The sequence below is a fragment of the Impatiens glandulifera genome, chromosome 9 (assembly GCF_907164915.1).
Source record: "Impatiens glandulifera chromosome 9, dImpGla2.1, whole genome shotgun sequence".
NCBI classification, from domain to species: domain Eukaryota; kingdom Viridiplantae; phylum Streptophyta; class Magnoliopsida; order Ericales; family Balsaminaceae; genus Impatiens; species Impatiens glandulifera.
Window position 1 is genome coordinate 26805321 of NC_061870.1, and position 141804 is coordinate 26947124.

The following is a 141804-nucleotide window of genomic DNA, read 5'->3' on the forward strand; positions in this document are numbered from 1 at the left end:
GAACAATGTAGTGCATGTCATCAACGAAAAACAAATGTGATATGCCAAAAAATATTTTCTTGACTCACAACTCACTCACGAATGAGTCTCGAGTTTTTTTCGAAAGTTATCATTTTTTAGAGAGTTTTCATAATAATGACGAACAAAAAGAAGAGAGTGGATCACCCAGTCTGATCCTTTTAGAGCTCTTGAAAAATCTTTGAGAACTTCTATTAACAATGACAGAAAACTCAACCTTCGTGAGGCAAAATCTAATCCAACAAATTCATTTTGCACTCATTCTCATTTTGTCCATTACATCAAATAAAAACTCTCAATTGACACGATCATAATCTTTTTCAATGTCTAACTTGACAAAATCACATTTTCCATCTCTTGAATTAGCTTAGTCAATACAGTTATTGGCTATTAATACGGTAACATAGATTTTTTAATCAGATATGACCGTCTCTAACACCATACGCAACTTGTTGGTCAAATATTTTGCGACAATCTTATAGAATGACGAAACGAAACTGATATGTCTAAAATTCTTTATATCAACAGTTCTTAGAGCTTTACGAATGAAACATATCAAAGTAGAGTTTCAACTCTTATCAAATGATGAAAATCGATAAAAATGATCAATTGTTTCCATAATTTCAGTTCTAAGGAAAAATCACGCATTTAAAAAAATAAATAAACTCATCACATCTTGGCACTTTATCATTTCCACACCCTTTAATGACCTCCTCCAACGTATAATGAGCCTCTATCTAACGTATCTTTTGTAATAAGTTAAGTGAGTTTAAAACCGTTAAAATAATACCCCAATTTGAAGATTCAACTCATTATAATAAATTTTAAAAAAAAAGTTAAAACAACATCCAAATCATCTCATTTCATAGCACTACAATATTAAGTTTTTCCTAAATTAATAATAATGTACTAGTGAAAATTGAATAAATTTGAATATTAATTGTCTCAAATTAAGTTGAGATTATAAAGGTTGTGGTGGATTTTAAAAAACAATTAAATATGAAACAAAATAAAAATAAAATCCGGCGAAATCCCACTGAGATTGCGTTCGATCACGCTGTTGTTAGTCGTTAGACAGGCAAAGAGAAGAGTCAAAGAGACAGAAAGTAAGAAAGAAAGCACACGGCAAGTATTTCGAGGAGGACCTTCACTTCTCTTACGATCCGATTCTAGGGAAGAAGACGATGGAGAACCAAAGCGGCGACCACAAGATTGATGAAGCCAAGAAACAGGAGCCAAATCTGACCTCGGCACAAGGAACGGTTCTGAATTCAGATCCTAGTGAGGTAATCACTAAGCCGGATGCTCAAACGACTAGGTCAGACTCTGGAAAGGTGAAGGCGGAGACGATACTGACGGAAACTAGCGTTACGGAAATTAATCTAAACGAAACTGATCCAATCAGCAAATTGGAATCTACTAATAATATAAACCGGCCAAGGAAATCGGTTCACTGGAACGAGGAATTGGTAAAGGAATCGCCGGCTCCTGTTGCCAGCGACTTAAACGGAGCTGCAGGATCGAATACTTACACTGAGGCTTCTCCTGCACCTTCTTACAGAGATTCCATCAAGAGTAACTATCTTCTTCTCACATATCTATCATACGGTGGTTGTTTAGGAGTATCCATTATAGAGTTGAGTAGATAATTTAGATTCAATGGAAAATTGAGCTATACTGCACTGAAGTGTTTTTACTTTAGTTTAATAGATTGATTGTACTTGTGACTATTAGGAACTTAGGTCTTGGAGTGCTTACAACTTGTGGCTTTAAGCTTTGCTTGATCTTTCTCAGGTAATGTTGCTTCTGCTAGAACTGTGCTTGGGAAATGGGGAAAAAATGTCAAAGAAGCAACAAAGAAAGCTGAAGACCTTGCTGGCAATACATGGCAACATTGTAAGATTTCTAAATGCTTACTTATTGTGCAGTTTCTTTGGATAGTTTTTAGTCTATTATCAAGTGAATTGTGAAAAACAAAATGCGGATTACCGATTGAGCTGCAATACTATCATGACTTTTCACATCTCTTCATATATATTACTCTACTGTGTTGGCATCATTAAGGTCGGGTTCAAAATCCTGACCTCCTACAAGATTCTATATATGTATCCATTGCACTGTATGTTGTTGTCAACATCTCCTATTGATAAAAAATCCTCTATGAATTTCTCCAAGTTGTCTTTCGTGAATTGAATATCTTATGTCCATATAAATGAGGGAATCATTTGATTTTATAGATTGATATACTGGTGCATATATTGTGATTGAAGTTAGTTAATAGTGGCCCATGTAGTCTGTGTTAAGAACTTGGTATAGTTCTATGATCCTGTTGTTAGATTATCAAACTGAAAACTATTTTTATACATACAAGCTGAGCACTTGAACCTTGAGAGACTTAATTTTATCTCTCACTGGTTGAAGGGGAAAAATAATTTATACTTACGATAATGCTCAAAACTATGACTTTGGGCTTTTGTCATGAATGAACTTTGGAACTGTTAGTTTCATGGAAATGTTTGTTATAAAATTTTGAATATTCTTTTTGATAATTCAAATTGTTTTCCTTTAACCACAAGGGTCACAGTATGGAGAAGAAACATTTGATGTGTTCCTAGTTATGATGGTTGACAATTTAATTAGGACGTGGACAACAATTGCTATTATTGTGAATTGATTTCATGTAGAATTCTCTAAAGCATATTTAGCATTATTGGTTAATTTGCATTTGATCATAGTATGTATTTAAGTGATGTGGTAATTTCATTGTGAGTGAGTTCAGTTGAATCTGCCTGGTTCAGAAGTCACGTGAGTTGACTTTTCTGGTAAAAATTGTATATAGAGCTTTACTCCTGCACACATGCAAGAAGACAAGGATATAATCAATTCACTCCAAGCCTTTTTATTGTGCAAATCCATCTTATTTAGTACTAAAATTCAAAAGTGGAACACCTTTTGATTCTATTCATCATCCTTTACCAATAATGAGCCAAACCGACAAAATTTGAGTTGGCCTAGACAACCCAAACACGAGCTCCTCAATGAAGATAACTGCCTTAAGAAAATATATAAGTTTAAAGAAGACCTGACTGTGTTTTAATTGAGTTCCAAATTTGAACAAATGCACATGGTTGAGACACAGCTTAGCTAGTAGCTACTCTTAACTCATTTGGAGACTGTCTTTCACAACAGTGTTAGCACATAAGTTCAAGCTGGAAATTGATGTTTATAGCTTGAAAGAGGATGGTCTATTTTCTTTGTTTGTCGTTGGCCAGATGTCATCACAACTAGGTTGTTTAACATTGCATAGCGAGATTGAGGAGTCTACATGATTTCAGTGGAATATTTGCAAATAATCTTCTTTGGTGCATCCTTCTAAATAAAAACGGTTTTCTAGGTTATACGACAATATATAATGTATAATAAATAGAGTTTAACAGAAAATGGAAGTTGTTTTGGTCGATGACTTGAATGATGTGATGATTGATATGATAAATTTGTTAAATTGATATATGCAGTGAAAACAAGTCCGAGTTTAGCTGAAGCGGCCCTGGGAAGAATAGCTCACGGAGCAAAGGTTCTGGCAGAAGGTGGTTATGAGAAGATCTTCAAACAAACATTTGAAACTGCTACAGAGGAGGTTCTCCAAAATTCATTTGCATGTTATTTGTCGACTTCAGCTGGTCCAGTGATGGGAGTCTTGTATCTGTCTACTGCGAAGCTCGCGTTTTGCAGTGACACTCCCCTCTCATATAAATCTGGGGACAAGACCGAATGGTGCTATTACAAGGTATGAATGTGAATGTGCTTCATTGATGTAAGTCTTTTAGTGAACAATTGCAATTATCTTATATAAAAATGATTTATATAGGTAGTTGTCCCACTTCACCAACTTAAAACGGTTAATCCATCATTGAGCAGAACTACTCGTGCAGAAAGATTTATCCAGGTAATCTCTGTTGACAATCATGAATTTTGGTTCATGGGTTTTCTCAACTATGATGGAGCTATGCAGAGCCTTGTTGGTGCTCTACAAACCCACGAGTTGTCCTCTACTACCACCTGATTTATCTTGATCAATTATTAATATGGTAGGTGTTGATTATAAACATGTTCTTTGTTTACTTTGAATCATTCATTATGAAATTGAATTTATTTATTTTTTCCAGACTTATATATATATATTTTTTGTTGTGACCCGGGTTTAATCTCGGGATGGCTAGATACCCCCCCATCTGAGGGCTCCGATTTAGAAAACCCATTACTGGATTTTTTTTTTTTTTTTTTTTTTTTTTACTAGACATGTTCTTTGGAGCAAACGGATTTTTGACTATTTTCACTCCTTCAAATGCTCATAATAAAGCCCAAAAGGGCCTACACTCTTTCAGTATTAGGTTTTACAATTCTCTTATTACCACCACCCTACTTATGTGTGTTTTGTTTGTGTGTGTGTGAGAGAGAGTGAGAGATTGTGGCTCTTTTTCAAGATTTTTTTACTTGAATTTGTTTGAAATTATCTATATGTCTTATTATGAGATTCTTGAGTAGTATCCAATTGATATCTTTATAATAGAGCCCATTGAGAAATTATGATTTAGAAATAAAATAAAATGTTGACTATATATGTATATATATTTTGAGAAAAGGTAGACCTTTTTTTTTGTTTAGAACATTTCTAATACCTAAATATCTCACAAATCCTAACATTGAGTCCACATTTATGATGCTAATTATTATTAATTGGTTTGTTTAGAAGACATAAAATTGAAGTAATAATAATTGGTTAGATTTTGTATATATTTTTATTTGTGGTGGTGGAGGAATAAAAAAGAATAATGGGGAAGGGAGGGGGGGAGAAGAGAACCTTTGCCATACTTACTGGCATGATGCCTGCTTGCCTGAGACAGAGAGACAGACCCGATGAGAGAGATGATTTTAGAGACAGTTGCGAGAAAAAGGGCAAACGATGTTGACAAGACAATACAAAAAAAAAAGAAAGAAAAAAAAAAGGGGAGGGGGGGTCGGACCTGCTTCTTCTTCTCCTCTTCTCTCTCATGATCACGTCAACTGTCAGTTTTAACGTGGTGCTGTTATATTCCCGTTTGGAAGCACATGATGTCCACCTGTTTTCAGTTATTTTTCATTTTTTATTTTCAAAATAATATCACCTCTAACTTCTAATTCATTCACCTTTTTACCCTTATAATATATTCTCTCTTACCTCTTGTTAATGTCATTTTTAACTGGTAGCATAAAAGAAAACATGTGAACACCGAATAGTAGAAAAGGTCCAAACAATGGCTGCAATGACGTGTTAATTGCAGTTACGACCCATGACTGTAATCTTTTTCAATTATTTCACAAGGTAATTTTGTTAAAAATATATGTTTTTACTTCATTATTTGACTGGTAAATTAGTGAAACATGTATTTATTTACATGGCAAAAACTCAAATGGTTTAGAATACACATAGAGTTGAATTCTCATAAAATTTCAACCAATTTGAATGAATTGTAGATCAAGATGTAATTGTGAGAAATTACCTTAGTAAAAAACAAGCAATTTTACTTGAAATATATGGTAACTCTTTTAATAATGACAATATTTTTAAACTTACACAGAACATATTATCCAGTATTATTATTCAGTTTTTGATATTAGAATTGATAAAGGTGTTGGAGAGTATGAGACTTTTATTTATGTAAATACATCTAGTTTTGTATTTTTTTTTATGGTCCAAATATCAATATAAAGTTTTTTCGTTGGGATTTTTTTTATCATTATTTTATATCCTATCAAAGTCTCGTTAGTTTATAAATAAAATATTTTGATATTTTATTAATAAATTAAATAATTATGAAACGAGAGATGTGATTTAGGGTTTAGGTGAGATTTCTTAATTTATTGTTATTTTTATTTACATTGCTGCTTAAAGTGGGACCCAAACGACGTCATTTCAACACAGACCATATACGGAAATGCGTGCAAATGTATGAGGGATGGAGAGAGAGAGTACCATCAAAAACCATGACGAGGAAAAAGAAAGAAACATTAACGCCTTGTTTGATTATACTTTTTTTCTCATATATATATATATATATATATATATATATATATATATATATATTAAAAATAAATAATTATATTAAAATAGGGTAGAGTAGTATATATCTCCTCGAACTCTTTATTCAAATTAGAGAATTTTATGAAATTAAGTGATTTTTCAGTGTGAAAAATATTGATATGCGTTCCTTTTTGTTGTTTTAATCCATCAATTCATATGGGGGTAAGCTTGGAACCCTAGGACTTTCCAATATATAAATGGCATTTGTTAAGGGATAAAGGTATTATTATTATTATTATTGATTATCTTAATTTGTTACTTGTCCCCGGATGAGTTGTCTACATGCAATAATATATAGCTATATCCCTTTGTATAATGTATTGGCACATTATTATTCTAGGTTAAGTATATGTATTATATAATCATAATATCACTTGGCCCATGCAAAACCCTATCTAGGGTTGGTGCATGAATCAAAGGCTCCTCCCTAAGTAAAGTCATACTTATTATACAAACCCTAGCTAGTTGATAATTTGACAAGATAAACTCTTGGGATTTATGAGCTCTTTTTCTCATCTCAATCCACAAAGCCTTTGTAGGATGCGGACTTGTTGGATATTGGATACGACAATTGGTTCTTTCTTTTTCTTTTCTTTTTTTATTTATCCGTCTCTTTGTCAATAATTGCCTATGTCCATTCGACATAATTTGTTTTTGTATTTTTGTTACTTTGAGTTTTTTGACGTTAGGTATTTGGAAAAATAAAATAAAACATTTGATGAGAAGGTACTGTACTAATTGCCACCATCCCTTCGTTTTTGTTATTTCGAGTTATTTATTTTATGTCGGATCTTTTAGAATATTATTAAAAAAATATATTTGTTGAGAGTATAAGTTAAAAGAAAACAACAACATCAAAGTGTACCTCTACATGTTTTATTTCCTTGTACCCATTTTTTAAAATTACTTTTAATTTTTAAATAAAAGAAACAAAAACTTATTTATAATTAGCCCATTATGTATAAATAAGCACTTGTTTGTTGTATTTGAGATTTTCAATTTAGAAAATTAAAAATTAATTTAGGGGAAGGGGTGGGGGGTAATTTGGTAAATGAAGAGGTGTGTCCCCCTGCAAGACTGCAAATCCTGTAACCCATACGCACACTCACGCTCTCTTCTTCGCTCAAACACACAATCTCCCTGTCCGGACGAATCTGACCTCAGGCCATACCAGCAAATAAGTTACCGTTTTCAGCAATAATATTTTTATTATTATTATTATTAACTCTACAGTTCTCCGTTTGGCTGATATGCTGTTTCTGCTTTTCCCTTTTTTCACTTCGCGGTAAAAAAAGACTTGTAAAAATGTATGTATGTGGTTAAAATTCTACTCTCACTCGCTTGGTAAACAAAACTATTTTACTGCCTATAACCAGTCATTCGGTTACCATACCCTTTTCATTTAAATCTTAACATACTCAATGTAATTTTTATTTTCTTTTTCAAGTACTCCACCACAAGAGCTTGTTTGCTATTGGACTTTTTATATCAAATATTGTTGGATGAAAAAATAATTATAATACAATTTTTAAAAATAGAGTACACTTATTTTAATATTTTGATAATCAATTAAATTAAATAAATACATATTTGAAAAAGAAAATCTCAACAATAAGAGCTCGTTTTATGACGTGGGTTCCCTTGAGATTTTTAAAATAATTTTATATATATTTATTTTTTAAAATTCTACTTCTAACTATCAAATCATTTATTTCATCATTTAAAATACTTTTACTTTAATTTTATAAAATTTAAATTTTAAACTCAACTAATTCAAGACTCAAGTAACTTATTCTTTTTTATCCAACAATATTTTTTAAATAAAATAAAAACAACCTCTTAAATAACCAACATCAAACAAGCTCAAATCATCCTCCAACATTATTATACTAACACTGAAGAAACAATAAACAATATTTTAAAATCAAATGAGTAAATATGTTGATTGTAATCTCAAATGTTATAATATATTTAACGAAGTAAGCATATGAAACATATTTACATTAGCATTTCGAATAGAATAAATACTATTAAGCGATTTTTTTAACGTTCTGTAATTAATATTTATAGTTTCAAACTAGGTATTGTCTAGATAAAAATGTTTGATAATTAATTTTATAATAAGTTTGAAATATTTAAAGAAAGAAGAAAAGGAAAAAGGTATAAAACTAAAAAAAAAAAAGTGTATATTTGAGAAGGGAAAAGTAAAAAGTGAAACCGGGAATTTCTTTATAGCCGGTAATATTTTAACTTATAGGATGTCTTACGCTTTAGTCTTTCTTTACGGACAAATATATAAACACATCGACGGGATTACAGTGAGCGCAGGATTAGGGAAAACCAAAGAAAATATTTTAATGGAGTTTGAAGAAGATCATCATCATCATCATCATCCCAATCCCAAGGACCAACAAGACCATCCTGAGATTCACGATGCCCTCTCCCCCGACTTTGAGAATTCCCGACCACCCAAAATGCTAACTCCCCTCGACGTTTCCCAACCTTCAAGGAAACCCAGATACCGCGAATGCCTCAAAAACCACGCCATCAACATCGGCGGTCATGCCGTCGACGGCTGCGGCGAGTTCCTTCCCGCCGGACCCGAAGGCTCTCTAGATGCCCTCAGATGCGCAGCCTGTAACTGTCACCGCAACTTCCACCGCAAAGAATCTCTCATCGGTGAACCTCTCGTTTTACTCTCACCTCCACCCATTCACCAACACCCGCCGCAGCCGCAGCAATTCTTTCCTCCCCCGCCTTATTACAGGACCCAAAGTGGTTACCTTCACGTTCAACAGCGGCCGCCGCTTGCTCTGCCGTCAACCTCTAGCGGCGGCGGTGGAGGTGGGGGAGGTGGAGGGTCGTACTGCAGGGAGGAGATGGATGAAGATGTGGCGAACGCGATGGGGATGGGGATGGGGATGGGAATTGGGTCTTCTAAGAAGAGATTGAGGACGAAATTCACGGTTGAACAGAAGGATAAGATGCTGGCACTTGCTGAGAGGATGGGTTGGAGAATTCAGAAGCAAGATGATGAAGCTGTGCAGCAATTTTGTCAAGAAACTGGTATCAGAAGGCATGTTTTCAAGGTATGGATGCACAATAACAAACACACAGTTGGTAAGAAACCCTAGATTTATCATTTCCTTTAATTAATTAATTAAGACTATTGTTATTCTATTCTCCTAAATATAATATAATAATATATTTGTATATCTATTTGTAGTAGTTTGTATGTGAGAATTATTATGATTTAAGTGAACAATTTATTATCATGGGAAGACAGATTTTAGGGTTTACTGTGTTTGTCTTGTCTTAATCAATTGAGCTATCAATATATATATACTTTCATCATTATTATTACCTTAATCTAGTACATGTCCATATATGTATCTAGTTTGTTAATTTGTTCTTTTTATCTAAACTGGTTATATATTAGATACACTATTACTTTAATTTCATTACCATTTTCTTAATTCTTCTAGGCATGAAACCTGGTAAATTAATGGAATTAGAGTTCACATAAAATATACAAGTGAACTGTTAATTCTTAAATAAATGTTACTTGTTTCTAAACCTGGCCATGGACCAGAAGGAATCTAGTCTCAAAACAAATGTTAGTTGTTTCTTAACCTGTGCATGGTGTTGGCCAGACTCAATTCATGATTTTTTTTTTTTTAAACGCTGGGTTTCGCTGCTCCTATGGAGTGCGATTAATTCTCGCGGATTAAGTACATAGTCCGTCGTCTGACGGGCTCGAACCCAGGAGCTCATGGAGGCTTCGGGGATACCCACCACTTGTTGTCGTTAGGCTAAAAGAGAGGATAACAATTCATGAATTTTGAATAGTATGATATTCAGATCTACCAAGAATATAACAATTTGTATTAGTCATTAATTAATTAATAATCCCATCTTCACTAGTTTGAACATTTTAATTAATCTTAGGGTTATTTTTTTTTCTTCTGAAGATACATGGGATCACTTGTTGAATAGTGTACAAAATTTTTAGTTTAGAAGTTTATCCTCTAAAACAACACAACTTTTAATTACATATTATTGTGTTTCTAACATATTATTCTAATGTCTTGTGCCGTGCCTTGCTGCTGAAGAAAATAAAGCAGCATTGGATATATAATAAGAATACAATGGCACCATTCAAATAGCTAGGTTTTCATCTTTGTATATATTATGAGAGAATATTTATCATATTAACATAAACAAACATAATTGGCATAATTAGTCCTTTTATCAAGATCAACACATTTGATAGATCCAAAGCTAGCTAGCTGGCTAACTAGCTTAGTTGTGATCTAGAATTTCACAACCAAATACTAATTAATTAAGCTTATTATAAGATCTTAATCTGAAACAAATATGAAAGATAAGTTTGAGCGGGTAAATATAAGTTAAATCAAACTAGCCCTTATATAAGGGGTGGTCAATTCATGTTGGCAGGATAATAGAGTGTCTAGAGACAGCTAATGCGCTATTTATATCAACACATATACAAGATTGTATATATATATAATTGGACATATATGACTGTATGTATATATATATATATATATATGGGACTCTGGAAAAACAGCTTTTTCTCATACGACCTAGCTAAGCTACGGGCTACCATCATGGCCATCCTTTAAACTTTAGGGCATGTTTGTTTTCACTTGTACTCATTCTAAACATTTTGATCTATTTTCTGTAATCTCAGTCAATCCCATGTTCTTAATTATATATATATTATGATAATAATTAAATGGGATATATATGCTTTAATCTTTTTTATCATAACAATCTACAATATTAATTAGGAAACAAACATAATATATAGAAAATTGATATATAGATATATAGATAGATAGATAGGTTAGTCTCCTTTTGTTTTTATATTTCTGCCATAAGATTCTCATGCAAAAATAATTGTATCTAAACTGAAGAGATGCCTATACCAGGCTCCCCTGAAAGGAACAACACTATATAGTGCTGTCCAACTTCATGAAAAAGAGAAACCCATGGGCCACTACCCTAAAAAAATTACTTTTACATTTACTCATTATCATTTATATTTGTCCCCCAAATTTATTATTATTTTAATTGTCTTGTTCTAATAATATGTATACCGAGTTACATAAGTTAGGGTTAACTGCAAATTAAACTTTATAATCATTGCATGCATGTCACATTTATTATGAAAAAATATGGTCATAATTGGGCTCTCTTTTCAGCCTTTTTAAGAGACACGTGTACTACTCACACTTAATTTGTAAATATTTAGATGAGGCCCGTTCTATTATATCTAGTTTTTATAGGCCCATTAATGTGAAAAGTTATGTTGATATATTTTTAATATGTAAAGAAAATCATTAAGAAAGTGAAAAGTTAGTTTTTTATTTATAAAAAAATCACAACTTCCGACACTTGGTTAATAGTTTGTTAATCTAGAGCCATTCAAGAGCAAGCCCCTAAGGCAGGCTCATACAACCCAATAACTTAATTTAAAAAAAATAAAAAACTCCATCTCTTTCTGATTTTTTTTTCATCCTCACTCTGTTAGACAACACTAATTAAAAAAAAAAATTGTATGAGGCAGCCTATATTAACGGAATGACTTTGATAATCTGAATGTGTCAGTGATTATTTATCGAGTATGGACTAACTTTGCTCATACATATAATACATATATCTGAATGTGTTAATAATTATTTATTGAGTACGTGTCTATCTAATATTCGAATAATGAAGTTGTCTAATTGTTTTTTATTTGTCCAATAAAAAAAAATTGATAATTGATTTCATTTAAAGACCCTTTTTAAATGTATTTTCTAATGATTTGTAAAAATAATTGATAATTGATTTCTGAATGTATTGTCCATTTTAAATATATTTAAATGGTTAATTATTATTCGATAAAAATATTTTGTTTAGTTTGCTTACCAACTCAATAACAAAGAAAATTTGTATTACCGTTTAAATATCTTATAAGAATTCTTTCAACGCTATTTAGTTGGTTTGTCTCAACTCACTCTATTTCATCATAAATCGTTACAAAATTTAAACAAAGTTCACTCTATTTCATCACAAATCATTACAAAATTTAAACAAAATTCTTATTGGAGTTACTATTAAGGAATCATAAGATTGTTGAATATATTTTTTATTTATATTTTAAATTTTATATGATAAGACTTAAAGTTTATATTTTAGGGTTTAGGAAAAAAAATGTAATAATGACAAAGAAAATTTGTACTACCGTTTAAAGTATTTTATAAAAAAACTAGAAGATTCCCGTGCGATGTATGCGGAAAAAAATATATTATTACGTCACGCGTTTATCAAATTTAGTGTTAAACATAAAATATAAAGTGTTATTAACTTAGTTGGTTAAACAGTTGTACTTATTTTTGTTAGGTTACGAGTTCGAAACATATTTATAGCATTTTTAATATCATTTTTAACCGTTTTAAGTTTATGGGCGGATCAACCCAGAATCCGACCAAAATATCAATTTACTTTCACATATATATATCCAAATTAACTACAGCTCTCGACACGGCAATCCAGACACTTTCAAAATTAAGCATAATTATATAAATATAGATTTTTTCGACATTACTTAGTTGATTTGTTGAACTTACTCTATTTCATTACAAATTATTATATAACTCAATCAAAAAGTTTCAAATAGAATTACCATCAAGAAATTATAAAATAGTTGAATATTAATTTTATTTATATTTTAATTTTTATAAATTTCAGATCCCATTTAGATATATGATAAGACTTAAAGTTGATATTTTAGGCAAAAATAAAATAAAATAAAATAAAATGTAGTAATAAGGACCCGAGTAAGTGTGTAAGGTCCACGCTACAGTGAATAAAGTCCCCACCTTTGTTCCGTTTTTCTCTCCTTGAGTCAGGCACGCTGTCGGCCAAGCTTACTTTCTCACAATACCACCTTTCATTGATCTCTCTTTCTCTGATTCTGATCCCCATTGCTTAAAGTTCCTTTCTTTCTTTCCTCTCCCAGAACCCTTTACTGATCCTCTATGGAATCATTGTCGCCGGCGATCACCCCCAACCTCATTTCCCCCGCCAGAACTTCTCTTTCTTCATCACGTCGTTTCTTGTCTCTACCCACTTTGCAGCCCAACTTACATAATCAATTCGAGCCCATATGCGCTCATTCCACGAATGGAATTCCTGCGCAGACGGCACCAATCGACTTCACTGATCCTAATTGGAAGTCTAAGTACCAGAAGGACTTTGAGTCTCGATTCAACATTCCTCATCTTACTGATGTTCTTGATGATTTAACTCCATACCCCTCAACCTTTTGCCTCAAAATGAGGTATCTTGCATTTTAATTTAATTCCACTTTTTAGTTTAGCTATTGGAAAAATTGGAATTTATGGGTTTTCTGATTTCAATTGTTGTTTTTATGGGTTTTCCTCAGATGGCATGTTTTTTTTGTGTGTGTTACACTTACAGGACTCCAACTGAAGATTTTGCTGGTGGCTATCCATCTGATGAGAAGTGGCATGGTTATATAAATAACAATGACAGAGTGCTACTTAAGGTATAAATGTAGCTACTTATGCTTAATGTGATCTCACTATATCAAGCTTTGATCAAATTCAGCAAGACAGACCAAGGTCAACTTACAGGGAAGATGATCATAAGTTAAAGAAACCCATTCATTTGCTTCTATTTGATGGAAGACTGATCAAGAAGACATGCCTTTGTTAGATTTCATAACTTCAACAAGTTCGTTAACAAGCACTAAAAAAGTTTGTGCCGATGAAGACAAGAACTTGTATTAGCATTTAAGAAAATTTACAAATAATAGTTTTGAGGACTTCAGTTTCTTATTTTTATCGAAGCAAATATTTTATTTATGTTGGGATATCTTAGCCAAAAATAATGGATTTTGTTAGAGATAAGATAACCTATCTGTTTATAGATTTATCCAAACTGTTTGGTGGGAGATGATATTTTCTACAACTAGCTGTATAAAGGAACTTAAAAGTTTGATAAAAGTCACAGTAAAAGTACAAATATGATTGAACCTCTTCTGTTAGCTCATTCTCCTAACATTTGAAGTGAATATAAATGATAGAATTCTATATGAAAGCAAGGTATAGGTATTTAATGTAGCTGGTCTGAGGTTATGAACTTGTTAACAAGTATGCAAAATGATGGGGAGAATTCGAGGTTATTGATTGCATGAATTGTGGTTTGTTTCTCATTCCACAATTTTCAACAAGTAGCATATAACGTCTCACATCTGAATACTACTTCACCACATATGTTTCATGAATTAGGTACACTTTGGCAAGGCCACTGTTAAACATTATTAATGAGATCCAGTAAAAGTTTTCATTTTATTTTTTGATAAACAGAACAATATCTGTTTGCATCTTTGTCGTTTAAGCTTAACGACAAAACATTTAGAGTAACCCAAAATTCATAGAAACACAACCCCAACATTGAGAACCCCAAAAGTTAAGTTTTCTTAATCATGGTTTAAAGTAGAAGTAGTACGAATATGCAAAGAAACGATACTTACTCCATACTTGATTGTTAAAGCTTGTACCAACCAAATAAACCATCACCAGCTTTTGAAGTACTCTTCTTTTCAGACTTTTGGCCATATTGCATATTGCTAGATATGTATTCTCATTACTAGTTCTGCTTCCAAGAGTGTCAATACCTAGTGTTTCATGCATTGGAAATAAGATTAATTATAGACAAGTTTTCTCGTTTTCTTTGAATATTTTACTTCTAATCTATTTTGCATCCAAACTTCAGGTCATAAACTACTCTTCTCCTACATCTGCTGGTGCTGTGTGCATTGATGGTGACTGTACTTGGGTGGAACAATGGTAATGCCTCGAAAATAATAGATCAATTATATGCATGTATAAGTCAGATTGTGCTTTCATTTAGAATGGATGCTGAGATGAGAAGGATTTACGAATATAATATATTATCAGTCACACTCTAGTGTGTTGTTGCTCTTCAGGAGTTATGACATTGAATGTGGTTGAAATTATTAGATAACATCATGTAATACCTTTATATCAGGGTTCATCGTGCTGGTCCTCGAGAGAATATATTCTTTAAACCGGAAGAAGTAAAAGCTGCAATGGTGACCTGTGGGGGACTTTGCCCAGGTCTTAATGATGTCATTAGACAGGTAACTTCCTTGTTTACATCCTCGCAAGCATGCTCAGTATTCCTGCATACTATTGGCCTTGACATTACCAGTGAAAGTAAGGAAAAGTCCTACATTGTGTGGCCATATATATTTGGTCCATTAGACTTTTCTTGGATTCAACACAAATGCACTATGTGGTTACTGATATACAATGATCTAGAATGGAATGAGAAAAGATACATTTCATAGAAATAGTTGAGAAGAGCAAACCCTAACAACTACTATTCTATTTATAATACTCTATTAGTTAGTAACCACCACTTTATTTCCGCCACTTTTCCTAACCGGTAGACTTCCCAACCTCATACTTCAATCATACATTTAGGCTTTCAACCCTACACTTCCACCATAGGACATTGGCCCTAACCCTTTCCCCTCATATCAGATACTTCTCTAGAATTTGAGTTATATTAAAAGCTCTTTGGGCATAAGACTGAATGTTGGCATGTATGTTGTTGATGGGACTATGTCTTTCTTTATCTAGTCAAAAAGACGTGTTATGCTAATGACACTTAATTTTTATTATATAATCAAAGGATTAATTTGATAAGATACTAATAAATAAATAAAGCATTTGGTAATAATTTTGTGAGTATATTTTTACATGTCAAAAGTAAAATTTATTTAAAGCTAGAAATGTCCTATTAGCAGTCACTTTATTTGAAATTTAAAGAATATTGTAATGTCTAACGGCCTAGTCCTTTTTCCTCCTAAGAGTGAGAATAAACAAATTCATCCATGTAAAACCTTTGGCAATTTGTAAATCAAACATTCTTATAACTTCTATTCACTCAAATAAAGATTTGAGAATGGAGTTGCTACTCTATTTTTAAATATATATCCTAAATTAAAAGGAAGTGTTTACAAGATGTTGGTTTTAGAAAATAATTTCATTTTAGACAAGAATTGATAAGCACTTGGTTATGGCTGGGAAGGACGTAACACTAGCTCCTTTGCTCGTCATCGGAAGGCTGTCTCTATTTTGAATGGTCAAATTCGATCTTTTATCCATCCTTAGATAAAGGTTCCTTAGATGTACTATGGTAGTGAAGTGTCATGATGCAATTACATTTTGAATGATTAGTTTAGATATATTATTGTGTTCGGACCTCAACACAGCATGTTCATGTTCCCCCATTGAATAGGGAACTCTGATTAGGGTTTAGGAGACCATGGTTCTTCGTAATTAGAACTCCAACTCGTAGTTCGTCTGTTGGTGTGATTAAACATGTTAAACATCACACTAAAATGTTATAATATTTGATGATTGTTATTTTTTAATTTACATCTAGAAATTATTTGTTTATTCAAGTAAATATTTGTTATGAAATCACATGACAGGTTACACCTCATATATGATGAAGACCCAAAATTTATCAACTTTAGATAAGTGAATACATGTTTTAAGATTTGAATAGAAATAAAAGGAAAAATGAATATTAATTTACATTATAAAAGATAACATTAAAATCAATAGAAAAAGAAATTCAATTTCACGCATAGATTGACCCTGAATTGAATAAAGATAAAAAAAAATCAATATTCAAATTGTTGCTGAAAACTTCATTTATTTTATCCATGTGAGATTTTAAAATATTGTCCAAACATATATATATATATATATATATATATATATATATATATATATATATATATATATATATAAAGTTCTCCATGGGAGTTGTGAAGATGTGACCAATTATTATTATTTTTATTTGGATCAACCAATTTCCTTTTATTGAAATAGTTATTATCTGTTATTTTTTATTTAGATCAACCATTTTTTATTTATTTAAATAGTTATTATCTAATCACCAGAAATGATAAGATATAAACTTTTTATATATATATATGAATTCAACAAATAAGAAACAATTCAAAATGAAGGAAAAGAGGAGAATAAAAGGGGGAAAGAGAAAGCCTCTAACAATAGGCAAAAAAAATACTTTCATGTAACAAGGTACCAAATTGTAAAAAAAAGGTAAAAATCATTTATGCCTTGAACTCATCATTCTTTCTTCATAAACCCTGCCCATAAATTTGTCACAGCATGCCCTAAACAAATTAGGAAACCATATCCATTTGAGGGAAGAGCCCCTTCAACCAGAATAATATCATAAGGACCGAGCCCATGCCAAATCTTCTAAACAACATGGCCAATGCAGCTCAAGGGCATGATCATCACAAAGTCTGGCACCTTTATGATGCAAAATCAGAAAACGAGAACAACAAAGGGATGTGAACTTTAATTATTTATATTAATTAACTGTAGTCACACCAATTATTAATGACATGTTTTACTAAATTGTAAGATTCAATTGGATTAGTGTAAGCATCAAAGTTAAAGATTTAACCACGGAACCATCAACAAAAGATGAAAAATTTGAAGTTAAAACTTGCCAGTCAACTTATAAGAGAAAAAAGATACATCTCAAATACTTCATGAACCTAGTACTGTTTGTATTTAGTGGAGAACATATTCTCTTTAATCCATGCAAACACACAAGTTGATAACTTGTATACATAGGAGAGCATAAGTGTGAAAAGATCTAGATTGCCTGAGATAGAGAAGGGGCCCTTCGCTAAAAAGGATTTTCTAGATCAAAAGGCAGTGAAAGAGGTTGCGGTTCTTCTTCTCGCCTGAGTATTAGAATTTAGAAGGCTTTATAATCATAGAATGATTGGATATTACAATTAGGTATCTTCATAAAGGGTATGCTAAATGCTTAAGAAATGATATTTTGAGTAATTAACAAAGGTAGCTGGTTTCATGGATATGCTACATATTTTAATATTAGTATATAGAATTGATGAATCACCATTTGAGGACATGCATATATTTTATTGCATGGTAATTCTTTCGGGTTTTACATTTGTAATGTAATGGTTGCAGATTGTCATCACACTTGAGATATATGGAGTAAAAAAGATTGTGGGGATTCCGTTTGGTTACCGTGGTTTCTCTGACAAAGACCTAAGTGAGATACAGGTGAGTTCATCCTATACAAAATTGCATTCGCATTTAGGAATTTCATCTCTGCACCCTTTCTCAAACTCAGTGATCTAGTGAGATCATAGATTTCTTCTGAAATTGAGCAAGTGGTTCATCAGTTACATAGCTTCTCTTCTGATGTACAATTACCTATTTACAAATGTGTAGCATAACGGCCTATGACTTTGATTAGTATAAAGTATAAACTTGCCCCAATTGATAATTGGAGGGAAACCTTTAGTTATTACATTCCCTAGCTTCTTTTACAGATTAAAATAGTCGTGTGCTGTATATGGTTCCTGGTAACATTCCCATGTTTCCCAGTAATACTATTTGTTTTACCCTATGTTCTAGGAAAGCTAATTCTTGACACTGTATTTAGTTTATAGATCTGCATTTCGTTAATTTCAGTAGATGGTCTTACATTCTATAACTTCTATTATTGGAATAGACACCAAATGATCTCTTATGCATTATTAGTCATAGATTTAGCATGTAAATTTGACTAACATGCTTGTCAATTTGCCTCCTTTGTTCATTTATTATTTTAAAAAAGAAATTATTCTTACATATTTTGATTATCAGTTATCTAGGAAGGTGGTTCAAAATATCCATCTTTCTGGGGGTAGCTTGTTGGGAGTGTCACGTGGGGGACCCAGTGTGGATGCTATTGTTGATAGTATGGAGGTGCAGAGATCTGACATCTTTACTAGCAAACTATCATCATTTTACTTTTATAATCTTAAGAAACCAGAAGTGATGGATCTTATTAATCACATGTTTCTTTTTACTTGGAATCTATTGCCAGGAAAGAGGAATCAACATGCTTTTTGTTTTGGGTGGGAATGGAACCCATGCAGGTGCAAATGCGATACACAATGAGGTTATTTTTTTGTAGCTCATTTTGTGTATTTCTGATCAGTTTTATTATTCTCTATGTAACTTTGTTCAGCTAATAAATGTTTCGGAGTTTCTTTTTGTGCATGTTATCCATACATTTGTCAAACCATGTGAGACCATACACAGTCAAATTATAACTTGTACTGCCATTATTAGTAGACCCATCTTGTATGCTCATGCATTTTGAATATACTATATTCCAATAATTCATAGGTGCTTAAACTATTTTCAGATTCACTCTAATGCTTTTGGTGACTGTATAATGTATTAAAAGATAAATTCTTCATTTTCTTTGGTGTTTAGTGCCGTAAACGAAGGCTGAAAATTTCTGTAGTAGGTGTGCCTAAGACAATTGATAATGATATTCTGTTGATGGACAAAACATTTGGTTTTGATACTGCTGTTGAAGAAGCACAAAGAGCCATTAATTCAGCATACATTGAGGTAAATAGCTTCTGTGTATCACCAATACCTGTTTGATATGTATTCTCAGGTTTAAGAGCCCATTTATGTGGTCTGCTATAAAAATAAATTTTCCCTTTTATGATAAAATATCAACCTTTGGACAGGCACATAGTGCTTACCATGGTATTGGAATTGTGAAATTGATGGGCCGTAGCAGTGGATATATAGCCATGCATGCATCTCTAGCAAGTGGGCAGATTGACATTTGCTTAATTCCTGAGGTACTTTGGCTGCTATGGTTTTGATTGAGATTCCATTAGTCTGATTATTGACCCATATAGGTTGTTTCTTCCAGTTAGCTTTCCAACTTCATGGACCCCATGGTGTCCTTCGGCATTTAAAGTACCTAATTGAGACGAAGGGGTCTGCAGTTGTATGTGTAGCAGAAGGAGCTGGTCAGGTAAGGTTTTACGGTCAACCTCTCGTACATTTGATCACTTTATGCTGAAAATGTTGTTGAACTATTTTTAACCTTGTAAACGATTAAGAAAATTGAGAATCCTTAAAGATCCAGTCAATTCTTTTTCTGCTATCAGATGATCAAGATCTCATCTTGTTAGTCTTACTTTAGAGAAGTACTAAAGGTTAGAAATTATTGAAGAATTGGCATCTTTATTTTCTCCTTTCCAAGCAATCTTAAGAAACATGTCTTCTACAAGTTTTTTCCATTAAAGAATCCTTGTTGGGGTTGTGTTGCATCTCTTTTCTTCTCATTCATCATCATCACCTATCCGGATTCTCACTTGTGTGGAACAGTAAAACTTACCTTCTCTTTCCTTCTCAATAAGGCATTGGTTTTCAAAAGATTATCCTTGATGTAAATATGATATTATGTGCTTAGAAACTAAACTTTTGTAATTGTATTAGACAAGTATTAGGTTTCTTTTCTTCGCAAACCTATCCACTGTTGATTTTATTATGCTGATGTATATTATGACAGCTTTCCAATGTCTTCCAGTGCATAGTGCACTTGTATTCATGCTTTTTATTGATTGACAAATACATTTGGAAGTTCTATTCATTTATAACTCCAGAATCATGGAGTTAAATTTTTTATTTTTCAGATGCATTCCCGCCTTGTTTGGAATTTAGATTATGGCAATCTTACTTCAGCAAAGAAAAAAAAAAGATTATGTAGATTCTTCCGACTTCCAACATCTGAATTATACTATATTTTCTTTGCCTGACACTGGTTCCAATTTCATCTTGATAAACCTTTTTTATGGTATCTATACAGATATATCTAATTTACGTCTCTCTCATGAATATCTTCATCTATTCTGCTAAATGTGCATTGATTTATCTACGGTAGATGTAACCCACAACCTAGACTCATGTGTAATTTCCAAAGGGTTAATTTATCTTTTAATTATCTCCTGTAGGAACTTGAAGATGAAGGAGTTTTCACATTTTTCTTTGTCTCATATTGATGTTTCTAATAGTTTTTCCTTGTAACATGAGCTGCCATTTGTTCTCTGTTTGTAGAAACTGGCCTGAATAGCTTACTTTACTAGAACTCTGAATTCATACCATGTCGGTGCAGGAATTCCTACCGAAAACTGACAGTAAGGATGCGTCAGGAAATGTTGTACTTGGAGATATTGGTGTATATTTATCGCAAGAGGTTAGTGGTGAACTTTGACACAGTAGATTTTTACCTGAAGAAGAGAGCTAATAACTACAATTCTTTGATCTGATGAATCAGTAGGTAGCCCTTCTCAGTTTTTAAAAAAAAAGTGCATAAGCTCATTTCCCATTTGTCAATATCAATCAATTTTGTTCAAGGAAAATGAAGAAAATCTGTATGAAGTTGATTGCTTGGATGATTTGCTCTGATGCACATATTATAAGCTTCATAGGGCAACCATAAATAAATCTAAAGCTAATAAAATCCTAATGAATCTGATTAAATCCAGCAATCACAAGGATTTCTATTTTCTCTAATATTCTCTAGTGTTCAGAGAGCAACAAAATGTACTAAAGTGAATATGTGAAGGTTTGCCTTAACTGACTATTTTTTTCTTGGGCGGCTTGAAGCTGAGTATGATTTCAACCTCAAAAGACAATTATTGACATGACCAATTGTTGTGTTCTATTAACAATTTTTTAATGTGACGTAATTTTTGCTAGCTTATCATCAGTTGTGTTTCCTGAATTCACGTGACCCTTTTCCATTAGTTTTTATATATTACTGATCATTCACTTTTATCAGACTAAGAAATACTTCAAAGAGATTGGTGTTCATGCTGATGTGAAGTATATAGACCCTACATACATGATCCGAGCAGGCCGTGCAAATGCATCAGATGGCATCCTTTGTGCCGTACTAGGCCAAAACGCAGTGAGTTTTCATTGACCCTCTCTGTAATGCTTCATGTGTGGTGCACCTGTATGAGAGACTTGTGAGTTGGTTGCAAACTAGTCTAACTTGGTTCTTTTCTTTTATTTAGCCTATTAAAAATGTGTAAAAATGTGAATTGAACTTTGTTACAAATAAATAAAAAAATAAGCCTAAAAGGCATAAGAAACACCTAAGGGGGTTCTCCTATAAATTTCATAATCAGGTTTATACATTATCTATTGTTAAGTGTCTAGTTATATCACTTCTTAGAAACACATTAGACAGTTTAAAAATAATAATTGATTATGAGAGGATCCAGCTCACCAAGAAAGAGAGTATATTGTCATCTTGAAAAAAGTTTCAAACTTATAAATATAAAATGGACATGGATAATAAAGCTATTTTTGTGTAAAGAATGTTGGTGTCACGACATCTTTTTGGGGCCCCTTTTAGACCATGGTGTCTGTATCATGATTACCTAATTTTAGCTCAGACATTTGCCTCGTAGAAAAATGGTTGGCAATGGGGTATGCTGTTAGTGCAACTTATCCTCATTAAGAGTTTTAAAAAAGTTGCCTTGTAGAAATTGCTCTTCAATGAAATAAACCTTTTGAACACGTATGATGATTAATAGTTTAGCTGGAGTATAGTATACACATGATAATTTTTTACAATGGATTATATCAAAATTCAGTCTGTGAGAAAAGGAAAAGAAGTTCCTTAGGGGACTGATTTATCTATGAATATAAAGTGCCAGCTTGTGCTATTTGGTTTAGACATTTTTACATAATTCCCAGTGAAGCCAGCTGCAACCATCCCACAACCACACACTCTCTCAGTAGTAGTATTTCATAGTATGCATGTGATTACTGTTTAATACAATGACTCTGGTACAATTCAAGTGGGTCAGGTTACACACAAGAGGCATATTTATTCAATCTTGGTCCCACCCAAATAAAGTAGTCTGATGCTTCAAAATTTTGTCTACAATATTGTACCTTTGTACTATTCTTCCTGTTGTTTCGTTATGTTTGTCAATTTATTATTATTGTTTTTTATTTTTTGCTCATTGTTCAAATGGTTGGTTCATTTTGGCAGGTTCATGGTGCATTCGCCGGATATAGTGGCATCACAGTTGGGATATGTAACACACACTACGTATACCTTCCCATTCCGGAAGTTATCGCTTACCCCAGGATGGTTGACCCAAACAGCCGTATGTGGCACCGTTGCTTAACAGCAACTGGCCAACCGGATTTCCTTTGATCCAAAAAGGTTGACTTTTCTAGCATATTCAGAAGAAGTCTGAAATTATTAAGAAATCCAGCATCCTATTGAATTGATGAAATAATTAGAAGGGGGATGAAAAAATTTCCTTCTAGCATTCATTGTGTAAAGTTGAAATGGCACATTTAATTTATGTAAAATAACATTTTTTATTGAGTTGAAAATGTGTCATGAGACATGACTCATGAGTAGTGTTTTTACTATGACAGGATAGTGATTGTAATTTCTCCTTGCAGTAAAAGGGTATCATTCTTCTGCTGTGTATCAGCTCCAGTCAAGCAAAACATGAGAGCAGGTAAAATTGTGAATTTACTGCTTTCAGTTAAAACTGTTGAGTAATTATAAATGATAATAATGTCTTCCCTTCCCTTAGAAATGTTGTTTGATTATGGAAACAAGTAATATATTTACTTTAGGAAGTAAATGAAAAAGGTTAAACAAGTAAGGGGGGTTAGAAATGAATGTGATCTCTCGAAAATCTTTTGGTCAGTTATATGGTCCACATATGGTGCAGACTGTTGAAGTGAATGCTGTATATTAGCTCCAAGTTCAAATACTAAATGTGTTAGTGAGCCCCATATAAATGTGATGGGTTTGCAGAAGGTAGGACGGGTCAACATTATTATTATTATTATCATTTGTTATCTGAGGGGTGACATTTAATTTTTTTTAATGAATTTCAATGATGGGGTAATGGGTGGGTGAATGAGAGAATTTCAGTGCATATAATAACCAAACCCCCCTACCCTTGGACTGAAGGGAATGACTAGACTATCAATTTGTCACCATTAGCTTTTTGTAACGGGCTGGCATTGTTCAAATCCAAAATAAAAGACAAACTGCCCTCCTCCTTACCTGACATATGTATTAATTTTGCTCCCTGCTCTGTTCTGTTCTGCTCCAATGTGATAACATGGTATTCTTCTAGGGATTTGAGTGGTTGATGATAATGGAGGGACTCATTTCATGGCTAAGCTTTTGTTTTCACTTGTTTGAAATGGAATTCTTTTGGCGCCTGTTTCTAAGAACAGGATAGATAGCTTTCAATGATGACTAATAAAAGCTGTTTGGGATGTCTAATCTACAAGGCCCTTATTTCATCTTAAGGTTATTTGAATAACTAAGGCCTTAGTTTTGTTATTTCAGGATATGATTGAATGGTGGCTCATGAAATGTTTGAGATTAAATTTAATAATAATCAATTGAGAATTAGAAGTATTTGGGAAATAGAATAAAGGTATGCCTGCTAATAGGTGAGTAGGTGAGATATATAAATAGAAATTATTTCAATGTCTCACTCTCAATAGATTAGTTTCTCTACTTATCTCTTCCCAAACATATTAAAATTAAATTTGGATCTACAATTCTTGTCTTTTTCTCCCCCATTAAAGTTAGGCAAGCCAAATATATTTACATCATAAGGTTTAGAGACTTAAGATTGCAAGTTAAAAAAAAAAAATGGTGTCCCTATCCTCTCTCTTTCATTCTGATTTTCAATATTGAGTCTTGACCTTATTTTCTAATCAATTATGGCATTCTTCTTACTTCTTTTTTTAACTTGAAATGAACACAGGCAGTAAAAGATTTTACATGTGGTCCTTCAATGGATTTTTTATTTTATTTATATAAAAAAAAAATACAAGCAAAATATTACACAGGCAGTAAAAGATGAGCTCACTATAAATCATTTCAGATTATTTGAGCCCAGTACAATTTTATTGTCTTCCCAAATTGGTCTTTTTTCTGCTATATTATTACCATTTGTTTCTTTTGAGAACACTTGTTTTTATTGTTATTCTTGAACTTTCATTAATACAAGTGAGCTTTTTTTCTTCTTTTTTACAAAAAAAAATATTAGTAATTAAACAAATCAGAAATTATGTATGGTATTGTTATGGTAGCTAAAAGATTGTTTTTTTCTCTAAAGAAAACAAATAGTAGCTGCAATTGGGACCACTTTTGTCAAGTTTTATTTTGCAGAATATTTACCTCACTAGAAGTACTGCTATTGGAAAGTTTAAAAGTTAATTTTACTTTGTTTCTTAAAATAATTACATTCAATATATTTATCTCAAAATAAAACTTCAGAAGAACCAAAAAAGTCAAGGCTTTCCATTAGTTTTATAGGTATAACCTTTGATACAAAATAAATATTGCAATGATTGTTAGGTTATGATAAATTTTCAATGAAGACTATATAGTAAAATCTATTAATTATTGTTAAATATGATATTGTAATTATTGGTATTTAATTTTTAGTTATTTCTATTATAATAGATGTTACACTTATTATAATAATTTATTGTTATTTTTTTTTTTACAAAAAATGTGCAATGTCCTTTTGTTAATTATTGGTATGGCAGAGATTGCTTACCCATAATAAGAAAACTAAATGAAATTAGTACAAGTTATTAGATGGTTGTCCTAAGTTGGAAACAAATTAAAAACATAAAAATTAAATAAAAACTTCCCTAACATAATTGAAAATAACTCACCTTAATTTTTTGTCTTTTTTATTATTGTATATATTAATATAAAATATGAGTTCTCAATTATCATTCATAAAATTATGAGTTTAAATCTTTAAATTTGAATTATTTAAAAAATACTAATATATAATATAAAAAATGTCATAAATTAAAGTTTTGGGTCAGATCACTGATTTCTTAAAATAAAAAGAGGGTCAATGGATATTAATGATGTTAAGGATGGATATTTTTAATTATTTTTTAAAAAAAATTATTTATTTTAACTCCGGCCAGAAAAGATATTTCTAAGTGAGAGTATAATATGCTGTGAATTATATTATGTATATATATAATTTAATATATTTTTTATTAATTAATGGATCATAAACAAAATTATAATTTTAATTTACATTAAAATATCTTAAATTAAAACGAGATCATAACTTTAAAATTGTACTCATTTTCTAAATTAATAAATATCTTAATTTTTATAATAAAATCTGACTGTTTATTCAATTATTTAAAAAAAATTGCATATTAATAATAAAAATTATATAATCTAAGTTAGTAGAAATTAAAAAATATCAAAATATAAGTTCCATTTTTAATAAGACACTTTAATTTAAATGAATCATAATTAAGTAAGATGATGCTAATTTGTTTTTGGAACAAATGTTTCAAAAATAATGATAAGGATTTTAATTTAGTATACTTTAAAAATCAATAGTAAAATACAAAATTTAATATTAAATAATGTCACTAACCTGGCAATACATGTCACTCCATTGGAAATAATAACATAGAACTTCAAGAATATCAAATTTTCACATGTTTTTTGGTTCTTGTTTGATTGTATTTTCTTGAACTTTACTTTTCTTTTTTATTATTGTGGGTGGTTGTAAATTTTAAACAATCAGTATATTCTAATATATAATAAATTATATATTTTCCCTTACCCCAATAAAGTGGGACCATGACTAAATCTTGGTTTTCAAACAAAAGAAAATATATATTTTGTCAAATGACTATATATATATAATAATGCCTTTAATTCTATTTATAACTAAATACATTTTTCTTTTTATTATCATAATATATAATGTATAGAATAATGATATCATGTTTATGTGTCTAAAATAATAATAAAATCTTATTCCTATTAAATTTTGTGGTTAGAATAACCTTAAAACCAAACAAGGCACTGTATTGACTGGTGAGGACTGTGGAGGTCACATAATAAGAAATTCAGTCAAAGATATTGGATCCATACAACTAATAAATAAATAAATAAATAAATACAGCTAAATTGTCACAATAATTTATTACTAATTTTTAAAAAAATATATTTTTTAAATATATACTTGTTACTATATGTTTAGACCACATATGAAACAAACTCACACTCAAGTGGAAACAAGATAAAAAAATAAAAAAAAAATAATAATTTATACACATCTGCAGCAGATAGATTGAGGAGCATTTCTATACATCATATTTCATCGCAATGCCCATGTTTTTTTTAATATAAGGCCACAATACATACCATATTTTACACATACGGTGTAAAAAGTCGAATTAAAAAAGCAAAATGTTACGGGTGTCATCGAAAGTGTTTTCAACGAGAGGACTTTACTTCTCAATTAAAAAAAAATTATTGAACTATTTTAAAATATAGAAATGTTGTAACTTAATTTTTATGTTGGAAACATGATAAGAAAATATAAAACATTATTGAGATTTCCAAACCTAAATTATATATAAATTTTTTTTTTGGCTGAACATCAAACCCCATACTTGTTTCTTCTGCTGCATAATCTAAATTTTTTTTATGTATGCATATTTCTCATTAAATTGTTTTTTTTTTTTGGATGGGCAACAACAATGGAGAGTTAAGAAGTTGGGTGAAGAAGAAGATGACCATTGTTCATGTTTTGGTTCAATTTGGAAGGAGAAATCGAAGAATTATTAGCAGCATCACTTTTATGGCTCAAACATGCGCCGCCTTCCAACACCCCATTTGGGCTCTCCGGCACCACCACCGCCGCCGCCGTCGCCGATGACCGACTTATCATCCTCAACAAATCCTTAATCACTTCAAAACACTTCAAAACTCTCCCCTTGTCTAAATTTAGAATCAAAGAAGAAAAAGACATTGCCTTGAATTCCACATGATCATCTTCTTCCAAAACAAACATAGACACCGCAGCTGCAATCTCAGAAGGCTTAAATTCCAGGAAATCAATACCTGCAAATTACATTTTAACTGTCATTATATGATTCCCATCAAACCAATTAAGTAGATTCTTACTTTGAATGATCAAATTAAGTACATACATACATACCTTTAACTGTGCTTAATATAATCTCAACTGATCTAGAGATCATAATTGGACTGGGTTCGAATCCTTCAATATCCTTGTTCATATTTCTAAGAAAGTAATCAATGAAGGTGAAAGGAGTAGAAGCTTGCATTCTCCACTTTAAAGTGCTCATCAATAAAAGCTCCATTCTTTGTATGTCCTTTCCTTCAAATACAAACTTTGGTTCTTCCTCTTTTGAAGACATAAACTGCAATTCATCATTATCATTATCATTTGCAAGATTAAATCAAACCCATTTCTAAAACAAACAAATTAACCAAACCTGTAAATCTACATTCAGAGGAACAACCGTCTCCTCCACTTTGACTGCTATTGACAAACAAGCTACAGCTAACAGTTGAACAGTCCAACTTTTTTCCCTCTACCAAAAAAAGAAAAAAAAAAAAGATAAAAGGAAGAATCATATCATTAATTGAAACACAGATTATATGATTACTTACAGGCAGTTCATGGACTGAAAGAAATCTGTCCAAATAGTTCATCGACAGACAAATGCTCAATGGACCAAAATTGTAATAAGCTTGCGTCTGTTCATCTCAAAACACATAACCCATTTCAGAAACCTTCATTAAAGACATCAATGAACCAGAAACAAAAACAAAAACAAACAAACAAAAGGCATAAAACCCAACAACAGATCGACCTTTGAAATCCAATCAAGAGCTTCCTTCCTCACGCTCATATCCAGGTCACCACTTCTCAATCTAGATAGATAATCATCTCTTGGCAAATGCTCACTCTCTGCTTTGAACATAGAGAAAAAACCTTCTTCACTCAACAATGGCAAACCGATGGATGGCTCCGATCTGTTCCTCTTAATGCCGATTTCTTGGGTACGATTGGAATGAGTTTGATCATCTGGTGTCACCCAATCAGGACCGTCAAAGCAACACAGGCTATTTGTTTCTGTACAGAGCAAGTCTGAGGCATTACAGTCAATGTTACTGTCTGCCATTGTATCAGAACCCATTAAAACCCTAATTAAATTCCATCGAATTAGAGCTCAAGAAACAATTTTTTTCCTCAATGATTCGTGCATGTACAAAATGGCAGCAATTTTTGTTTTACCATAAACCAGACAAGTAGGGTGTATTAGAGAGAGAAAGTGCTGGTAGAGAGTGAGAGAGAGCTTTTATAGGGTAAGTGGATTCATATAATTGTAGAAGACAAGCATATGAAAGGATAAAAATCAAAACAAAAAGAAAATAACTTTTTTTTTTATTTCATTTTTCTTTTGCTCATTTAGATCTCTAAAATAAGTGGTTAAGAATTTCATAATAAATAATTATCATTTTATATATTATAATAATTTATTTATGATTTTTATTATGTAATTACCTTTTCAAACATTTAAATAGGTATTTTAACAAATATGTTATTTCATTTATTATCTTTAATAAAAGTGATAATATGCCATTAAAAATAGTTATTAGCATATCTGTAAAGTATTATTAAACTATAACTACTACATATCCAAAATTATATATTGCATTCATATCTTCAAAATTAAGTTAATTCAAGTGTAAAATAAAAAATTCAATGATATTTTATCAAATATGTTATTCATGTATTATCTTTAATAAAAAAAAAAATTGATAATATGCAATTAATGAGATAAAAAATAGCTAATGACTTATAGTTAAAATATTATTAAATTGCATTTATAAAGATGGTTTATTTTATTTTTTTAAGGATATTAGCATTAATTTATAAAGGTGGTATACATTTTACTACAAAACTGGAGATTTATGCATATCCATACCTTCAAATCAAATTAAGGCGTTGTTCATTATTTAGATTTCTTTTATAAATTTGAATTATGAATGATGATTTTGAGAGTGTAATTTTTTTTTATAAAATATATAAAATGTATTAATATATAATGAAAAAATAAAACTTAATAATTTAAAATAAAATTAATAAATTAATTAATACGAAACAAAAGTGAAATAATATTTAATTTGATAATATATATATATATATATATTATTATAATAAATAAAAACATTTAGAGAAACATATTATGTGTAAAACAACCTATCATTGTATTTTGTTTTAAATTATTATATGATAATCTTTATAAAAAAGTTTTTGTCAACTTTTAAAATATATAGTATTTAATTTTTTTTATTAATAAATAAATTTAAAATACAACCTTAATAATTTTAAAATTAAAACAATTAATTATATATTTTAGTTTTTCTTTAATTTAAATATTTCATAATTATTTTGTTTTCAGTTTTTATTTTCTTTTAGAATTATTTTATTGGAATTGTTTTATTTCAAATTTGTTATTTGATTTTTATTATTTTATATTAAATTTAATAATAATTTTAAAAATAATATAATTATAATTTTTGTTTAAATAATACTATAAATTAAAATAATAATAGTTATTTATTAATTATTTAAAAATTTTCCAAAATATTTAACATGTACATTGACATTTTAAAATAATTATTTAACAAATATTAAAAAAAACTAATAAATTTAATATAATATATTTTTTATTAATATTTTAAAGTTATTCTTTTATATATATATATATATATATATATATATATATATATATATATATATATATATATATATATAAAACAAAATTAATGTTAGTATTTTATTATGTTATTATTATTTTTATAAAATAATAATATAATTAGTATTTTTAGATATTATTAAATAAAGGGTTTAATCATAAAAATAATAAAATTATTATTTTTTAAGTAAAAAAGATGAAAAACAAAATACTAAAATATATGTGAATTAAAAAAAAATTAAAAAGAGAAATGATTAGGTGAGAGAATTTGGTGAGTGAATTTGGTGAGGAAATGACTTGGCATAATCTTATTCGTTGAAAAAATCAAATAATTTCTCTCTTTTTCCTCCCACTTTTACATTTTTTACGAAGGCAAGTCATTCTCTCACCAAATTTCCTCACCAAATTCTCCCTCTCTATCACTCTTATTTTAAAAATTGGTAAAAATGTATTTAAAAAATAAAATAAAATTATTTTTAAAAATAAACTTTATTTTATTAAAGAAGATAATCAATATCAATTTATTTTCAAATTTATTTATTAGTATATAGAATAAAATTAGACATTACTTATTTTAGAAAATAACCTGAAATTAATATAAAATTTAGGAAAAACATACCAATTATATTTTACCACAATAAATAATTTAGTTTAGAAAAAATAAAAAGTTACCTTTTTAATATATAGTAATACATATTATATTTATTATTATCATAATTATTATATATTAATAATATTATAACAATATTATTAAAAATGTTAAATATTGTAATAATACCAATACCTTTACCATATTTATCTATTAGATGATTCTATAGCTCTATCTTCTTATTTGTATAATTTAATATCTATATAATACAATCTCATTATGGTCATTTTATTTATTATATATATAATTTAATATTTATAAAATAGACATAATTTATGTGTTCCTATTTTTTAAATTCTTACACTTTATATATAAATTTTCTTTAAATTAATTTAAAATTGTGAAATCTCACTTTCAAACCTTGGATGGATGAGAATATACTAATTATTAAATGAACTTTCGTAGCTATTATCTTTTTTCCTTTTATGGAAATGTGAAAGATGCATATTATATATTTTGGTTACTAAATAATGGTGCAATCAATTATTCAAATCAAACTTGCAATCTATAAAATCTATAGTTGATTGCATATATTCATGAAACCAATTCAAATTGACGTGTGCCTACCTTTTTTGACTTATTCATTTCATTTGACTTCAAATTTAGTTGTTTATTTTATTAAGAAAAAATGAAATTACATAAGATCCTAGGGTTTTGTTATCAATCTTATTACTTTTGAGCACACAAGTGTTATTTGACATTTTTATGTACATTCATTTATGTTATGTTTATATTATTTGAAACACATTAGTGTTGTTTTAGACAAATTTTAATTTTAAGAATATTATTGCTCTTAATTTATCATGTTCTTGCCAAATGCTTAAATTTATAAGCATGAACCAACACATTAAATTTATAAGCCCATTAATATTTAGTATGGGCTTGAATCCACATATTTAGTATGATTGGCAAGCCTAGACCAACACTAAAAACATCTTTTGGTTTATGCCCGGATTGAAAAAAATATTATGATTGGAAGTCAAAATATTTAAATAAAATTTAATTCAAACAATCCCAATTTTTATATTTTATACTATGCCCTCTTACAAATTTTCGGGTACATTTAAAAATGATTAATTTATGATGGAATAATAAGAGGACAAAGATATTCACTTCCTTCATTGCTGATTGCAAAAAAATTAAATATAACGAATTGAATGACACTTTAAAGAATTAGACAAATCATAACAGGTTTGAGTTAATTTCCCATAACTTAACAAATAAAGGTTGGATTAAGGTTAAGTGTGACAACCGCCACCAGATTTGAGAATAAGGTGGGATCCTTAATCTCATGATAGGTGAATCACTGATAAAGAAACGAATTTTAGAGAGATTTTTCATCGATCTAGTGGCCGATGAAACCTTGTTTAAAGAGCGAGCAATCGCCAAGTTTAATGATTTGGGATTTCGTCTTTGTAAAAAAATAGTGATTGCAATGTCCTCTTTGGCTAGCATCATTTCAGACAAGTTCGAACCACTCCAAGCTGAAGGCATGACTCTTTTGGGTGCAATCATACCTTCCCTCTAATCTTAATTTTCAAATTCGAGCCATGCAAGATGAGACTGTGCCTGTGAAAAGTTAGAATAGATTATACTAAGTTCGTTAAAATTTTAAGTTAACTCTTAAATTTTGTATGATTTTACGATTTCAAATAAGATTAACGACTCTGATTTAAATAAACTCTTACGGTTTTAAATTTACGATAATAAGATTTTACAATTTTATAAATAATTTAATTTTATTATTTTATATTAAAAAAATAAATTTATATTTATAAATTAAAAAAATTATAATTTATTAAAATAAAAAATCAATATAATTAGTTTTATAAATATATATTTTTTTTAGTGTTATTTACTTATTATTATTTTTTAATTAATTTTATATTTTTATATTTAAATATATAAATTTTTAAAATTGACTAGTTATAAAATACTTAATTATATATAAATAATAATAATAATAATAATAATATATAATTAATATTTTTTAAATTAAAATATTATATTATGATTTTAAGTAAACTATAAATTTTACAAGTTCAAATTGAAAAACAATTTTACGTAAACTCTCGATTTTGACGACCCTAAATCGTACCAATAAGCATAGTCGACCCAATTTTAATTTTGATATGTCCTAACTTAAAAAAGATGAATTTTTTGGTTTCATAGTTAAAAAAAATTATTTTTATGTTGAAATATGAACTTATAACCAAATTAAAAATTTTGATTTCGATATTAACCACAAAACATATTTTAAGACACTAATAAATTTAACTAAATATCTTAGTTGCCTTAACCCGTGACTTCTCTGTCAAATTGTAAATCTCAACTAATTAAGTAGCCTTAACCATGTGGAAATATATTTTGTATGAACATTTAAGATTAAATCTATTAATGAATTATCATTTTTCTTTGAAAAAAATACCAAGAGGAAAAAAGGAGCTCAATTTGGTAATGTTTGTTAATGATTTTACTTATAAAATAATTTAAAATGATTCGACCATCTCATTTTTTTTTATTTAAAGGTGATATGCAGAAGAACTTTGTAACTCACTCTATTTATTTTATTAGCAAAAATATATCAAAAAAAGGTCTCACTTACTTAAAAAAATAAAATAAAATAAAATATTTTTGTAATAAAAAAAGAAGAACCTTTGTAGCCTAACCTGTAGGTTTTTTGAAGCCGAAACCCTAAGTCGGTCATTTCAGGCCTCTGCCCTTCTCCTTTCGTTAAAGATGAGCCCAAGTGCTAACTAGGAAGACATTAAATTTATAGGCCCATTATTATTTAGTATGGGATTGAGCCTAGACCAACGCAATAAAAACATCCTTATGGTTTATGCCCGGATTGAAAAAAAATATTATGATTGGAAGTCAAAATATTTAAATAAAATTTAATTCAAACAATCTCAATATTATGCCCTCTTTCAAATTTTCGGGTACATTTAAAAATGATTAATTTATGGTGGAATAATAAGAGGCAAAGATCTTCCCTACATTGCTCTAGAGGGTTTAAACCATTTTTAAATTATTGGAGATTACTATGATACAAGATTTCAACAAATTTGAATATTTGTTGAAATATTTAGATATAACAGGATTGAATGACACTGTTTTAACCATTTTTAAATTATTGAAAGTTACCATAATACATGATTGCAACAAATTTGAATATTTGTTGAAACATTGAATGACACTTTTAAGAATCATACAAATCACAATTTAACTAAATATCTTATTTTGTTATTAAATGAGCTGCTCTATGTAAGGATGATAATTTGAAATTTCCGCGACAATCGAACTGAATTGTCCCGTTTGAAGCGGGTTTTCTCCTATTTGACCGGTAGTTGACCGGGGATGGGCGATGATGGTATTTGTGTTCCTGTTCTGAATACTAAAAACATAATTAAATATATAAAATCACTGATATATTTATTTATTCATTATATTTTATAGGAGTTTTAAGTTTATTTCTTTTAAAATAATATAATTTTTTTAATATATTATATTAAAAATTCGTTTATATAAAAAAAATTATTTGTTTTTGAGAATATAGTATAAACAATGCCCCACAGGGATTTCCTGAAACTGAATGAGGTGAGATTAGTAAGAAAAAAATCCTCGAAGTAAAAAGGATGAAAACGATAAATGCATTCCTCGTCCTAAATCGCCCAATTGTCATCCCTAACTCTAGGGTTAGGAGGCCATAACTCATGGCTTCTTCCTCCATGTTATGCTTGCCCCCTAATATTTCTGAGTCTAAGGGTAAGGCGGGGACAAACATTATCAAAAACATATAAAATTTACTCACTCATAAGGACATATTTATCCGGATAGAGGTGAACCTAAAGCAAATCGGGATAGAACCGGATGATGTAAAGTGTGGTGCTGCTAGTACCTCTGATTGCCCATGGGCCAGGGTAGCCCCGACTTCCATAGGTCAATGGTTCGACCTCTTAGAGAATTGAGGTTCCTGTGCGGACGTCTCTTCTCTAAGATTTGTTTGTTCCGTATAGAATACCCTTCCTCGAGTTGTTAAATTACAAATCTCAATAAATTAACTAGCCTTTACCGGAATTTAGAAACTTAATTTATTTTTCGTATAAACATTTAAGACTAAATCTATTAATAAATTATAATTTGTCTTTGAAAGAAATACCAAGAGAAAATCAATGGTAATGTTTGTTAATGATTTTATTTATAAAATGATTCCACCATCTCATTTTATTTTATTTAAAGGTGATATGATATGCCTAGCAACTTTGAAAATTGAAACTCCCTCTGTTTATTTTATTAGCAAAATTATATAAAAAAATGTCTCACTTATTTAAAATAATAATAATATTTTGTAATAATAAAAAGAAGGACCTTTGTAGCCGAAACCCTAAGTCGGTCATATTTCAGGCCTCTGCCCTTCTCCTTCGTTAAAGACGAGCCCAAGTGCTAACCAGACAAACGCCTTCAAGTTCATCTCTAGAATGGAGCTGTCTACTTCCATAACCATCTCGGCACTCCCTTCTTTCACTTTCAACAGGCCTTTTCTCACACGGAAAACGTCTCTTCCTTTTAAGCTATCTTCATTTTCTCGCACCAACCAAGGTTCTTTCTACACTCTCTTCTGAAAAGTTCTGAACTTTCTATGCCCCTCTGCTGAAGTTCTTACAACCCTTCTTTTACCTTTGTTTTTCAGGATTGCTGTACCGCACTAATTTGACTGTGAGATCAACATATGAAGAAGAAATCCCAACTGATTCAAATTCAACCAACTATGTTGCAGACTTTGGCAAGATAAAAATTGCAGATGATGAACAGGAATCACTTTCTGATGATTCTCCGACAGAGTTGATTAAGGAAAACATAAAAATGGAAGATGATCAACCAGTTCAACATGAATCATCGGTTTCTGATGATTCTCCGGCAGGATTCCCTAAGGAAGACTCTCCCTTGGATGGCCAAATGCAGACACTTGAGTTTATCGATAAGCTTGACATAAAGGTTAAAAACTGTTTATTTTGATTATTTAAAGAATGTGAAAAAGATTATCTTGATCATTAGTTTGAGCTGGTTCATGCATTTTTATGAGGCATGTATATGTATTGATGAAAATTGAAAATTGGGTGCAGTGGGATTCAGACAGTAGTATATATTCAAGTCTTCTGCTAGGAGGTGGTGCCCTGTTTGGTTTATGGCTAGCAACAGCTGTTGTTGGTGCTGTTGACTCTATACCATTGGTATGTCTCTGAAAATACCCATCTTTTTTATGAGCAAATTAAATGTTTCTTCTACTTTACTAACTTGGAGTATTTTTCTTGAACATATATCAAAACCAAGCTTCCTAAATTTCTGGAAGTTGTTGGTCTTGGATACACACTCTGGTTTGGGACTCGATATCTCATCTTTAAGGTGACAATTTTTATCTGCCTTGACAAAAATCAATCAATTTTGGCTTGGAATTTAAGTTAACAGTATCTCCAATTAATGTTTTGTAGGAAAATAGGAAGGAATTGGCTAGCAAGATTGAAGAGATAAAGAAGTATGTTATATGAAAGCCCAATGATGATGCTTGATGTGGAATGGAATGAGACTTGTTTTAATCGTTGTATTGAACATCTGTTTTGTTGCAATCTTTAGTTGTTTTGGCAGTTTTGTGATCCATCATCATCATGTGAATAAATAAGTTACAGATTTACCATGAAATTTTGTTCTATTATGATATTATTAAATAGCATATTTTGTTTTTACAACACCATATGCTTGGGATAAATAGCAATTTTTTTTATATTAGTACAACTCCTCTTTCAATCAGAGCATTCTTAGGAATCAAACATAAAACCTAGATAGAAACCAGAATGAATATTAAACATTAATGAATGACCCATTAATTACACTAACACAAGATTAGATTCTACAAAATTCATTATAATTTGCAACAGTTTAGAATTGAAACTCAACACTAGCAAACAATATTTTCTCTAAGACATTGTTCTCATTACTTAATATCCAATCCAAGACCATATAGGAAGTTCCACTTCATTGTTCCTCTTCTTTTAAGTATCAAAAAGATAGTCTAGTGAAACCAAGTCTCAACATAAGGTACAAAAGGAGCAGCACATATATTGTATCAACCAACAGAGAGTGCATTAGTGATGTCTATGGCGATCTTTGTCCCTAGAGTAAGATGAGTTGTGATAATCTCGATCTGCAAAACAAATCCAAGAAAAAAGGCTACTATAATATAAAGCTCAATCAAGACATTCTAGATTATTTGGAAATAACCCTAGATCAAACAAGATAGATGTGGTTAATGAAATGGTTTCTTCCTCTAAAAAAGCAAGGTCTAAGAGAGAACAATCTACAAACCTCGAGAAGAGTGATGTCTTGACCTCTCTGCAAGTCCTCCTGCAACAATGGAGTTAGATAAGTAAAACATAGAAGAAAAAGAACCAGAAAATTAGTATACATATAAAAATGTGTTTCTCATACAGACAGACCGACCTGGGTCCTTTCCTTTGTCCTTGGACCGATGATTCCTGTCCTTCATTTTCTCCCTTTCTCTATCCAAATCATCTCGCTCCCTTTCCCTATCAGAATCTCTTCCTCTGTCACGCTCCCGAACTTTGATTCTTTCCCTCTCCTTTCCCCTATCCCTTGCTTCAATTTTAAACTCAGGTTTCGATTTAAATGCTACTTCTTCCTTTGGTTGATCACTTGGTAGGCTCTCTAAATCATCACCACTCTTCTTAGACTCTTTCAACTTGTCAAGAGTAGCAGCAGCTTTCACGTTTCCATCTTTAGTTCCACCGGATTCGGCATCAACAGCTTGACCTAGAGGAAGAATAACAACACTAGGAGAACTTTCCTTCTGTAACAGCTGAGATGGAGAGTCCCAGGACTTGGCAGCAGCAGTTGTAAAAGAACCATCGTCTTTGCAAACGTGTATATACTGAGCCTTGGGGAGGGTGTATAAGTGTGCCAAAACTGTGCAGACACCATCTATTGCAGATTTGTCTGCATCAAATGCTAGCCACCATGGTGGTTCCTCAGGAAGGGGTACATGAAATCTGCGTGCAGCAGCATACACAACACCACAGGCCACTGCCTCGCTCTTGAACCGAACACACAAGGTTGTCCGCAAACTGCCAACACAAGATGAAACAAGCTCTTAGGCTTTCTTGATGTGGGTTATTTGATATAAATCCCAAATAACCTACTATCCAATCAACAATCTTCTCATCAATCACATTATCAACCAAATACACAAGGTAAACACTCTAATGTAATAGACAGCCTGTTTGCAGTTCAACATGTCACAAATAAATGGACGCACTAGTTAAGACATTCTAAAAGATATGGTTAAGAAAATGCATTCTAATGTCAAAACCAATAAGTTAACACAATTGCCAGGTCAATTCATTTATCAGTTTCAATACAATTAGCCATAAAATTATGTAATTAGAAAAATACCAATCATTGGCAAGGTTCCAAGCTTCTTGTCTCAGTTCTGGAGGAGTTTTGAGGGTAGCTAGGTAATTTGATATGAATTTATGAGGATGCTCCACATGACAGATAAATCCCATTTCCTTTAAGAGATGTCTTTCTGTCCTAATAAGATTCATCTTCAACTCAGCATATTTCTGTCAGACGCAACCAAAAAGAAAGAAAGAAACCAATTACATCACGAGTTAGTTAAGACATAAATCTTTTGTGCAAAGGACGGCCCCCATGTTTCTCAGGGAACCAAAAAATAATTAGAGACGTTAACCTTTGAAAATGGATCCAAATGCTCCACTCGTAAATTCTCTCTCCTACACTCCATTCTGTGGAAAACCATTAGCACATACCGTGCTTTTCTGGGACTTTCTTCAAGTTTTGATGCAAGCCAAAGACAACTAGCAGCCACTCTCTGCAGGCAAACAGCAGTCGTAAACAGATCAAGAGGTTGTTTCTTTTGGATCAAGATTATAATATAATCGTAAGTGGGCTTGAATGGAATAATACCTTAACATTGAAGCGAGCAAATGACTTCTTACAGTAGAAACGATGGAACAGAACTTGACCAGTTGCCATTACTGCTTGGGGTCTGTATTACACATGATCAAGGAAAATCCAGGAGCTAAATTGGGGATGACAAGTGAATTACAATTCAATTAAATAACATTAGTATAATTTTGTAAGAGAATAAATAAAAAGGTAGATGGATACAGCCTGAGTAATATCCCTCCTTCCTGAATGAGGTCACAACCATAGATTCTAAGGGTTGTCTCAGTAGCTTCATCTATATTATCTTTCCTGGACGGTGAATCCTTCAGCTGCTCATCAGTTAGGTAAAAGGTGTCTATTGCAGTGTAAATCATGGCTGATCCTAGACAGACAAAGAATAGTTCAAAACGTTCAACATATCAGATGTTTAATAAAAGATTACAAGTGTAACTAACCTCAATAGCACTCAATTCAAATAATATTGTTCCAATGCGAAACGGGTAAGTGATGGAAATCAAATAAATCCAATAATTTGTTCGAAATGAGACTCTATGAGCCAAAAAGACCCTTAAATTGCAAAATGAAATTGAGTGGAGGGGAGATTTACCCGTTTGTTTCTGTCGTAAGAGGAGAAGGAGACAACTGTTGGTCTGGCGATACAGGACTTAGGGCAAGGTTCGGTCTTGGGGTTTTGGGCAGAACTTCTGAAAAAAAGGGGAGGGGAGGACGATCGGTAGGGTCGTGCGTGAAGGTGGGTGTGGCTGGTCCGTCGATCCAAACGAATCTGGTGGCGTTTGGCAGGGCGACGCGACTCTCGCCGCCTCCGTCTCAGTTCTCACTCAGTCTGGTTCTAGCCAGCTCTTTCTTACGAAGGCTTGTTTGGTGGGATGAGTATCACAATTTATTTTAATTTTCTTTTCAAACAAATAGTGATTTAAGCATAAAATAACAATTTATAAGTAAATTAAAATAACATTTATAAGTAAATTAAATAACAAAACAGACGTATTAAAACAAAAATAACATCATTAATTATTTTTGTTTAATTTTATAAATTCTAAAATTCTCATATTTAAAATAGACTAAAAAATTAAACTTAACCAGAGTGACAAAGAGTATAAAATAAACTATTTAACTATAATAATTAATGTTTAATTTTATTTAAAACAGTCTTCAATGATAAAGAGTATATATGAACAAATTTTTAATAAAATTTACATATATACAATTTTTAGTCTCTCTTCTTTAATTAAATTTTATTTTTTTCTTATCATATTTATTATATTATATATATATATATATATTATATATATATATATATAAAAAATATATATATATATATTTCCTTACCATACTTCATCTAAAAAATTATTTACATTAATATTAATTCAAAATATAGATATTTATTATTATTATAAATGCCTTACATTCATAATTTTATATTTATTTTATCAATAATTATATATATATATATATTATATTATATTATTTTAATCATTAATTTTATATAAATACATTTGATTTTTTATCGTACATTTTTACTCTTATATAATATTTTCTTTTGATAATAAATTACAAAATATATATATTTACTCTTATATAATATTTTCTTTTGATAATAAATTACAATATATATATATATATATATATATAAAATAATAAAATTATTTTCAAAAATCTCAAAAAATCTAAATAGTGTGTTCACATTGTTTTTTCCCTCACATATTATATTATTTATATATATATTCTTAATAATCTTATAAAATATATATAATATATATATAATAAATGTAATTATCCTATATATATATTATATTACTTTTCATCATTAATTTTATATAAATACATTTTATCTTTTATCATACATTTTTTCTCTCATATTATATATATATATATATATATATATTTTTGTTAATATAAAACTTAACTAATTGATAATAAATATTAAATACAAAATATATATATATATAAAATAAAATTATTTCAACAATCATAAGTGGTATAACGGTTTAAGTGTTCGCATTTAATGTTTAAAACTATGGTTCAATTCTAAAACACGCAAATTTATATTTTCGAGAAAGCATTTTTTATTATAATATATGGTGACGTAACTTTTAAACAAATAATAGGCATCTGAAAGTGTGAGGTCGGAATTAGTGGTTGCTTTGACTATTACTTAAAAGTGTAAGGTCACGAGATGAATATCAAATGGTGGGTGGTTTGTCGAGTGAGAGATTGAAATTAATGGTTAGTTTGATGAGTATTTGAAAGTGTGATTCACGAGATGGATGTCGGGTGGTGATTGGTTGAGATTGGTTTTTGATTTGTTGAAGTAAGTGTAAAAAAGAGGTTAACTAAGATTGGTGAGTGGTTTGTCGAGAGATAGAGATATATGAAAAAGTGTGAGTCACAAGGTTATGGTCTGTGAGTAGTTTGTCGTATGAGTTACAAGATGAGAGTCATGAATTGGAGGGTTAGTGGTTGAGTTTGACGAGATATAAGATGTGTATCATAAATTGAGGTCGACTAAGATTGGTGAGTGGTTTGTCGATGGATAAAAAATGCATATAAAAAATGTGAGTCACAAATGAGGGTCAATTGAGGAATTAAGTAGGTGCGATGGGATAAAATATATAATATTAAGTTTAAGATTAAACTTAAATTTTATAAACTAAAACAAATTTTAAATTAATTAAATTTTAAATAATATTAATTTTATCTAAAATATTTATAAATGAATAATATTTTATATATATTTTTATCCGTGCAACATGCTAATTTTTTAATAATAATAAATAAACTTATTTTATCATTATTATATATAAATAGTTTAATAACTAATAGTTTTTAAATAAACTTTTAATTGATGATGTTTTTCACAAGTGATGGATTACGCAAATTTGTTTAACATTTTTGTATTGAATAATGATTGTTACTCTTTTTAAATAAATTGATTTTATATTAATTTAAAAAAATTATAATATATATATTATTAATATATATATATATATTATAAATATTTATGTAAATAAACATGATTTTAAGATTTTTTTATAATTTTCTATAAATTTCGTGTTTGTGAATTACATATGTAAGATAATTTAATATAAATTTTTAATTTTAACACTTGAAGTTGTACGTGATGGGATGTGAGCTTTGACATTTAAAAGGGTTTAAAAGGAAATAGTTTTTAGTTTAATCAAAAGCTTATTTCTTTGAAATCATTGTTATAGAATTGTGAGGAATAATGAGGTTTTTTTTATTGGAATATCAAATAGAACAGAAAATACAGGTAAATAGTGATGTTTTTTCTTACCTGTCCCTATTGATAAAAAATATCAATAATGACAAAGAAAGCAATAATGACATACTTGTTTTCATACATTTTAGTTTTATATGAAAATTAATATGATGCCATGCAAACCTGAAGAACCATAAGGATAAATATATATAGCTGAACAACCTACTAATGTTGTTATGTTGTTTCTATTTAAAAAGAATATTTGTTATTAGATCTTCCCAATATATTTTGTTTTCTTATTATATAATTTTCCTTGAGTATAAAATTAAAATATTTTAAACTTGTATTACGACATGTTACACTTGGCACATTAGCAAGCTAATAATAAAGTTTTTATAGAATATAAAGTACTATGAAAGTGTTGAAATGTAACCGATATCACAAAAAAATTTACAACACTCAAATTTGGAGGAGAATCAAACATTTATATGTAATAATCCACAACTAAGGAATGCACAATCTATACCAAATTAAAATATTATACGAAAAAGCCAAAATCATTTTACCCCCAAAAAAACTCCACTATTCATAATTAACACAAATCAAGATCTTTTTAAAAAATTCACTACCGAAAAATCTCTTCAAATGAAAATAATATATAAAGAAAGTCCCGAAACTTTAAATTCTAAGCATTATGTTACATTAAGTAAAACACTTAGTCAAACGGGGCAATTAACATGAGGGACATTTATTTGGATGGGGTGGTGCGGTTATTTCGATACAACCACCTATACACAAAAATAAAGCATCGATCAACCTCCTTATTTGTTGTGTTGATTTTTTTCTCTTTATATCGGTTGCGTTATTTTAGTGAAGTCGGACAATCTACTAACATCGAACTAACCGTATGGTGCAATCAGGAATGGAATTTTGGGCAGTATTGATGTCAAAGGTGACAAAGTGACCTTAGCAAGCAGGTGCGGAGCCAAGTACAAGCCGGCCCGGGCTACAGCCTGAGTAGCCTTAAATAGCATGTATGTATTCCATTAATAACGACGGTAAATTACCGTCGTTATTGGTTATTTTCCGTCGCTAAAAGGCATTGGTGACAGCAAACTATAAAACTAGCCTCGATAGATTTTTTTAATAAAAAATTAGCTCAGTCCCGGTTAGCAAGGGTGGGATTAGTTGGGTTAATTTGGCAGCGCCGGCAAAGGGTTGTTGGGTAATTAGGTGGGGATGTTTGGGTTGGGATTGGAGGCCCCGTTTGAAGGAGTTGTCGAGCCGCATGGCTTGTGCCTAGATAAATGAACACAACCCCAAGGTAGATCGAGGAGACACACATGAGCCAATGTGTAATTATCTAGGGTATTTTCTTGTTGGATGAAGAAAAGAATGTTTGTTTGACAGCTTTTTGTAGAGCACCAGGATCTCTAATTAATTAAGAGATCTTCTTTATAGAAGATCAAGACCATGTTTGATCTTCGTTTTTATGGGTTTTGTCATAAAAAAAATTAATAATTTTTAGATACAAACTATTACGTATTATTAACCTGCAAGTATGATGAATAATTATTTTTTTATAAAATTAAATAATTGAAAAAAATAGAAAAGAACTAGTTAAATGAAAAATGAAATATAATTCCGGTCAATAGTATACGCATAGTACGGCATAATCACGAGTGCCGCCGACCAGAAAAGGGATAAATTAGAACACGCAAAATTAGTCTAATATATAAGTGGTCCCCACTCTCCTCCTCCCCGGTCATTGCGTTCAGTTTGGTTGGAGACAAGACAAAGGGAATTTGTACCAATAAATGATTTCATAACAAAATAAACAACACCTTAACTCCAAACAAGACCTAATTAGTCCTTCTCCTTAGTATTGAGAAAGACGGGTCCGTTTATTATCCGGCAAGACCTGACACACTGCCGCCGCCCTGTCGACTCCTATTCTCACCGCCCGTCGTAACACCGACATTCCCTCTTCCCCACCGCCGGCGGCGCCACCACCCATATCCACCCACAACAAGTTCTTCGTCCTCTCCCCAACCGTCGCCATCTCAGCCCTAACCACTCTCCCTTCAACCGCCCTCACCGACCCAGCCAATTCCCCCATCAACCCTTTCCTCTCATCGCAACTTAACGCCACTTTTATCACCGAACTATTTCCGCCGCCGCAATAACATAGCTTTAGCTCGTCTGTCTCTGACGGCATAATCTCATTGTTAGCTGCCATCTCCGCCGCCACACTTTTCATCTCTCTTATGCTCCGCACCACCTCCGCCAACAGCGATGCTTTGTCCGGCTGTCGTGTCATGCTAGTTCTCCTTAATTTAAAAAACAAATAACAAGAACATGATAAAAAGAAAGTGTATATAACTTACTTTGATGGTACTGTTGGGAAGGAGGGAGCGGAGGGTAGAGAGGTGGCCGTTGATGCGTTTCCTCCGCCTCCTCTCCGCCTCGCTATGGCTCCTGTTTGGGGCGGCAGAATTATTATTATTCTCCTCCTCCTTCTCCGGCGCCATATTTAACCTAATTCTCTTCTCGTACTCATCATATCCCGGAATAGAGCACATTTGTAATTAATTATTACGTAACCTGTTTTGGGTATGAATTATTATATAACATGCATATGGATTAAATCAGTAAATTTCATATACATTAATCACATCAAATATATATATATATATAACCTGATATAATTCCTGGCTTGTAGAAGAGGGTTTAATTAGGGTTTGTTCTCAGAAAAGAGAATGTGAATTGTGAGACAAATATTTAAGGGAGGAGGTAGAAGATATATAAAGCTTCTGCGACAGGAAAGAGACTTAACATTATTTATATATACTATAAAAATTATATCATTTTGAAGCAGTTTCTGTATAATTAAGCTACTTTTTCATGCTGTTATTAATTTCAAATAATAAGCTTTCTTTTATGGTAAATAAAGCAATATATAATAGATACATGAATTGGGTGCAAGTTGTTTGAGAATGGTAACAGTTTTAACCAATAAGTTAACTCCTAATTAGTTAATTAAATGAGGTATTAATTAATTATGATCTTACATTCTTTATTGTGCTTTGTAATTTTGAGCATTTATTTAATATACAAGTTCTTTATTTAAAACAAAAAAAATCATTACCTTGGCCGTATCAGCAAGTAAAGTAGAATGAATAGAGAGACAAGGATTAAAAACTAAAAATAAAAAAGTATTTCTCTTTAGGCTAAAAGAGGTAAAAAGGCCAAATTTTACTAGGGGGCGATGATTTTTTGGGAAATAAAAAGTGAATATAATGATTATAATTTAGAAAGCTGAATCAATCATTATTAGTATTTAAAAATAATTATTGGAATCCAAAGATTTAGAAAAAAAAACTAGAATAGTGCAGACAAAATGACTTACTTTTAAATAAAATAATAATATAAAAATATGTGTGGTTTAGTCTTATTGGTATGATGTTGAATAAAATGAATTAATTAATCAGGTGTTAATAAATGAATTTTGAAGTGTCAATGTCTGTCTGTCTCTATAATCTTTGACCGAACATAATAGCTTTATTTGTATTTTTCTTTGGAATAATAATTTAGAAAAAAGAAAGTCCATAAAGTGGATGAGAAAGGGAATAAGGGCTGCTGTAAAAATGGCAAAGGGAGGGCAGTCTGAAAATGTCTCTTGCTTTTACTCCTAATGTGTATGAATTTGTCTCTACTTTACCAAGACAAAACCAAATACATTTTTTAAATCCAAACATTCTTTTCTTTTTCCCCCTTTTTTTTAATATGTTATTAGCTTAATCTATTCCTTAAACTTAATTTATTATAAAATTATTTATTTAATAACATCTCATCTTTTATTTGGAGAACCTTGTTTTAGGAGATTAATTAAGGTTGTTTATAAGACATTTTAAGTTTTTTACCAGTGACTCATTTAAACTCTCCTCTTCTTCATAAATTACTACACCAAAGATTTGGGTATTTCAAGAAAAATAAAAACAAGTATATTAATTTTAAGTTAGAAAAAAAAAATCAAATATTCAACCTTACTCAATCCTTAATTATTAATTCTATTCTTCTTTGTAGTAATACCTAAAAATATAGAAACAAACCAGATTTAAATATATTATTTAACCTAAACAAATTAACTAACATAAATTATCTAATTAAAATACTCAGTAAATTAAGAATTAATTAAACAAGACTCAAGATAAAAAATTATAACACTTTAATTTAATTTAAGACTGCAGTTACTTAGGATGATAATGGGTACCTTATACTTCATATTTGTGGATACCCAATGATCAGGTTCAAGGCATGGTGAGGGACAAAAATACTTGATCGAGTTCAAGAATGAGAAATGTGTGAAGCTCAAATCTGATACTCAATACCCTATTAAAAATAAAATATTTTTTTTTTATAATTAAAGTTTTAATGTGACATTTCAAATACTTCATAATGACCAACATTTTACTTCAACTTTATTTTTATAATATTCCAAGAAAGTTGTTTTTTTTTCTTCATTACTTTTTATAGCAATTTATTTTAATAACATAATATTATGATCCGTCCTTACATTTTATCTTCAATATTCATTCTTTAATTTTTTTTTTTAAACTTCATTAAAAATTTTCTTCAAATCAATTCAAGTAAAAACAAAGTTATTATTTTCTTTAATATTTTCAACCTAACTATAAAATTATTTATTATTTAATAAATTATATTTCTTTTTCTTCGATCTCTATAATCTTAGATAACAAATTAAAATCGGGTCAGGGATATATATTTCACTACCCGACGGTACATTAAAAAAAACTAAAAGATTGTGCATGCATTGCCAATCTTAAGTTGATGCAATATATATACTATGAAGTTAATAAGAATATAACAGACAAACTAGACTAAGTTATTTTGTAATTTAGACATTAAAATACTATATATTTTCATATTGTTTTAAAAAAATGTTTAAAAAATAAATAAAAGATACATAAGTAATTCCCATTAATACCCAACCTAACCTTAGGATGTATACAATATGTTGTCTCGTCCTGTAGCTTGCACTGCTAATTGATACAGGTATGGCTGTTTCGTCCTTTTTGGCCTGCAATTCTAATTGAGATTAAGGTTTAAGAAATATAATTATTTGATATTTTTATTTAGTCGATTGAATCATCCAATAACATTATGTTTCGATTTTGTTTGTAATTAGAGAAATAAATAATTAGTGTATATATTGGACATATGTTCATCTCCTATTCTAGTTGGTTGACATACCATATACTTAGATGTATGATAGAGGACTTAAACAGGTCAATAGCCTTAATGTTATTTGAAAATTCAGACTGAAAAATCAAAATATTACATAATCATATTTTAAACCTTAATCGAGATTTCTAATAAGTCACATAGTCAGAAGAGACATAGAACGTCAAATAAGTTGAAAGGTCGCGCAAAGTATTGTTCTTTGCGAAAAAGAACTGTTTTTTTCTTAATAAGTTAGGGCAAAGAACCTATTAGACACTTACAAATGTATAACTTTCAGCCTCAAATAGCTCATTTTTAAAGTTCTAACCAAAAGATAAAAATGTAAAAAATGTGCAAGCCTTGCATAAAAAAAAGTTAGTTTTACTAATCACAGTCTTCCTGCCCCTAAAATAAAAATCATATTCATAAACTAAAGCCTTGTTCTTAAAGTTATTTAGACAACTTTTAAATAATTCAAAATCTTTATGCATACCCTTTACTAATTAAATTTATTAATTTATCTACTAAAATATTTTTATATTTAATATATATATATATATATATATATTATGAAATATTAATATATTTTAATTTTTTCAATCAACAACTCAACTTTCTTCATATCAGTTATTTAAATAACAGATCAAATGTAAAACATTAAAGCAAAAATAAAATAAAAACATAATTATATATTTTTCTTGGGTGATGGATACCACGGGGAAATTTGATAACAGCTTATTTTTAAAAATAATAGAAAAATTATTCTTCTGTAAAATTGACCTTTTATTCCTTGCAAAAGACTAAATTACTCCCTTAAAAACTTTTTTCTTCTATTTCTCTTCTTCTTTTCTACTGTCTTCTTCTCACTCAGCGATGGATCTTTGCTATCCCAACAGCGACTGCGACAACTAGTCTTTCTATCTTCTACTCTCTTCTTTCTCGTCTGCTTCTGTTTCCCGTCTGTTATCCCTCCGACGACTGTAGCATCTACGTCGAACTGTAGCCCCCGACTCCATTATCAATCGGAACCGTCCAAACAAAATAAGGGGCATCAGTCATAGGTTAACTAGTTGTGGAACTTGCATCAAAATCTTCTCAAGACTGTCAATAGGCACAAAATGCAATTGCGCCAAAATAATAGATTGAAATATATTAGTGAAGTAGTTTAGTGATATTTATTCTCGACATAATAGACAAGAATAATTACCACTACAACTACTTTACTATATATTTTAATCTATCATTTTATTTCTATCATATCGCAAAGTATAGTTTGCGCAGACTTTCATATATATTGCACAGGCCTAAGATGCACTATGCATCTCAATTGTTAATAAGAATTGTTTTCAGCTATAACCAATTAATATAAAACTTACCCATCGGCGTTGGTTGAAGATTTAGCTTGATGGAGTCAGGGGCTACAGTTCGGCTACAGAGAAGCAGAAGCAGACGAGAAAGAAGAGAGTAGAAGAGTGAAAGACTCGTTGCCACGGTCGTTGTCGGGATAGCAGAGATCCTTCGTTGAGTGAGAATAAGAGAGAAAGAAGAGAAAGGTTATTAAGAGGATAATTTGGGCTTTTACTAAGGGAAAAAAAATCAATTTTGCAAAAAATTAATCCCCTGTTTCGTTAAATTTTCCGTACCATGTGGTTGCCTATTGTATTGTTATTAATTGGTTTTATCAATGAAATCTTCAAATTTAAAAATAATAAAACCTCTAATGTCGTATTCTTTTAATTACTCGTTTTTATAATGTAAAATGGTGAATAAAATAATAGTCAATATGATTTAATCTTAAAGTTTACACGTAATCTTTAGTTGTAATTGTTTGACAATTAAGTCTTGACCCTCACATAATAGCTTTTTTGATAGATCATTTTGGACTTTTTGTTAATTTTTTTTGACTTAATTAATGAAAAAGTTGGTTGATTGAACTTTTTATAAACAGTTGAATTATTATAATACTTTTGTATTTAAAATTTAAAATATATATATATATATATATATATTAAAAATATTTTTAATATTTTAATGGTTAAATTGATCGTTTAAATAAATAAATATAAGATGTTATATGTGAGTTTTTAGTGATTTTTTTAAAAGAAAAAAAAAGGTTAAACAAACTAATATAACAAAATTTATTAAAATAGTTATTTAATTTTCTATATTTAATAAAATTATTTATTTATATATATATAAAAGTATATTAAATTTTACATTTTTTCTCCTATGCAACTATCCTCTATAATTCTCTAACATAATGCCCGATGCTAGGGTATTGGGTACGATAATCGCGTTCAAATATTTTAAATCGGGTTCAAAGTCGGATATGTGGAAAAGGAGAAGGTAACTAATCGGGTACGAGTTTAGTGATGGCCCTAATGGGGATTGTGCTAAAACTTAAGCTCGATACCGACTATATTAATATAATTTTTTTTTTTTTTTATTAAAGTTTAATGTGACATTTCAAATACTTTATTATTACAAATATCATTATTAATACAACATTTATTTTGTTGTTATCCGTGGGATAGGAGATACTCTTAGGGTTGATAACGAGTACTCTACCCAATGGGTAGTGAAATACCCACCCCGAATTCGATTTTCATTTTTATTATCCTTTTACCCGATTGCGATATCGACGGATATCCCATTATCCGATAAAAAAACTTATAAGATTTAAATATTGAAAAAAAAATATAAATAATTTTAAAATTAGTAATATCGAAATTAGTAAAAAACAAATAAAAACATTAATTACATACTTTAAAAAAAGTAAAAAATTGAATATAAATAATGATAAGAGAGAAATAACATTTTCTTATTAAAAGAAAAGTTGAAGATTAAGAGGGAAATAATTTTTTTTGGAATATAAAAAAAATTAAAGTTGGAGTGTAGAGTGGATAAAATAATTTTGTATTTATAATGATATTTGTAATAATAATGTATTTGAAATGTCACACTAAATTTTAATAAAAAAACATTATATTTTTTTATATTAATATAGTCGGGTATCAGATAGGGTTTGAGTTTCGCACACTTCCATTGTCGATCCTGTACCGGTCGTGTATCTCACATCCTCAATGTCCCGAACCCAACTCTGAACCCGATTTAAAATATCCAAACTCAACTATCGAATATTCACGAATATCATCATAAGATCATCTCCAACCCACCTGCAAACTCATATCTATAATAGGTTTTAGCCTTCCAACCCACCTGCAAACTCAACTGCATTTTGAGTTTTTCTGCAAATTCTCTCTACTCCGAACCCAAATTTGCAGGGACACTGTTTATATACTCAAAAGTTTTCAAAATTTTCATTTCAGTCATTTTAATTTGTTTTTAATTAATTTACATAACTTATTTATATTTTAATTTGTTTACATATTTTATTTATTTATATAATTTATTTATATTTTAATTTATTTATATTATACTTTATTTATATGTTTAATTAATGATAATTTTAATAAGGTTTGTTTTGTTGTATTTTTTTGTTTGTGAAATATAATTTGTGTTTATTTAATAATGTTTAATTTGTTTTATGCAGTTATATAAATAATTAATTTATGATTAAAATTTAAAAGTAATTAATAAGTTGTTGTAAAGTTATGGGTTTAATTTGTAATTTGAAAAAATTAAAAATTATATACTATAAAAAAGAATATCCTGAGAATATTCTTTTGAGTTTGAGTTTGGGTTTTGGTTTGGAGATGAATTAATGTTTGATGGAATGTTTACTGCATTTTGGGTTTGAGAATAGGTATTTGAGTTGAAGATGACCTAAGGGTATTCATTTTAGGGATGTCAATTGCGAGGTTCAGAGCGAGAAATACATTTACCATCCCGACCCATTTTTATTTTGGCAAAATTTTTAATACCATCCCCGTCCCGTTCGGTTTCGAAAAATCCCCGCATGACATCATTTATAAAATATTTTATAAAAAATAAAAAATTATATAATTTTTTTTTAATATAATATATTGTAATATATTTAAAAAATATATTATTATAAAAAATAAACTTATAACTCTTGTAAATATAATTAATAAATAAATATATTAGTGATTTTATATATTTAATTATGTTTATAGTGTTTGGGGTAGAATCAGGGTGAGATTGGTGTGGTCGATCAGGGCAGTGGACACAAATCCTATTTTCGTTCGATTTTGGAGAAAAATTATCCAAAACGAAGTAATTCGGTTCAATTACAGAAAGATTGTTTCAAAATTTCATTCTTAGTTCATCGTCATCCCTAAACACTCCCCATAGAGATCAAATCCTCATTAATTTTAAATATTTAAATGAGAATAAATAAATTATTTATTATATGAGTTTAAAAAATATATATTAATATTTTAATTTAATTAATCTTTTTATTTAATATTTAAAATATCAAATTATATTTATCTAATTATACAGTTTAATATATAAAATTTATTAATTAATATATAAGCGTATATGGTTTTAATATATTTTTCATATATTAATTTTTAATATTATCAAATTAACTATTATAAAATAGTAATTCTGAGTTCATATCAAATATGATTTTTATTCAAATTTTATTTAAATAATAAAATTTTATAAGTGAAGAGACTAAAAATATTAATATAATAATAAATTTGAAGAGGTAAATTAAATATAGATAATTAACATATAAACAATTACTAACCCAATTCGGATGGGAGTTTTTATAAAACTTTACCGGGAAAAATATTAATGATTGGTGATGATTTTAAGGAGTTGTTGATTATTTTTTTATTTTTTTTAAAAAAAGACTCAAATGTATTTATATATATAAATAAAATAAAAAATAATAATTTAAAATATAGAATATTTTAATATTTTTATTAATAAAATAAATGATTTAATTATTAAGGAGTGATTAATTAAGAATTAATTTTATTCAAATTATTTTAAAAACCCACATAAAAGAAGGCCTAAGAGTTATACTTAGAATCTTAGATCATCTCTAATAGGGGTGTTCAATATTTGGTCTGAACTGAATATCCGACCGAATTCGAATTCACCGAATTCGAATAAACCGAATTCGAATTTCATTTTCGGTTTTCGAATCGAATTTCAAACCAATTCGAATTTAAATACGGTTTTCGAATTGGTTTTCGAGTTTGGGTTCCAACTCGAAAACCAAACCGAAAACCGAATTCATTTTTTATTATTTATTCTTCCAAACTTAACTTAAGAATAAGTTCAAAATAATCAAACTAGAATATTTTGAATTAAGATTTATAATAAAAGAAAAAAATAAAACAAAAACACTAATGGTTTAGTGGTAGAATAGTACCCTATCATGGTATAGACCTCGGGTTCAATTTTTGGTTGGTACATTTTATTTTGAGTTTAAAATAAAAGAATATTGAATTCGGTTTGAATTCGAATTATTCGAAGTTCGAACCGAATATAAAATTCGAATTCAGTTCGGTTTAATTAGAATTTATTCAAATTCGGTTCGGTTTTCGAATTGACGAAAAAAAAACAAAAAATTCGAAGAAACCGAATTGAGAAACTCGAATAACCCGCAACCGAACCGATGAACACCCCTAATCTCTAACCCACCTCCTATGTACCCAAATTCAGGATGGACTTCTTCGCTCAATCCCACCAAAACCAAAACACAAAATGATTTTCCAAGATACTACTCAAATACCCAATTTTTTTTAAAAAATAAATTAATCTTCTAATTAGTAATATAGGTTAATTTTATATATTTAAGTTTTTATATAATTTATTTATAGGTTAAATTTTTTTTATTCTATATTTTTTTATTTTATTTTTTTATTAATATTTTTTTTATGTATTAAATGTGAATTTAAAATAATAAACACCCTTTCTAAAAAATGCTAAAAAACAAATTTACAATTTTGTTTGATTTTAATTTATAAAGTTGATAAATATATATATTATTTAAAAAATTAAAAAATTAATTTTAAAAATATATTTTAACAATATTTTTTTTTAATTTGAAAATGAGTGTTTGGATTGTTGATGAATTAATATTTTATGAGACATTATAAAACATTTTGAGTTGAGAATGATTTTTTGATTGGAAATGACCTTATTTTTTAATTTAAAAAATATATATTTTTATTAATAAATTAAGTAATATAATTAGTTAGAATATAACCATTAATTTTTTAAAAATATTTGAATTTTAGAAAGATAAATTTTTATATATAAAATTTAAATTTAAATTTTATAAAATTAAAATAAATTTTTGAATTGATAAATTATCTCGTCATACAAAACTAATCAAATAAGCATGTAAAGAAACAAATTAGGATCACATTAATTTTATTTTTTAATTCAAGTATAATTAAATATTATATCAATTCAGTCATGTCTTGTCAATTACTTATATTAATATAAAATTTTTATTTTTTTAAATTAATCATAAAAAAATATTATTTCATTATATTTAACTAATTATATTATTTAATTCATTAATAAAATATTATTTATTTATATACCTTTAAATATTTTCTCTTTATATATTTTATCGAATAAAATAATATTTTTTAAAATCAACACCAATCAATATTTATAATTAACATTTTTTAAAAATAATATTTTTAAATCAATATTCATTAATAATATTCTTTATAATTTAATATTTTTAAACTATAATTAAATATTTTCCATTCTGATTTAATTTAATTTATTTATTAAAATATTTAATACCTTCTATTTAAAACTAAATAAATAAAATTTTCATTACTTTTTAATATTTTTTAAAGTCTTTTTAGAAAAAAAAAAAAAAAAACCATCTTCTCAATACAAAGAAACAACATTTTTTTACAAAATAACCACCGACCAACATTTTTCAAATAATCCCATATTTATTTTAAATATCTACATCCCAACAAACGTGTGTTTTCCTGTTTAATAAGAGTTCAATTATGTAACGTGCAGAGACAGAATGAAGAAAACAGACATATATTAGCAACCAGACTCTGTCCAAATTCTGCACTGTCCCTTCCTTCTTCACTCAGAAGAATCTCAGAAGAATTTCTTCATTATTCATTCAACTATTTGTCCCCCGGAATTGTTCAGATTTATCATTACAACTGTTAAGCACCTAAACCTAATACATCTCTGTCAAATTGTCCCCGGAATTGTTCAGATTTATCATTACAAGTGTAAAACACATATAGGTTAACCTAATACAGATCTGTCAAATTGTCCCAAATTGTTCAGATCTATCATTACAAGTGTTAAAACACCTAAACCTAATACAGATCTGTCAAATTGTTCCCCGATTTGTTCAGATTTATCATTACAAGTGTTAAAAACCAAAACCTAAACCTAGTACAGATATGTCATTACAACTGACCTAATTCATTCAGATATGTCATTACAACTGTTAACCACTTAAACTGATAGATCAGAAGACTTATTTCAGAATAAACTGATAGATCATAAAGCTTTATATCTTTCTTTAGATTCTCCATATGCAATCAAATTTTACCTTTTTGAATTCAATCACTCAACATCCCAAGAATTTTTTTCCATTATTAAAGTACAATATCCAATATTGCATTATCAGACCCTCAATAATAAACAATGGGGAAAGTAAGCTAGGTTCTATACAAAATCTCAATAGATACATGATTTTCATCATCATCATTAATCATTTGTTGAAAACAATCAACTATTAATAGGGATAACTAGCTAATCCTAAGTCAACATTACTTTAAGAACCTAACATTCCTTCATAAGGTCAATTAGTATATTCTAATTAACAAAAATACAACAACTACAATTTAAACTACTAAAACAGTAACAACACTGATTTAAAACAAACAAACAAATTTATTAGAAACTACTAATACAACATCATCATCATATTGTAGCAACTAACAACAACCACAACAACATTCAAAAAAAAAAAAAAACATTATTAGAAATTGATGATAGATCATAGATATCCATCATCAACATAGTCCAAAATTTTGGAAACCAACCCCAAAATTTCAAAAACAAACTAAAAGAACATGCATCATCAACATCATCACAGTCCAAACACCATGGATCTAATTAACAGTGACCTAATTAGAAACCATGTTGTTTAATTAAGTTCCTCTTCTCTTCTTAATTCATTCATCCAAGGAAAACAGATTTACCCTTCTTCTCCTTCTTCTTGATTGTGATCCCTTTCATCATGTCAAGCTCCACAGTCCACGAGCCCAGCGACTCCTTCCTTTTCTTCTTCTGCGGCATTGGACTAGTAACCTCATCCTCATCCTCCTCATCCTCTTCCTCAACCAGTACTCTTTTCCCTTTAGCCTTTTCCTCAAGGGCTTTCTTTCTATCAGCCTTTTCATCAACAACAACTTTTTTTCCAATAAGCTTTTCCTGATCAGCAGCAGCAGCAGCTTTTTTTCCATACTCTTCATCAGTATCAACATCTGCTTTCCTTATACCAGCAACTCCAGTGAAAGGCGTCCAGATAGAAACCCTTTTCTCGTTTTCGCCCTCGAACTCAATAGGACGAAAACCCAGGCAGAGATACTCACCGCTCTTGGCAACATCAGCCGGAGGTGGCGAGTCAAGTGGCACACCAGTGAATCCTCGCATGCATTTGTTGTTTCTGCACCTTAAACAACAATCCTTGAAAATGCTATGGAATTCGTAAACATAGTAACAGTAAGGACAAATCGTCCAGAATGTTTCGTCCGATGCACATTCATAGTCTTCTCCCGAGGATTCGAAGATTTGGAGGGCGTTGTCGAAGGCGGCTTTTTTGTCGGGGTCTGAAAGCACCTTACAAGCGTCTTGGACGAGGTCGAAAGCGCATTGGACGAAAGGGAACTTGTTTATGTTAGGGTTTATGAGAGTGTAGAACTCCTTGAAACGAGTCTTGACAAGTTGAGGATTGTCGGAATAGCGAGGGACGCCCAGGATAGCGTACCAGTCAAGCCTTCCGTTGCCGAAACGGCGTTCGGAAGCGGCCATGACTTCAGAGATGGCGACGATTTCGGAAGCGGGGACTGCAATGGCTGGGTCGGAATGTTGGAGTTGGAGGTCTAAGGCGAATCTCCGGGAAGACTCGAAATTGCGGGAAAGGAGTAAATTCACGGCAACTAGCAATTCCTGAGTAGCCATTTGAGCGGTGCAGGCAGGCAGGCAGGCAATAGTATGCAGTAAGTAGTCAAGGTTGAAGAAGAAGGAGAGAACTGTGTTAATGGCTATTGACAACAGTCTGCTTATGTAGGACAAACTTCATCGGTGTGACCCACTCAAAGATTCCGATTTCCAAAGTCTTGTTTGATTTTGGGGTTAATTTCATTTTCATTTATCAACAAATTTAAAATAAATTATCAACTACAAAATATATGACTACCTTCATATTTTGAGTTTAAACACAATTTTTTATTTACCTTCATCATTTGACAAATAAGTTGGAGTGAATAAGTTGAGTATAAACTAAATCTTATCCAATCGTATATAAAAATAATGGTTGGTTATAATTTTGAGAAGGTGAAGATGTTTTTTTTAATAAAATGACTAAAATATATTGATATATATAAATAGAATAATTATTATTATTTATATATAAAAAATATTTAAATAAATTAAATAATTTGAGATTTTTTTGAATAATTCAAACCAAATAAGACCTAACTTGCATGCAATACATTTGTTGATTGTGCAGAGTAGTAGAGAAAACTGTCCACTGTCTCTACCACGGGCGGATTACCCTAGGAGCTAGTTTGATCGTTGGAGTTTTAATGATTTAAAAAAACAAAAACCTATTTGATTTAAGGTAAGTTTGATTCAGATTATATTCAATTTATTAATTTCGACTTATTTTCAAATAAGTTTTTCCAGTTTATTCAATCAGAAGAGTGAGATTAAAAAAAATTGTATTTAAATACAAGATGAGTTTGATTATAGTTTTGTAAATACTCAAAATTAAAGGCTAATCAAAAGCGCCCTAAATATTTTATAATTTAATTTCAAAATATATCTGACTTTTTCTCTCTCTACATTGAATGATAATAATAATAAATATTTTTTTTAATAAAATAAAATGATTACTTTCTAATTATTTATTTTTTTCAATATAATTTACTATCATGAAATATTTACTTATTATTTATTTAATTTTTTCCTTTTAACTTTAATGTACATCTATTAATATTGAAAGTTTCAATTTTATTTATAAAATTGGATGAAAATATTAATTTAGTTCTTTAAGTAGTGATCTAATTTTATGTACAAATTTGAAATAAAAAAAATTCAAAATTACAATGTTAAAATTCTTCATAGTTGTTATGTCACATCATATCAACGTATTTATTTCTTATAGTCAAATCTTCCATTTTAAAACCAGATTTATTATCAAATAATAAAATAACTTTAATATTTAGATGAGACCTAATTTTATAATCTTCATTCTTCATCATTTACGTTATTAGGCCATTTCCAACCGGTACCTTAATGAGTTTCCCTAATGAGTTTTGGGTGCCTATTTTGCTCCAACCCTACTGAAAAAAAAAAAAAAAAAAAACTCAAAATGAGTTTTTTACTCTCTCCTCCATGCGTTTGGACGGTAACTCCTGCATTTTTGTCATTTTTAAAAAATAACCCTTAGGTTATATATATATATATTTTTATAACTTTTATTTTTTTTTATATTTAAATTAATCCTTCAACTTATATATTTTATTTTAAGATTAAAGTTAAATTATTTTTTAAATATATAATTAAATAATTAAATTTATTATATTTGAAATTTAATTTAATTTAATTTATTTTATATTTTATAATTTATTTTATATTTTTAACTTATATTTTATAATTTTAATTTTATAAATTATTTTATAATATGTTAACCATGTTTGTTTTAATATAATAAGTTTGTTTATTTAAATTTATTAGGATTATTTTGTTGTTTATGAATTATTGATATATAATTAATTTTATTAAATGAAAAAGAAAAGATTGGAGTTAAATATGTAAAGTTTATAAATATATAGATAATATTAATAAAGTTAAAAGGTTAGTGTAAGAAAGAAATATTTTAAGGGCTTGTTTGGATTGGGGTTTTTTAAAAAATTTAGAGGGAGAAAATAATAATGATTGGTGATGATTTTGAGAAAGTGATGATTATTTTTGGTAAAATGACTTAAAGGGTATTGATATATATAAATAAAATAAAAAATAATAATTTAAAATAGAGGGTATTTTAGTATTTTGGTTAATGAAATGAGTGATGGGATTGTTGAGAAGTGATTGATTGGAAAATTGATTTTGTTTGGATTTTTCAAATAATCCAAAGAGAACAAGGCCTAAGAATATTCTTTTGAGTTTGAGAATGTGTTTTTGGGTTGAAGATGAATTACTGTTTGATGTGATGTTTACTGCATTTTGTATTTGAGAATGAGTTGAAGATGGTCTTAGGGATAAGAATGGGTACACTATCTGTTTCAAGAATTGGACTATCCCGTTCCATGTAAAAAAATATGTAGAATTTTTTTTTGATACCTAAATAGTATCTTAAAAAAATGATTAAAATTAATAATTTGGTGAGATTTGATTCATAATTAAATATTTTATTTTTCATCTCGAACCACTAGGCTACATCTTATTATATTAAAAGTCTAATAAATTTATAACATCATACTTTTTTTTATTAAATGGGTTGTCTAGCCCGTGCGTTTGTCGCGCTTACCCCAGGATCGGTTCTACCTAGGGATGACAATAAATATCCGTATATTAAATACCCATGTGTATTCAATGGTTGGGTTCGAATATTTTAAATTGGGTTCGGAGTCAGACATATGTGGAGGAAAAAAATTACCCAATTGAGTTTGGGAGTGGGCAGTGTGCAAAGCCCAAACCCGATACTTGATACCCGTTTATATTAATAATTAAAATAAAATATTTTTATTAAAAATTAATGTGACATTTCTAATAACTCGTCTAATAACTCGTTACGACATACATTATAATTTATTTTATTCTTATTCACACTTCACTCAAATTTTATTTTTTAATATTTCAAAAAAAAAATTTCTCTCTTCGTTACTCTTTCATTCTTAATTTTCAACTTTTTTTTAAATAATGAATATTATTTCTCTCTCAATCTTTTACATTTTCATTCTTTAATTTTTTTCAACTTCATTCTAACATTTTTTTTCAACTCTACAATAAAATTGTTATATCAAAACATCTACAACATAAATATGTAGTTAAGATAAGTAATATTTTAATTTGTTTGTACAACATTTCGATTTACTAATTTAAAATTATTTATTATTTTATAATTATTATATTTTTTCTTCTTCAACTTATATAATTTTTAAAAATTTAATCATGTAATGGGGTACCCGTCAATGATCGGGTACCCGACAAATCGAGGATGATGATATAAAAAGATATATCCATTGGAATCGGGGTTGGATAGTAAAATGATAATTATGTTCGAGGATGGGGATGTGTACTTCATTACCTAACGAGTATGGTACACCGTTTGTCATCCCTAACCCTACCCCGTCAGATAGTGAAGTACACATATTTACACACGATTTTCATTTTACTACATGATCCCGATCTCGACAGATATCTCTATGTTTATATATATCTTTGATTTGTCGGGTATCCGATTCCAAGAGGTATTGATCATTACCCGATTGAATATTTACAAGATTGTAGAAGTTTGAAAAGAAGAAACATAACTTTATTAAATAAAAAATAATTTTAAAATAGTAATATCAAAATGTTAAAAAAAATTATTTACGTAAATAGTTATCATGATAATAACTTTGTTGTTAATAGAGTTTAAGAAAAGTTAGAACGAATGTTGAAAAAAAAAGTTAAAAGATTAAATATGAATGATGAAAAAATAACATTTTGTTATATATATAATAATAATAATGCTTAAGTTGAATTTTCTTGATTTGCCGGATCGAGAGGTGTAGTTAATTTGGATATATATGTGAGAGTAAATAGATATTTTAGTCGGATCGTGGGTTAATCGACCATAAACTTGAAACAGTTAAAACTAAAATAAAAAATGTTATATGTATGTTTCGAACTTACAACCTAACAAAAACAAGTACAACTATTTAACTAAGTATGATTGAGTTGTGGTTTTCCAAAGGATAATTGGTCGGTAACAAATGAGAGCGGTTAAAAAATATGAATCAAATATTTGATTGACCAAAGTGTGAGGTCACGAGGTTAAATGTCGATTGAGATTGGTGGTTTATTTTCCTATAAATAAGAGACATGTGAAAATATGATTGTGATGTGGTTTGTCAATAGATAACAAGTGTGTAACAAAAGATCATGTGAGGTCAATATATTGTGTATCGATTGAGATTGGTGGTTAATTTATTGAAGGATAAAAGGCGTATGAAACTGTGATTGAGATTGGTGGTTGGTTTACCAAAGAATAAGAAGCATGTGAAAATTTGATAAAGAGACATATGAAAAAGTGTGAGTCATAAGATGTCAATTAATTAACTAATTGATAAAAAAATAATAAATACAAAATATATATACATACGCAAAATTATAAAATTATTTCAAAAATCTCAAGTGATATAGCGGTTAAGGTGTTCATATTTAATGTTTATGACTAGGGTTTGAGTTCTAAAAACTGTAAATTTAAAAGTTAGTATTATAAATATTTGAGAGATCAATGTTAAATAATGCATTTTTTATATATAATATATGTTGGCACAACTTTTAAACAATAGATAAGAGACATGTGAAAGTGTGAGATCGGATTTATTGATTGGTTTGATGAGCATTTGAAAGTATGATGTTATGAGATGAAGCTCAAGTGGTGGGTGGTTTGTCAGCCGAGGGGATAAAGAGGCGTATAAAAAAATGGGAGTCACAAGATCATGGTAAATTGAGTGGTTAGTGGATGGTTTGACGAGGTATAAGATCGAGGTGTGTGATTAATTGGTATTGGTTGTTGAATTGGGGGTAGAATAGGTCGTCTAAGAATGATGGGTTGTTTGTCAGAGAGTAAAGAGGCATATGAAATGATAAAAATATATATGAAAAAATGTGAATCACAAGACGAGAGTTAATTAGGGGATTAATGGTTGATTTGACGTGGAGATAAGATGCGTGTGAATGATTGTAATTGATTGTTGATTTATTCAAGTGGGGTAAAAGAAGTCGACTAAAATTGATGGATGATTTGCGGATTGGGATAAAGAGACATATGAAAAAGTGTGAATCACAAAAGATTGACTAAGATTTGATGGGTGATTTGCCTATGGTCAAGATGAGGTCAATTGAGGGATTGAACTTAATTTTTACAAACTAAAACTAATTTAAATTAATTAAATTTGAATAATAATAATTTTATTTAAAATATTTATAAAAAATAATATTTTATTTATATTTTTACCTATACAAATACACGATGCTAGTTAATATGACATTTTTAAAGTTATGTTAAATTTTAATAAAAAAAAAACATTTTATTTTTAATATTAATATAGATGGACATCGACTCTAACACATAATTCAATTTAAAATATTCTAACCTTATCATCGGATAGATACAAATATAGGGTATAATACATATTATCATCCATGTTCGGTCATAACTCCTTTTGTTGCACCAAATTTAACCGATGTGAGTTTTCCTTTATCTTTGTTAGAATCTTCATGTTTAGTTTCCATTTCCAACTTTGGAATGCCTTCTTTTTCCCTATCTAGAATCGGCCCGTTCATGGCATCAGTCTTGGAGTAGAGACAGATTTGAACGTGTATATATATATAAAAAATAGAATATTAATTTATCTAAAATAATATCAAAATAAGAAATTAAAAAAATTAAAGTAAATTAAAAAGAATAACTGCCCAAAACCCTGCTCAAAGCTGGGATTTGCAATTAGACAATTTGTAATCACATAGTTAATGTTTAATTGCTATATGCATAATAATCTGATGCACAGTAATTTTGCATAATAATATATTGCTAAAAATTATAATTAAATACATAATGCATTTAAATATAATTTTCTCTCTACATCTCTAAATCCCGAAGTGTATATACCGAGTATATGCGAATCAAACATATCCTTAGTAATAACTTCAATTTTGTGAAATCTCTATAGCTATCCATTTCATTTTTTTTTATAATATTTAGTTTATTTTTTGTTATCTAAAAAAATTATAATTAATTATTTATAAAACTAAAATAATATTATATTATTTTAAATAATAAATACAAATAACTTTTCAGATTTATTTTAATAAAATAATTATATTGATAATAACCAATATTATAAAATTAAAACAAACTAAAATCAAATAAACTTAATGGAAATAATAAATTGCATGTAATGCCATCTGTTGAGATAATAAATTGCATGTAATACCATCTGTTAAATTGCAGGTGCAAGGAAAACTTGTCCACCGGCGGAGAGATTTTAAATCTTTGGGCTGGTTCGAAAGGTGAGAAAATAATAATGATTGGTAATGATTTTGAGAAAGTAATAATTATTTTTTTTTGTAAAATGAGTATTAATATATATAAATAAAATAAAATATAATAATTTAAAATAGATGATATTTTAGTATTTTGGTTAATGAAATGAGTGATGTGATTGTTGAGAAGGGATTGATTGAAGAATTGATTTTGTTTAGGTTTTTCATATAACCAAAGAAAAGGGCATCGGAGTTTTTAGGGTTTTAAACTTATTTGACTTAGGGTAAGTTTGATTCAGTTTATTCGCTCAAAACTTATTCTTAGATACGTTTTATAAAATTTCTACTTATACTCAGTTTATTCGTTAGAGAAGTGAGATAAAAAAAATTGTGTTTAAATGCAAAATATGTTTTGATTATAATTTTTTGCGTTAGCTTATTATACAAAATTACTATGACAAGTTATTACTTTAAATATTATAATTTACTCGAAATTAAACACGAAATCAAAAACGCCCTAATATTTTATAATTTATAAACAAAATATATATTTTTTCTCTCTCTACATTGAATGATGATAATAAATATTTTTTTAATAAAATAATATAAAATTATTTTTATAATTATTTAATTTTTTCAATCTAATTTATTATCAAGAAAAATTTTCTTATTATTTTTATTTTTTAAGTATACCTATTAATGGTAAAAAAAATAATTTGATGTATAGAGTTGGATGAAAATATTAATTTTATTTATAAAGTAGTAAACTTTTATATACAAATTTAAAATAAAAAATTAAAATTAATATTAAAATTCTTCATAGTTGTCTAGCGTAGGTATAAATCTTATCATTTGAAACTAAATTTATTATTAAATAATAAAAATAACTTTAATATTTAAAAAACATAATTTTATTATCTTCATGGTCATTCTCAGGTTTAATTTAAAGATGACAACGGGTACTTTATCCGACAAATAGGTTAATGAAGTACATATACCGGAACACAATTTTCATTTTAGTATTAACTCCGACCTCAAGTTTCTTTATTTTTATCCCCGTCTCTGATTCTTATTGGGTACTCATTACTCGATTAATTATTTACAAGATCGCAGAGATTTGAGAAAAAAATGATTTTACTAAATAAAAAAATAATTTTAAAATTAGTAATATCGAAAATTTAAAAAATATTATTTAATTACATACTTATAATATAGAATAAGATAATAACTTTGTTTTTTAATATAATTTAAGAAAGATTAGAATGAGGTTAAAGAAAAAAATTAAAATATTAAATATAAAGAGGGATGAAAGTATAATAATATTTTGTTATTATAAAAAATGAAAAATAAAATTAGAGTTAAGTGTGTATAAGAATAAAATAAATTATGTAATTATGATTATATTTTTGTATTGACGAGACATTTAAAAAGTTCACATTTCATTTTTAATAAATACCACCGAGAATTCCGTGGAGATGGAGGCAGTAGATTATTATCATTAGGTCTACTGTCATAATTGGGTTTGTAAGTCCGATAATTTGGCTGCCCAGTCCATATACAAAAACTTTTTGACTACTTAAATTTAGTTTAAGAAATTATTAAATAAATTATTTTAGTAAGATTTGAATTATAATAATTTTTTTTTTCATCTTAAACCAATTATATTAAAATGTGGGTTTGTTGAACTTACTCTAAAGACATACATAAATAAAATCTCACTACTTAATCCAAAATATAAAAAGATTCATTTAACCTTGTACATAAAATTAATATTTGTTAATTTATTAATATTTAAAATTAAGTTAAGTTTATAAATTAAATTATTTTAAATATATAATTAAGTAACAAGTTATACATTATTTATAAAAAAAAAAAATCAAAAAAGTTAAAGTGATTAATATTTAAAATACATATTTGTATATGTATATAATATTAATTATTATTTTTATACAAATATAAAAAAAAATGTGTATAGAATAAATAAGTTTAGTATAAGCTAATGTAACTAACCCTTGTTCTTTAAAATTTGTACCTTGGAGGCTGTTTGGGAATCAAAACATATATAGGAAGGAAAAGAAAAGATTGGAACAAATTAATGGTCCTTAAACATTAAATATATATACTTAATTTATCATCATATTTTAAAGAGCTTGTTTCATGTTTTTATCTTAGATTTTATTAGTTTTTTTAAAAAGGTCATGTTCTATATATAAAAAAAAAAGTAAATTATTTTAATTTTTAATTGGTTAATTATTATAACAATTTTATATATATATTTTTTATAAAATAAGATTCAATTATTATTTGTAAGGTTCGATTTTTTAAATACGTAAGATAAATGTCAAAATTTAGCCACTTGAGCTTTTGTCCCAAATAAACTAACTTATTATAATTGTAGTATTTTTTTTCTTTATTTAATTAATTTATCACTTTCCTTTAAAAAATATTAATTCTCTTTCTTTTAAAATTTTCTCAACTTTGGTGCGTATTTGGAAGTTTAAAACACTTAAATCTTAAAAAAAGAAAGTATTTGATTTAAAAGTAAATAGTCAAAACAGTATATCGTATACAAAGTTATGTTTCTAAAAACAGTAAACAATAGCCTCTTTTCAAGTTGAGTATCAACTAATCGCTACGGGACTGCTTTCAGCTTAGTGTTATAGTTGCTCATTTTTAAATTGTGTCCTTTCGCACCTGCTTATTTTTTTTTTCTTTTTCTGTTTATTAGCACCAAACAATGCAGTAAAAAAAAGAAACAAAAAAATATAATACTTTATTTCTTTTCTCAATTCTCAGTCAATAAGATTAATTATTAGAACAAAAGAATAGGTCTACCTTATCTCCTTTTGGGGGATTCGCTATCTAAGAGCTCAATCTCTTATACTCCCGGATGGAAGGAATTATGAGTTCCGATAGAAATTAAGATAAAAAAAAGTGATGAACCCTGATTTTCATTACATCCTTACACATACCTCAATTTTGAAATCCGTTGTGATGACATCAAGCACGAGACGACGGTCAATCAATATAGTCGGGTGACTATAAGTCGGGTGGTACCCGAGACTGCATCCGCATGATTTAAAGACCCACTAAATATTGCTTTCCATCCCCAAAACTAATGTGTATTGTAGGATCAGTTGTAAAACTAATGTAATGAAATGAAAGTGTTGTAGTAATGTCATGGTAGAAGATGAGTTGACAAAAGATGATATTGATCTAGATGCACTAGATCCAATAACCGATCATCATGGGTCCTTTCTAAGGAATCTACCATCAAGTGGAGATATCAAGAGTAGTGAAGGTCAAAGTGTCCCCTAGAGCTTTTGAAAGTCGTCCTCCCTATTAAGCAAGTATTTTACAGTGAAACGATTCAATCTCTTGAGGTTAAAACAAAAAGCAAACAAATCCTAGACTTGTTTGTAATGATGAGATCTATCAAATTTGGGGTACTCAAATGGTCAAAAAAAAAACTGCTAGGACAAAGAAAAAGGAATAAGAAGAAAATGATTAGAGGCATGACGTGAGTCCAATTCTTATGCCCATTCATTAATATTGTTACCTGGAATATTAAAGGGCTCAGTCATCCTTTTAAATTCAAATAAATTAAGAAGATCATTGACGGTCACAAAGTAAAAGTGCTTAGAATTTTCGAAACAAAGGTCAAACTTCAGAATGTGGATATGATTGACTCTCTTTGTTTTGAGGGAGAATGGAAATTTATACATAATTCGGACTCAAAGTTAGTCTATGTTAAAGAGGATCTCTGATTCTGAGAGTAGAATTCTGAGAGTAGAAGACTAATTGAATGCTCATGTATCGAGTTGTAAACATAGGAATGCCTATGTACCGAGTTGTAATAATTTATTTATAATTTAACTAGAAAACTTAGAAGATTAGATTTGATACAATTAACATATTCATAAGCTAATGTTAAGTTTGATATCATTTTGTAATTACAACAGAAGTTTAAAGACTATATTAAACTTTTATCACCCATTTTAATAAACTGGAGGTGACCCCGTAGGAAGTCATCACATTTTGTGTTTTCAATCTCTTGCTTCTCTCATTAGCCATAAATCTCTATCAATAATTTTTCAGTGTTAATTTGAATCTTTAGATGGTATCAGAGCAAGATAAATCTGAAGAAAGTAGTGATATATCTGAAGAAATCGAAGTTACGTCGAAATCAAGAGTTGAAAAAAAATCGGAGAAGATCGAAGCGAAATCATCGATTAAAACTCAAGAAACAATGGCACAACTTTCAGATGATCCACTCTACGTTTCAGCACATGATAATCCTGGTATGCCAATCGTTACAACTTTCTTTATTGGAAACAATTATATGAGTTGGAGTAGAAGCATTTGTATTGCACTCACATCAAAATTCAAGCAAGGATTTATAGATGGATCGATTTTTGTCCAGAAGATGTTACTGCACAAGTTCGATGGATTAAAGCTGATTCACTTGTTAGGTCTTGAATATTAAATTCGCTAACTGCAAAAGTGAAAGAAAATTTTGTTCATACTGAGACTACAATGGAGTTATGACAAGGAATCAAGAAACGATATCAGGTCAAGAATGAACAGTCTTTTTTCCAACTTCAAAGGGAGATTAGTTTAATAAAACAAGGACCAGGTATTGTGGAACCCTATTATTCTAAAATGAACATATTGTGTGATGAATTTAGGGCATTAAACCCATTGCCAAGATGCGACTGCAAGATTAGAGACTATAAATGCTGTCGAATTTCAGACCAAGTAGAAGAAGCTGATGTTAAGAGGAGAATGAGTCAATTATTGACAGGTTTAAATGACTCTTACGATTTTGCAAGAAATCAGATTCTTGTGTCTGAATCTGCACCAGATATTGATAAAGCATATGATTCTATTCTCTCGGTTCAAAAACAAAGGGAAATTAGTCATGTTGGGGAGGAGATTATTAAACATAGTGCAATGACAATTAATAATGGTGGAACAATTTATCGTAGTAAAGTTGGGTCAGAAAACAAAGGCACTAAAGGGGGAAGCTCAAAGGCAAATTTGCATGGTAAATTCTGTCGAGGAACTGGAAATTTACAAGAAGGTTGCTTCAAATTAATAGGATATCCTGAGTGGTGAAAAGGGAATAAAGAAGCGAAGAAAATCAAGAATCAAGTTAACATGGCGTCCACTCCATTTAGTTACTTTGAAGAGGAAGAGAAGAAGAACATCTCTCAACAAGAATATTCTCAAGAAGCAATTAATATAACGAGTGCTATGCTGCAGCAAATGAAGCAGAATAGTTCTTTCTCTTATGAATCATCATTTAGCAAAATATTGCAGGTCAGCTTTATTCTAATGTATTTTGTGAAATCTATAATTATTCTAAATCAAATAAATATAATTTTTTAAAACTCGAAGAACAATTATGGATCATTGATACTGGTGCTAGTAATCATGTATGTTTTCAAAAATATAATATGTTTGAGATTAAACCATTAGTTGAACCAATTTGTGTATTTTTTTTCCAATAAAACAAAAGTTTATGTCAATTCTATAGGTAAAGTGAAATTGACAGATAAACTTATTTTTGAAATTTTTTTTCTTATTCCAGAATTTGAGTATAATCTTATTTCTGTTTCAAAACTTTTAAAATCAAACAAAATAAGATATTTTCTTGATTCTTCACATTGTAAAATGCAGGACCGTGATACTGTTGATATTTTAGCTGTTGGTTTAATATCAAATTCAATATATGTTTTAAATACTAGAAATTCATTTTCATGTAATAAGAACGACGTTGACTTGAATAAGATGAATGTTTCACTTTGTACAAGTGTTGTTGAAAATGATCTTTTGCATGTTAGATCTGGACATCCTTCTGATTGTGTACTAAAACATATTTATCCTAAATACAATTCAAAAAATAAACACTGTGAAGTATGTAACAAATCTAAAATGAATAGACTTTCATTTCCAATTAGTGAAACTAGTAGTTCAAAATGTTTTGAATTGATTCATGTTAATGTTTGGGGTCCATATAAGGAAAAATCTTTTATTAGTTGTCATTTTATGCTTACTATAGTTTATGATTTTAGTAAGTGCACTTGGACGTTTCTAATTGAAAGAAAAGAAATTGTTTTTGATAAACTTATTTAGTTATTATAGAAATGGTTAAAACTCAATATGATGCTAATATCAAAACAATTTGAACAGATAATTCTACCGAATTTGTTAATTTAAAGTGTAAAAAAAATTTAAATCAAAAGAAATTTTACATCAAACAACATGTGTCTATACTCCACAATAAAATGGAGTTGTTGAAATAAAACATAGACATTTGCTACAAGTTGCAAGGTCTTTAATGTTTCAATCATATTTACCAATGAAATTTTGGACATTTTCAATTTTTATGGCTACATATCTTATTAATAGATTACATTCTCAAAACATAAGTTGGAAAAGTCCATACAAAATTTTAAAAACTCAAAAGACAAATTTGGAAGAAATAAAGACATTTGGATGTCTTTGTTATGGTTCCAATAACAAACCAAACAAAACAAATTTGATATTAGAGGAATAAAATCAATTTTTCTAAGATATCAAATAGGTAAAAAAAAAACATATAAACTATATGACCTTGAAAACCATAAAATTTTTACATCAAGAGATGTAAAATTTTATGAAAATATTTTCCCATTTGTTGAAAAAGAACATCAAATGGAAAACAATAATAATGTTTCTACTGAAATAAAAAATAATTTTTGTGATATTTTTGACACATGTTGTTCAGATCAAAATATTTCATAAACAAAAATATTAACAAAAAATCTTCAATAAAATAATTTGACACAAAATAAACAATAACAACAAAAAATTTCTAATTTAGATGAGAATGAAGAAATATCACTAGATTCTAATGATATTATTTAAGAAAGTTGTAAAGATTCATTAAGGAAAAGTGATAGACTAAAAAGAAAACCTATTTGGACAAAATACTATATTATGAGTATTAGTAAATGTCATTATCTTCCTAAAACTTTTCCTTTCCTGAATCAATTAAATGATTTAAAAGAGGAATCATTATTGATGAATATTACTAAGATCAATGAACCACATTCATACAAAGAAGCAAGTATGAATGATGGTTGGAATACAACAATAAAACATGAAATTAAAGCTTTAAAAGATAATAAAACATGGGAAATGGTTGATCTTCCTAAAGGAGAAAAAGCTATAGGATGTAGGTGGATTTTAAAGACTAAAATCAATCTGATGGTTCAGTTTGTAAACTAAAAGCAAGGCTTGTGGCAAAATGATATAATCAAAGAGAAGGAATTGATTATACCGATAGTTTTTCCCCTGTTGCGAAAATTGTTACCATTAGATTGATTTTAACTTTTTTTCATTGTTAATAATTGGCATTTGCATCAAGTTGATGTCAATAATGTCTTTCTTCATGCTACTCTTAATGAAAATATATATATGACAGCACTAGAGGGTTATTCTGAATTTGGAAATACAAAAGTTTATAAACTTTTGAAAAGTTTGTATGGACTAAAACAGTCTTTTAGACAATAGAATGTTGAATTTACCAATATGTTGATTTCTTATGGTTTTAAACAATCACCACATGATAATTGTTTGTTAATTCAACCTAAAAATTATAAGATTTATGTTTTAGTTGTGTATGTTGATGACATGCTTATTGCTGGAAATGATTTGATAGAAATTTCAAAGATTAAAAAGTTTCTAGATGATCAATTTTCAATTAAAGTTTTTTCTTGAGCTGGAAATAAGCAGAACTAAACAGGGAATTTGTGTTAATCAACGCAAATATATTCTTAATATTCTTAGCGAGACAAGACTTCTTAGTTCTAAACCTGAAATAACTCCAATGATGAAATGTCTTAAATTGGAAGAATCTGGTCATGAATTGTTAAAAGAGACAAAAATATCGAAAACTCATAGGTAGACTTATTTACCTTAATTTTACAAGGCCATATATTGCATTTTCTGTTCAGCAACTTAGTCAGTATATGTATCAACCAAATACATTACATTGGCAGTCAACTTTAAGGGTATTGAGGTATTTAAAAGGTAATCCTTCTCTTGGTCTTTTTTATCCTTATAAATCTGATAAAATTATTGAGTGTTTTTCAGATGTCGACTGGGCAATTTGTTCAGATAGTCGCAGATTTTTAACTGGGTTCTGCATTAAATTAGGAAATTCAATTGTTTCTTGAAAAAAAAAAACAGACTACGATATCAAGATCAACCGCAGAAGCAGAATATCGTAGTCTTGCTTCATCGGTATGTGAACTTGTTTGGATTAGTTATATTCTAACAGATTTAAAAGAAAATGTGCAGCTACCGATCACAATGTGGTGTGACAATCAAGCTGCAAGCTTGCAATTCATATCACTAAAAATCCAGTTTTTCATGAAAGGACGAAACATCTAGAAATTGATTGTCATATTACAAGAGATAAATAAAAAGAGGGATTTATTGTGCCCAAACATATTTATACTCAATTTCATGTTGCTAATTTTTTTTACCAAGGTATTGAATTGTGGTAGATTTTAGGATTTGTTGTCCAAGTTGAACCTTAAGGATGTTCACCTTGAGGAGGGAGTGATAAAATAAGTTATGTATCATAGGAATGCCCATGTATCGAGTTGTAAATATAGGAATGTCTATGTATCGAGTTCTAATAATTTATTTATAATTTAACTAGAAAACTTAGAAAATTAGATTTGATATAATTAGCATATTCATAAACTAATGTTAAGTTTGATATCATTTTGTAATTACAACAGAAGTCTAAGAACTATATTAAACTTTTACCACCCATTTAAATAAACGGGAGGTGACCCCGTAGGAGTCATCACATTTTATATTTTCATTCTCTTACTTCTCTCCATTAGCCCTAAATCTCTATCAAGAATCTCTCAGTGTTAGTTTGAATCTTTAGATAGTATCAGAGCAAGATAAATCTGAAAAATGTAGTGATAGATATGAAGAAATCGAAGTTACGCCGAAATCAAGAGTTCAAGAAAAATCGGAGAAGATCGAAGCGAAATCGTCGATTAAAACTCAAGAAACAATGGCGCAACTTTCAGATGATCCACTCTACGTTTCAGCACATGATAATCCTGGTATGCCAATTGTTACAACTTTTTTAATGGAAACAATTATATGAGTTGGAGTAGAAGTATTTGTATTGCACTCACAGCAAAATCCAAGCAAGGATTTATAAATGGATCAATTTCTTATCCAGTAGATGTTACTAGACAAGTTCGATGGATTAAAGCTGATTCACTTGTTAGGTCTTGGATATTGAATTCGCTAACTGCAGAAGTGAAAGAAAATTTTGTTCATAATGAGACTACAATGGAGTTATGACAATGAATCAAGTAACGATATCAGGTCAAGAATGAACAGTCTTCTTTCCAACTTCAAAGGGAGATTAGTTTAATGAAACAAGGACCATGTATTGTGGAATCCTATTATTCTAAAATGAATAGATTGTAGGATGAAACAAGGACCATATATTGTGGAACCTATTATTCTTTAAAAAGGAAAGAAACCTTTCATTTCCTCGTAAATCTAAAATGCATATCCCTCTCCCAACCGCCCACAATCTCTCTCCCATCCGCCCACTAGCCCTAGCCTCCCCTTCTCCCTCTTTTTCCGACCTCCCATCCGACGACGAGGATGAAGCGGTCACCCTCAGCTTATTTCTTTCTCAAAACGACAGCAGATGCACATCTTCGACCTTATCCATGTTGATAAGGTCGATGATGTTTCAACTTTTTCCTCTTCTTCAACGGTCAAATCTCTAGAAGGCGGAGAAGATAAGGTTCAACTAGTTATTAAAGCTACCAAACACAAATGAAGACCATCGAAGAGATATAGCCTATTCATCTAAATAGCTAGTCGAAATGGTTGACTTTTGGAAGATCCAAAGGTAGTTGATCTCCCTATAAAAAACTTCATATCCGGAAGGAGGAGAATAGGTCAAAGGAGGACAAAGAGGATGAACGAAGAACAAATATGTAAACAAGTACAAATTTGATCAAATTCTATTTCCATGTATGTATGAAATTTCAATATCTTTCATAATTAGTATTAAATAATATGGAAAATTAAAAACAAAAACAAAATAAAAATTGGTCAAAACTTTAAAGTAGAGACCGTCGTTTTGATAGATACAAAGGAGTAACCAAGCCCCGAACCAAAACAAAATCTCTCAAAACATTTTCCTAATTTTAGAAAAAAATAGGTGGTGACTCTATAATCTAAAAAGTCAATTCCAATTTATTTAATATATTTTCTCAATCAAATATGGAAATTAAAAAACTAATTAAAAAATTTTAAAAATAGAGTGTCGAGATAAATCGAGTCATTACAACCTCTTTGACAACTCTGCTAGAGACATTTGATGCTTAACTTGAAAAAAAATTGACAATTCAAAAATCATTTTAAAAATCATTTTACACTTATCTAATCAAATTTACGTGAGCCTTTATTTGAAAAGGGAACAAACACCTTATTTATTTGAAGATGTGTAACAGATGTATTACACAATACACTTTACACATCTATTGAAATACGTGTAAAGATTCGTCAGATGGAATGACGATCTATTCTATATGAGCGATGTTGCGGAAAAAAAACTAGAATGCATGGGATCAACCCTCTCTTTGGCGATGAGTCGTCCAATATGATGTAGGCATTGTGGAGATGGGGAAAAATTCATGATTTAGTTGATATTCCCTGGTTTATGACTGTGGTATACCCCTTCCACTATCGATGAATTATACTCTCTTATGATTCCCCTTAGCACACAAAATTTAGTTACATTATCCAAACATGTTGCTTGACGTGCCCAAGCAAAAAAAACACGTCAAAAATCCACGTTATGTGACTATTATATTTATAAATATGTGTATCTATTATAGTCAAAGTGACAGTCAAAGTGACACCTCTAAATACATTTTGACTTTAAAAAAACAACAAACAAAGAAAGACATAATTCTTAAAATTATGGGCAATTTCCCATATCAAAAGAAAAATGAGAAAATAGATGTTCCCTCATTTAAAAATATGTGTTTGTACATTCATTATGTGCATTTCACGTGAGGCATTAATCATTTGTTATCTAGAAATTTCTAAACACGACTCTTCGAGAACGTAATCCAATACCAAAATGATCACCAAGATAGGGTTATCTTCTGAAATGGTCAGAATAAAGTCATGATAACCCAAATGATTACTCTAATGGATGCACTAATAATTAAATTTGAGCGCAAGACAAAAAATAACACATTTTCTCTAAACTGAACAAACACGGCAAGAGAATAAAATCCAAGAAACATTTTGAATATGACACTCGAGTTATCACAAGTACGACAACCACAAGGTCATGTCTAGGTCAAACAAAACCTTCTACTAAAACATGAGTGAGGGAACCACAACTGACGAAATTTTCCCCGATTCAAAAAAAATATTTTGTAAAAATGTTTTATAAAAGTTATGTCAAGACAGAACACATAACGACTTGATTCTTCTGTAATTGAAGATACATAAGCAGTTTATTCTTAGGTTCAGTCGAATGTTTATAAAACTATTATGTTTTTTAAGAAAGAACGAGGTTTTGACCCATCTTACTAGAAACAAAATAAAATAAGAATTTTAGCAAACAAGTAAGAGTAGAGTCAAGATCATTATTTCAAAGTGATCGTCTTAAAAGAAACTCGAGATTAAGAGACATCAAATTGAATTTATTTTTGTGTTTGACAAATATGAAAAAAAAATTAACTCTCAAATGAAATTTTGTGGAAAAAAAACTTTTAGGCTGAACTGAAAACCACAAATTGAGAAAGGTTATTTCATATTTTTCAAAAACAAATATGTTTTAAAGCTAAAGCTTTGAAAAAAATATAAAATATAAAAAAGAGCAACGTATTTTTGCTGGTTGAAATATTGAAATCACCAATTGTTGTTCACTTAGACTTTAGTCATGATTTCTACGACAAGAGTATGGGTGTACCGATTCTATCAGATATACCCGAAATACTACAAAAAGGAAAAAAAGAAAAGAGAATTATGTGTTGGTTGAGGTATTGAAATCACCATTTGTTTCTCATTGCTATGGTAAGAACATAAATATATCGATTTTACCAGATACACCCTGGTTGTCAAAACGACTCATCGAGATTGAGATATTGAAATCACCACTTGATGTTTATCTCAAAAAAAAAAGAACTAAAGTGTACTGATTCTATCAAATATACCCCGAGTCAATAATGCTCTATTCAAATCCAAAAGTTGCAAAACATACACTAAAAATTATAGAGATTAAATAAATTTTCAAAGAAATGTGGCTCGAAATAAGGCCCATAATAAAAAAAATCATTGTCATCAAAGTATTAATACTTTGATAAACTCCTTCAAGAAATTAAAAATAATCGTTTATACACGAGATTGAATTCAAAATAATGACTTGAAGTCGGAAAAAAGAAAGAAGAAAAACCAACTTCTTTTTTAAGACGGTCCAAAAAATTGGTGTTCAAGACTAAACTCTGAAAATGTTTTGGAATCTTAAAATGAATCCTCATAACTAAATCAAAACTTGATAAAGGGGTCAATCTTTTATTCCAACTTCCAAAATAAAACCGAAATAAGAAGTGATAATGAAACCCTATACAAGGGACATTTTGTAAAAATAAAATAAAAAAATATAACGCTATTTTAAATACAACCTTTTTTGATAAAACGAGGGAAAAAAAGAGGATTAATCCTATGAAAATGTGTTAAAAAATGACAGGGACAATATTTTTTCAATTATCATTGAAAGTACAAAGTTGTCATTATGAGAATCTTGACTTGAAAAAATAGTCAAAAAAAAATAAAATCAACAAAATAAATGTTAATAAGAAATCTGGACTTCAGAAAAATGCTCAAAATTTAATTGATGTAAAAGAAGTCAGTTTGAACATTTTATTGGTAAAAATGAGTAAGGAATAAATTAACGTGAAGAGCGTTATAAAAAGAATCTTAACTCATTAAAGAGATAATCAAGATTTGATTTACATAATAATCGTCAATTAAAAATATCTTGACAAACCGAAACCGTCAAGATTAGATTGACATAACAATCGTCAATTAAGAAATGAAAAAATGATAAGGACAACAAAGGGGTAACGAAAGCAATGCCACAAATCCGACGTGACCTGCCACGTCATCCCACGTCGACCATTTAAAAATAAAGAAGATATTATATTCGATCAAACTCTATCTCTAGGTAAGTATGAAATTTCAATATCTTTCATAATTAGTATTAAATAATGTGTGAAAATTAAAAGTGTAAAACAATCAAATTTAAAAATTAGCCAAAATTTAAAATAAAGATCGTTGTTCTGACGGGCACAGAGAAGTAAGCGCGAGAATCTGAGTGTAACCAAGCCCCAGACAAAAACAGAATCTCTAAAACGCGTTTAATTATACTAAACATTTTCCTAATTTTAGAAAAATTAGGTGGCGACTCTATACTCTAAAAGGTCAATTCACAATTTATTTAAAATATTTGTAAATCAAATCCAGGAATTAAAAGACTAATTAAAAATTTTAAAAATAGAGAGGCGAGATAAATTGAGGCGTTACAATTATGCTTCCAAAAAAGACAATGAAGGACCTTGACCAACTTATGAGGGATTTCATTTAGGAAAATAAAGGAAGAGACGAGAAGAAAATCAAGTGGGAAGATGTTTGTAAGCCAATGGACGGAGGAGGGTTTGAAATCAAGTGTTGTGAAGAATGGAATAAGGCCTTTATGTATAGTCATTTTTTAGCGATAGAGAAGAAACAAGAATCATAAGAATCATTATGGGTCTATTGGGTTCATTCGAGGTTCATGAAATCAGAAATCAACGTTTGAATGTGTAAAATAAAGGAGGATATGTAATGGTCTCTAAAAAAGATTTTCAAAACGCGGGGATGATGCATCATATTCAATTTGGTAATGACAAAAGTACTTTATTTTGGCATGAGCCTTGGTTTGAGAGTCGGCCAATCTTTGAAAAACAAGAATTTAAAAGAGTTCGTGTTAGAAGAGGATATCAATCTGCTAGTGTGAGAGATGTCAATGATGGTAAATGTCATACAACTCTAAGGCGAAATTCAGAATGCAAAAGAATTTTTGAGGAGATTAATTAGATGTCTTTTACTAAACAAGATGATTCATATGTTTGGAAGGTTGGAGTTAATAGTAAATTCAATTCGAGTTTGGCATGGCAATGCATCCGAGTTAGAGGGCATATTGTTGATTGGGCTCAATGTGTATGGTCATCTAAAATCATGCCTCGAGATCAAATTATCTTTTGGCTTGCTCAACGTGAAAGGCTAATGACGAGAAATAGAATTAGTAAGTTGATGACAATCCCGAGTACATGTTGTGTTCTTTACTATGAAGAATTGATTGCTCATATCCTTGGTGAGTGTCGTTATAGAGTAATTTGGAAGAATTTTTGTTAATAATTTAAGATTTTGTAGCTTTCCCAATGATTGGAGTCATATCAAAAGTTTAGCGCTCACAAAGGATAAAAGTGATACGTTTCATGCTAATGTTTTCAAGTATTATTTTGGAACTGTCGTTTCATGCTAAAATCTCGAGTTGACTCTTAAAATCTTACGATTTTATGATTTTACATTAGGTTAACGAGTCTGATTTTAAGTAAACTCTTACGATTTTAAATTTACGATAATAAGATTTTACGATTTTACGAGTTTATAAAAACTTTCAATTTCACGATTCTATACGATTTTACGTTTAAAAAAAATAAATTTATATTTAAAAATTAAAAAATAATGTTATTTTTTATTTAAATAAATAAATATAATTAATTTTTAAGTATAATTTTTTAGTAGTATTATTTACTTATTATTATTTTTTAATTAATTTTATATTTAAATATATAAATTTTTTAAATTAGTTAGGTATAAAATACTTAATTATATATATCTATTATTTTTAAAAATTAAACTTTTATGATTTTAAGTAAACTCTAGATTTTACGAATTTGCAACTGACTAACGATTTTATGTAAATTCTTGATTTTGACCGCCTTGGTTCTAATGAATTTGTTTTTATAAAATATTCAAAAGGACAAGGAGAAATGAGATCATAAGGGATATTGTTCTCGATGGGCATGAAGGCAAATTTCCATAATTTCAGATAACTGGAAGCTATGTATGTCAAAGATGGGATATTAAGATTGGAGAAGTCAAGAAGTTGTCTGTTTAAAGCTACATGATTTAATTTGTAGTATTATTGCTTGTTAGTATTAACTCATCTCAAATAAAAAAAATAAAAAGTATAAATTTTCTCACAAAAACAAACTTTTGTTTTAGCTAAAAACAATTTTTAACAATGGTAAGAAAAATATTTAAATTAAAAATTAAATGTAAAAGATATTTTTAAATATCATCTCATTTATAGACGTGCATAAATAATTAAAAATATTATAAATTATAAAAATTGTACTTTTTTTCATTTTGATACTAAACCTAAAATAACTAAAATCACAATAATTCCATTCATATATTACAAAATTAAAAGTTCAACCTCTTTAGGTGAAAACACAAAATTCAAGCTCGGGTAGCAATTTGTCAACAAAAAAAAATGATAATTGATTATTTTATAAAAAATAAAATAAAATGAGAACAAAATGAATATTTTCTCTCATTTAGTTTGATTTCATGTCATGTGCTTTATATTTCAATTACTTTTTCTTAACCGGGCCGAGAATGGTCTTAGTGGAGCTATCCGGTTGGGATATATTTAAACTTTTAAGATCAACTAAAAGATTAAATGAATGTTCATAAAAAACAATTGTTAGAAGATTGAAAAATATATATATATATTTGGCTATTATTCTAAAATTAATATTGTATCTTATTTATTTTTATTCCCTCTTCAAATCTCAATTATACATTCATTGACTAATGTAGTAATTTTTTAGTCGATTATTTAAATAAACAATGCAAATCTCAATTTGTAAGGGTTCAAACTCTTACCAAAATTCACCTGGACTACTTGTATGCTCTCGATACTAGTGAGTATCGATAGTCAAGTTCAGGTATTTTAAATCGGGTTCGGATCAGAGTCGGGCATTGAAAAGTTAGAAGGTACCAAATCGGGTACGGTGGGCATTGAAAAGTTAGAAGGTACCAAATCGGGTACGGTGTTCGGGAGTATGCGAAACTCAAACTCGATTATATTAATATAAAAATAAATTATTTTTTTATTAAAATTTAATGTGATACTTTCAAATACTCCATTGATACAAATATATGAAAACATTTATTTTACTCTTTTCCACATTACACTCCAGTTTTATTTTTTTATATTCCCAAAACAATTATTTATTTCTTCATTTAACTCTTTATAACTTTTAATCGGTGGTGATGAGATAGGTTCACATTACCATCCCTAAATAGAACATGTGATCCAAAATTCATTGAAACCAGTATAAACAATAAGAAAAAGGTGAAATCCAAGAATTCAAACATTTAATAGCACAAAATCATTTATGTGAAAAGAGTTCTGAATTGGACATATACCCACTTTCAACCATCCTCATTAATCACTGTCTATTGTACAGACAGCCAACCGATCAACCAACCAACCCATGGACAATCAAAACTCAATAATAAAATAAATTAAAAACAAACAAACAAAAGAACAAATTTGAAAACAACTGATATCAGAAAAGGAAAAGGGAATTCATTCATTAGGCTAAGATCATCTTTACTCCCTCTTTGATTTCGAGAGAGCCTTCTTCCTTTGACTAAGCATGTAAGTGTACATGTGAGGGCTTCCTGCAGTTTTTTTCAAGTATATTCATCAACAAAAATCTATATAATTTCAGACAGACAAAGAAACAAACAAGAAGAAGAACCTGGGACATAGATTAGTAGGACTAGAATCGCAGCATAGAAGTAATCGAAAGAGAAGTTCCATTTGTTTGGCAATAAAACATTGTATTTCCCTGATTCCTGAAAATTTCATACCATGGTTTTTGCTTAGACAGATTCATCAACAAATCTGGGGGATAACTGCAATTAAAACTGTTACCTTCATATATGGAAGTGCAATGTAGATCATACCAATTTCACTTGAAATTCCGGTTGGATAAAGCAACAAAAAGGTGCTATATCTGCATTCCCCACCTCAAATGAGATTTCACTTAGTCCCTAAAGCCGCGAAAACACAGCAATTAAAGTCCCAACACAAAAAATACCTCAACCACAAGTGCCAAGAAGGTGCAGAACCAAGAGCCTCCTTCAATCCAAAGAATGAATATCGAATAATCTGACCAACAAAACCACCACGAGAGAAGGAGTGATCAACTTATTATTCATCATATCCACCACACACCAAACATACAAGATCACTCACCTCTGTCAGAGACCAGCTTATAACCAGAGAGCTAACAATTATATGAGTCCGAGTCTGCCAACAGCAACATAAATTTCAATCACCCATCTACTTACTTACTATATATATGCATCTTAAGAACAATTGTCAAGATTTCGGTTCCTAACCTCAGGAAAGCTATACAATATTCCCCACAAAACGTATAATCTTGATCCTATTTGGGGAAGTGTAGCTGTAATTGGAGATCTGACTATGCCTGTTTGAAGTAAGGAATCAGTTATTTATTGATTCTTAGGCAAATCTGATTGAAACAGTTCAAGTTAGAAGAGTTCTCACCTATTAAGCCATGAATAATCTGTTTGAGAAAAACAAGTCAAAAAATAGAATAAATAACAGCAGTAGTAGTATATAGTAGATATAGGGTTTGAATTCAAATATCAGTTCTAGGGGGGGGGAATTAGAAAAAAACAGAGCCTTTATAGACAGTAAAGGTTGACCATTTACCTCAAGAAAAGCGGCAGATTGAGCGAGAAGAAGAGGTTTTTCGATGGCTTGGTAGACATGTTCATGACCGGACTCCTTTAGAGTTTTGAGAGTAAGATAAAGAACCTGAAACCTGCAATTAAGTGGTCGGAAGGATCAAACATATGATTGAGAAATACAGAGAGAAAACACAAATGGATAGAGAAGAGGACTCGCCATCCCACAAAGACAACCCAATTGTAGATGGTGAGGTATACTCGTCGGAGAGCTGATGAAAAACCCGCCATTGGAGATCTGGAAGAATTGAGGTTTATCCAGAACGAAGTTGAAATGGTGGGTATTTAAAGGAAGAAGGATCTAGAAGAGTCAAACAGATCAAGCCCACCCAATAACTATCATCTGTTAATGGCGCTCTCCAACTCCCCCCACCTCTCTTCTCAACTGGCAACAGATTTTGAGTAAATTAGTAAGTACTACACACTTTCTCTCTACAGCCGCTCGCCCGTACTTTGGAAAAAGGCTAGAAGAAGGAAGCCGCCCCCACATCTTGTTTTACAAAAGGATCAATTTTTATTAATAAAGAAGGACCTCCCACATCTTAATCCTTGTTTGGATTTATAAAATCATTATCCTGCAAAAGTCAGCTTACCATCTCCATTTACAGAGTAACACCCAAATAAATCAGGAAAGTTTTAATATTCTATTATTTATAATAAAAATATGTTTAACATTCATTCAAATTTAGGGATTATTCGAATATTTTAAATTAGGTTCGGGGTTTGGAGTCGGGTACGAGATAAAAGTATCTGATTTGATTCGAGTTCCGGGATGGGATGGGATTCAAAACTCAAAGTCGATATAAGACATCTATTCAAAACTCAAACTCGGTATTAAAAATAATATTTTTTTTTACTAAAATTAATTGTGACTTTTGAAATACCATAGGCATTATCATAAATAATTATTTATTTTGTTTTTATTTACACTCCTTCAATTTTTTTTTTTTAATTCTCAATTAAAGTTATTTATCTTTTTATTAATTTTTATTTTAAACTCTTATTTTAATAACTGCATTATTTTTCTTTCTATCACTTGTTATTTTTTTTATTAAGTTCTTATAAAGAAAGTTGTTATATTCTTCGACATCTATAATATAAATATGTAGGTGAATAATGTTTTCATTTATTTTTTAAACATTTCAATATTATTAATTTTAAAATTATTTAATAAAGTTATATTTTTTCTCCTTTAACCTTTATAATTATAAAGTATTAAAATATTTGTAGCAATTTCCGACCTAAAAAAATATATATTGACGTTAAATTTAACTATATTGGGAAAAGTAAAAGATTTAAGTTTGATATTTATTTCTAAAATAAAATTGAAAGATTGGGTGTAAAATTGTACTATTTTTTTTATTAGAATAAATTATTATTATTATATTTTAATAGACGATTTTAGCCTGATTATGGTATCTAACTCACTAACGTTCTAAATAAGAATTAAATATGTAATTATAAATTTTTATCTTGAACTACCCTACTTTAACATTTTATTAAGAGAATAAATTATTATTTGAAAAAACTTATATTTATTTCAAAATTATATTCTTTATGGATTTTCTTTTCTGAATTAAAGTATTCAACAAGATTGGGATACTAAAATTTATGGACCTATAATTAGTTTGGGTAGGTGAGCTGATTCTATTTATTTCATCTGTTTCATCAATTTTATTTTATATTTTATTAATCTCTTAACAATAAATAAATAATAGATCTAATTGTTATTTAAAAACATTTTTTAAAATTTGAATTGTAAGGAAAAAATATTTATAAATTTATTTTTAATTAACTTAAAATATTTTAATAATTTTTTCTATGAGTTGTTAGCAAGGTATTGATAGTTCTCATGTGTCATTGTTACAAATGTTCGTTAAGATGATTTCATATAATTTTGTTGGGAGAAACTTTTGGAGTTATAGATTATATTCAATATCTTGTTCTTTGGATGGAGCATTATTCACGGTAGAATTCTTATTACGGATCATATGTGTATGAAAAAATGTTGTGTTATGGTTAGTCGTATGTGTCACGAAGATGTTGAATCGGCAACTCACTCACTTTTGCATTGTCAAAGAGTGACTAATATTTAATGTCTTTTGTGGAGTATTACTGAGATTTTTTGGGTGATGCCCGAATCTTTGAATAGTTGCTAAACAATTTGAATTGATGCGGCTGATATGTCAGACCTACATATTTGAGTAATCATCCAAATTATTTTTTGGTGGCGTATCTATTTGGAGATAAATCGTCAAATTTTCAATGATTGTAGTCGTCTGATTCGTATCATTCATAATACTATTATTATGACGTTATTTTATACTCGTTTTGGAAAACAAGTAGAGTTTGTCGGAGAGTTAATTGTTCTTTTCTCGAGAACTTACGAGTTCGATAACCTATTGAAAATCATTTATCCTTTTTAATGTCATATTTTATCGTTGTGCTTAAACAATTTTTTTTCATTTCTAATATCTTTTTTAAAAATAAATAAAATTAAAATAATGTTTTAATAATATTATATTTCTTAAATAAATATTTATTTATTTAATAAAATAAAAGTAACATTAAAGAACATATGATTGATTAATATAATTTAATATGATTTGTATTAATTTTAAATAATTTTTGTTTAACACAAAAAAAAATATCTTAAAATGATTCCGTTTTATTCTTTTAGTTTGATTTGGTGAACTTCTTTTTATGGAACTATAACTTACATATTTCTTGTAGTGATCTAATTATTTTTAGGGACATATATTATCAAATAAATTTTAGTTATATAAACAATATAATTTTTTTTTGTAAGTTCATTCAATTTAGTTGTTTTTAGTTATGTAAAATTATATTATTTTATATCAAACTGAGTTGGTTATACTAGTACTATATTGATTTTTTTTAGTTATGTTACTATGTTTTCGTTTGGTGTTTGTTTTTGGTAAAATGATAATAATATTAAAATAATTTGTTTCTTTAAAATGTAAACAAATCCTTTAGAATAAACCTCATCTATGTTCTAAAATTTTAATGATAAGCATGTTGTGCAATCAAATTGTTTGTCGTTGTGCTAAAGTTTGAACTCATGATTAAATAATAAATAAAACTCGTATATTTTAACACATTTGTTGAATGATTCATAATGGTTTATCTTGCAAATAATATTGAACTAATTACTAGTTTACACATCTTGTTTCAAATATAACCTTTGGCCATTGAAGGGGGAGATGCCTATTGTAAATCAAAAGCTTCTCCAAACAATGGATGAAGAAAAGGGCATGGTCCCCACTTAAAAGTATAAGGTTTCCTAGTCCCTTGAGAGTTGAGACCATTGGGCCACTTTTGCACAATTAGACTATTGTTAGTTGCCAAGTTCATATTAATTTTGATGTTAGTGTTTAGGCTTTTTTGCCACTTTATGATGTGCACACTAAACTGGTTTAGATTTGGTTACTCAGAACTTAATTAGGTTGGTTGAGTAAATTCATACTATTGAAATAATGTTGAGTATAGTTGATTTGGAGGAGAATTGTAATTTTTTTTTTTGTTAAATAAATTTAAAAGGTATTAATATTTTTTTAAAATTAAGAAGAACTAATATGACACTCCACCAACATAATTACCCGTTTTCATTAAAACGCTAAAACTCGAGATCTCTTAAATTCTTAGGACGACTCTTTCACCAGACCATAAGAAACAAACTCTTAAGGCTTGTTTTGTGGGAGTTATTTAAATACTCAACATAAACAAACACTCATTTTATTTATCTTTCATCAATTAATTAATTAAAATATTAATATATCATTCTAATGTCTCGTGATTAAAATTAAAAAAATATATATAATTTTGTTATAATTTTTTATAATTAATATTTAAATATTTTTTAATAATTAAGTTTTTCGAATAATATACTTGCTATTTATTTTTCAAAGTTTAGGTATAATAATACTTTTTTTTTTTGTCAAACAGAATTAAAATAGACTAAACCGAGCTGAGATTTTCTCAAATAGACCCCAACGGTCATTTTTTATGTTATGAACTTCACTATACAAACAAACAAACAAACAACCCATTCACATTCTTACTTAATACTATATTATTTTATTAATCACATTATTCCATTCATGAATAAATATTAAAATAAAACAAATTTTCAGCAATTATACTTTTTAGAGACCTTAATAATTTCAAATAAGAAGATATTTAAAAATATTATAAAGTGATAATTTTATTCACCCAAAGAAAAGTTAAAGACATGGGGCAGAGAGTTGCAATAAAAAGAAAAGCTGAAAGTAAATAATTGTATTTCTTTTATCTTCCAACCCTCCTCCTCGTTTACCATAAAGAAGATGAAGAAGAAGAGAGAGAAAAGACGATATCTTGTTTTTATCGGCAATGGCGAAATGCAGAAGAGAGAGAAAGCAACTCCTTTCACAAATCAATTAATGCCTCCGGGGGGTATACAGAGAGCTTTATTTCATGTATGGTTAAATTAATGTCACTGCTCAAACTGTAACTACTACATCATGTGAGTTGGCCATGTGAGAATTTCTGATGCTTTTCTTTCTTTTATCCACCAATTTCTCAATTTATTTAATTAATTAATTAAAATCCATGGCTTTCTTTCTTTCTTCCTTCCTTCTCCATCTCTACTCTATTCTACTGCTTCCATTCCAGCAACCCAAAATCAGAAATCTCCTTCCAGTTATTAGATGATCAAGCTTCCACTCGCCGCCGCCGCCTTCCTGCTTCTTCTTCCTCTTCTATTTCCAATTGTTCATCTGTCCCACGCCTCACATTCTAATTGGGTTTGTTTATTCGTATCAAAGTTTTGGTCTTTCCCATGTTAGAACAACAATGTAACACATGTAACTGTATTTGTTTGTCTTATTGGGGGGCCGGGCAGGAATGGAATGCTACAAAGCCCCGACACGCACGTCTTCTTAAGAGTGCCCTACAACAACGAGGAGGAGGAGACAAAGTGAGGCTTTCAGTAATTACTTACTTGTAAATTCATCATCTTCTTCTTCTTTCTAAACTCATGTTTGTATGTTTAGTTGAAAATGGGTCAATCTGATCTCTGGGTTTCTTTACCTGACCAAGGATGGCGACCTTGTGTCAACACTCCTACTGGTTCTAGTGAGTATTACTAGTATATATTTATAACTCATCCAACAAACACTATACTTTGTTTTCTTTCTATTTTTGATTCTTAATTTACAATTTGAAGCTTTACAGCAGTATGAATCACAAGGTTATATACAGTTTTTCCTTGATGGAGGGTTGAATCAGCAGAGAATGGGGGTATGTGCGTTTACAATTCCTTGTAAAAGATTAACAGCCAAGTTGAATAATGTTTTTCCTCTTTTAGATTTGCGATGCAGTTGCCATTGCTAAGATTCTTAATGCAACTCTCGTGATACCTCATCTTGAAGTTAATCCAGTTTGGCAAGATTCAAGGTAGATTTGAATTTTGTTTTTTTGTAGAATTGGTTCATGTTGGGAAAAGTATTAACTTATTTTGTTGTTTGATCGATTGATTGATTGCAGCTCATTCATGGACATATTTGATGTGGATAAGTTTATTGATGTATTGAAGGATGATATTCCTATAGTTAAAGAGCTTCCTGATGAATATGCGTGGAGCACAAGAGAGTACTATGCTGCTGCTATTCGAGCTACTAGAATCAAAACTGCACCAATTCATGCATCTTCCAATTGGTATCTGGACAATGTCTTGCCTGTTCTTCACAGGTCAGTTTCAATTCTCTTGTAAATTTTATTGAACCAGAAAAGAGAAGAAAAATGATGCTCATGTTTATTTATTTATTTATTGATTCAGTTACGGGATAGCAGCAATATCGCCATTTTCTCATAGGCTGACGTTTGATAACTTACCCATTGACATCCAGAGGCTGCGTTGCAAAGTCAACTTCAAAGCACTAGTTTTCATGCCCTATATTAGAGCTCTTGGAGATGCTCTCGTCAGTCGTTTACAGTATCCAGCTAGCCATAGTGAAGCAATTGGTACCAAATACCTGAGAAAGGTTAACGATGCTAACTATAATGAAGGAACTGGGAAATTTGTTGTTCTCCATCTTCGATTTGATAAGGTAAAGAAAGCTAGGAAATGGATCTTTGATCATCGTTTACTTGCTTTGATTATGCTGTTTTTTTGGCTTGTTAGGATATGGCTGCTCACTCAGCTTGTGATTTTGGCGGTGGAAAAGCTGAAAAACTTGCTCTGGCTAAGTACAGACAAGTGATTTGGCAAGGAAGGGTTCTAAACTCTCAGTTCACCGATGAGGAATTGAGAAGCCAAGGCCGATGTCCTTTGACTCCAGAAGAAATTGGATTGCTATTAGCTGCGTTAGGGTTTGACAATAAAACCCGCCTGTATCTTGCCTCCCACAAGGTATATGGTGGAGAAGGGAGAATTTCAACTTTAAGAGAATTGTTTCCTCTGATGGAAGACAAGAAGAGCCTTACCACATCAGATGAAAGGGCTCAGATCAAGGGAAAAGCTTCTCTAATGGCTGCAGTTGATTACTATGTCAGCATTCATAGTGATGTTTTCATTTCTGCATCCCCTGGCAATATGCATAATGCAATGGTGCGACACTCATTTATGTTGATTACCATTGATTTCTTAGAGAATGTTGTGTTAACAATGGAATTGTGTGAAACCGATATAGGTGGGACATCGAACTTACTTGAATATGAAGACTATGCGGCCCAACATGGCATTGTTGGGTCAGTTGTTCTTGAATAAGAGCATAAGTTGGCCAGAGTTCCAAAAGGCAGTTGAAGAAGGACATGTTGACCGCCAAGGTCATTTGAAGATTCGGAAGCCCAAACAGTCTATTTATACATACCCTGTTCCTGATTGCATGTGCCAGGCTTAAGGTGAAAAACAATAGTATCCTGCCCTGTAAACATCTTTAGAGGGAAAGCACTCAAACCCGAAAGTGTCATCACCCATTGTACTTCAACTACAGAAGAGAATATCAATTTTGTTCATGAGCATGACTTCTCTATTTGCAAACATCACTTTTAGCCACATAGAGAAAGAAATAGATGAATTTTCCCTATGCAAATGGCCGAGACTGTCACCAAAAATGAGTTATTCTGTAGATAGGAAATCTGAATATTGTAAACTAGACAGAGATGGTAATACTTCTAAGTAATAGAATAAAGAGTGCAATCTCAAATTCTCAATGCAGCAATTAAGTAAAGCACTTTAAATCTTCTCTACAACTAACTTCTCTTGAATGAACTAATGAATATTAAAAACAAATATATGTTATATTCCTCCATCTTGGCAATAATAAAAAAGCACCAAAGATGGTAGAATTTACAGTCAAGATACAAGCTAATTCAGATCCCTCCAGTCACCTTGCTGTTGTTTCCAATATTGGGTGTCTGGCCTTCCACCTTTTCATTTCCAGGAACAGGAGAGCCGTTTTCATTTTTGTTAGATACCATTTCCATATCTGGTGGAGTAGGAGCTTTCTCTTCTTCCTCAATAGGAAGAGTCCTCTTGGAGCCCTCGAGAGCAACACCAAGTACCATGTTCTCCTCTAAAGGGGGCCGAAGCATCTTCTCACCTTCTTGCTTCAATTGTGGAGTTGATGGGCTTTTATCTGCTGGTTTATCACTCGTTTCTTCAATCGTATTGCTCACCTTGTCGTTCCCCAATATTGTCTTCTTAGGTTGTTGCTTGTTGGAGACAGTTTGGTTTGAAGTTTCGTCTGTGGTTTTAGAGTTGGAGATTGGAATTTCATTTTCATCATTTGCTTTCATAGAATCAGAGACTGAAGCTTCTCTCACTTTGGGATCATTTTCTTTTGCTTTCGAATCATTCGCTGGTGGTGTTGTACTGGTCTTTGTATCTGTCTTGCCATCCGAACTGGGACGTGTTACAGTCTTGCTGTCTGAGCGAGTTTGAGGTTTAGTTTTTTCTTCTCCATTGATTTTGTAATTTGGTTCAATCAGAAGCAAAGGTCGGTTGGATGCTGGTGCTCCTCCACGAGAGAAGATAGAATCAGTAAAAGGCATGTTCTCCATACTGGTATCATTGTATATCTTCTGCACTGTGCGGATAGGAGTGGCAAGCCGAGCACGGTGATGACTGATAACTCTCAAAAGATCCAGCAACACACCCTCCTGATTTTCGAACAAAACTTTGTTATTGAAGATCAAAGTATGGAAAAACTAAATAGAGATGAAATCAATTATTGCAAAAATGGAAGCAAATCAGTGTTCAGATATCAGCCTAACAAGATCTAGATTTTCACAAGTTATTGCAAATATACATGTTAAATTGAAAATATAGTAACATATAAAAACTGCTCATATTAGACAAAAAGTTATGCAACATTAATCAAATATAAAAATCACTTTATGGGCAATGCAGCCAATCAGATGCATAGAGAATGCTGGTATCTTATTCAAATGGAGTGAAACTGTGAATATACTCATCTTACCTTCACACACAGATATTCTTCGAAATGTGAGGTCTTGACGAAGCAGGATATCAAAATCTGGGAATGACATGAAAACATGTCAAAATATAATGTTTGCTGGTAGGTAAAGTCCCTATTAAGCTAAATAACAATGTACTCAAGCATCTAGGCAAGGAAAATAACTTTTAAACTTAATGGCATGTTGATACATTATATAGTGGGGTGGGCCATAAGACATGGTAACAGAAAAATGGCCAACAGAAGAAATATATATAATAGAAGACCATAGCCATAATTTGGAGCATTGCAACTATATCTGATACACATAGATCCATCAATCATTATGCACAAGTACCAAGAGAGATTCTATCATCTTTTTGAAGAAAAAAAAGGTTCTATCATCTTTTTGAAGAAAAAAAAGGTTCTATCATCTCTTTGATTTTGCCATCTTTTTACAAGCCACAAAGCCACCCTTATCACGACCACTATTGCTTCTCATTACAAGCCGAACCCTGAATACACCCACTCACACCCTGCTGTGTGAAACTGCGCTTGAAATATATCAAGAGCAATTCGCTTATTATTCTAATTCATTTGTGTCGAATCTAATTCATCAAGAGGAAAGATTATCCCATAATTGTCTCCTGAATATTTCTAGTGAACATGGGATAATAAGATTTGGTATACTTGCATAGATTTTCATCTCTTTAGGGAAATAAGGATATGATTATTTTTTTTGGGAAAACACAAGGACATGATTTATTATAGACTAATTATGTTTACTGTGAGAATATTCTTACTAGGTATCTTATAAATACACTATCTCTATTTTGTAAGGGAATAACATTCTTAGTAATATATAACTTCTCTTAAGTTTTCTACACTTAAATATGTCTGTTTTTAGTCATTCGAGAAGATGACCCCACAACAGTAAACTAAATACAGTATTAGTTCACAATAATACAAGAAGAAGAAACATCCAACTAACCAAAAGGGCCTGGTTTTCAGGGTCAATGTTGTCCAGAAACACTCTTCTGTGCAATCTCTTGTGCTCTACTTGGGGGTTCTTAGCCAAAACCTTACGCATATCAGCAACAATACTCTGCAAAAGAAAGAGCCGAATTAAACTCCAATGGGAAAAAGAAAGCTCCAAATGCATATGCATTAAACTACATAATAGAAGAAATTATTATACAGATTTGCTCACATTTATCTTATTCACATCCAAGTGGCTAATTGCAAGATGAGTCTTAATGCGCCAGTGAGTTTTCTGACTCAGATTCCTCACAACATTAACTGTGAACTTATGATTGGGAATGTGAACAGCTTCACGATCTTCACCCCTTATAACAGTTGGTGACCACCAACCCACATGCTGTTCAAGAAAAAATATAATAAGATGAAAAAAGTCTGTGAACATATTAGATACAGGAAAATATGATATGAACAAATTGACAAAGGAATTCATCAGGTATTAGATACAACTGTACTTTAACTTGCCTCAACGGTTCCAGAAAGTTCATAGCCTTCAATTTTAGTTTGAATCCACTCATTAACAATGAACGGCCGAGTTGCATGAATCATCGCACTAGACAGGAAGTTTGTGAATATCTGAACAAGGTACAAAAAATGTTTGTAAATTACAGTATATTATCATGGTTGTGAAGAACATAAAGAAATTAAAAGAAGCTGCAGAGTCACATTTTAGGACAGAAAGGGATAAGCCAAGCGACAAGTTGAATTAGATTATGGAAATAGAAATCACCTCTCGACCAGCAAGCGTAAGCAACACCGTTCCAAGGCCTCCAGCTGTGAGCCATTTTTGTGTAGAGAATCCTAGTAACTCCATGAACAATGAAATGGCAGCAACCCACACCGCAGTATAGACAGCTTTCCCAGCAAATTGAAAACCCATCTGGCAAAAGTCAAGGAACGCTCATTAGTGCAGTCTTATTATATGAGTGAAGACAAAACCTCTGATACAGGATTTAGTATAGTAAAATGGGCACTTAATCTGACAAAAAATATAACAACTGAACAGAAAATATACAATGATATTCTGTCAGGAAGAAATTTCTACTTCAAGCTTTGTTACCTATTCAACAAAATATGTGCAAAAGAGAAAAGAAAGGAAAAAGATTGATTAGGATAGTACTAGATAGGAATCAGGTGGGAGGAAAATAACAATTCTAAGACTTACTTAGTGTGTTTCATGCCAGAATGATATATTTAACATGAAATCAAATTGAATACAAAAGGCCATTGACCTTACATTGCGTGGATCAGATGAGCCATTTGTTTCCATCAATAACTTCTGTGCTTGTTGGATTCCACTACAAAACCACATCCACCAAAAAGCTAAGTTTTCAAGTAACTTTTTAAAACGAGTGAAAAAGTTAGGATTAGATTATTAGAATAGCAAGAAAGCAAGCTTGAATATAACCTCATCAGAAGGACAAAGAAGTAAGCTGGCATAATTTCAAGAACAAACAAAGTAACCGACAACGTATTCACATGTTAGTCCAATTGTTGTTTCCCAGCTTCAAACCGTCTGTTATGTAGTAAATTGATATGAAACGGATAATAGGGTTTCAAGGGCCAATGAGAAGACAACACATGGTCAATTGGAAGAAATTTATGTTGATTAACTATTATTGGCAGATAATTATGTTTAATAGATCATTACTGTTATTTATTTTACCCGTTAGGATAATTATGTGTACTTATTAGTCATTAGATTAGGAATTAGGATTTATTATTTAAAGTTGATCTTATTAGATAAGTAGATTAGCATTAGACTAGATAGTTAAATGTATAATGAATTCTTTTTATTAATTCATGGAATTCATGTTGTTAATTGTAATGAACTGGTCTCCTTTTCCCCATAAAATAGTCAAACATTGAGGTTAAGTTTCTCATTGAAGAAGACCATACTTCAAAAGATGGAGAATAAAATACTACCCACCTTGATAAGCAATAAGCAAGAGCCAAAACAGTTGACAATGATCTTATGAAGTTCAGGAGTCTCTGCTTAACAATTTGACTAGCTTCTGAAGAGAGAACCAACGGATCTAACCCCCTGCGAGATAACAATATTTCCAATGCATTACATGTAGGGTTCCCTGCATATACTTGATGATGTTGTACATGTAATAGGGATAAGAAAGGTTATTTTTGCATTCCAATAAACTCATTCTAGAGAGACCTGCAGATAAGGGTTGCTCCAGTCCACAGAAGAAGAGGCTGAAGATAGGAGGTCATTACATAGTATGTGCCACTCTTTTTCCAATTATTATCACTTTTCTGATTCTGCAAGATAGCATCTATCATTATTGACAAACCAACACTAAGAAGATAAAACCAACTACATTAACCTAAAAACATAAAGTGGTAAATGAAAGAAGTACACACATGCTGAAACAAATTTCTGCTTTGGCGTATGAGTGGCAAAAGACCCCATAGAGCAAAAGCGATAATACCAACAGCTGGAGCCAACTTCAGTAGAGGGCTTGCTTGAAAAGCATTATATGACCCGCCCAATGCAGAAATGTTCCTAAATTTGTGGACGTAGGATTACAAGAGTAAGGAATTACTTCTTATCTAACCATAAAAAAAAACTGAAGAGAAACAGAAACCTTGTCAATGCAACAGCAGATTTCTTTAGAGATGAAGCTTGGAAGGTTTTGCTTGGATCTAGAAAAGAATAACATTTGAATGGTGTAAATCTACATAGACCATAGGATATTGGTCTTTGTATATTGGATGAAAGACGACAACTCCATAAATCGCATTGCTGAAATTATAAGTAATGGTGATTGTCAGCATCTATATCATCATAACAATATACACCATCCAACTTGTAAAAAACAAGCAAATTAACCTATAATTTGACGGCAATTTGTAAAAAAAAAGGTTTAACGACATAATTTTGGCTGAATAGTATTATGGAACTTCATGTACTTTTTCTGATTCATTATTTACAGAAAACATCATGTAAAAGCAAACCCATACCAAAGCAATTGAGTTAAGATTGGTTCCGGATGAAACTGAGTTTCTCCTACAAGCTGTTTTTCTCTGCAATTAACAAACAGAATAAGATGATAAAAAGAAAAGCCAAGTAACATAACAAGGAGTGAGGGACATGAATTATTTTCGCACCTTGAACCCCCACTCATCATTCCTGTAGTTCTTGCATATTCCCTGTTTGTGAAGTACTTGCAGAGAACCCAATACAGCCATCAATTGTAAAGACAAAAAGAAGTTAATAGGTTCTTAGCAGCAGTAGCATGAGAACACTGCAAGGATGATGCAACCCTTCTATACTTTAACCACTAAAATCTTATGATCGGAAGCCTGCAGTAGCAAGGTAGAATTATCAGCAACGCAGACTATGTATTCCTGTACAAGTGGAGAATTCTTCTGATCACCCTAGTGTATTTCAATGTAACTACTGATTCATACATCCAATAAACTCTCTCAACTGATTAATTTAGTAACCCATTCACTGTTTTTTTATAAAATTCATTTCTTGATCTTCGTCTTAAAAGTCCTTTTTATAGTATCACATAAATCATTCTTTTAAGTGATGCATAAAACACTAGAAATGGACGAAAGAAAGAAACGCCGACTCCAGAACAAAACCCCAATCATGGAAATACTCGAGATTTAAGCAGTGCATTTACAAGAAATTGAAAACAAGAAGGAACCCAAAATTCGAAAGGATTCCAATATAGCAAAGACAATACATGTAGCTAACTCACCGTAAGATGAATAGGGCTCCTCCCCACAATTTGGTCGCTTTCTCAATGGACCACCGTTCTGCTTCGGCCTTCGGCATATAGAGGAGGAGAGGGGGACCTACATTCACCTGTAAATCAACGTTTCTACGCTTCGAAAAGAGAAGGATCATAAATAATTTTGGTCCTTGAACTTGTAATATGCGTTCAATCTAGCACTTATATTATTAAAAAGAGGAAGGTTTTTTTTTTTTTATTCTTAAACATTTATAATGTCAAATTAGTAATTGATATGTTTGGGACAAATATGATTTAAAGATACTGAAATCTTTTATAAATTTAATTATTTTTCTCTTATTATTGATATGTTTTTTTATTATCACTTTTTAGTATATTTAGTATATTTAAAATACATATTATATCATAATTTTGAGATACTTTAAGCAAAGAAATCTTATATCTCATCTTATGTGACAGTTTTTATTTTGTAATGGGTGTAGAATTATGATTAGTGTATGTTTGGATTATTGAAATTAATATTGTATTTTAACATGTTAATTGTGTTTGTAAATGATAAAATAATAATATATTAGGTTTAAAAAATATAATATATATATATATATTAAAATTATAATTATAATTCTAAAAAACGTAAAATTGAGAAATATAAAAAAATAAAATTGAAAATTATAAAATTATATTAGTTTGAATTTCATTCGAATATTAGTTTAAATTCCATTTGAATTTGAATTTTAATTCATTATCTTAAAAGTTCTACTCATCATAATAATTGGAGTTAAAAAATTTAATTATAATGTTACCAAATATACCATATTTTTTATATTTATTATAAAAATAAAATAAAGCTATTTTAACATTTTTTATTTATAAATCAATTTAATTCAAATAGTTAAAAACAATAAAATGGGACAAAAACTATTTTATAAAAAAATATGTATTTCCATATTTATTTATTTATTATATTCATTGTAACATTAAATTAAAAGTTCCAAATCCCCACCAATTCAATCTAAGTAATGACCTATGTTCTCTCATAGGTTTACTTTTGTCACCCAAACAATTCCTTTTATCATTGCAAACTCAAAAGAATAATCATAATAATATTTGACAATGAATGAGTTGCTATCAAGTAAATAAAGTATTAGAAATATATATTCCAAAAGAAAACACATTACTTGTGCCAATACTAAAACATTGCTTAAGAAATGCATTTCAATCAATGGAAGTTAGCCAAACTGAACAACAGTTATAGAATGAACAAATAGTGTACAATCTGAAATAACTCACGTGGGGTTCATTCACCTACAATAAGGATAGTGAAAGAATGGATACAAGCTATACAAGAAATACCTGTTATGCTCATTTACTATTCAATTGGAGAGATTTGAATGGGGACCTTTCTTCTGCAGCAAAGGAGGCTTCGACTTTCTTTCCACCACCACCACCAACCATAATGTTCTCTTTTGAATCATCAACTAATTCATCGATACCCGCTTCCTGCACAATCCTTTGCCAAGTCCCTGTCAACTTGGTTTGTTCATTTGACAGCTCTTGTATACGTGATGATAATTTGTCGATAAAATCAAACAGACCATCTCTCTCAGACACTAAACTCTTCATATCTCCAACCAACATTCTCTTTTCATTCTCGAGTTGATTGATAATAGAATTTGATGCTCTTAGTTCTGTAGCCAATTTCTTTATTTCTGACTGCTTGGAAGCCAACTCTGCCACAATCTCTTTTCTCTCCACCTTTAAGCTGGACAAGTTCTGCTCCTGAAACTGCAGTTTATCCTGTAACTCAACAGAATATTCTTCCAGTGAAATAATCTCCATCTTTTTAACATGAATGTCCATCTCCTTCAGAACATGAGCTGTCCTCATCTCTTCACAGGCTTCACCAAGAGTAGTAATATCAATCTGCTTAGTTTTGAGAGTGTCTTCAGCCAACATCAGAAGCTGACTGAGGTTGCTTATTCTCTCATCTCTTTCGTCTACAAGCCTGTGATATAAATTCTTATAATCTTCGAGAATCTTTTCTGCATTAGCATGTGCGAAAATGGCTCCTTCGAATTCTCTTCTAATACATTCTTGTTCGTGCGTATCAAGATCAATATCGGATTCACAAGCCATGGATGACTGTGTTGATGCAGGACTGGGTTGTTGTAGTTCAGCTAATCTTATGCCTTTCATTTCCAATTCATGTGCAAGATTATCATTTTCCTGTTTGATTGTCACTTCAAACTCGATTTCAGCAAGAAGAGATTCTTCTATTTGTCTACGCATATGCAGGTTTTCCTCAAGATCAACTTTCAGCCTCTCAGCAATGCACTTCCATGTCTGCAGCTCAAATCCTAGTTCATCCCCTTCCATGTACTTTTCCTCAAGTTCAGCCTTGGCTGTTTCTAATGCATTATGAACCTCTTTTAAATTACTTTCCAAAATGACAACTTGCTTGTTTAGACGATCTTGACATCCAGCTGATTCCAAAAGCTCTTTCTCCAGTTGTTGTCTTTCTTCGAGACCACCTCTCATCTGCTCAACAACAGACTTCAATGTTAGCATCTCAAATTCCAGTCCATTTCCCGTGAGGAATTGTTCTTCCAGTTTAGTGTTTGCTCTTTCCAGTTCAAGATGTTCCTCTTTCAGACTAATTTCCATCTGGACAATTTGCTGCTTCAGTTTTTCTGTTACATGTTGCTTCTCTTCAAGGTTAAATTTCAGCTCCTCCGCAATAGATCTCCATTTCTGCGCATCAAGCTCTAGCCCATTGACTTCATGGACCTTGTCTTCCAGTTCTTCATTTGCTCTCCCTAATGCAAGACGAACCTCTTTCAAGTCACATTCCAACTGCATGACTTGCTTCTTCAAATTTTGCTGACATTCAGTTGATGCCTTGAGCTGTTCTCCGAGTCTCTCGAGATCTGTTCCATCGTTTGCGACCTGTCTGCGTTCAATATCCTTGAAAGTTTCCAACTTTCTAGTCAACAAGTCCATTTTTTTACTTTCTTCTTCAACTTCAGATTGGACTTTAAGGAACTTTTCTTCTTTCTCTTTATTTTTCAGCTCCAAATTAGCTATATCATCTGTAAACTTCAGTAGGACATCCGAAATTCCAGACTTCAAGACCATCAAAATAAGAGATGTCTCAATATTCTTCTCCTCTAACTGTCTCGTCGAAGAGTCTAACTCGGCTTCAAGATTTCTTATGACCATATTCTTATCCTCCAGATCAGACCTTAATCCATCCAAATCTCTCAACATGAAATTCAATTTAGTACTCCATTCAGATTCTTTAACTGCAAGGTTCTTAGAACAGTCTCTATGCTTCTGCTCCAAGTTCTTAAGCTTACTCTTAAGTGAAGAAGAAGAACTCGCTCCTGCTGCTTGAATCTGAGCTTCCTGCAATTCTTTGAGACTTGATTTCAAATCCCGATTCTCTTCCTTAAGTCTCCCACATTGGTACTCTGTTTCTTTGCGAATGGCTTCTTTTTCACCCAATAAGTCCCTCAATTTGGCCACGTCTTTATCCCTCTGACATGTCAACAACTCAACACTGGATTTGGCTTCCTCGGATTGCACAAACACATCATCGAAACGTGATCTAGTTTCTGAGAGTTGAATCTCCAGAGATTTTCTACGGCTCTCTTCATGAGCCAGAGCTTCACTACACATCTTTAACCGCCTTTGGAGATCTTGTGAGGTTCTTGTCTGAGAATCTAGACTCATCTGTAATTTACTGATCTCATCGAGTAATGTTGATCTTTCGTGCTCCCACTCTTTTTTGCTCGAGTCAAATTGGCTTCTAAGCTTTCTATGGGCTTCTTCTAGATGTTGGAATTGTTCCTTTTTCCACTTGAGCTGGTCCACTGTTATTTGGTAATCCTCCTCTAGTTTGAATAAGACATCATCTCTTTGCTTAAATTCTTTGGACATCTTTGCTTTATTTTCTGCTTCCTTAGGCTTCTTCTCCGTGGCAACAAGAAGCCCTTTAAGTCGTTTGGTCTCTTCTTTAAATTGTTCGACTTTCCTTTCTAGATCATCGTTCTTCATGTTTGTGTCTTCTAGATTCATTAAGATCTCTCGCCTCTCGTCTTCCCATTTCTTGTTATTCTCATCATATTTCAAACGAAGCTTATCATTTGCCAAGTGAAGGTGCTTGATCAAACCCTCCTTCTCCTTCATACCAATCTCAAGCCCTTCCTGTGTCTGCTTCATACTACAGATTTCCCCCATTTTATCATCGATCTCATGAGCTTGCTTCTTAATCGTTGCATTTGCCTCTTGGATTTTAACTAGCTGCCCATCAAGTGCTCTCTTCAAGCTCCCAGACAGCTCCAATTTAGCTTTGTATTCAGCCTTGAGTCGTTCAATCTCTGCTTTAGCTTCGTATAGCTCTTCACAAACTTTATCCATCTTGTTTTACTTCTTCGTAAGCTCAGACCTGAACAATATAGATTTTTAACATTAGCTTGGAATGCACTTAGATAGTTAGATGTTGGTTCTTTTGTAAGACAGAAAAAGTAACATAAACCACTAAATTGAACTCTCGTGACAGTAAATTTACGAAGAAATGCTTTCATTTTGACAGATGATGCCCACAATCTGAATTTTCTATCTTTCTTTCGTTTCACCAAATGAAAAAACAATAAAAATCTTCTCAATAAACGACTAAGTCTCAAATTAACAATATCAAACATCTCAATCGACCAAACCTTGGGAAATTAAAGAGATCAGACAAGAAAATACAATCTAGAGACATGAATTGTATACCACAAGAGGAAACGAAACAGCAGTACGTACCATGAACTGGGATATGTTCGAGATCAGATGAAGAACCATGAACGTTAAGAGTGAGAGTCGAAATGATCATAAACTTGTTACTAGAACTCTGGTTTAGGGTTTATATTTTAGATAGCCGTTGTGTGTGAAAAGTGAAACGATCTAGTTGGGATTTTGAATTTCGTATTTGACATAGTTAATTACAATAATGCCGTTAAAGCGTTGCTGTTCTGTCTACTGTCGGCCCATTAGCTAGCCCAATTTCTAATTTCAGTAGGCCTCCTTCTTATTTTTGACCCAACAAAAAAGGCCTTTTTCTGTCTCTTTCGGCCCCACAAGCTAATATAGGATTCTAGAGAAAGGGAGAGATTAAATGAAAAAAATAATATTTAGTGGGTATCTGTCATACTCAGCCATAATAATAATAATAATAAAAATAATAATCATAAAATAAAACTCAATGATTAATAAATCTACACAGAGCATCTTGTTGGTGCCAGCAAATGAAAGAATAAATATAAAATATTATATAATAAAAAGAAAGAGTGTTCTAATTAATTAGCTTAACAATTAATTATATGGAAATTAAATTAAATTAAATTAAAGATCCATTGTATCTGCTTCAATACCTGTGGGCCAAATGCACGTGCTAGCTATATACCTGAGATAAATTTTCACAATACCATATTAACTTCTTACCAATATGTTACTATTATAGATTTGGTAATAGGCCTAAATATTTTATCAATGTATATAAAGGTAATAAAAATATCATATTTATCAAAAAATAAATAAACTTAATGGTGTTGAACTTTCTTTTTCTTCTTTCTTTTGTTCTCTTTCTTGTAGTTTTTTAAACCCACATTTTATTTTCTAGTCAATTCAAGGTTTTGGTGCGATATATTTTTATTTTTATTTTTTTTAGTAATATATAAAAAACCGTGAAAAAAATATTACGATAAAAATATAATATCATTTTTATTTTTATTTTTAACCGTTTTAAGTTTATTGGCAGGTCAACCCACAATCCGACACAAATATATATTTCCTATCACATATATATATTCAAATTAACGACAGTTCTCGACTCGACAATCCAGACACTTTAAAAATTAAGTATAATTATATATATATATAGATAATCAACTAATAAATAGTTTATTATTTGAATATATGCTAATGTTAATTATGTTTTTTTTAATTAATGAGAACTAACATGAAACTTCATAGTTATGTCCTGTTTTTAACATGTCAATGCTATAATTTATTAATCAAAATATGTTATATTTATTTTAAAATAATAATTTATTATATATTAATATTCATGAAATATTTTTACAAAATAAAACTGCTTCTTACAAATACAAAATTGCAAGCGAATAAGATTGATTAAGTCGAATCCAAACAAGGCCTAAACTCATTATTCATTTTCTAAATCTAAAAAAAAACAATAATATTTCTTTTTCAAAATCTCCTGAACAAATCTTTATTTGAAACACTTAAGATGATCTAATACAAATCCAATAAATGATTTGTTTGAATTTAAATTGCTCGAAACAATTGAACTTTTATAAGTTGTTCAATATTGTAAGTAAATATTGTCTTTTATTTTATCCCGATTCTTACTTCTCAATATTTTAATAATCAACTATAGTTTTTTTTAATTAGATTTGGATTTTTATGAGTGAAAGAACTCAAGAGATGAAGAAATTGTTTCTTTTATTTCTATAAATATAACAACTTTGTATACATAAGACTTATACAATCGACTTCATAAATAAATATGTTATTTTACCAATTTTTAGAAAGAAATCATGCTTCTTCTTTTTCCTAATTGAAACTAAAAAGGGTAAATTTTCTCAAAAATAATTAATAAATTCCTGTTTTCTGTTAAGGAATTGTGGGATCAACTATTTGATTCAAACAAGTCTAAAATGGTTCTTTGAGCCAATCAAATTTTTAACAAGTTATTAAATTTTGTATTACTATTAACATTTGATTGACTATATTTAAAAACTTTGTTAACCCATATAGTGACAAAGTGTCAATTTTATGACCCCATGAATTATGGGTTTCAAATTCGAATCTCACCTACTTTTAGTAAATAAAAATAACACTGTCTTTGTCTATATTATTGAGTAAAATTGTTGTCTAAATCAGATTAGCTCATTGAACAAATTATATGAAATAGTTTTATTTATTTTTTTGAATTAATTATATATGTCAATTATGGTACGAGATTTTTTACTATTCTCATTGAAATGCTCTAAATTAAAATGAGACAAAGAATAATGATAAATATATATATGTTTTTTGAATATATATGCATACAAGAGAATCAAACTTATGTTACAAAATAAAAGTTGGCATGGGTCTAAATTACATGTTTCAATCTCTAATGTTAAAATAATAATTTGATGACTATTTTAAAGAATAAAACCCGATTATAAAAAAAATATCAGTTTCGAAAAGAAAAAAAGAAAGAATAAAAAAAGAGGGTTTTTTATAAAAAAATGTTGTGTTTTCTTTCTCTATGCCAAACAAAATTTCATTTTAGCTCAAATGGTTGGTCTACTTAAATTATATATTTCTTTTAGAATTTTATACAATTAATTAATCTAAGAATATACGGTTTTGTGTTCTTCAATATGTGTCAACACTTCAATTAAAATTATTAAATGAAGCATTAGGTGGTGTGATGATGTATTACAGATCACCCACAAGGATTTTATAACACTTCAATTAAAAATATTAAATGAAGCATTATGTCAAAGCTTACGCCTACCTGGTTTCTAGTGGAGCAATGATATGCGTCGGTGATATTGTTGGCGACGTTTTTAAGGGATGACAAAAGTTTTTTTGTAAGCGTCGACAAAAGTATTTTTGTTTGTTTTTCGTGTGAACAATTCGATTAGGTGGTTTAAATTTGTTTTGGATTGAGAATTGTAAATATTAATTAAATTAAGTCCTTGACAATAAATCAGATTATCAGAGTAATTAGGATAAGTATAAGTTGTTAATAAATTTAAAATATTTTGTGGTGTATAAGTAACTAGGATAGGATTGGGGTCAACAGCCATGATCAGTTGCCTTGTGTTTAAGCATTTGCTTACTTTGTCTACATAAAATTTAAATTTAAATTAACATAAATTATTATTATTATTATTAATATATTAATCAATCACCTTAATAGAATATATAACACCATTAAAAGTTGGGTACTATAAAATGATAACGAATTTGGTTACTATGAGAAAATTATGAAAAAAATTATAAAAATAATAATAATAATAACTTGTTAAATTTAAATTTGAGGATGATATGTATTATTCTGATTTTTATCTTTATGAATAATTTTATTTGTATAAGTTCCATGGTATTTTTCAAAATATTACAATTTTCATGAAAAGAATGAGCCAAAAATGTTGTTTTTTTAATAATAATAATATATGATCCTGGGGCTCAATAGCTAATAGGTAGTACCTAGCTAGGTGAAATTATTTATATTCTCATTATAATCAAAACTTTATCATTATTGGTGGGAAGTACTGAATACATAATTAATAAAGCAATCACAGCAGCACTAAGATTGATTGAGACAAATTAAAGTGAGGGAATAATTCTCTATTATTTTTTTAATTAAATAAACAAATTAGTTGATAATCATAAAAAGTTACCATCTATTTTGTAAAAAAATTATATATATATATATATATATATATATATATATATATATATATATATATATAAAACTCCAATAGCTCCTCCAAACTCCATAGACAGAACATTAATATTAAAAAAATCTCCATGCTATTATATATAAATAAGGACATGCTAGCTAGTGTTAATCACCACAATGCATAAATTTTAATAAAAGTATATATATATATATATATATATATATATATATATATATTTATCACAATATTTATTCATAAATTTATTTACCGTCTCATTAGAAAATTTATGGATGTGAGCACTTGTTTGGTGTTTGTTTGATATGGGTTATTTAAAAACAAAGAGATTCAAATATTAATGATGAACGAGATTTTGAAAAAGAATAATTTTTTTTAGTAAAAATATTTATATATTTAAATAAAGAAGAAAATAACACTTAATATTTTGATTAATAAATTAAATAATAAATGAGAAAGTAAAATAATATTTGATTTGTATGAGTTATTGATATAACCCAATTGATTTTTTCATGATGATAAAGGGTCTGATGATTGTGAGAAGACAATATTTTAATATTCTATTTTTATTCTATTTTTTTTTTCCTCTGTAAAGATGTAAATTAATTTTTTATAAGGCAAGAGAGAAAAAGAAAAAGTAAATTATTCCCTGCTAATTTATAAAAAGGGACAAAGCTAGGTAAGTAATATTCTGTAGTAGATAAATTATAGTAGTTTCGTGGTCATACCAATTTTCTTTTTATCTCTTTATCATCTTCACGAAAAGTAGATTATGTGGGAAACGGAAGCATGCAATATATTCTAAATATGGAGAACTATTATATTTATATATATATATATATATATATATATATATATATATATATATATATATATATATATATATATTTAAAATGTAACAAGTTTGGCAGTTTTTTTATTAATTTGTAATACTCTCTCTTTTATTTTTTCTAATTAAAATAACGAGAACGAAACTCCACATTCCACCATCATGCTCTTTCCTTTTATTCAAAATGCTACCAGTGTTTTATTATTTTAGAATTAAATAATGATTTACATATAGACAAAATTACTAGTTTACCAAAAATACAAAATATCTAAATATCTTAAATATTATGACAAATTTATACAAACTAAAATTTTAAAAGTGAAGATTAAGTAATCATGCAATTTCTTGAGGACCACTCTCTAGGTAAGAAGTTATTTGAGTTCTATAACAATTATTAAAAAATATAGCAACCAAAATAATAAATTAAATAATATCTTAACAATCGGTTAAGGTATGGATTATAACTTAGCTTTCTGAGTTCTTTATTTCAAGATTTGAATTCTTGATCGCTGTGACCGAGTGGGAAATTCTATAATCAAAGGGCAGCGGAAAAGTTTTGTAGTAGAGAATTTGAGATGAGGGAAAAAGAAGAATCAATAGTGAGAAAAGAATACTGTTGGTCTATACCAAACAGTCCAAAACCTAAAATAAAATAGAGGTGAAGAAGTTTCACAAGAGATTTCAAATATTCATTATTTCATAGGCCCTTGAGAGAGGGACCAGCCTTTATATAGATGTTGTCTTATCCCTGAATATTCAGTTACAATAACTAACAGAATTCGGTTTAGAAAAACAAAACAGTAATACAAAACAGAAATTAGCCCAAGTGTTGAATTGGACCGATAGAGGGTGCTGAAATTATATTTGTAACGCAGACTTTATTTGTAGACCTTAACACAATCTTTCTCAAATATATAGCAAAAATTATCATTCTTTAAAAGTTTGTAAGCAACTTACAAAATCATTTAATATCTATAAATATAGTCAAAAATATTAAAAATTTTATATAAATAATGAGAATGTATAACTTTAAGAAAAAAACAATTAGAAAGATGAATGAAAAAAAACTTTTTTTAATGACTTTACATTTGTTTAGAACGCTGAGTTTCGCATCTCTTTCATAATTCGATTAATTCTCGCATTGTGAGTTAAACACATATTTCGCAAATCTATTCAACCAAATTAGCCAGACAGCCGAACTTGTCGTCTAAATGACTCAAATCCAGGACTTCAGATAGGCTCGGGACCTGGAGTATCCAAGTTCTTTTACCGCTAAGCTAGAAGTGACTTTACCTTATTTGTTACTACGTTTTATTTAATCGGATATATTTGTCGCCAATTATTTTTTAAATCCCAAAAGCACTTTATTTTTTTTCCATCATTTGTTGATCATATTATTCTATTGAATAATATTGGTGATTATTTTTTAGTTTGTCACGTCCCTTCTTAGTTCAAATAAGGTAAAGTCATTAATCATAATAGTATTTCACAAAATATTTTAGATATTATTCATTCATATATTGTCAATGAAATGTCGATTCAACGTATTCGTGATTAAATTTATTATGATTTACTCATGCTTCCTCTAACTAACATGTAATTAAAAAAAAAAATAGTATTACTCAGTATTGATAATTTAAAGTGCTAATAATCCATAAAAGATCACGTGTCTCTTATCATTACGGCCAAAAGAAGGACAAGTTACAACTTACAAGCAAAGCAAGGTAAAGAAGTCCAAATTGAAAGTGTATTTTCTAATTATCTTCATTCTAACAAAATATATAGCTCTCAAATCATTTGATCCCTTTTATTTATTCTTTTGGGAAAATAATTCGGTCAGTTTCTTTAATCACGGGCATCTTTCTACTTAGAAATTATCATTTTGTGTAATGTTTGTCAAAAAGGTGGGTTGGGATTGGGACATGTGTGTGTGTGAGAGAGGGTTGTTACTCAATTTTAAAGTTTAAGGTATAGAGTATCTTCAATGTTTAATTTCGTTTCATTACAATTTAATTGCTTTTATATTTAATCAAATAATTTGGTTATCTAAAAATTAATATTGTTAATTGAACTTATAATCAAGAGCTTGTTTTGATCTTGATTATTTGATGTTATTGTAGTTTTATTAAAAAAAAACATTGTTGAATAAAAAAAAGTTATTTGAGTTTTATTTGTTTCATTATTAAAATATATATTTTTTATTTAAAATTTAATAAAAATAAATTAAAAGTAATTTTTTTGTATTTTTTTAATAGTTAGAATAATAATTAGATAAATTCTATATACAATAAAACCTCGATAAATTAATAACCTCGATTAATTAATTAATTTTTGTAGTCCCAACTCGGGATCATTAAGATAAATTAATAATTCGCTAAATTTATAAGATATTATATTTTTATTAATGCATATAAGTCACATATAATATATAAATTAATAATTCCATATTATATCATTTTTGATAGATATTTATTTTAAGATGTACTTTTATAATTAAACTATAATGTAATTTGTTTCCTTTAAAATTGATGTCTCCTTGTACTTTATCTTGAGTCCTTCTTAATGCATTATGGAGCTGTTGCATACTATGTTCATATTGCAAGAGAAAATTACGCAATATAATTATTGTTTGAAGGACATTCTTTCGTGAGACCAGCTCCTACTATGTACTGTCATCTTCTGCTTCATCTTCTTTCTCATTTTTCATAACATTGCTAATAATTTGTATACATCACTACAACTATGTACATGAATATGTTTATTTAATTATTATTTATATTTATGAACTTAGTAGTTTAAATTTATTAATGAATTAGGTTTAGTAATATTCATGAATGTATTTAATTTATTTAAATTCATACATCTCTATAATTTAATTACATTCAGGAATTTATTTAATTTACTAAAATTCATGAATATCTCGATAAATTAATAAATTATTAATTTATCGATTAATTAATAAATTATTAATTTATCGATTAATTAATATTTCGATTAATTAATAATTTTTCCCGGTCCCAAAGGTATTAATTTATCGAGGTTTTAATATATATATATATATATATATAATTCTAAAAAAACAATTTTTGAGTAATGGTTAATTAATTATTTAAATATATATATATATATATATATATATAACATAACATGGTGTAAGTTTAATTTAGATTAAAAATAAATGTCAATTTCTTTTAAAATAATTTTAGATTAATATAGGAAAAATATCTCAAGCTCGACAATATTGTTTTTGTCTTTTGTGGTTCTTTTATGATATGGATTATTTCTCAATATTGATTTTATAATTTTTAAGGGCACATGTTAATTAGACCGTTTTAGGTAGATTTATAAAAAATAAAATAAAATATCTATTTTTATTATGTTTATTTCAAATTAAAATGAATATAGATTATTATAAAAAAAAAAAAAAAATCTTACTTGTCTTTAATCTAAATAAATAGTTATATATGAGCAGTCAAATTTAAAAATTCTAACTAAATTTAAAAAAATAAAATTAGAGACTTAATTATGGCAGTTACTTAGAACCACACAGACCCGGAAATGATTGGTGTAACGAAGACCCACGTCACTAAATTCGTCCCATAGTGGCGCACCGGAAAGACCCCACAACCTGACCCGAATACCCCTTCTTGAAGGACCTTATAGTAATTTCAAAATGTTGTTGGACCCACTCCCATAATCTAACGATCAATATAGCTTTTCCGATATCAACCGTTCCGATGGACTCGCTATCATGCCGCAGATTATCCGCACAGTTGAATCCTTTTCCCAATATATTACTTACTCTGCTACTCAAACAACAGATCGATCGATCGCTCAGATGTCAGATAGATAGATGATGATGATGATAAAGAAAGCTTTTTTCTTCTTCTTCTTCTTCTAGGGTTATATGGAATGGTAGAATTGTGCTACCGGAAGAACCTCTCACCATCTTTCCTTTCTTCTTTTCTATCTCTTCTCCATAGTCGTTATTGTCATCAATACGGCGAAAGCTTCCGTTTTTTAGGTTGCCCTGTTTAGAACGAAGCTGCAAATCAGATCCTGTCAAATCTGTATGCATAAAAAGCACTTCGATTTTCAAACCCTTCTTCTTCTTTGGCAGTTTGGTTTAATTCAGATCTGTTTTTTTTTATTTTTTCTTCTTTTAATTCCCTTACCTTGTCTCATATTTTTCAGTATGTCAGTACAATTTGTTTTGTTCCAAAATTTGGTAATAAAGTGGATCAGCTGATTTTTCCTATTTATGACACACTTTTACCAATTAGAATAATTCTTTGATTATCTCGAGAAGAGAACCATTTTGGGTTTTATGACAGATTAGTCTAAAAATCATTGGAATTAAATGGCCACAGTGCTGCAAAATTGATCTGCTTTTTATATCTTTTGTCTCTACTTAGGAACACTTTCTTCTTCTTCTTATTCTCCACCTTGTGGGTTCTTCCTACGACCCAACTTGTTTCTATGGCTGTTTCTCTAGCTCATCTTCCTTTGTGGCTGTGGGGAGGTGGTGGTAAGAGGAAGGGGGGAAAGGGGATTGATCCTGTTCCAAATGGGTCCTCTTCAACTGAATGGGGTTTAGGTTTAAGGGACCTGGATAATGTTAGATTTCCTTTAGTAAAGGGTTCTAAAATGGCTTCCCCGAGTACTAGGAAGATGAAGAGGAAATGGAAAAGCAGAGAAGAGAGGAGGAGGATTGGGAATGATAGTGATGTTGTATTGGTGCCATCGGATGGAGGATGTTTGTCTGGTTCTGAATCCGATGATTCTGACTGGTCAATTGGGTGGCTTGAACCTCATGCCCCTGATTTCCAGAATGATGATGAGGCAGACAACAGTTTTGCAGTGTTGGTTCCTTGTTATAGGCATGCTGAGATCAAGGAATTGGAGCCAAGGTCAGATAATCACCATCACCATCATCAGCTGCAGCATCAGTTCTTGGATGGAATTAATTTTCTCAATACTGAGTATACTGGTGAGTGGCCTCATATACAATTTAATTATTTGCTCATTTCCTGTCAATCCTTGTTGGTTTAGTAAATTTCTAGCTATGTTTAGTTAAGATTGGTTGGATTTCAGATGGGAAAAAACATGTGGAGGATTGGATTTCATCTCTTCAAAGCTACTGAACTTGCCATAATCTGAGGTGGGACCAGATTACTGAACTAGTTGTTGATTCTTGTGTTATAAATTTTGGATTCATTGATCATCTTAGCAAATTGGAGAGGTGTTATTTCCTTCAAGTTGCACTGTAATGTCACTCTCTGTGTAAATATTTCCCTCCTAGATGAATATGTAAATAATCCTTGCACTCTTTTGTGAGTTGACTCAGTGCTTCTTCTGTAAATATAATATTAATACCTTGTTGGTCTTCTAATGCTGTGAAAAACGTAGTGTCTGTTTAGTTTTTCGTCTACAATCAATTGGCTCCATCGATGGCTTTCAGGGCTTTGTTTTAAATTGACCTTTAGAGGAGATCTATCAATATCACCTTTGAAATGCTTGATTCAGCCAAAACTGCTTGAGCATTTCTGCAGCTGAGTTTTGGGTTAATGTTGTTGGTTTGGCTCGAAAAGACATTGATTCTTTTTAAGTAAATCAAAATGTAACAAAAAAAAACATTGTCAAAGTGGGCAATGAAGCAATACAATTTATTCTGTGTGAATTCTCAAAAGATGTGCTGTTCTTGGCACTAGGGATGGCAACGGGGAAGAGAATGTATTTATCATCCCTACACTGTTTCTATTTCGGGAATTTTTTTAATATTATCTCCGTCTTGTTCGGTTTCAGAGATCTCGGGGCACCGTTTTGAAAAAATATTTTAAAAAAAAATATAAAAAAATTATAAAAAAAATATTATATAAACAGATTTTTAATATAATATATATTATAATATATTGAAATTTTATATTAATATAATATATATTGTAATATATTGAAATTTTATATTATTATAAAGAAATAAACTTACACCTCTAATAAAATATAGTGAAAAAATAAATATATTGGTAATTTAATATATTTAATTATGTTTTATAGTGTTCGGGGTATAGTCGGGGTGATATCGGGGCGGAGGGACACAAATACCATCCCTGCCCCCATTCACATTCGGTTTCGAGGAAAAATCATCCTAAATGGGACAATTCGGTTCGGTTTTTCCGGGACAATTTCAAATTTTCATCTTACTTGACACCTATACAAATTTGTATGAGCACTTGCCTGTTTTTTTTAAAAAAAAAAATTGAGTTGGCTTGTTCATCTGTTTGAGGGAATGGGAGATTTGAAATCAAGTGGGTGAATTGAAATATGAGTTATTTGATTTCACTCTATTGAATGAAAGAATTAATAAAAATTAATATTATAGAAAATAATACATATATGCAAACTGCAAAAGGCTTGTTTCTTCTCTTCATGGGCTTGTTCCATCCAAAATTTAAATGAATGCAATTACTTGTTTCATAAGAAGTTTTAAAGGCCCAGTAACTTTTTAAAAATAAAAAGAACATTTCAGGTCTACCAAAAATTAGCAAACAAGCTGCTTCTTAAACAAATAATTTAATTTTGTCGTGTTCTTATAAAGAAAAAAAATATTCACGAGTCAAATACAGAGGTATTATTAATTTAAAAAGAGTTCATTTTGAAATTTGAAAGTAATATTATTAAATAGGATTTATTTATATATATTTTTAGACCATATATTTTCTGAGATAAAATTAACACAATCTAATAAGATAATAGTCTCATAGTCAAAATAGAAAATGAGCTAACTATAGCTTATTATAATTTTTTAATAAGTAAACAATTAGTAATGACTAATGATTAAATTCCTGATTTGTTGAGTTCAAGGGGAAGTTAAATAACCACTAACTACTCTGTTTTAGGACAAGCGATGTGCACGTGCGACGTTCGTAATCAAAAGGTATTTGTGATCACGTGCCTATCCAGTCAACGGTCAAAAACTATTAATTAGGATTTATAGGCTTAATTAGTTTGATTAGTTCGCATATCTTTGAGTTGCATTCGTTTTTAGACAACTTGTTTTTAGAATTAAACTATGTCAAGAGATATCTATACACCCAACTTAATTTTAGTATGAACAAATTTAAAATTATACATCAATTTCATTTTGGACAAATAATCTTGTGTTCATTTAAATGTACCAAATTAAGTTGCCTCAATTCTTTTAATGAAATGTTCTTTGAAATATTCAACAATTAATAGTCACCCAACTTAAAATTATTGATGATTTAATGTAATGAATAACTTTCATTGAAAAGTTATCTGAACTTGTGCGGATAGTTGTAGAAGAATGATTTTTCTAATTTATTGGTTTTGTAACAAAAATGAAATGAGTATAGATTATACAGGGACACAATTATATCTCTATATAATGATGATTAATTTTTAAAGTGTCTGAATTGCTGAGTCAATGTGGTTAATTTGGATATATATGTTAGAGTAAATGGATCTTTGAGTCGGATTGTGGGTTGACCCGCCCATAAACTTAAAACGGTTAAAAATAAATTAAAAATGTTATAGGTATGTTTCGAACTTGCAACCTAACAAAAACAAATACAACCCTTTAACCAAATGTGATTGAATGTGGTTTGGCAAGAGATAATAATCCGGTATTAATTGAAAATGGTTAATAAATATGAATCAAATATATTTGATTAACCAAAATGCGAGGTCAGTATGTCACGATGTTAAATATTTAAAAATATTAATAAAATATTTGATTGACCAATGTAAATTGTAAGATCATGAGACGAGAGATTCATTCGAAAAAAAAGATGTAATGAGATATGTGAGAAGATAAGTTGTTTTACCAAAGTGAATAAAATGTGGAATGAAACGTTTTATTTTTTATTTTAATATATTATTAATAATTTTAAATATTAAATATATATTATTATTATTTTATTTATATTTTTATCCGGCATAGATCGGTAGGAAATACCATTCCGGCACAATATGAGGCGGAGTGGGCATCGGATTTGCAGGTATATAATTATTGGGATGCCCCAAAACATTAGGAGCATAAAAAATCCAAATAGAAAAAAAATAGCAAAAGCTACCCAACCTACTAGATCCTTTACATAAAAATAAGGGTAAAATATGCCTATCATACGAGAATCTTTCTAGTAATAACTAATATTAAACCTACTAGATAATTTAATTTATATAATTATTTAAAATTGAACTTACAAAATATATATATATATTCACATAATTATAAATTTATTTTAAAAATAAAAAGTGGTCAATCGGTGTTAAAATTTCATACTAGTTAATATATATATATATAATATAAAACTCGTGTCTCCCCTGTCTATTCCCAATATTCCATTCCATCAAATAAAAATTAGAAAAGAAAGAAACAAACGGAGCCCATCCTTTTTGACAGAGTCATAAACCAAACAGGGCGGCCACCGCGTTTCTAACAAATCAGATTATTTGGTATTACGACGCATGCAGCTTTACGTGACCCAATCCCATCCCCATGCATGTGCATTATATTTATTTATATTTTAACCTAATACTTATTTTATTATTTATATATTTATATATATATACTACTCATGCAGCAGAAAATGCTTATTTTCATTAAAATGACTCTGTTTCTCAGATGTGATTATTAATTATAAAAAAATATAATTTGATTTAAAGTTGTATAATATATTTTAAATAATGACAAATTTCTTTCTTGATGGAGACGTACAATTTCTCCCTCGACACAAACCCCTGAATTAATCCTGATATCTCTATCAAATTTCTCTTTTTGTTCTTTTTCTCTATAAACTTCATCCAATGTTATGACTACACGTGTCTCTCTAGCTCAGTCGTACGTGGCATTTTATTAGTGCCTGTTCCTTTTTGTTTGTTAGTTAAAATTATTATTTGTTTTATTACCTTTGAGATTATTATTTAAATCAATTTATCCCTCAATAATTTATTATTTTGTTTTTAAGACTATGTTTTCTTTTCTTTTGTCGCCACTTATACTTGTCTAAGTTGGAAACTTTGTCAAGTAGTCAATGTTTTTTTGTTACAATTTTTCATGTGGCTAAACTAGTGGATTAAAAATTGTTAAAACATTATTGAAGATAAATTGCATAGGTCCTTTTGTTAGATAATTAGAAAGGTAATTATAATTTATAAATCTAAATTATAATTAATATAATCAAATAACATTATACACGAATATTAAAATTAATTTGCTTCAAATAATATATTCATGTCTTCCTTGTTATATTTTAAATGTTTATTTGAATTTACGTGTTTAATTAGATTTATTTTAGTCATACATGTTTTAATTTGGTCGGAATTTGCTTTTACTTCAGTACTCAAATAGTAAAATTCGAAGAATGAACGTATTAAGTGTGTATTAAGTGTAGTAGAATTTGGATTGTTGTTTCATTATGATTTTTATTAAAAGTTCAAATGTAGTTGGGTAAGCTGACTTTTCTCAAAAAGATGATTTTTTATTTTATTAAAACTTTCTTATTATGGATTATTTAGCATAAAATTGGAGAAGTAGTTTATGCTTCTCGAATTGTTTTGATTTCCATTCACTCAATTACTTTTTTTTCTTTCTCTTTGATCTAAGTCTAGCTAATTTATATACTACCTCTAAGGAATTCAATTTTGTTTTTGTTGGATTTTCACTTTACCTTTTTCATTTTTTTTTATTTTCACAATGTAATTTTTTGTTTTATTGTTATCCATGACTCTTGTTAAAAAAACAATTATTTATATATTGTCTTTGTCATGCCTCATATAATTAATTTGTTTGAGGAAAGAATAGTTTATTGTCTGGTTAAATGTTTAAAATATTTATTTAATTTAATACTTTATAAAAAAGTAAAGTACCATTATTTTATTTTAATATTTTGATAAGAAAAAAATAATTAGTAATATCATGATGATTATTTTGATTAAATTATAATAATTAACATCAAACAATATTATTTGAGAACACCACCATGTTTGATATTGTTATTTTGAAAGCTTGAAAAAAAGAATGATATATATATATATATATATATATATATATATATATATATATATATATATATATATATTATTTTAGTTTTTAATTGGTTTAATTATTAAAATATTTTTTAGTATTTAAAAATTAAATTTAATATTATTTTATTGGGAAAAATTTTAGGAGTCAAAGATTTCATACAAGATCTCGTTATTTGGATAAAACGTTATTCATGGTGAAATTCTTACGGATGATATGTGTGCATGAAAAATGTTGTATTATGCCTAGTCGTTTTCGTATGTGTCACGAAAAGGTTAAATAAAGAACTCACTTACTCTTTCATTATTGATGGTGACTTGTATTTGAAGTATTTTGTGGTGGATATTACTGAGATTCATTGAGTGATACCGAGTCTTTCAGTAGTTACTGAGAAGTTTGAATTGATGCGACTGATATGCCAGACCTACATATTTGGGTTGTCATCCAAATTTTTTTTTAGACTATCTAATTGAAGAGAAATCGTCGAACTTTCAATAATCGTAATCGTTCGATTCATATCATTCATAAATGCTATTATTACGATGCTTTATTACATTTGTTAGATTAAGTTAAAAATAAAAATATGGAAAAATAATTAAAAGATAAATAATTAAATAAGTTGAAATAAAAAAAATGTTTTAAATGTTTAAAATGAACTTAGGTAAATACAAATAAATTTAATCATTTTATCTAATTTTAATGATGAATTCATAAGTGAATAAAACTAAGTTGTGCAAATGTTTAATACGTAGGTACAACTCAAGAAGTACGAACAGACGTCTCACTTCAACAGCAGAGCTGACAAAGCGCGAGTAGACGCCTGGCTTCAGCAGTAGTCTGAAGAAGTGCGAGCAGACGCCTTGCTTCAGCAGCAGTCTGAAGAAGCGCTAGCAGCAGCCTTGCTTCAACAGTAGTCTGAACAAACGTTCGATTATCTACATATCTCATCAGTATAGCGAACATCATCGTTCGTTATTAGCAGACTTCCCAGTCAGCTTAACTACCATCTAGTGTTCAACCACTAGAAAGTTGATACGTATCTACATATTAGATTCAACCGTTGCTAATCTCAACATCGAAGGACATCAAAGTACAACGTCGAATCTCTGGATTTGTGAACGACAGATCTTTGGATTTCCGGTACGGCGAATCCTTCCAGTCAATTCACAATCCAAAACCAGAGTCGACCGTTGTTACGCTTCAATATGAAAGATCATCTAAGTACAACGGCGAACGCTCTTAGAACTTTTCGTGAACCAACTTCGAACAAGCTTCTGCAATTCTCTTACTCTCTCTCTAACTGTAAAAACATACATTGTATAAGTTGAGAGTATATTCAGTGTTATAAGTTGAACAGAACGTTGTCTATTCAACAGAGTGATAGCTAGGAGTTTAGAACAGGCAGTTGTTAAGTCTTGAGTTCTGACTGGGTTTGTATAGACGTTATACGAATCAAAGTCTTCTAGTGGAATCCTTCTAGAAACAGACGTAAGAGTTTTATCTTCTAACATTCATAAAACTCTTATGTTATTTCCTTACTACATCTTTCATTCTTGCATCTGTCGCTTCAAATCTAGGAAGCATTTCCGTACTTGAAACTGTTCAAGAGCTTGCGACGATTTGTCGAAGAATAGAAACAAAATTTAATCTCTATCAGGATTAAAATCGAATTGAAAGTGATATTTAGTACAACAATATTCAAACCCCCTTGTTATTGTTGTAGTCGATCCTAACAAGTGGTATTAGAGCGGGGTTTCTGTTAGGATCTAGGTCGCCGCTGGAGGACCGGGGTTGGACCGGTTAGCGAGTTTCACACAAAAGGTGGTGATTAATCCTGTTAGAGATTAACACCGGGGTTTCAATACTACACAAACTGTCACAAACCCTTGAACTAGGTTCAAGCGCGGAAGAGGTTTGTTTCAGGTTGAAGCAGCACACTTGTATGATAGGCATAACTGGTTTTGGATGATATAGGTTTGAAAGTTGATGGGTCGGTTTTTGTAACCTGGTGATTCGGTTTGGATAGAGTCAAGTATGTTAGAGCGGTGTAGGTAAGTTAGTGTAGGTCGGTTAGAAAATGGAATCGGCAGAAAGTAAATAACAAGACAGATTTTATGGATGTTCGGAGATAAAACTCCTACGTCACCCCTTCCTCTCGAAATCGCGAGAAGAATTTTCACTAAGGAATACAAATACAATCCAATCGAGGCTTATTTTCTGCTCGATAACACCCTTACAATTTACACCGTAATTGTAAAATACACACTTCAACTTTAGCACTTAGGCTTTCTCTAGAGATAGAACACACTGTTTTCACTTGTAAATTAAATGCTCGCTATATTGCTTGTGTCCCACTTTTTCCCTTGTATCCCGCATTTACTCTTCTTCAACTGCTCCTTTTATAGGTGAAATATGCCAACGGTCATATTTCACTTCCTTGAATTTGATTGGCTGAGCAGAGGTTCATTGATACAGACTCTGCGGTCATCTGTTCAGACCTGGCGGTCAACTCTACAGACTTTGCAGTCTGTTCTTCCGGTGTGTAAGACAAACCTGCTAGGTTTGTCTTTTACTCAATGTGGTAACTGTTGGTTAGACAGTTTCCTGTACTTGGAAGATTGCCTCTGATTTATCCGGAAAGTGGAAAGATCATGTAGGACTGTCTTCTGCAGCCTGCATACTTTCCTCAGACTTGTATGAATATGGAAATGTTCAGTCTGTTCCTTTGGTATCATGCTCAAAAGATACCCGAATTGTCTTCTTATACTGGTCGGTCATTTGACTTAACCAAATGGCTTCCGGTGTGATTGGTTTAACCGGACAGCTTCCGGTTATTCCTTTGCCTTGTGGTTGATCGGTTGTCTGATGTTTCAGGTTTTTAGCTTTGGCCGATCCTTTCTTTGTGCGGTCATGTTCCAAGTGTTCCAGGTTGGTTTAATAGCTTGACCGGTTAGTTTTTTTAGCCGGTTCATTTGTTTGACCGGTCCGGTTCCTTGTTCCAGCATGGAAGGTTTATTTATGTTAAGTTCTGTGAACCGGTCTAATTTTATCTAACAGTTTCTATTCTTAAGTAAATAATATATATAAATAATGTCTCTCCTAAACAAAACCCCAATGTTCACCAAGGAAGATTATAACGATTGAAAGATTAGGATGCAAACTCATTTTGTTGTTCAAGATGACGATATTTGGTACGTCATCACTGATGGTCCAATGAAGATCCAGGCGATCAACACAGCCACAACCTCAATTGATGGTACTTCTAAGATGAAGGAGAAACTAAGACATGAGTGGACAATTGAAGATAACAAGAAGGACAACTTAGACAATGTGGCCAAAAATATCCTCTATAAGACGTTGAACAAAAATATGTTCAATAAGATCAAGTCATGCTCAACTTCCAAAGAAATATGGGAGAAGCTAACTCAACTTTGTGAGGGTAACGACCAAACCAAAGAGAATAAGTTGATGGTTGCCACACAAAAGTTTGACAACATCAAGATGCGTCCTAGAAAAACGATGTCTGAATTCTATGAACGATTCAGTAACATTGTGTTAATCGCGGTTCTGGCCAGGGTGCGGGGGCCTAAATGGTGAAGGACCGTGGCAAGAATTATCATCATAGGGTCTGTGGCGGGGTTCTTGCACGTTTCCAGATGCCCCGCTTTCAAGGGCCGCCATTCTTTCTTCAGCAACATCAAATCTACGGTCTATGGCAGCTTGCATTGCTGCTGTTTGCTGGGACAAGTTTTCAATCAGGGCCTTGAGCGCATCCATTTCCGATTGCTGGCGAGTTTCTACCATATTGAGAATCGACCAGCTCTGATACCAAGATGTTAGGAGTTTTAATTATGGCCGAGCCTTTCAAGTTCTTTAATTCAAGAAACGGGTTCTTGATGTTCGGGACCGATGATGGAATTCAACACTCTAGCGCAACGGACATAGAATTAGAGGTGAATTCGAGGTTAAGGAGAGAAGAGCCGAGGGGGAGGGGAGAAATACCACTAGTTTACACCTAGCGGTCCAAGAAGGGGAGGAGGGCCGAGAGATAACTTAAACACCAAGTTCCAAAATATCAATTCATAGCCCCCAAAAAGTGGGGTGGGCATCACCATTTAAAGAGGCTGATTTACCCAAGAGTATTCGGTTACAACAAACTTTCAAAATAACAGAATTCGGTTTCAAAAGAAATAAGAGAGAAAGTAAACAAAACAGAATTATTCCATAAAAAACATAAACGGGCCCGTATAGACACTTGGGCCGAGAGACGGATGAATAAAATATTTTAGGACCGAGGTTTTTTATGAGCAGCCCGTAACACATTGTCATTGAACTCTTCACTCTAGAAAAGACTTACAACAACAAAGAGGTTTCTATTAAAGTTGTGAGAGCTTTTCCCAAAGAATGGGACATCAAGACGATGATGATGAGAGAATCCAAAGATCTCACTAAGCTTGAGTTGCACGATTTATTCGCCGATCTAAAATCCTATGAGTTTGAAATAAACTCAAGGAATGAAGATGAGCCATCATCATCTGTCACAACAAATGCGCTGGTGACTGCTGAAGAGCACATGCCGCGATAGATGAGAAGTCTGATGAGCAGATTAGCAATGACGCTATGTCTCTATTTGTCAAGAAGTTTGACAAATTCTTGAAGAATACTCACTCTCACTCTAACTCTAATAGATTCAATAATAAAGATGAATCAAAATCTAACTTAAAAAGTTTTAATTGTGACAAACCAGGTCATTTCAAGGCCGGTTGTCGAAAGCCCAAGAGGGATGACAAGAAGCCTTTTGTTAGAAGCAACAAGAAGGATCAGAAAACTCTACTAGCTGAACAAAGAAAAAGCAAGTGGGCGGACAGCGATTCAAATGACAACTTATCAAGTGATGGTGAGGTCGAAGGTGTCAAATGTTTCATGGCAAACGACAATGAGGTATTTGAATTTGTCTTTGAAAAATTTACAAGATATAAGCTAACTACTGCACTCAATGACATGGTCATTACATACAAGACACTATGAGAATATTTTAATGAAATAAATTTGTTTTTTTATAGTACAAGTTCGTCATCTCAAAACCCTGAAATAATAAAATAAATGAGCTTTAATCTGAGAATAAAAAGCTCAAAGAAACAATCCAAACTCTTTCTATTAAAAATCAACGATTATAGTATGTGGTTAGTTCTTGAATAAAGTCTGGAGATGCCGTCAAGCTGCTGCTTACGCAACAAAAGTCTGCCGGATACAAATCCGGTTTAGGATTTGTTAATGTCAACCTAACTGAGTCCAGCAAAAAGTTGAACCCAAAAAAGGCGAGCTTAAACCAATAACTTTTGTCAAGAGAAATTTAACTGACACTAATCAGAGCTGTGATAACTTAACTTTAAAAGATGAGATTAAATATGTTCAGCCAAATAACCAAAAATCAAGCTGGCTGGAGCCCAAAGAAAGGGAAGTCAGCTGGTTTGACAAACAAAACTTTGATAGAGAGTCAAAATGTTTTCATCAAAAACCATCTTCTAAAGTCAAGCGATCAGCAACAGGTAGAAAGACGTCTGCCAAGTCTAAATCTTACGCATTATTGACAACATAAAATGGGAAATCCATAAAAATAATTTAAATATGGATCTCCAAGGGACTAATCAACCATGGACCCAAATGAAGTTGAGTACCAAAGTTGTAAATATGTATATATGTAGGTAACTCAAGACAGCTATCTAGAGGAGTGTGTTTGGTATCTGGTATGTAGGTAACTATAAAAGCATACATTGTATAAACTGATAATATATTCAGTGTTGTAAGTTGAACATAATGTTGTCTGTTCAATAGAGTGAAGTTAGGAGTTCCGAACAGGCAGTTGTTAAGTCCTGAGTTCTGACTGAGTTTGTATAAACGTTATACGAATCAAAGTCTTCTAGTGGAATCATTTTGGAAACAGAAGAAGGGGTGACGTAGAAATTGTATCTCCGAACATCCATAAAACTCTTGTGTTATTTTCTTACTGCATCTTCCATTCTTGCATCTGTCGCTTCAAATCTAGCAAACATTTTTGCACTTGAAACTGTTCAAGAGTTTGCGACGATTTGTCGAAAAATAGAAACATATTTTAATCTCTAACAAGATTAAAATCGAATTGAAAGTGATATTTAGTACAACAATATTCAACCCCTTTTTTATTGGTGTAGTCGATCCTAACAACATTCGTTTAGAAAGCCAGTAGAGTCTGTTGGGTAATTAATCGTTTTTTTCGAGAATTTACGAACTTAGTAACTTATTGAGTATCTTTTTTATTTGTATTTTATGTCATGTTTTTGTTATGGTGCTTAAACAATATTTGTTTTCATTTTTAATATTTATTCACATAATTAGAATAACAATAATAGACTAAATTAATAACTCTAATAAAAAAAATATATCAAAGGAGCTACTATAGGGACTTGCTTGATTATGATTTGTTTTCATCAATAAAAAAATCATTAACTAAATTTTTTACACATTTTTTTTAAATTTAAAATTTAAATACAAAATAATATTTTAATATTTTAACTCTTATAAACTTAAAAATATAATTCACATTTTTTATTTAACATACAATATTTTAAAATCATTTTTTCAAGAAAAAATGTCATAGAGCTTGTTTGATTTAGTTTACTTATAAATATTTTGATTTAAAAAAAAGAATATTATAATTAGTTAATTCAAGTAATTAATTAGAATGAATAAAGCTAATTCGTATATCCAGACATGGTGGAGCCAGGTACAAGCCGGCCCGGCCCGACCCGACCCGGGTAGCCCTAAATATCGTGTATGTATTCATCAGTAACGACGGTAAATTACAGTAACGCTGAAAGAGACTAGTGACAATAAACTTAGTTTATTTTGTTTGTTTATTTGATATTATTATAAAACTAGACCGAATAGATTTTTTTGATAAAAAATTAGTTCGGATAGGTTTTAAATCCTGACTCCGCCCCTATATCCATGTCTATGGAATGATGTGGGATCATAATAGGGATCTTGTAATTTAATATTAATAATAAAAAAAATACATTAATTAGATTCTTATTTAAACTAACTATAAGCTTATAGTTACTACATAACTTTGAAAAGCTCCTTAACATATATACTTCACTAATGAAATATTTTATCCTTTAAAAAAGTTCAAATTAATTGTTAAGTTTTCAATTGTGAAGTCTTGAATCCATAAATTTAAGTAGAATATATTTTGTACTTCACCATTAGATTGTGAATGTTTTTTTTATAATAAATTAGCATTAAAACAAAACAAATTCATTTATTGAATTAGATGACACATTTCTTTCTCGATCCTTGGTAAGAACATTTTGCATGGCCGGCAACGGGCCGGTAGAGAAAGTAAAAGGTGATAAATGATCATCATCCAACGGTCATAAAAGAAACTCCGCTACAAAATGCACGGCTAAGGATCGGTTCGGATTCTCTCTCTCCTGTTTTCACGGTTGCCGGTCTCACCGCTCACTATTTATGACCGGAAACATGTCCGAAAACTTTATATTTTTTTATTATTATTTATTAATGTTTCAACATAAATATTATATAACCCAATTAATACTTACAACAGGGAGACTTTTTGATCAAATATTTGAATTTATTGTCATGTCAGTCTTTTTATTTATATTATTTTAAACTATAAAACAGCTAATTTATTTAATATAATATTTTTTAGAATATTAATAAAAAAAGGTAATTTATTTTAACCGGTGAGGGGTTGGAATTCAGCATGTAGGACAAGTGTTAGGATAATATGAAACGGTGTGGTTAATTTAGTCAAAGAGCTTGTTTGATTTGAGTTTTTTTTTGGTTTTTTTTTCAAATAAACTTATTATTTGTTAATAAATATTTTACAATATGTTTTGTACCCAGCCCGGAAGTTGCGTGACTTTGTTTTGTTTTGTTTGATAAAGGGTTAATTATTTTTGATAAATTAATTTGAAGTTATAAATGTAATCAAACATAACCTTAAGAGGTGACTCAGCTGCTTCTTCTTCATCATCATCCTCTGCATGTTTAATGAAATGAAATGAAACACTAAAGTACAAAACTCTCTCTCATCATCCATCGGGTTGTCCCTCTGTTTTTACGCCGGATGGCAGTCTGGACCGCCCTTTTCTTCCCATTATAATCCTCCACCTGCTCCTTTGAAGCTAGTTTTACGAACCCCCCCCTTTTTCCCTTCCTTGAAGCAAATTACGTTTCTTCTTCTACACCCTTGTTTTCAAAACTACATTTTAGCTCACCAATTGTTTGATATATTGCCTCAAACACACCCAAGTTCTCCTTCTGCATGTTGGGTGTGTGTTTCTTATTTACAGATCACATGTTTCAGATTTTGTTTTGTTTTGTTTTGACTTCTGAATCTTCTTTTATAGGTACCCAGTTTGTTTGTTTGTTTGCTTGAGGTGAAGTGAATCTATAATATATCCAAAAGAGAGAGAAAGACTGTATAAATGTATATGGCTGCTCCTGAGAATACTGAGGCCATGAATAACTGGCTTTCTTTCTCCCTTTCGCCGATGGAGATGCTCGGCGGCGGAGGCGGTGACGGCGGTGGCGGCGGCTCTACGTCTTCTTCTCAGTCGCATTTGCTTCAATCAACAATGAAACTTAACCCTTTTGACGGATCATCTTCCACCGCCCCTTCTGCTCATTCTCATCCTTATTACTACTATGTTGATAATTTCTACTCTAATGGTAAACTATTATACCCTTTTTCTTCTTCTAAAGTTTTGCCCAATTTTTGTTTATTATTATTAACTATTTTGCAGGATGGGAAAATGGCAAGTCTCATCAAGCACTTTACACAGGCGGCGGCGATTATCAGAATAATCCGGCAAAGGAAGTTACCCAACAAAGCAGCATCGGAGGAGATTTATCGATTTTCCCTGGTTTTCATCAGCCTGTATCGTCGTCAGCTCCGAAGTTGGAAGACTTTCTTGGATGTGACTCAGCCCTAGTTCGATACTCAGATAGCCAAACGGAGACTCAGGAGTCTTCACTGACACACATCTACGATCATGGTGTCTCGACCTACTTTGGAGACAATCGGGATCTTAAATTGATTACGGCAAATACTACTTACACTGGTTTCCAGTCATTTTCTACTAACTCGGGTTCTGAGGTTGAGGACTCGGCATCTGTGGACGGGTTGAAGCTATCAGAGGTCTATCACGGTTCCGGTGGTCAAGGTCCGAGCCGGATTTTGTCATTGGGGAATGGGTTGGATGGAAACCAGAAGACCCAGAAGGGTATTGTTTCACTTGAATCGGGGAGTTGTAAGAAGAAGAAGATAAGTGATAATAAATTTGGGCAAAGAACCTCCATTTACAGAGGAGTTACAAGGTACTTTTTTTCAAAAAAAATCTTCAAATTTGAATTTAGATCATAATTATTATTAACAAACCATTGTTAGTGCAGACATAGATGGACTGGTAGATATGAAGCTCATCTATGGGATAACAGCTGTAGAAGAGAAGGGCAGGCCAGAAAAGGGCGTCAAGGTCTCTATCTTTCTTTCTTTCTTTCTTTTTTCTCAATATCCAAGGCTATGTCGTTTTCTTGTTTCTATAATATGAAGAAGAAGTGAGTTTTTGGGCCAGTTTCTGATAGCAGGAATATAATAAGAAAAAGGGTATGTATGTACGTGTACATGTCACATGCAAATGCATTATTAGCTATACTTGTGATTGAGCTGATGTCTTTCTGTACAGACTGAAGTGAAAGTTGCATGCAAATATGCAATTGCCCATTGAATTGAATGATGAATGGTGAATGATCATGAGAAAGGGTTTTAAATTCATATATGTTTTCTTGAGATATCTTCATATGATTGAAGATATGGTGGCCGTCGGTCTTGAGATCTCTTTATCATTATCATCATTATGATTGATTGATAGATAGATAGATAGCAAATATAGGGTTGTCCGCAAGATAATTGAAAGACAACCCATTTATCCAACATCCATCCCATCCCGTCTTTTCTAGTTAAGGGATATAGACAGGGAAAAAGATATAGTCTGAACCCTACTTACTAATTTCATCAGAATGAATGCTCCTTTAGCCTTTAGCTTTTTCCTTTTTTACTGGCCCACAATAGCTTTGACCATGTCACTCAATTTTATATTTATGTGCAAACTACTGTTTACTCCACTCCTGTCCTCATTTTTTCATTACCATTTCAACTCATTCTGAACATAACCATTTCTTTTATATCACAATTTCCTGCTTGGTTAACTTCATGTTGATATTTATGGACTTTGCTAGCATACTTTCCCAAATTTAAATATCAAAATCTCCAGTAGAAGCACATGACATGTTCTAGATATTATTATTATTATTATTGTGCAGAAATCTTTGACTGTTTTTTTGTAAGCTAACTTTCCAATTGAATTGTCTATTTTATGTATGCTGATCTGAATTGCGATGGTGGATTCTTCTCTGCTGCAGTGTACCTAGGTAACTAATTAATTCATTATCTGTTTTTATTTATCCAACTTTTATTATTATAGAAACTTAACAGTATTTCATCTCATTTCATTAGGTGGATATGATAAGGAAGATAAGGCAGCAAGAGCTTATGATTTGGCTGCTCTTAAATATTGGGGTCCTACTGCCACTACCAACTTTCTGGTTTGTTTCAAATAACCCAATTATCACTTAAATCCTTAACTAGAATACCCTTATTTGGAACAAACCTAAGAATGTGGCAAATGTTGTTGCTGAAATCCATGATCATGTTTTTTTTTTTGTTTCTTTATAGGTCTCTACTTATAGGAAAGAACTAGAGGAAATGAAACAAGCCACTAAGCAAGAGTTTATCGCATCATTGAGGAGGTTAGCCCTCTGAAAGAAAGTTTTTAACTCCTATTTGACCTATCATCAGTGAGATATTTAATTTTTTTGTTTTGTTTGTTTTTACAGGAAGAGTAGTGGATTCTCGAGGGGAGCCTCGATTTATAGGGGTGTGACAAGGTCCAAATAGTTCTCTTCTTTGTTTCAGCTCTAATCTCTTTTATAAACATTAACAATTTGCATCCTGTTCTGTTTTGTTGTTTTATCAGGCATCATCAACAGGGCCGATGGCAGGCAAGGATTGGTCGAGTTGCAGGAAACAAGGATCTGTATCTTGGAACATTTGGTAAAACTTCAATGAATAAGGTTTTCATATTCTGTTTTCAGTATTATAACATTATTCTGTGTTTATAATTATGTAGCAACTGAGGAAGAAGCTGCAGAGGCATATGACATTGCAGCGATAAAGTTCAGAGGTTTGAACGCAGTAACGAATTTTGAGATGAATCGATACGACATGGAATCCATCATGAATAGTTCTCTGCCAATTGGTGGAGCAGCCAAGAAGCTGAAGCTTTCTCTTGACACAGATCAGAAATCAGTCTTCAACCTTGACCAGCAGCAACCTCAATGTATTGACTTCTCCTCTTCCATTCAGTCTTCATCGAATCCTTGTGATGCCACAGCTCCCCGTTACCACCACAGCCTCTTCAACCTACTTCACACTAACAACAACAATAATAACGCGTCTAATGATTCTTCGTCGGCTTATGTTAATCCTTCAATGGCCCCACCCGGGGAGTTCTACATGTGGCCTCACCAATCCTATTAACCCGATCAATCTATCTCACTTTATTTGTTTCTTTGTTGAATATTATGCTGATGATGACTGGATGATTTTTGAGGGGGGATAATCTCTTGTGATCAGAGCTGACATCTGACCTGAAACCATAGATTAGGGTTTTAACATGAGAGCAGGATATACAAAAGATGGTTGGTTAGTTTTTGTTGAGGAAGAAGGTTGTTTGTTGTTTACAGTTTATGTGATGATCTGCTCCAGTTTTGCCCATGTTTGGGGAGCTGATCCTGATCCTATGATTATGTTAGTTGAAAAATATAAAATTAACCAAACCTGTGCATGGGATTGATTACACAGTTCACTCCTATTAATCTTTTCAGCCCAAAAGCTTGAATCTTTTCTTTTGTACAATATTAGTTCATCATGTCCTAATTAAAGAAAATAAATTAAAAAAAAAAAGAACAAAAAAAACCCAGAAGGTTTCATTTTAATTCATCAAAATGAAAAATCTCTTCTTGATTATATGTACAATGTTCATTAAGCTACTGGAATCCCATGTGAGAAAAATGAAAACCCTTTTTGTTACTCTTCTCAATTTCACTTGTGGCGGCGATGGTGGTGCGTGGCGACTGCGGGTGGTGGCTATTCAAGAACAAGCTGCATATGACGGCTGAGGTCGTTGAGGTAAGTGGTGGTGGTGTAGTTTTCCAAATGATCACTTGGATCCAACATGATTGTGGTACTACTTCCTCCCCTTGATTTAATTGGTTTTATTTCTTTATTTTCACCTTCTCCATTTACCAGCAGCTCCACAACCTGCACCACAATTTCAAAACCAAAAATTCATTTATTTTTTTGTTAAGATAATGTAACAAAAGAGAGTCTAGATTTGTCATACAATGACCATCAATGGACGATTTCCAGGCGAGTGATGGAGACAAGCTAAAGCGGCCACCATAGCTCGTTTCATCTCCTCCTCGTCGTAGCTTCCTTCTAGTCGAGGATCCACCAATTCCTTTATGCAATTCTTCTCCAACAGAGGTTTCGCCTAAAACAATTCAATTACATAAGAAAATCAACAACGTCTCTATGTTTTGTATTTTTGTAACTTACCCACATGACAAGACTCATACTACTCGAATCAAGTGCTCGACGACCCGTTATGAGTTCGAGTAGCAAAACACCAAAGGCGAAAACATCTGTCTTTTCGTCGACAATCCCATGCATAAAATACTCTGGAGCCATATAACTATACATAATGTAATGTTATTAGTCCATTTTTTTTACTTTGTTTGAAAATAAATGAGTTTTCACCTTACCCAAAGGTGCCCTCAATTGGATGAACAACATGATGAACCCATTTCTCCGGTAGCCATTTTGCAAGACCGAAGTCTGAAATCTATGAAATCAAATAATATGAATGAAAACAGAATCAATTGAGAACAAATGATAAATAAAGAAAGAACCTGAGGATCATAGTCCTGAGTGAGAAGTATGTTTGAAGCAGTGATGTCTCTATGAATGATGCGTCTTTTGCAACCAGAATGAAGATACTGTAAACCTTCTGCAACCCCAATTGCCACCTTCAACCTTATGCTCCATTCTATTACTTTCTCATCATCTCCATGGAGGAGGGAAGCTAAGCTTCCATGGGGAGAGAACTGAAGAACCAGATGAAGATCGCCGTCGACGCTGAATCCGATTAGCTTTGCAGCATTAGGATGGTCAATATGAGCAATTATGCCAAGCTCCGATAAGAAATCACCGGCTCTGTCTTCATCATTCTTTTCTCTCTTCATTATTTTCTTAACCGCTACTTCTTCTCCATCAGGAAGAGTCCCTCTGTATACCTCTGCATGTCCTCCTTTACCAACCATCCTCTCTAATAAAACCACAATCAATCGTTTCAATTATACCCAGAATCAAGAACATATTTTTTTTTTTTTAAAATGAGAATCTTACCGGGGCTAAAATCATCGGTAGCAGCGGCGAGTTCCTGGCGGCTGAAATTCCTCCATGAAGGTTTCTGAACGATGAAATCCCCACAATCAATCGTTTCATCAACGCTTCGATTCCTCTCGAGTTTCCTTAAACTCTTTCTTGAAAGTTCATAACCCGCCAACAATGGTATCGCCGCGAATCTTCTAACCGACTTCATCTTAGCATTGTCAAACAATTTCTTGAACTGGGTCGGTTTCGCCGCCGGTTTCTCCGGACCAAAAGCTTTAGGCGAATCCCCTGATTCACTTTCGCCTTCACCTCCACCTTCACCTTCGCCTTCGCCTCCGGCTCCGGCGTTGTTATCGGCATCAGAACCGGTGGCTGTAATTTCCAATACACCTCTCGGCGACGGGAATGGAACCTCGTCCACGTCGTCGTCTTGCACTTTCATCCTCTCATCCAACGTCCCCCCATCTAAAATGTCTTGAATCCTCACTTCGATTCCTGTCAACTCAGAAATTATAAATTCAAAAGCTTTTGCATCAATGGTGGAGGAAAGATTTGATTTTTGTTTTTTCCCGTTACCTTCCATGTGAATCGCGATAAGATGAATTGATGAATTGATTGATTGGGTGTGTTAATTTATCCTCGAAAATCACGAAAACATACAGAAGATTGTGTTGGATTTAGAAGAAGCCGGTCATTGTAGTCTTCTTCCGCCATCTTCCCTCATGACCAAAGAGGAAAGAGAAAGAGATGGAGGAAGGAGAGAGAGAGAGAGAGATGATCAAAGGATTTAAAAGGAATCAAAATAATTTAATTTCCTTTTGATTCGATAAAGAACAGAGAAGGAACAAGGAAGAAGACCAGTTTTCTTGTAATGGGTAATGTACGCTATATTTATATACATAGATTTTTGTGTGTGTATTTGTGTGTGTGTGAGAGAGAGGTATTCAAATCCAGGCCGTTAATGTTTGTTTATGAGATGATGATGATGCAATCTAGGCCGTCCGTATCTCTCTTTGTCATTCATGCCGTTAATTAACCAATGTGTTTTTGGTGCTACTACTCCTCCAAGGGCATTTCTGACATTTTATTAATGACGCAATTGTTTTTTTATATATAACATTTGTCACATTTACAATAACTTACAATAAATAATAATGACTCAATTGTTTTTTATATATAATTATATTAATGACTCAATTGTTTTTTTCATGTACGAATTTGAATGTTTTTATCGGTTGGGTCTGGAATATTAAATGGTATTTATTATAATTTTAGTTATTTGAAATTTTCTTCAAGATATATTATATTATTTTTATAATTAATCTATCACATTTGTAAACTAATAAATTATTATCTTTATTCGATTTCTTATAATTATTTACACACATTGTACAAATTTTAATGTATGAACAACTTGTACATCTCAAAAATATATATATATATATTAAATTTAAAACATAAAATCAAATCAAAATTTTTAAAATCTCTTTTTTTTAAGTCACTCAAACCATTTTTGATAGATTAGAATGTGTAGATTCAAACAATAATTAATTTAAAAAACGTATATTTAAAATATTTATAAATAAATAAGTCATGACATGGACAACAAAGTTAAATATCATCAATTTGAGGGTGACCTGCCACGTACAGGAGGGAAATAAAAAATATTTCCCGTACATGGTTACTTTTTCAAAAAACAATATTTTTTTTTTCTCTTTTTACCAAATATAATAATGTTCGAAAAAAAAAATCTCCTGTGACATAAAATTAATTAATTTTTTTTTCTTTCTCCTAAAAATAGTACAGACGACGTATAATTCATAACATTGTTTTCGTTATAATTTCGTCGCTCAAATTATTTTTCAAATAATATTTTGTCAACTTAAAAAAAAAAATTATATAAATTGAGCTATATGAAACCATTTAAAATTCAATTCTCATCATCAAAGTTTGAGCCATCAATTAATGAGAACTGAACCCATTTATTAACTTATTTCAATATTATATACATTTTTTTCCTTAACAGCAGAATACTTGTCACAGGAAAATAATTAATATGCGCATGCACCGCCAAATATATTAACAGTCGTGTAATGATATAGTAATTAGCATTTAATTGATAACAAATTAGTTAACCAAACATAGTATACTAATTATAATGTGATTTCATTATTATTATTATTATTATTATTATTATTTGTTTGTAAAGATAAATTCACATTCAAATGGTAAAAATATATATTAAAAAAAGTTATAAATTTTTAATATCATAAAGTCAAAATAAATAACTCAAAAATCAAATAAATAAATATGATTTTTAGTCTTTTGAAACTGTGACTGATTTTATTATTAACACATATAATAATTTTTATTTGAAAATATTTTATTTACTTATATAACTAATGATAGAAATTTAAAATTTAGTGTCTCACATTCAATTTTTATTATAATTTATTTTACAAAAAAAGGTTCAAGTACAATATGTTACCTTTTAAAAGAGAAAAATGATGGGTTACAGATAAAATAATATTGAATCTTATATTATTTGTGTTAATTACTTTATTAAAATATTATTTATAATTTTTTTTTATTAATTTTCACCCAAAAATGATTGTTGAATTAAATTTAAAACATTCTTCATAAAAAAAAATAGAATAAATTCGACATATTTAATCTTTTAATGAAGACTCTTATATCGTATTCTATTTTATATTTTACAATTAAATAGAATTAGCATGAACTCTATATTCTTCGACTTCTATTCAAAACGAATTCGTGATTTATTAGGTCCGACTTTAATGTTCGATTCTATTTTGATTAAATGAATTGATAATAACCACTATTGAGAATATATTCAGGTAAAAAATAAATATTACTGTTCTTGAATTTATTAATTTTTGTTATGGAGGTGGTTTTAAAATAAATAAAATAAAAGAAACACAATGAGACAAATAAATGTATTTTTTTCAATCCTAAGAATCTTATATAGAGATAATATATTAAAATATAAACTTAATTGTTAGTTTTTCAAATGGGCCTCATATTACAAGAGCTCCATTGATCTTTGAGTTTTTTCAGATGATTTTTTAAAATTCAAATAATTATTGTCAGATAAAAAGAACAAATTATTTAAAATTTGCTTAAAATATAATAAAAAATAAAGTAAAAATATTTTGATATTTTTATTAACAAATGAAATGATATGATGATTAAAAAGAGTATATGTTAAATTATATAATTTTCTAAGAGTCTAAAAAAAAACTTAAATTAACTAAAAAATAAATTCAAAGAAAAGAAAATGACCCTAAATTATTATGGTAACCAAGTGGTTGAACTAAAACTTAACTAGAAAATAAGACCAAACCCCCCACCAAACCTCATCTAAGTTTAATTTTATTCATAAAAAGTACTCATGGTCAAAATATTTCTCCAATACTAGAAGACAGGGCTAGCTACTATTTTATATCTCAATTTATAGAGTCATTTTCCACTTATAAAGCTTTCACTTTCAATGGTTTTGGTTATATCCCAAATTCAAGACAAGGTGGGGCACCAACCAACCATTAGAGATTGGTTTTTGACTTCAGATATCAGATATGGGTTAGTTGGATTTCTCCTAAAACCATCAACCAGTTTAGTGGTTCCAACTGATCATCTTATCTTCCTACATTAATATTTCTAAATGTTACAAAAATCTAGACATTGTTATCTCTAAATTTAAATCCAACCATTCCAATTCATGCATCAGAATAATGAAAAATTGAATTCAATCCATGATATGATGCAGCATAAACCAGTTATAATTTACATCCCCCCACCCCACCCAAATAAAGAAAAGTCTGCTAACAGTTATAGACGAAGAAGACACTAAGGGGGATCAATCAGCTACCAAATGTAGGGAAAAATGTATCTTTGTTTGTGAGCAGTTCTATGTCCAGGCCATCCTCCTCCGATGATGAGTCGCTGTTTGAGGCACTATAATAAACACAAGTCAAAGGTTATTCATCCATAGAGTAGAAGTTTTAAGAGAAACCCAGAAAATGAATAACGAATTGTTTAACTATATGATAAAAAAAACTATAACCACCAGTATACACTAGCATATTAATCAGTACTAATGTGACAGATAAGATTAATGGAACCAACTATCCTATTCTTTCCATAATCCATCCCCTTATGCCTTCAGAATCTTCATAAACAGTTCTCATTAACTCGAAATCTAGGAAAAATATCACATAAAGAGAAGATATATCTTTTTCTTTCATAAAGACTAGAAACTTTCCTATCTGTAGTAGATTTTCCAAGGCATTAACTCCACTTACAATTGCTGCCATTATATAATTTTAAGGGAATAGAGATGAGTTCAATAAATTATACAAGATGACCGGAATTTGCAATTAAAGTAGAAGATATCAAATCAAATCATTTGCTTCAGCTAGCGAGATAATATATCTAATGCTAAGAACTCCCTCCTGCATAGACAAAACTAGCAACCATTTATGTTTGCATATAGCATGCCCAATTTCAAATTAAACATTTTATTTTTGTTCTCCAATATCAGTTAATTCATGTGAAATGTTTACATACAAATAATTTTGATTGAAGAAAGCTTTGAACCTATAGAGACTTGAATGAGGTGATGGGCTAAGCAAAAACAAAGGTCAGGAAGGCTCAATCCAAGGTATGTATTACTATTAATTAGAAAATTTGACATGCGACATGAAAGTATAGATGGGATAGGTTGAGGATAAAATGAATTTCTTGAATGAGATGGTGTAGTACCTGCATGTTTTCTTATTGTGCCCCAATCCCTTGCATCTACTGCACTTGAACTGCCGTTTGCTCAGTTCAAGGGATGCTGACTGCTTCTTCTTACGCTTTCGTTTGGTTGCTGCAGCAACTTGAGAAAGACTATTCTGTTCCAATCTTTTCAGCGACGACCGTTTGGTGGGAGGAGTAACCAGGATTGTTCCAGTAGAAGGCTTGCTTTGTTCCGTTTTTTCCATGATTGGGATTGGGTGAACCGATTCGGCATAGGTTAGGCAGTAACTTTCAACAGTAAAGTACTTTGAGCAGTAAGAATAAAGATCCCTTCCAAGAAACTCAAGAACAGCAATAGCATGGGAACAAGGGAACCCTGTAAGCTGCCAACCCCTGCAACTACAGTCCCAATGTTCAATATCAACAACGTCAACAGACTCACCATGAACTTCATATATGTCATCATGTGAAAGAAACACTTGAAGTGAGCTGATTTTCGAAATCTCACATTTTAGCTTTTCTTCCATGGATGGAGTTAGCTTAGTTATCCACTTACTGGAATCAGCCCTGCGAGTATAAACTAACTCCATCGTCTTGTTTATCAAAACATCAAGTAACTGCGTTATCGGAAACTCATGAGCATCAGCAACCCAGCTATAGATTATCCTCCCGAAATCACATGTTAAATGGTTATATCGGGCTCCTGTAAAGAAAGCATTTGCCCAATGATGAACTTCACTCTGTACTACCCAATTATAGACTTCAGGTGATACAGATTCTATCTTCTCAATGTATTGTCGAAAAGTATCAACAGTCGGAGTATAAGCAGCACTAAAAATATATTGATTCACAATACTCCTAGTTTCATGTGGGAGGTCTTTTATATCTTCATTGAGTTTATCAACAAGATGACGAATACAAAACCCATGTTGGCCATTGTCAAACATCTGATTAATGGCTTCTCTCAAACCCCTCCTGAAATCAGCAACAAATGTGATCGGATGGGATGTTGACAAAGCAGATTTTAACTCCATAATGAACCAAAGCCAATTCTCCTCACTCTCAACATCTACAACAGAAAATGCAACTGGAAAAATACCGTCATCACCATCAGGAGCCGAAGCAACTATTAGCACCCCTTGGTATTTTGATCGCAAAGGGATGCTGTCAATAAAGATCAAAGGACGGCAACCTAGCTGGAAACCAGAAATCAAGGCGTGAAATGAAACAAAGACCCCCAGGAAGCTTGAATTCTCTCTTATGGCTAATGCAGCAATGCTACCTGGATTAGATTCTAATATTTTTTCACACAAGTAAGGCAGCTGATTATACGCATCTTCATATGAGCGTGAAAGTTCCTCCTTGGCCAGCAATTTTGCACGATTTGCCTGAGCAGGGTTCAGTACCACTCCGTATTCCTTTTCAATGATGGTGGCAATATCCTTAGCCTTGAAATGTGTGGAGGTTTTCAGTTTCTCTTTCACTATACTTCCAACCCAGCCCTTAGATGCCCTATAGCCAGTTCTTGAATCAGCTCTTTCACACAGATGATTTGGATTCATTTTCTTAATGCAAAACAATTGGGTAGTGGAGGCCACCCTAGATGCATATATCCTCCATGGACAACCTTCATATTTGCATCTGGCACTTATGCGGTAGCTGTCGTTTTTCTTATATCGAAAAATAAACCCATGAGCAATAGAGTACCTCAGCAAAGCTTCACGAAATTCTGAGAAACTACGGAATCTTTGACCAACACTAATAATTTCAGCACCTGATTCATTGGCAAGTTTGGTTTGACTGTCTACAATGTCTATGTCAATAATATTGTCAAAAGGTGATGTTGCAATTGGGTTGTCCATATCAATTGGGACATTAACTTCAGTATTGCTGGTAGAAGGTATCATCAGAGTAGGAACAATATCTTCAGATACAGCTATGTTCTTTGACCTGCAAAATGAAGCATACATTATGATCCCATCAACATTTACAAACCCCTATTGGGTTTGAATCTCAATATTAATAACTGTTAAGTACCTTTTGACAGGCTTTTTTGATACTTTTGGCGCGCTGCATTCTTCTTGCGTGACAAATACATTGACTTGGTCAGAGTCCTCAAAGAGATTTAGCATACTCTCCAGGTCCTTATCCTTGGAGATTGATACCAGAGTCTTATCGTTTTCAGGAAGGAAGTACTTGATAGACATGCGATCAAGAGTACAGCCAAATGTTTCAACCAGTTCCTTCCTGAAAGCTTTTAATTTCGTTTCCTGATTAATATCCACTGCATAAGCCACCCCTCCGCTGTACGATAAAGACCCAGATTCATCCGTCTTAAACTCACCACCAGACTGACATATAGTTATAATTCTCTTTGTGGACATCTTGCACTTTTGATTAACTTCTGTGGACTGCCAAGACAAAAAAAATGCATACAAAATAGTGTCAATCAAAGACAATTTATTCACTAAAAATAGGAACATTATAACAGCATTAAACATCTAAGATATTACAATTGGGTAATTACACATCATTTGGTTTCTATGTAGTCATATGAGCTCAATCAAACCAAAAAATATCAATTCACACTCAGGTTGGTCCATCAGCGACTCTGTTTTCCTTTTATCTGTAAAACTGTCATCAACTGCCTTGATAGCTTAATAACCTGATATTACTTCGAAATTCTCTATTTTCCATTTATCAGTAAATCTGTCATCAACTGCCCTGATAGCTTACATTCATACACTGTTATTTCATTATCCTTAATCACCAATGACCCCATACCTTTACTTTTCACCCAAACCACAAAACTATGAGCCAAAATAAATACATTCATATAAATAAGTAGCATAAACCACATTCTTCTAAGCCATATCAAAGAAATCAATGTCATTTGATCCTTAAAACAAAGAACTATAACCATTTATCACTCATAAGATAGTCCAAACTACTAGGGCAATTCACCTATAAACCTACATTCTCCTTTAACACCTTCAAGACTCAAGCTTTAACTGGAATTCACCTATAAACCTAAAAATAAACATACTTTTCTTACATATAAAAGCACTAACAACTTCAAATTTGACCTGACAAAGAGATAAACAAAACTATAAAATTGGTCACATAGATATATCTACTAAAATTCGAACAGAACCTGGAAATGATCCCTGCAGAAGAAGTTCTGGAACCCTTTAGCCGCTCAATCGCTGTAACAAAGGCATCGATTAGTTTTGATGATTGATTCCGAGAAGAAGGTCGAAGGATGGTTCAGAATCAGACCGGAATTAGGTTAAGATGAAAAGAACCCAGAATGGAGGCGTTCAGTCTGCGTCTATGTTATATAATAGTCAACCGAGCCCAATAATTTTCTTGCTCTATCACACCTCTTCCCGAGTCCAGTCAGATGGTCTGATCCCCTCTTCTCTCTTTATCACCGTTCGATCAATTCAATTCTATTAGATCAATTTCTCATATTTACCTGTCTAAATAATATAATATATAAAATTAATACAAATTATTATTATTTTAAATATTAAGTGAATTTTGTATTGATTAAGCATATATATGGTAGCTGAATATTGATCATGGCATTTAAAAACAGAGATATATGATTAATTATATTTGGCGCGTTTTATAAAAAGTAGTTAACATTAGTTGATTCGTTTTTGTTTGGCGCGTCCTTTTTAAAAATTAAAAGTCGTTCAACCGTATTTGGCGCGTTTTGAAAGAGAATAACGTTCATGGCAATTAATTCATTAATATTTGACGCGTTTTAAAATTAAATTAATTTCTAATAAACTTACTAAACCTAATAATCTAAATAGAATTGCATATATAATCAATTATATTTTATTAAGATTTGTTTACTTTTCTCTTCTCTAAATATTATTTAATATTATTTTTTAAGATTTTTAAATAATAATATTTATTTTTCTTCTAACAAACATATTAAAAAATTATTTAAATAACTCAAATCTAATAAAATATTAATTAAAATATTAAAATATATTTTAATTTTAATTATTATTTTTTATTTTATCATCATATATTCATTCACACAATATAAATCTTTATATATAAAAAACCTAATTTTCTCAAAATCACCCTCATAAATCATTTACCTAAAAAAAGCCATAGCAATAGTAATTACTAATTAGTGACCATTACTCTCTTAAAAATGTATTTTCTTTTCTTTTTCACCAAGTCATAAACAATGAATGTTTTTCCTTTTAAATTTTGGAAAATCTTATTAAAATAGAAAAAAATGAGTTCAATTACATATATTGCTATCCAATATATTTTTTTTATTTAAAAAAATATTATAATAATATGTGTCTATAAAATAAATTAGCATTCAAAATAAAGCACAATAATTCAGAACTAATAAAATAGTATTATGTCTAAACTGAAACTTCATTCTTCAATTATTTGAGAGTGAACTTCATTCTTTATTGTACCAATTTAAATTATTATTATTTTTCTTTTCCTCTGAATATTATTAATAAGAGACCCTTAACAAAATCATTCATAAGTAAAGATTTTATTATGAATTTGTAATATATTTTTATTTAAAGTATCATTTTAATGTTAATTTATTACTATTTTAGAACTTGAAACTTACTATCAACAAAAATGACACATAAAGATATTTTAAAAAATCATGATAAAACCTTGATATTGAAATTTGAAACACTCTCATTCAACAAAAAAAAAAAAAAAAAACAAAAAAAAACTATTATTTATTTTTCATTAATAGCCATTAACTCTCCAATAATATTTCTACTACTATTATGGAAGGACTTTCAACTACAATATTTTGTACAAAAATATCCATAAAGTCTTTAAAGTTAAAATTATTTGATAACAATAAATTACAATATTTTTGGTCGACTAATCTTCTTTGAGAGTACAAATTCAATAAAATCAATAAAAAATATTGATAAGTTATTTTTGACTAAAACCATTTTGTAATTCTTGTTTACAAGAGTGATTATGTATCAGAATGGATAAATTTAATACTATGATGATTAAAAATCAATCATTTTTTAGACATTGAAGACTTTGTAGTGGAAGAGAAGAGGAGTAATGATTTTTATTGAATAGTTTATTTATTTTTATATTAGTACAACTTAAGAAAAATATAATTTGACCCCACTTACATAATATATATAAAAATGAAGCAAATTTTCTTATCCTATTTCATTTAAGATTAAAGTCTCAATTTTAGAGCGTAGACAAGTCCTCAACTAAGGCCTTTTGTTATATTCTTGTCACTTCAGTTGTTTTTATTTGTTCTTAGGCTTATAAATCTCTTTTCGGTTTTTAATTTCAATATTACTATTCAAAACTATAGAAAATAAAACCAAATAATGTACACGAGGATTATAATATATATTAGTTTGTCATTAACAGAAAACCAAAATGTGGTTTACAGCATTATTGAAAACTGGATGAAGATCTCAATTATGAAATCTATGCCAACTCTTTCTCTTGATCAAGATTCAATACCACTCACTTGAACATAATAATAGCTTCTCTGGGCTTGCCTAACAACGAAAGAATCGTTGCACATATATGTGTAGCCGAGAGCCCCGCTTGATCAAGCTGGTCCTGGGGCGAGCCATGGTCGATGTATCTATCTGGAAGGACCATTGATCTTAACTGCAACAACATTCCAATACTGAATTAGAAACAGACCAAACATGTCATGTGTTCATTGAAGTGAGATTGGAGGTTAGTTAGTTAGTTAGTTTACCTTTAAAGGTCCATCAAGAAGACCATTTAAGCCTAAGTACTGAGTAACATGAGATCCAAATCCGCCTATTGAACCTTCTTCCGCAGTCAATATTATCTCGTGTTCTTTAGCCAAACTCTTTATCAGATTGGTATCTAACGGCTTGCAGAACCTTGCATCGGCTACAGTCACGAATATGTCTTGGGATCTTAGAATGTTGGCTGCTTCTACACATTGTTGAACAATTGACCCGAATCCTAGAATAGCCACTCTGGTTCCCTCCATCAATATTCTTCCTTTTCCAATCTAATTCAATTCAGCCAACCAAAACAAGATTAAGTTTTTATTTTACAAATTTAGATTTGGGGGTATATATGAATATGTATGCTGCTAACCTCAAGAGAAGTTCCTTTATAGTTATGAGGAAGAGCAACTCCTATACCATTGCCTCTAGGGAACCGGAAACAACTAGGCCTATCATCAATTGCAGCCGCGGTTGCAACCATGTGCATCAGCTCTGCTTCATCGGCTGGAGCCATGACCACCATGTTGGGTAGACAAGCCATGTAGGTGATGTCAAACGCCCCACAATGGGTTGGCCCGTCCGCTCCAACCATCCCTGCTCGATCCAATGCAAACCGAACTGGCAATTTCTGAAGATCCACGTCGTGCACCACCTTTTCATATCCATAACAACACAAAATCAGTTCATTCCATCTTTCAGATTATAAACAAATAAAATTGGTTGCCTAATTACCTGGTCATAACCTCGTTGAAGAAACGATGAATAGATGGCGCAGAATGGCTTAAGACCCTCTGTGGCTAAACCAGCAGCAAAAGTGACAGCATGTTGCTCGGCAATGCCTACATCGAAGCAACGATTTGGAAACTTCTTCTGAAAATAATTGAGTCCTGTGCCACCACCCATGGCAGCATGAATGGCCACAATCTTGTTATCTACCTCGGCTTCCTTTATCAAAGACTCGGCAAAGTACTGTGTGTATGAAAGTGTAGGGGATTTAGCCTTAAACTGCTTTCCCGTCTCAGGATCAAACTTCACAACCCCTGAAGTGAATGAAAAATTATAATCATCCCAAGAATGCAATCGCCAAAATGAGTAATGCCAACACTTACCATGCATTTTATCAGCTGCAGCTTCGGCTGGAGGATAGCCCTTTCCTTTCTCGGTAACAATATGGATTAAAACCGGACCTGGTGCGGGCATTTCCTTTACTTTCTGAAAAATGGTGACCAAATCTTCAATATTGTGGCCATCCACTGGACCGATGTAGTACAATCCAAGCTCCTCGAAGAGAGTTGATCCCGTTGCGCTAATCATACCCCTAGCATACTCATCAACTTTGGCAGCTACCTCGTGCGCTTGTGGCCCAATTTGCCTTGTCAAACTCTGTATTTTTTGTAAGTGTATGAAAAAGGAAGAAAAAAATAGCAGATGGAGTTGATGGTCTTGAGAAGAAAGACTTAATTTCTTACTTTTGCAGCTTCACGAAGCTGTCTGAACTTGGTGCTAGCTTGGATCTTGGTTAAAGTACTGCTTAAAGCTCCAACAGGAGTAGCAGGACCATCGAGAGTGGCGGTTGGCAAGGAGACTTGTTTGTTGTCATTAAGGATAACAATGAGGTTAGAATCTAGGAAACCCGCGTTGTTCATAGCCTCATATGCTTGTCCAGCAGTCATGGCTCCATCTCCGATCACAGAAATGACATTGTTGTTTTTTCCAAGCAGATCTCTTGCAACTGCCATACCAAGTCCAGCGGATATGCTTGTTGAACTATGCCCAACCCCGAAAGCATCGTGCACACTTTCATCCCTTTTGGGGAAACCTGCAAGTCCTGATGTCTTCCTTATTGTATGCATTCTTGATCTCCTTCCTGTAAGAATCTTATGTGGATACGCCTGCACATTTTCCAAATTTTAGATGAAGAAAGTTATAACAAATTATTAAAAATGGTGGGTGGGAGGCGGCCCGCGGCTGACCTGATGACCAACATCCCAAATGATCTTATCATCTGGAGTGTTGAAAACATGATGCAAAGAGACAGTAAGCTCTACCACTCCTAAGCTTGAACTAAGATGTCCACCTGTCTGTGAAACACTATGAACTATGTCTGCTCTTAATTCAGCTGATAGTTGTTCAAGATCCTGAATCAAAACCAAAATTGTATTAGATGAAATCAAAATTATGGGTTTTACAAAAAACTTGATCTTTACTTGAATGGAGAGATTCTTCATGTGGAGAGGAAAGTTAATAGTGTCTAGCAATGGTGTGGCTGGTTTTTCACTAGAGAAATCAATCTTCCATCCATCTTTTTCTTTCCTTATCATCGTCATCTTCCTTTCTTCACTATGATTTGCTTCACCTGCTGAAGCTCTCAACTGGAACTGAAATCAAATATGATTCATTGAAACGATCAATCGCTACAAACAAACAAAAAAACTAAGTAATGCAGTACTTGATTACTTACCTTTGTTCTGTCTAAACTGATTTGGTTCTTCCTACTCGAGAGTGCTAAGGGGGAAGGAGATATCGACTGATTCAGGCTAATCGCAGGGCATGAAACGACCGCCATTTTTGAACAGAGAGCTTGAGAAAGAAATAGAGAGAGACTGCTGCTAGTGATGAAGAATTTGCAAGTCACTCAACTAGAAAAATATATTGTTTGTGTGAACAAATTTATAAAGCTCACAATCAAGTGTAACTGTTCACACTAAAAAGATTCTTATTTTTTTACAATAATATGTAATTATGTATTCACACTACCAATCAAAACATTAAATTTCTTAGCAACTCGATTTTCTCATTTAAAATAAATAAATAAATATATGACATGTTGAATCATTAAAAAAATGACGTTATACTATTCAGTCACACATGTTTTCCATTTTATTTAAATATAATAATAAATTTTTTAGTGGGGGTTGGATGATAGTTATTTGAATAAATTAAGAATTTATTTAAACTAGTGTAAAACTTTGTAAAAATTGATTTTTTTTTGGTATGTTTTTAAGAGTATTAATATATAATAAAAATAATATTTTTTAATTAAATATATTTTAGTATTTTAATTAATTTAATTAATGTCACTGTGAGATGGAATGAATATAATTTGTTTTTTTTTTTAAATTGTTTAAAATTTCATTCATCCTTTCAATTCATTATTTTCAATTCATTATTTTAAATTATATATATGAATATATATATATATATATATATATATATATATATATATATATATATATATATGAATAGTTATAAATTGTGCATAATTAATAATATTTTTGCAACAAAGTCCATATTGGATAACATTAATGAAGAGTTAAAAATTGCAAATTCAACAACCAATTTTTTTTAAGACTTTTCAAATTATCTAATATTATCACTTCCAAACCACGACAACAAAATGAAATATCAACTAAAATTCTCATAAATAACTCATAGAGACCGCTAATTAAATCAAACTTCGCGATATAACGTTACAACAAATCTTTTCTTTTCTAAAAGTTAAGAACCCAAAATGGTCATGGTCAAGTTTCTTGGGATGTGATTGAGCATGGGAGATATATAATGGATAAAAAGAATCAACATACCTCTTATATACCGATTGTCTGGCTGACTAATGGCCTTTTAGGATTTATCCCTAAGATAAGTACTATGTTGACTATTGTTCTTTTAGAATAGTGAACTAAGTTACATTTTATTGAATAAAATGCTTCTATGTTGACCATTTTTTTGGTAATATTTGCTAGTATAATTAAATTTAGTTAGTACCAAAAGAATAATTAATAGATTATGTCATTATTTGTGTGAAATTAACTAAATCTTCTAACATTAACCATTTTATAAAAGAAACTTATGAATAACTTGTTTCTAGGTTGATCCCTTTTGATATTTTATTTTAA

At 30.4% G+C, this 141804-nt stretch overlaps 17 protein-coding genes across 21 annotated transcripts; 7 read left to right on the plus strand and 10 right to left on the minus strand.

The window, feature by feature from the left end:
- Nucleotides 1-1075: 1075 nt before the first annotated feature.
- Nucleotides 1076-4214, plus strand: LOC124914541 (putative GEM-like protein 3). Its single transcript, XM_047455117.1, has 4 exons — nucleotides 1076-1593; nucleotides 1813-1914; nucleotides 3534-3805; nucleotides 3887-4214. Exons 1-4 carry the CDS (start codon nucleotides 1203-1205, stop codon nucleotides 4079-4081), a joined length of 960 nt encoding a protein of 319 aa, XP_047311073.1. The 5' UTR covers nucleotides 1076-1202; the 3' UTR covers nucleotides 4082-4214.
- A 4201-nt stretch (nucleotides 4215-8415) lies between these two features.
- Nucleotides 8416-9462, plus strand: LOC124915510 (zinc-finger homeodomain protein 1-like). Its single transcript, XM_047456237.1, has one exon. The coding sequence runs from the start codon at nucleotides 8497-8499 to the stop codon at nucleotides 9271-9273; it is 777 nt and encodes a 258-aa protein (XP_047312193.1). The 5' UTR covers nucleotides 8416-8496; the 3' UTR covers nucleotides 9274-9462.
- A 3582-nt stretch (nucleotides 9463-13044) lies between these two features.
- LOC124914191 (ATP-dependent 6-phosphofructokinase 5, chloroplastic-like) lies at nucleotides 13045-23500 on the plus strand. The gene is made up of 13 exons (XM_047454690.1): nucleotides 13045-13490; nucleotides 13631-13718; nucleotides 14951-15024; nucleotides 15227-15338; nucleotides 18253-18348; nucleotides 18937-19038; nucleotides 19160-19234; nucleotides 19555-19695; nucleotides 19821-19937; nucleotides 20012-20116; nucleotides 21260-21340; nucleotides 21929-22057; nucleotides 23156-23500. Exons 1-13 carry the CDS (start codon nucleotides 13189-13191, stop codon nucleotides 23321-23323), a joined length of 1590 nt encoding a protein of 529 aa, XP_047310646.1. The 5' UTR covers nucleotides 13045-13188; the 3' UTR covers nucleotides 23324-23500.
- A 4089-nt stretch (nucleotides 23501-27589) lies between these two features.
- On the minus strand, nucleotides 27590-29312 carry LOC124914192 (cyclin-D4-1-like). The gene is made up of 5 exons (XM_047454691.1): nucleotides 28837-29312; nucleotides 28634-28720; nucleotides 28456-28554; nucleotides 28155-28380; nucleotides 27590-28057 (listed from the first exon to the last, which is right to left on the minus strand). The coding sequence occupies exons 1-5, from the start codon at nucleotides 29161-29163 to the stop codon at nucleotides 27702-27704; spliced, it is 1095 nt and encodes a 364-aa protein (XP_047310647.1). The 5' UTR covers nucleotides 29164-29312; the 3' UTR covers nucleotides 27590-27701.
- A 6444-nt stretch (nucleotides 29313-35756) lies between these two features.
- LOC124914431 (protein CURVATURE THYLAKOID 1D, chloroplastic-like) lies at nucleotides 35757-37071 on the plus strand. Its single transcript, XM_047454977.1, has 5 exons — nucleotides 35757-35980; nucleotides 36072-36376; nucleotides 36505-36612; nucleotides 36713-36784; nucleotides 36871-37071. The coding sequence occupies exons 1-5, from the start codon at nucleotides 35860-35862 to the stop codon at nucleotides 36925-36927; spliced, it is 663 nt and encodes a 220-aa protein (XP_047310933.1). The 5' UTR covers nucleotides 35757-35859; the 3' UTR covers nucleotides 36928-37071.
- A 165-nt stretch (nucleotides 37072-37236) lies between these two features.
- LOC124914430 (cyclin-L1-1) lies at nucleotides 37237-40237 on the minus strand. Of its 2 annotated transcripts, none has more exons than XM_047454976.1 (8): nucleotides 39969-40237; nucleotides 39584-39743; nucleotides 39380-39461; nucleotides 39144-39284; nucleotides 38846-39015; nucleotides 37877-38517; nucleotides 37742-37768; nucleotides 37237-37580 (listed from the first exon to the last, which is right to left on the minus strand). In XM_047454976.1, the coding sequence occupies exons 2-8, from the start codon at nucleotides 39733-39735 to the stop codon at nucleotides 37522-37524; spliced, it is 1272 nt and encodes a 423-aa protein (XP_047310932.1). In that variant the 5' UTR covers nucleotides 39736-39743; nucleotides 39969-40237; the 3' UTR covers nucleotides 37237-37521. The 2 variants fall into 2 exon arrangements, with proteins under 2 accessions (XP_047310932.1, XP_047310931.1); XM_047454975.1 differs by having other exon boundaries at nucleotides 37742-37780; nucleotides 39969-40236.
- Nucleotides 40238-44457: 4220 nt separating this feature from the next.
- LOC124913666 (transcription factor bHLH30-like) lies at nucleotides 44458-45191 on the minus strand. The gene is made up of 2 exons (XM_047454077.1): nucleotides 44990-45191; nucleotides 44458-44910 (listed from the first exon to the last, which is right to left on the minus strand). Exons 1-2 carry the CDS (start codon nucleotides 45182-45184, stop codon nucleotides 44482-44484), a joined length of 624 nt encoding a protein of 207 aa, XP_047310033.1. The 5' UTR covers nucleotides 45185-45191; the 3' UTR covers nucleotides 44458-44481.
- Nucleotides 45192-55970: 10779 nt separating this feature from the next.
- LOC124916109 lies at nucleotides 55971-56975 on the minus strand. The gene has a single exon (XM_047456843.1). The coding sequence runs from the start codon at nucleotides 56973-56975 to the stop codon at nucleotides 55971-55973; it is 1005 nt and encodes a 334-aa protein (XP_047312799.1).
- Nucleotides 56976-79812: 22837 nt separating this feature from the next.
- LOC124914721 (very-long-chain (3R)-3-hydroxyacyl-CoA dehydratase PASTICCINO 2) lies at nucleotides 79813-81712 on the minus strand. Its single transcript, XM_047455321.1, has 9 exons — nucleotides 81397-81712; nucleotides 81202-81313; nucleotides 81034-81052; nucleotides 80865-80953; nucleotides 80719-80772; nucleotides 80561-80631; nucleotides 80395-80476; nucleotides 80219-80315; nucleotides 79813-80138 (listed from the first exon to the last, which is right to left on the minus strand). Exons 1-9 carry the CDS (start codon nucleotides 81465-81467, stop codon nucleotides 80068-80070), a joined length of 666 nt encoding a protein of 221 aa, XP_047311277.1. The 5' UTR covers nucleotides 81468-81712; the 3' UTR covers nucleotides 79813-80067.
- A 3898-nt stretch (nucleotides 81713-85610) lies between these two features.
- On the plus strand, nucleotides 85611-88146 carry LOC124913874 (O-fucosyltransferase 39-like). 2 transcript variants are annotated; one of them, XM_047454309.1, is made up of 10 exons: nucleotides 85611-85774; nucleotides 85911-86041; nucleotides 86140-86214; nucleotides 86291-86372; nucleotides 86464-86537; nucleotides 86605-86693; nucleotides 86784-86987; nucleotides 87076-87346; nucleotides 87421-87846; nucleotides 87929-88146. In XM_047454309.1, exons 2-10 carry the CDS (start codon nucleotides 85946-85948, stop codon nucleotides 88136-88138), a joined length of 1527 nt encoding a protein of 508 aa, XP_047310265.1. In that variant the 5' UTR covers nucleotides 85611-85774; nucleotides 85911-85945; the 3' UTR covers nucleotides 88139-88146. The 2 variants fall into 2 exon arrangements, with proteins under 2 accessions (XP_047310265.1, XP_047310266.1); XM_047454310.1 differs by having other exon boundaries at nucleotides 85618-85761.
- Nucleotides 88147-88406: 260 nt separating this feature from the next.
- On the minus strand, nucleotides 88407-94559 carry LOC124913873 (mechanosensitive ion channel protein 2, chloroplastic-like). 2 transcript variants are annotated; one of them, XM_047454308.1, is made up of 14 exons: nucleotides 94459-94559; nucleotides 93857-94051; nucleotides 93710-93772; nucleotides 93334-93491; nucleotides 93110-93251; nucleotides 92904-93007; nucleotides 92664-92777; nucleotides 91971-92031; nucleotides 91464-91613; nucleotides 91199-91309; nucleotides 90906-91073; nucleotides 90687-90800; nucleotides 89720-89776; nucleotides 88407-89399 (listed from the first exon to the last, which is right to left on the minus strand). In XM_047454308.1, the coding sequence occupies exons 2-14, from the start codon at nucleotides 93935-93937 to the stop codon at nucleotides 88611-88613; spliced, it is 2112 nt and encodes a 703-aa protein (XP_047310264.1). In that variant the 5' UTR covers nucleotides 93938-94051; nucleotides 94459-94559; the 3' UTR covers nucleotides 88407-88610. The 2 variants fall into 2 exon arrangements, with proteins under 2 accessions (XP_047310264.1, XP_047310263.1); XM_047454307.1 differs by having other exon boundaries at nucleotides 93857-94096; nucleotides 94459-94532.
- Nucleotides 94560-95653: 1094 nt separating this feature from the next.
- On the minus strand, nucleotides 95654-99470 carry LOC124913759 (uncharacterized protein At4g38062). 2 transcript variants are annotated; one of them, XM_047454174.1, is made up of 3 exons: nucleotides 99259-99470; nucleotides 98844-98899; nucleotides 95654-98804 (listed from the first exon to the last, which is right to left on the minus strand). In XM_047454174.1, exons 2-3 carry the CDS (start codon nucleotides 98869-98871, stop codon nucleotides 95815-95817), a joined length of 3018 nt encoding a protein of 1005 aa, XP_047310130.1. In that variant the 5' UTR covers nucleotides 98872-98899; nucleotides 99259-99470; the 3' UTR covers nucleotides 95654-95814. The 2 variants fall into 2 exon arrangements, with proteins under 2 accessions (XP_047310130.1, XP_047310129.1); XM_047454173.1 differs by having other exon boundaries at nucleotides 95654-98899.
- An 8113-nt stretch (nucleotides 99471-107583) lies between these two features.
- Nucleotides 107584-109153, plus strand: LOC124914511. The gene is made up of 2 exons (XM_047455082.1): nucleotides 107584-108751; nucleotides 108856-109153. The coding sequence occupies exons 1-2, from the start codon at nucleotides 108241-108243 to the stop codon at nucleotides 108903-108905; spliced, it is 561 nt and encodes a 186-aa protein (XP_047311038.1). The 5' UTR covers nucleotides 107584-108240; the 3' UTR covers nucleotides 108906-109153.
- A 12719-nt stretch (nucleotides 109154-121872) lies between these two features.
- On the plus strand, nucleotides 121873-125817 carry LOC124915372 (AP2-like ethylene-responsive transcription factor AIL6). Its single transcript, XM_047456077.1, has 10 exons — nucleotides 121873-122142; nucleotides 122221-122542; nucleotides 122617-123190; nucleotides 123266-123348; nucleotides 124295-124303; nucleotides 124389-124477; nucleotides 124608-124681; nucleotides 124769-124819; nucleotides 124909-124985; nucleotides 125062-125817. The coding sequence occupies exons 2-10, from the start codon at nucleotides 122299-122301 to the stop codon at nucleotides 125469-125471; spliced, it is 1611 nt and encodes a 536-aa protein (XP_047312033.1). The 5' UTR covers nucleotides 121873-122142; nucleotides 122221-122298; the 3' UTR covers nucleotides 125472-125817.
- An 80-nt stretch (nucleotides 125818-125897) lies between these two features.
- On the minus strand, nucleotides 125898-128238 carry LOC124915373 (receptor-like cytosolic serine/threonine-protein kinase RBK1). Its single transcript, XM_047456078.1, has 7 exons — nucleotides 127965-128238; nucleotides 127401-127883; nucleotides 126905-127320; nucleotides 126758-126837; nucleotides 126552-126687; nucleotides 126337-126486; nucleotides 125898-126254 (listed from the first exon to the last, which is right to left on the minus strand). Exons 1-7 carry the CDS (start codon nucleotides 127969-127971, stop codon nucleotides 126081-126083), a joined length of 1446 nt encoding a protein of 481 aa, XP_047312034.1. The 5' UTR covers nucleotides 127972-128238; the 3' UTR covers nucleotides 125898-126080.
- Nucleotides 128239-131138: 2900 nt separating this feature from the next.
- Nucleotides 131139-135512, minus strand: LOC124914143. The gene is made up of 4 exons (XM_047454632.1): nucleotides 135304-135512; nucleotides 134187-134560; nucleotides 132171-134099; nucleotides 131139-131363 (listed from the first exon to the last, which is right to left on the minus strand). Exons 2-4 carry the CDS (start codon nucleotides 134531-134533, stop codon nucleotides 131270-131272), a joined length of 2370 nt encoding a protein of 789 aa, XP_047310588.1. The 5' UTR covers nucleotides 134534-134560; nucleotides 135304-135512; the 3' UTR covers nucleotides 131139-131269.
- A 2024-nt stretch (nucleotides 135513-137536) lies between these two features.
- Nucleotides 137537-140507, minus strand: LOC124914764 (probable 1-deoxy-D-xylulose-5-phosphate synthase 2, chloroplastic). Its single transcript, XM_047455372.1, has 9 exons — nucleotides 140370-140507; nucleotides 140116-140286; nucleotides 139882-140046; nucleotides 139378-139800; nucleotides 139018-139291; nucleotides 138641-138948; nucleotides 138279-138560; nucleotides 137905-138189; nucleotides 137537-137810 (listed from the first exon to the last, which is right to left on the minus strand). Exons 1-9 carry the CDS (start codon nucleotides 140472-140474, stop codon nucleotides 137661-137663), a joined length of 2163 nt encoding a protein of 720 aa, XP_047311328.1. The 5' UTR covers nucleotides 140475-140507; the 3' UTR covers nucleotides 137537-137660.
- Between the last annotated feature and the right edge of the window lie 1297 nt (nucleotides 140508-141804).

Excerpts from the sequence above, each read along its gene's own strand:
- LOC124914541 (XM_047455117.1), top strand. The coding sequence starts at position 1,203 with ATGGAGAACCAAAGCGGCGACCACAAGATTGATGAAGCCAAGAAACAG. Across the intron at positions 1,594-1,812 it reads TTACAGAGATTCCATCAAGA|GTAATGTTGCTTCTGCTAGA; the intron begins GTAACTATCTTC and ends GATCTTTCTCAG. Across the intron at positions 1,915-3,533 it reads TGGCAATACATGGCAACATT|TGAAAACAAGTCCGAGTTTA; the intron begins GTAAGATTTCTA and ends TGATATATGCAG.
- LOC124915510 (XM_047456237.1), top strand. The coding sequence starts at position 8,497 with ATGGAGTTTGAAGAAGATCATCATCATCATCATCATCCCAATCCCAAG.
- LOC124914191 (XM_047454690.1), top strand. The coding sequence starts at position 13,189 with ATGGAATCATTGTCGCCGGCGATCACCCCCAACCTCATTTCCCCCGCC. Across the intron at positions 13,491-13,630 it reads ACCTTTTGCCTCAAAATGAG|GACTCCAACTGAAGATTTTG; the intron begins GTATCTTGCATT and ends TTACACTTACAG. Across the intron at positions 20,117-21,259 it reads TAGCAGAAGGAGCTGGTCAG|GAATTCCTACCGAAAACTGA; the intron begins GTAAGGTTTTAC and ends ATGTCGGTGCAG.
- LOC124914192 (XM_047454691.1), bottom strand. The coding sequence starts at position 29,163 with ATGGGTTCTGATACAATGGCAGACAGTAACATTGACTGTAATGCCTCA. Across the intron at positions 28,721-28,836 it reads CTCTTGATTGGATTTCAAAG|ACGCAAGCTTATTACAATTT; the intron begins GTCGATCTGTTG and ends TGAGATGAACAG. Across the intron at positions 28,381-28,455 it reads CTCTGAATGTAGATTTACAG|TTTATGTCTTCAAAAGAGGA; the intron begins GTTTGGTTAATT and ends GATGAATTGCAG.
- LOC124914431 (XM_047454977.1), top strand. The coding sequence starts at position 35,860 with ATGGAGCTGTCTACTTCCATAACCATCTCGGCACTCCCTTCTTTCACT. Across the intron at positions 36,613-36,712 it reads CTGTTGACTCTATACCATTG|CTTCCTAAATTTCTGGAAGT; the intron begins GTATGTCTCTGA and ends ATCAAAACCAAG. Across the intron at positions 36,785-36,870 it reads CTCGATATCTCATCTTTAAG|GAAAATAGGAAGGAATTGGC; the intron begins GTGACAATTTTT and ends AATGTTTTGTAG.
- LOC124914430 (XM_047454975.1), bottom strand. The coding sequence starts at position 39,735 with ATGATTTACACTGCAATAGACACCTTTTACCTAACTGATGAGCAGCTG. Across the intron at positions 39,016-39,143 it reads ATTTGGATCCATTTTCAAAG|AAATATGCTGAGTTGAAGAT; the intron begins GTTAACGTCTCT and ends TGCGTCTGACAG. Across the intron at positions 38,518-38,845 it reads TGGAACCTTGCCAATGATTG|TTTGCGGACAACCTTGTGTG; the intron begins GTATTTTTCTAA and ends TTGTGTTGGCAG.
- LOC124913666 (XM_047454077.1), bottom strand. The coding sequence starts at position 45,184 with ATGTGCTCTATTCCGGGATATGATGAGTACGAGAAGAGAATTAGGTTA. Across the intron at positions 44,911-44,989 it reads TTCCCAACAGTACCATCAAA|CCGGACAAAGCATCGCTGTT; the intron begins GTAAGTTATATA and ends ATGACACGACAG.
- LOC124916109 (XM_047456843.1), bottom strand. The coding sequence starts at position 56,975 with ATGGCTACTCAGGAATTGCTAGTTGCCGTGAATTTACTCCTTTCCCGC.
- LOC124914721 (XM_047455321.1), bottom strand. The coding sequence starts at position 81,467 with ATGGCGGGTTTTTCATCAGCTCTCCGACGAGTATACCTCACCATCTAC. Across the intron at positions 80,632-80,718 it reads TAAGCTGGTCTCTGACAGAG|ATTATTCGATATTCATTCTT; the intron begins GTGAGTGATCTT and ends TTTGTTGGTCAG. Across the intron at positions 80,477-80,560 it reads TCTTGGCACTTGTGGTTGAG|ATATAGCACCTTTTTGTTGC; the intron begins GTATTTTTTGTG and ends TGGGGAATGCAG.
- LOC124913874 (XM_047454309.1), top strand. The coding sequence starts at position 85,946 with ATGATCAAGCTTCCACTCGCCGCCGCCGCCTTCCTGCTTCTTCTTCCT. Across the intron at positions 86,373-86,463 it reads CAACACTCCTACTGGTTCTA|CTTTACAGCAGTATGAATCA; the intron begins GTGAGTATTACT and ends TACAATTTGAAG. Across the intron at positions 87,847-87,928 it reads GCAATATGCATAATGCAATG|GTGGGACATCGAACTTACTT; the intron begins GTGCGACACTCA and ends AAACCGATATAG.
- LOC124913873 (XM_047454308.1), bottom strand. The coding sequence starts at position 93,937 with ATGGCTGTATTGGGTTCTCTGCAAGTACTTCACAAACAGGGAATATGC. Across the intron at positions 92,778-92,903 it reads GGAGCAACCCTTATCTGCAG|GGGGTTAGATCCGTTGGTTC; the intron begins GTCTCTCTAGAA and ends GTTATCTCGCAG. Across the intron at positions 91,074-91,198 it reads AACTTTCTGGAACCGTTGAG|CATGTGGGTTGGTGGTCACC; the intron begins GCAAGTTAAAGT and ends TTTCTTGAACAG.
- LOC124913759 (XM_047454173.1), bottom strand. The coding sequence starts at position 98,871 with ATGGATAAAGTTTGTGAAGAGCTATACGAAGCTAAAGCAGAGATTGAA.
- LOC124914511 (XM_047455082.1), top strand. The coding sequence starts at position 108,241 with ATGGCTGTTTCTCTAGCTCATCTTCCTTTGTGGCTGTGGGGAGGTGGT. Across the intron at positions 108,752-108,855 it reads TCTCAATACTGAGTATACTG|ATGGGAAAAAACATGTGGAG; the intron begins GTGAGTGGCCTC and ends GTTGGATTTCAG.
- LOC124915372 (XM_047456077.1), top strand. The coding sequence starts at position 122,299 with ATGTATATGGCTGCTCCTGAGAATACTGAGGCCATGAATAACTGGCTT. Across the intron at positions 123,191-123,265 it reads ATTTACAGAGGAGTTACAAG|ACATAGATGGACTGGTAGAT; the intron begins GTACTTTTTTTC and ends TTGTTAGTGCAG. Across the intron at positions 124,682-124,768 it reads TTTATCGCATCATTGAGGAG|GAAGAGTAGTGGATTCTCGA; the intron begins GTTAGCCCTCTG and ends TTGTTTTTACAG.
- LOC124915373 (XM_047456078.1), bottom strand. Across the intron at positions 127,321-127,400 it reads TACCGATGATTTTAGCCCCG|AGAGGATGGTTGGTAAAGGA; the intron begins GTAAGATTCTCA and ends TGGTTTTATTAG. Across the intron at positions 126,487-126,551 it reads GTATGAGTCTTGTCATGTGG|GCGAAACCTCTGTTGGAGAA; the intron begins GTAAGTTACAAA and ends GAATTGTTTTAG.
- LOC124914143 (XM_047454632.1), bottom strand. The coding sequence starts at position 134,533 with ATGTCCACAAAGAGAATTATAACTATATGTCAGTCTGGTGGTGAGTTT. Across the intron at positions 134,100-134,186 it reads TCAAAAAAGCCTGTCAAAAG|GTCAAAGAACATAGCTGTAT; the intron begins GTACTTAACAGT and ends TTCATTTTGCAG. Across the intron at positions 131,364-132,170 it reads CACAATAAGAAAACATGCAG|TGCCTCAAACAGCGACTCAT; the intron begins GTACTACACCAT and ends TGTTTATTATAG.
- LOC124914764 (XM_047455372.1), bottom strand. The coding sequence starts at position 140,474 with ATGGCGGTCGTTTCATGCCCTGCGATTAGCCTGAATCAGTCGATATCT. Across the intron at positions 138,949-139,017 it reads TGCAGCTGATAAAATGCATG|GGGTTGTGAAGTTTGATCCT; the intron begins GTAAGTGTTGGC and ends CATTCACTTCAG. Across the intron at positions 137,811-137,904 it reads TTCTTGATGGACCTTTAAAG|TTAAGATCAATGGTCCTTCC; the intron begins GTAAACTAACTA and ends ATGTTGTTGCAG.